This window comes from Salmo salar, chromosome 07, assembly GCF_965601325.2.
Source record: "Salmo salar chromosome 07, fSalSal1, whole genome shotgun sequence".
Taxonomy (NCBI): Eukaryota; Metazoa; Chordata; class Actinopteri; order Salmoniformes; family Salmonidae; genus Salmo; species Salmo salar.
This window is the reverse complement of record NC_138297.1, coordinates 52,148,235-52,290,915: the sequence shown is the minus strand read 5'-3', so window position 1 is coordinate 52,290,915 and position 142,681 is coordinate 52,148,235. Positions and strand designations below refer to the sequence as shown.

The 142,681-nt window shown below is 45.6% G+C and overlaps 6 protein-coding genes, 1 long non-coding RNA gene and 1 pseudogene across 26 annotated transcripts in view; 5 read left to right on the top strand and 3 right to left on the bottom strand.

Annotated features, from left to right (window-relative positions):
• The window catches only part of LOC106609379 (inactive histone-lysine N-methyltransferase 2E), a 38,106-nt gene extending 20,245 nt beyond the window's left edge, over positions 1-17,861 (top strand). For 3 of the 17 annotated variants that reach the window (XM_045722146.2, XM_045722144.2, XM_045722156.2), the window contains 20 exons: positions 646-757; positions 2,785-3,014; positions 3,229-3,383; positions 4,068-4,276; positions 4,472-4,711; positions 4,864-4,994; positions 5,318-5,435; positions 5,602-5,711; positions 7,437-7,704; positions 9,578-9,682; positions 11,262-11,333; positions 11,850-12,023; positions 12,186-12,521; positions 12,683-12,976; positions 13,202-13,343; positions 13,461-13,696; positions 13,783-14,493; positions 14,599-14,962; positions 15,096-15,172; positions 15,540-17,861. In XM_045722146.2, the coding sequence (XP_045578102.1) occupies positions 646-757; positions 2,785-3,014; positions 3,229-3,383; positions 4,068-4,276; positions 4,472-4,711; positions 4,864-4,994; positions 5,318-5,435; positions 5,602-5,711; positions 7,437-7,704; positions 9,578-9,682; positions 11,262-11,333; positions 11,850-12,023; positions 12,186-12,521; positions 12,683-12,976; positions 13,202-13,343; positions 13,461-13,696; positions 13,783-14,493; positions 14,599-14,962; positions 15,096-15,172; positions 15,540-16,589 (5,134 nt within the window). In that variant the 3' untranslated portion in view covers positions 16,590-17,861. Of the gene's footprint in view, positions 1-642; positions 758-2,784; positions 3,015-3,228; positions 3,384-4,067; positions 4,277-4,471; positions 4,712-4,863; positions 4,995-5,317; positions 5,436-5,601; positions 5,712-7,436; positions 7,705-9,577; positions 9,683-11,261; positions 11,334-11,849; positions 12,024-12,185; positions 12,522-12,682; positions 12,977-13,201; positions 13,344-13,460; positions 13,697-13,782; positions 14,494-14,598; positions 14,963-15,095; positions 15,173-15,521 lie in introns of all 17 variants that reach the window. The other 14 variants (XM_045722143.2, XM_045722141.2, XM_045722142.2 and 11 more) reach the window with 12 other exon arrangements.
• Positions 17,862-23,428: 5,567 nt separating this feature from the next.
• LOC106609484 (E3 ubiquitin-protein ligase TRIM39) lies at positions 23,429-26,448 on the top strand. Its single transcript, XM_082977755.1, has 2 exons — positions 23,429-23,620; positions 23,868-26,448. The coding sequence occupies exon 2, from the start codon at positions 23,870-23,872 to the stop codon at positions 25,499-25,501; it is 1,632 nt and encodes a 543-aa protein (XP_082833881.1). The 5' UTR covers positions 23,429-23,620; positions 23,868-23,869; the 3' UTR covers positions 25,502-26,448.
• A 909-nt stretch (positions 26,449-27,357) lies between these two features.
• LOC106609402 (LHFPL tetraspan subfamily member 3 protein) lies at positions 27,358-70,767 on the bottom strand. Of its 2 annotated transcripts, none has more exons than XM_014208195.3 (4): positions 69,398-70,767; positions 30,690-30,917; positions 29,230-29,270; positions 27,358-29,147 (listed from the first exon to the last, which is right to left on the bottom strand). In XM_014208195.3, exons 1-3 carry the CDS (start codon positions 69,825-69,827, stop codon positions 29,251-29,253), a joined length of 678 nt encoding a protein of 225 aa, XP_014063670.1. In that variant the 5' UTR covers positions 69,828-70,767; the 3' UTR covers positions 27,358-29,147; positions 29,230-29,250. The 2 variants fall into 2 exon arrangements, with proteins under 2 accessions (XP_014063670.1, XP_014063669.1); XM_014208194.3 differs by having other exon boundaries at positions 27,358-29,128; positions 69,398-70,761.
• A 9,227-nt stretch (positions 70,768-79,994) lies between these two features.
• On the top strand, positions 79,995-82,935 carry LOC145850358 (uncharacterized). Its single transcript, XR_014392939.1, has 3 exons — positions 79,995-80,149; positions 80,370-81,499; positions 81,656-82,935. It is a non-coding gene; the product is annotated as an uncharacterized LOC145850358 (long non-coding RNA).
• A 2,862-nt stretch (positions 82,936-85,797) lies between these two features.
• LOC106609380 (origin recognition complex subunit 5-like) lies at positions 85,798-91,431 on the top strand (annotated as a pseudogene). The gene is made up of 8 exons (XR_014392938.1): positions 85,798-85,903; positions 86,692-86,782; positions 86,987-87,036; positions 87,411-87,523; positions 87,840-87,888; positions 87,979-88,089; positions 88,948-89,060; positions 89,365-91,431. The product of XR_014392938.1 is annotated as an origin recognition complex subunit 5-like (transcript).
• A 2,765-nt stretch (positions 91,432-94,196) lies between these two features.
• Positions 94,197-97,388, bottom strand: LOC106609403 (guanylyl cyclase-activating protein 1). The gene is made up of 4 exons (XM_014208196.3): positions 97,191-97,388; positions 95,365-95,514; positions 95,178-95,271; positions 94,197-95,074 (listed from the first exon to the last, which is right to left on the bottom strand). The coding sequence occupies exons 1-4, from the start codon at positions 97,386-97,388 to the stop codon at positions 94,947-94,949; spliced, it is 570 nt and encodes a 189-aa protein (XP_014063671.1). The 3' UTR covers positions 94,197-94,946.
• A 5,064-nt stretch (positions 97,389-102,452) lies between these two features.
• hcls1 (hematopoietic cell-specific Lyn substrate 1) lies at positions 102,453-134,575 on the top strand. 2 transcript variants are annotated; one of them, XM_082977196.1, is made up of 38 exons: positions 102,453-102,566; positions 106,442-106,532; positions 106,992-107,171; positions 107,500-107,613; positions 107,789-107,956; positions 108,066-108,197; positions 108,301-108,414; positions 108,987-109,611; positions 109,726-109,802; positions 115,497-115,566; positions 116,120-121,334; positions 121,450-121,873; positions 122,118-122,351; positions 122,606-123,433; positions 123,586-123,758; positions 123,878-124,037; positions 124,564-124,674; positions 125,006-125,176; positions 125,381-125,481; positions 125,895-125,966; positions 126,264-126,360; positions 126,505-126,643; positions 127,557-127,566; positions 128,269-128,320; positions 129,188-129,268; positions 129,470-129,543; positions 130,118-130,247; positions 131,564-131,674; positions 131,776-131,830; positions 131,948-132,058; positions 132,163-132,273; positions 132,363-132,418; positions 132,559-132,628; positions 132,748-132,896; positions 132,965-133,174; positions 133,297-133,471; positions 133,564-133,632; positions 133,809-134,575. In XM_082977196.1, exons 2-38 carry the CDS (start codon positions 106,452-106,454, stop codon positions 133,940-133,942), a joined length of 10,884 nt encoding a protein of 3,627 aa, XP_082833322.1. In that variant the 5' UTR covers positions 102,453-102,566; positions 106,442-106,451; the 3' UTR covers positions 133,943-134,575.
• Positions 134,562-136,091, bottom strand: LOC106609405 (protein LLP homolog). The gene is made up of 3 exons (XM_014208200.2): positions 135,975-136,091; positions 135,269-135,499; positions 134,562-135,190 (listed from the first exon to the last, which is right to left on the bottom strand). The coding sequence occupies exons 2-3, from the start codon at positions 135,486-135,488 to the stop codon at positions 135,021-135,023; spliced, it is 390 nt and encodes a 129-aa protein (XP_014063675.1). The 5' UTR covers positions 135,489-135,499; positions 135,975-136,091; the 3' UTR covers positions 134,562-135,020.
• Between the last annotated feature and the right edge of the window lie 6,590 nt (positions 136,092-142,681).

The following is a 142,681-nucleotide window of genomic DNA, read 5'->3' as shown; positions in this document are numbered from 1 at the left end:
CTCCCATGTTCAACAGGATTTCTCTGTGCCACTGCAATGTCATAGAATAAAAGTGGATTTACCGGTTTGATAAATGAGCTCACGGAAGTAAATGCCTGTTATTGTTTCTGCGTGTGTCAATGTTGTGTTAGCCTCCAGTAGTGTGTGTGTCCTCCAGAAATGGGGTTGAAATATTGTGGAGAGATTAGGCCCCCATTTAGTTCTCAGCCCTGTCCAGTTAGCTGAGGTGATATGAAGGGGGCAGGCCACACACGCCACTTCCACTCTGTCACAACCACTGTCAGCTCCCCTAAAGCCCTCCCAAATAAACACTCCTCATTAAGCCAGTGGAAGAGGAGAATCAATTAAGCACAACAATACACTCACTGCTTATGAGGTTCTCTCTGCTCTCTCTCCTATTCTACCCTTTTTCTCACTCTACCTGTCCTTTAACGCTACTCATCTTCCCCTGTTTCTCTCCCTCATGTCTAGCTTTACATTTTTTCTGTCTCTGCTCTCTCTGCTTTCTCTCTCTCTTACTGTTGTAAATGGAATCCCCCTTACTGTTTCTGCACCTCTTGTATTTCCAACAAACTGATCTCTCTTCTCTATGTTGTGAATGGGATCCCCCTCCTAACTGTTTCTCTCTCTCTCTCTGTCCAGCAGACCAGAATCGGTTGAGGCCAGCCCTGTGGTGGTGGAGAAATCCAGCTACCCACACCAGATCTACAGCATTAGCTCTCACCACTCCCACAGTTACATTGGGCTGCCCTACGCCGTGAGTACACTCCACTTCAACACTAAACTGCAGTACACCACTATAATGCACTGTAGTACAGTACACTGTAATACAGGACACTGACACTACTGTACACTGTAATACAGGACACTGACACTACAGTACACTAATACAGTACACTACAGTACACTAATACAGTACACTACCGTACACTATAATACAGTACACTACCGTACACTATAATACAGGACACTGGCACTACTGTACACTATAATACTGTACACTGACACTACAATACTAGACACTACTGTACACTACAGTACAATACACTACCGTACACTATAATACAGTACACTACCGTACACTAATACAGTACACTGGCACTACTGTACACTATAATACAGGACACTGGCACTACTGTACACTATAATACAGTACACTAATACAATACCATACACTATAATACAGTACACTACCATACAGTATAATACAGGACACTGGCACTACCGTACACTAATACTGTACACTGAGACTATAATACAGTACACTACCGTACACTATCATACAGTATACTACCGTACACTATCATACAGTACACTACCGTACACTATCATACAGTACACTACCGTACACTATCGTACAGTACACTACCGTACACTATCATACAGTACACTACCGTACACTATCGTACAGTACACTACCGTACACTAACGTACAGTACACTACCGTACACTATCGTACAGTACACTACCGTACACTATCGTACAGTACACTACCGTACACTATCGTACAGTACACTACCGTACACTATCGTACAGTACACTACCGTACACTATCGTACAGTACACTACCGTACACTAACATACAGTATAATACAGGACACTGGCACTATAATACAGTACGCTACACTACACTGTCATACAGTATAATACAGGACACTGGCACTATAATACAGTACGCTACACTGTCGTACGGTACGCTACACTGTCGTACGGTACGCTACACTGGCGTACGGTACGCTACACTGGCGTACGGTACGCTACACTGGCGTACGGTACGCTACACTGGCGTACGGTACGCTACACTGGCGTACGGTACCGTACAGTACGCTACCGTACAGTACGCTACACTGTCGTACGCTACCGTACACTGTCATACAGTACGCTACCGTACACTGTCATACAGTACGCTACACTGTCATACAGTACGCTACCGTACACTGTCATACAGTATAATACAGGACACTGACACTATAATACAGTACACTACCGTACACTGTCATACCGTACACTGTCATACCGTACGCTACCGTACACTGTCATACCGTACGCTACCGTACACTGTCATACCGTACGCTACCGTACACTGTCATACCGTACGCTACCGTACACTGTCATACGCTACCGTACACTGTCGTACAGGACATTGACACTAATACTGTACACTACCGTACACTAATACTGTACACTACCGTACACTAATACTGTACACTACCGTACACTAATACTGTACACTACCGTACACTAATACTGTACACTACCGTACACTAATACTGTACACTACCGTACACTAATACACTACCATACACTAATACTGTACACTACCGTACACTATAATACAGGACACGGACACACTATAATACAGGACATTGACACTACTGTACACTATAATACAGTACACTAATACAGTTCACTTACTGTACACTATAATACAGGACACTACCGTGCACTATAATACTCCTCATACAGGCTAGTTCACTCGCCTGGGGGAGGCGACTGGATATGGGTTAGGGTCAATCGCAATGCAGTCTTAGCTTAGTGAATAACGAAAAGGAAATTTCAATTCAAGACAATTTGAACAATTCATATTGGAAATAAGTGGCCGTTTGCAGTTATTGAATTAGAATTTCAATGTTTGACATGCTATTGTTGTATGCATCAACCTGAAGAAGTCACAGTGATCCTGAAAAGTTGGTGATTTACTGGGAGTTTATATATAGTGTACGACTTTTTTATTTTTGTGGCTTGTATGTGTCACCTTCAACACCTTTATGTCCTCCTCCCCAGGACCACAACTATGGGGCGCGCCCCCCGCCCACGCCCCCGGCCTCCCCTCCCCCCTCCATGCTGATCCGGCCGGGCGAGGCGCTGTTTGTGCCGGGGGGTCTGCAGGACGAGGCTTCCAGGGGCACCACACTCAGCACCTCGGAGGACGGCAGCTACGGGGCCGACATCACCCGCTGCATCTGTGGCTTCACTCATGACGACGGCTACATGATCTGCTGTGACAAGTGCAGGTAGGAACTGGGAAATACCCTCTCCTTCATCAGGTCACAGTGATTTAGACCAGAGTCCACACTGTCCTAGCAGTGATTTATGAACATTCTAGCCTTCAAACGGTGTCCATGTCTCATCTCAACGTTTCTTTGGGATTAGTCACCCCTGTCTAGATCCCCTGTTGCATTGTGAATGGCTGCTGTTACTGACTCTCTGCTCTCTCTTCTCTCTCAGTGTGTGGCAGCACATAGACTGCATGGGGATCGACAGGCAGCACATTCCTGAGACGTACCTGTGTGAGCGCTGCCAGCCGCGCATCCTGGACAGAGACCGGGCCATCGTGCTGCAGACCCGGAAGAGGGAGAACATGTCCGGTGAGTGGAGAGATGGTGAGATATACCTTTTCCAGTCCCTCCCAGTGCGCTCCAGTAAACAGCTCTCAGATCAGATGGCAGTGTGATGAAGGCTGTGTATGTCAGGCTGCTCTGCTCACTACTGCAGCCTCTTCCCCCTGTGGGTCTGGAGAGACCCAGGCCACAAATCAAATCACATTTTACTTGTCACATGCGCTGAATACAACAGTTGTCGACCTTAATGTGAAATGCTTACTTACAAGCCCTTAACCAACAATGCAGTTCAAGAAAGAGTTTAGAAATTATTTACAAAATAAAGTAAAAAAATGTAATAAAAGTAACACAAAATAACAATAGCGAGGCTATATACAGGGGGTGCTGTGTCAATGTGCAGGGGTACAGGTTAGACAAGGTAATTTGAACATGTTTTTTACCCTAGCACAACACAGCTGATTCAAATAATCACAGCTTGATGATGAGTTAGTTATTTGAATCAGCTGTGTAGTGCTAGGTGCACCCAGGGGGCACGCTGACACCAGCTGGTCACATCGAGTAATACAACAATGCAGACATTTAGAATTGCAGACTGCTTTGGAAAATCTTGTTTTTACCTTTGAGAAATAATTTGTCTAAATAGGTTAGAACCAGGAACACTTTGCTTTGGTTGGACCCTCTGTACAAGATGCCCAAATAAACCTTTATTACCAATGCTTTATTAAGGCATACCGGTATGTATCTCTGCAGACGGGGACACTAGTGCCACAGAGAGTGGGGACGAGGTGCCATTGGAGTTGTACACGGCCTTCCAGCACACGCCCACCAGCATCACACTCACCACCGGCCGCCTGGCGGGCAACAAGCAGGCTGACAAGAAACGCAAGAGGAGCGGAGAAAAGGAGCCCGTCGCCACGTCAGCCCGAGCCAAGAAGGTCTGTGTTCAAACATCCATTCAATCCTATTGACACTCAATAGTTTCTTATCTTGACCCCAACTGTACCTCTGAGCTTTACATGTATTTGGAGCAACTCACCCCAAAATGAGTTTGGGCATGTTTATTTGAACAGAAATCTGTCGCAAAAACGGGTGGTAAACCTTGTTGTTTTACGCTGTCTGTTGTTTAACAGGCGTTCCGTGAGGGCTCCAGGAAGTCCTCCAGAGTGAAGGGTGGAGCTCCAGAAATGGAGCCCGGGGAGCACCCGTCTCTGTGGGAGAACAAGATGAAGGCTTGGATGGAGGCCTACGAGGATGCCGGCAGCAACCAGTACAGCGAGGACGTCCAGATCCTGCTCCGCGTCAAGGAGGCCGGCGACGGCAAGACCCTGGCCTACAACACACACACGGCCACCTTCAAACCGCCCGTGGAGGTAGCTGGAACCGACACAGTGACCTACAAACATTTGTCCTCAAATTGCCTGAGCAGGCAGCATACACACAGTTTGTACACACATATTGCCTCTGCAAATATCAGTGTCAGCCAGCCTCTTTCCTCATGTCCTGTTGTCTCTCCCCTCTCCAGAGCCAGGTTCAGAAGAACAAGAAGATCCTGAAGGCAGTGAGGGACTTGGCTCCAGACTCCCTCATCATAGAGTACAGGGGCAAGTTCATGCTGCGACAGCAGTTTGAGGCCAACGGATGCTTCTTCAAGAGGTGAGGTCCCGTCTTGTGGAAACCTGAGCTCAAGTAAAATCCTCAGCTCAAATTGAAAAGTGGAATTATACTCCTTTTCATAATTGTATGTCTGAGACATTTGAGAGGTAGAGGGAGAGATCGATAGAAGGGGTGTGTTTGTTGTGGTCCTTCCTTGGCAGTGGGCAGTGAAGTCCCTCACGTTGTTTCCTGGCTCCTGTTGAGCTCCTGGCTCTCTTCCCCTGGTCAACATATGGACATCCCCAATCTGTTACTGTGTCTGTCTGCCCTGCACTGCATTTCATTCTTTTTTTTTTTCTCTTTCCCTTTCTTCCTCCCCCCAGGCCATACCCCTTTGTGTTGTTCTACTCAAAGTTTGACGGGCTGGAGATGTGTGTGGACGCCCGCAGCTTTGGTAATGAGGCCCGCTTCATCCGACGCTCCTGCACCCCCAACTCTGAGGTGAGTGGCCAATCGCAGACCACGATACAAAACCTACGGCTCTAAACCCTGACCACACCCCCCAGAGCCACTAACTTCAACTTAATGTAACCTCATGAGTTTCAATGGGTGCCTCTCTCTCTCCCCTTTTCTCCACCTCTCTCTCTCTGTCTCGTGTCTCTCACAGGTGCGTCATGTAATAGAGGATGGTATGCTCCATTTGTACATTTACTCTTTGAGGTCCATCACCAAAGGCACCGAGATCACCATAGGCTTTGACTATGACTATGGCTGCTGGTAAGCAGGGTGGAAGTGATCACCTAGTACCACACACACACAATCTCACACACACACACACACACACAATCACACACACACATATATATATATTAGAGGTCGACCGATTTTAATCGGCATGGCCGATTTTAAAGTTTTCAATAACAATCGGTAATCAGCATTTTTGGACGCCGATTATGGCCAATTACATTTCAATCCACGAGGAGACTGCGAGGAAGGCTGACCGCCTGTTATGCGAGTGGAGCAAGGAGCCAAGCTAAGTTGCTAGCTAGCATTAAACGCATCTTATATAAAAACAATAAATCTTAACATAATCACTAGTTAACTACACATGGTTGATGATATTACTAGTTTATCTAGCCTGTCCTGCCTTGCATATAATCAATGCGGTGCCTGTTAATTTATCATCGGATCACAGCCTACTTCAACTTCGCCAAATGGGGGATGATTTAACAAAAACGCATCCGCGAAAAAAGCGCAATTGTAGCACCAATTTACCTAACCATAAACATCAATGCCTTTCTTAAAATCAATACACAAGTATATTTTTTTAAACATGCATATTTAGTTAAAAGAAATTAATGTTAGCAGGCAATATTAACTAGGTAAATTGTGTCACTTCTCTTGCGTTCAGTGGAAGCAGAGTCAGTGTATATGCAGCAGTTTGGGCCGTCTGGCTCGTTGCAAACTGTGTGAAGACCATTTCTTCCTAACAAAGACCGTAATTCATTTGCCAGAATTGTACATAATTATGACATGACATTGAAGGTTGTGCAATGTAACAGCAATATTTAGACTTTGGGATGCCACCCGTTAGATAAAATACAGAACGGTTCTGTATTTCACTGAAAGAATAAACGTTTTGTTTTCGAAATGGTAGTTTCCAGATTTGACCATATTAATGACCTAAGGCTCGTATTTCTGTGTGTTGATTTGATGTTTGATAGAGCAGTCTGACTGAGCGGTGGTGGGCAGCAGCAGGCTCGTAAGCATTCATTCAAACAGCACTTTCCTGCGTTTGCCAGCAGCTCTTAGCAATGCTTGGTGCACAGCTCTGTTTATGACTTCAAGCCTATCAACTCCCGAGATTAGGCTGGCAATACTAAAGTGCCTATAAGAACATCCAATAGTCAAAGATATATGAAATACAAATCGTATAGAGAGAAATAAACTACAACCTAAAACTTCTTACCTGGGAATATTGAAGACTCATGTTAAAAGGAACCACCAGCTTTCATATGTTCCCATGTTCTGAGCAAGGAACTTAAACGTTAGCTTTTTTACATGGTACATATTGCACTTTTACTTTCTTCTCCAACACTTGTTTTTGCATTATTTAAACCAAAATGTACATGTCTCATTATTTATTTGATTTTACATTTATTTATTTTATTTATGTATTATATTAAGTTAAAATAGGTGTTCATTCAGTATTGTTGTAATTGTCATTTTTACATACCAGTTAATCGGCCGATTTTTATGTATGTGTATCTGCTTTTTTTGGTCCTCCAATAATCGGTATCGGCGTTGAAAAATAAAATCAGTCGACCTCTTATTTATGCATACATACATACATACATACATGCATGCATACATACATGCATGCATACATACATACATGCATACAACAAGACAAGATTGGTCAACCTCAATCATGTTATCTTTCTACCTTTTTTCTTCTCCCTCGCTTCTTCCCCCCTCTCTCTTTCTCCCCCCTCTCTGTAGTAAATACAAGGTGGATTGTGCATGTGTGAGGGGAAACCCAGAGTGCCCGGTGCTGAAGTACAACCTGGAGCCCACCGAGAACCTGGAGACCAGCAGCCGCCGGCGGGGCCGCAAGGACAAGGAGCCCATGATGCAGCGAGGGGACCACCTGGACCTGGGCCAGAATCAGAACATGACCCTGGACTGTGATGGCAGGGCCAAGGGCCTGGGGGCCGACGGCAAGCAGAGGAAGCTATCACCCCTCCGCCTCTCCATCTCCAACAACCAGGTAAGATTTCCCTGGCAACACAACTCACCTCAATCCATGTCTCCATCACACACGCTCCCCCCCGGTCCCCATCACTCTCTCTGTGATGGATTGCCCCATAGGAGCCTATAAGTTGGCTTTCCTCTTGAAGACCTTTGTGTTATCATATTTAGCTTGTTTTCCATTTAGTTAGCGTCTAATGTCCATGCGTGTAGCCATTTTTAAATGTTTCTGTTATATTTGCTGCATTTCTGTTTTATTTGTGTTATCCATTAGTAGACTACTTGTATTCCTCTATCATCCATCTTGGTTCTCCCTAGCCCAAAGCCCACTCCTGTACCCAGCCATCTCTCTCACCATGCCGTGTATCGCTGCTCAGAGCTGTCTGGCATCTAGCCCTCTAGTGGCAGATGAGACATGCTATCACACTGTGTCCTCTCTGCTGCAGGAGCTCCCGAACACACCATTAGGCATCCCTCTACTCAGTGTTACACACAGAGAAAGCCCTCTGTCTCTGGGGTTGTGTTCAGTAGATACCAAACGGAAGAAAACGCTCAGTGAAACTGAGAGGAACAATCTGAACCTGTCCAATAAGAAATGTCTGTTGTCCTATTCCATTGCAAAACATTTTGTTGTGTTGTCTAATAACCCCGACCCAGGCCATAGGTCTTATCGGCAAGCATGGTAGGGACTGGTAGTTCTCACAACGAGTGATTTTTAAGGACTGATCTGAGGGAAGCACACAGAAGCATGGTTTATGGAGACTGGTTAGACTGATGTATGGTCTAGAACAGGCCTGGGAAACTCCAGGCCTGATTGGTGTCACACTTTTTCCCCAGCTAACACACCTGCCTCCAATAATAAACCAATCATGATCTTCAGTTTAGAATGCAATATAGTTTAAATCAGGTGTGTTTGGTGTCACACTTCCCCCCCATCCCTAGCAATCGGCCCCCGAGGACTGGAGTTACCCAGGCCTGGTCTAGAATGAGGAACGGTGAAGAGAGGGTCTGATGTCCGAGATGAAGTGCGAGCCATCTCTTTCGGAAAACAACACGCACAAACCGTGAAATGAACACGCTGAATTTGGAAGCTGTCCACATCTGTCATTGTGCGCAAACAGACCTTCGTGTGACCACAAGAGCCACAACTTCACATATGACAGGGTAGTTGTTGGCGACAGGGTAGTTGTTGGCGACAGGGTAGTTGTTGGCGACAGGGTAGTTGTTGGCGACAGGGTAGTTGATGGCGACAGGGTAGTTGATGGCGACAGGGTAGTTGATGGCGACAGGGTAGTTGATGGCGACAGGGTAGTTGATGGCGACAGGGTAGTTGATGGCGACAGGGTAGTTGATGGCGACAGGGTAGTTGATGGCGACAGGGTAGTTGATGGCGACAGGGTAGTTGATGGCGACAGGGTAGTTGATGGCGACAGGGTAGTTGATGGCGACAGGGTAGTTGAGGGCGACAGGGTAGTTGATGGCGACAGGGTAGTTGTTGGCGACAGGGTAGTTGAGGGCGACAGGGTAGTTGAGGGCGACAGGGTAGTTGATGGCGACAGGGTAGTTGTTGGCGACAGGGTAGTTGATGGGAGTGGGCTCAAAACAATGTATCACAAGGCACTACAGAAGTGAGCCTGGTCTCTCGCTCTTCTTTGAAAAGGGGTACGATTGCGTTTCGCTGTTATTCTGACTGCCTAGGACCGAATATAAGCTCTGAGCAAGTTTGTGCACAGACAAACCCACAATGTCCCCAGTCAGTGCCCCCAACTGTCACTCTTCCCCAGACCCCCCCCTCCCCACCTACCACCTCACTACTCTAGACCCTGTAGTCTGTAGCCAGACTGCCTGTGGTTGGTCAGTGCCATGATAAAGCGCCTCTCCCCCTCTAACAGGATCCTACAGAGTTAGAGGGTGTAGAAGACCAGCCTGATCACTCCGTTAACAGTGAAGTAGAGATGGAGTCAGAGGAGACCATTGCAGAGAGAAAGAGGAAGATGGTAAGTTCCGTGAGCCAGGGCTGCAGCGCGCCCTGCTGTGTGCAGCCCATAACCCCCCCTCACCCATAGGAAAAAGCTCATCCTTGCTGGTATGGGTCACTGTTTGTGTGGTGGTGGTTCCCCCCCCACCTCCCTGCTTCTGCTGCTGTCTCTGCCTCATCCTGTTGCTGTGTAGCCTAGCCTGCGTGGTCCCCCCCCCCCCCCCGCTCTCTGTCGCTCACTCACTTCCTCAAACACTGAGGCTCTGTGTTTTGGTCATCATTATACGTGGGTTATTTTCCTCATTTATTCAAGAGTTAATTTGCTAAACAATCACACATTGCACCATTCCGGGCCCTCCAGAGCCACAGGCCCCCCTACCCCCTCCCCCCCCCCCCCTCTCATTAGCTGAGTAAACAAGAGCCCCAGCCTCATCACACGTAAGTACTGGAACTCTCCCTGTGTGTCTGAGTATGACCCTCACGTACAGAATTGGCCAACTGTTTTGAAATGGCCAATTACTCTCCTCTCACCTGCTAAAGAGCTCTGGTGACCCAGAGAGATGGGCTCACACACACGCTGGCACGCTCTCCCTCTTTCATATATACACACACTCTGGAAATTACCCTGCCGTCAGCTCCCTTTCACACGACGAGGCCCAAGGTGTAAAGCGCTGACTCATCGTTCTGGCCAATGGACTGGCTCTGGCTGCTAAATATCCCTGAACGAGAGAGAAGGTGGGGGGGGGGCTTCTCTGTTGCCAGGGCCTTATTGACTCTGGGACATCCAATAGCCTGCCTCCCTCCAAGGGAAGCTGCAAGCTGGTCCAGGAGGAGGAACCCCCCTCTACTGTGGAAGAAAGAGCTTCTGGATTCACTGTCGTCCTCTGACGTAACAGTCACCCTGTGGTCTGGTGTATTTATGGTGTTCAACCACGCATCCACTACAATGCCCTGTCCGCATGGGCTCTTAACACTGGTGATGTCTGTGTGTTAGGCATGGTATGTCTCCCACACTCATGTTAAAGATACAGACACGGCATGGAACACACAGTTAATATGTTGAAGGTTGCACTAAGGTCTGGTTTTGGGTGTTGCAGATGATATGCAGTTGCTTGTCATCAACCTTGGTGAAAGTTGGTGATTGGGTTGGTTGCTATTGTCTTCGTTTTCTTTCCATGTGTCGTGGGTTCAGTATGTGGTTAATGACACTGGTGAGGTGGTGAACATGTGGCTGAGTTCCAGTGGTGGTGGGTTGTGTTGAAATCACTGTTCATTCATTCAGCCCAAATAAAGTCTTCCTACTGGATATGCTGGTGTAAGCAGACAAGGTGAAGAAGCCCTGACTTGACACGCGTCTACAGGCATAAGGCAGCCATTCTCCCTGTCTGCCCCTCTTCTCTCCCCTCTTTCATAACCCTGTAGTGGCCAGGTCACCTCTCCACACCCCCACCTGTCTCAGAGGATCCCTGAGGGTCGGCGACACACTGAAGCCCCTAGAGTGGGGAACTGTGGGGGTGTGTGTATGTTCTATGTGTGTTATTGGGGGGGACCGGGCCTCTTGTCTTCTAAACCAGGCTGTCTCTCTGTAAACCATTCAGGCCAGCCCAGCGGAGGAGTCCCATCTGCAAGGCGTGGGGGCCTCCAGCTGTCTGGGACTGAGTAAACCGGAGGTAAACTTGACCCACCAACCCCCACCCCCAAACATACCCCCCCGCCTGCCTGCCCCTCCACCTCATAGGGGACCCCACTGACTGACAAACATACTAACCACCTCCATCTTCTCTCCACTGACCGGCCCTGTGGCAGACCCCAGTGTGTCTCTGCTGCTGGGGGTGGTAAAACTAGTCTGGTGGGGGCAGCCGTGGTGTTATAAACCACACACCCTGAATGGTTTGGTAAGGGCTAATGTTACGTTCCCACCTCCCAGATTCAGTTAGTTTGGTCTCACATCAACAGGGTTTTTACTTGTTCTATCTCCATTGGTTTTTTTCCTCCACTGGAAGGGGAAATGGTGGTCCTTTTTTCTCTGTCATTCTGCACCGCCGCTGTTTTTTTCTCTGCCAGCCAGACTGCCTCATGCCTGTCTTGTGTTGCGATAACGTGTCCCTCCCCCTCTAGGCCCAGTGGGGCAGGAGACTAGGCCACGTGGACTAACGCTTACCGCTCTGTCTTCCTCTCCTCTACAGACCCGTGAAGAGAGGAAGATGGAGGCCATCCTGCAGGCCTTTGCCCGCATGGAGAAGAGGGAGAAGAGGCGGGAGCAGGCCCTGGAGAAGATCGGCACCAAGTCAGAGGGGGGCATCAAGGAGGAGCCCCCTGCCACCCCCGAGGCCGACATGCAGTCTCCTGGTATCATGATGGTAAGTGATAGTTGACTCAACATGTTCTTTATGCCTGCACTCTCTCTGACACATTGGTTCCACCAGAGAGGATGTTGTCAATAATCCGAAGGGTTAGCTGAAGGTGACTATAAACCCATCCAAAACTACGCTACTGTACTATCCTAACCCTGTCTCTCCCAGCCCCTGCTAGAGGTGAAGGAGGAGCCGGGTCTCAACAAGCCCACGCCGGCCAAGCTGCGAGGCAGCAAGCAGAGGAAGAGCTTCTCGCGGAGCCGCACCCACATCGGGCAGCAGCGGCGGCGAGCGCGCACCATCAGCACCTGCTCTGACATACCTCCTGGCTCGCCCGGGGAACTCCTGGACCCCCTGTCCATTGACGGCCCAGATGTAGAGGCCTCCAGGGACCCCGAACCAGAGGCCCTCTCCTCCCATGCCCCTGACACCAGCCCCCCTTACAGTGGCTCCCCGGCCCCTGACAGAAACCGCTCCGGGCAGAAGTACCCCAAAACTAAAAAGGTACCCTAGCCACTGCTCAGTGCTCACCCCTAAACACGACTAGTCACTATTCTATTTAGACTTATAGGAATGTTCTATTCCTTCTAGTGAAATGTCACTCAGTACTATAGTCAAATGCAGTGTGCTTGTGACTAAAGCTCTCTCTCTTTGTCTCGCTACAGCACTTAGTGAGTGAGTGGTGCGTCGACAAGCAGGAGCGGTCATTGCGGACCCCAGAGCCGGCCCCGGAGAGGCCCCTGAGGATCAGCAGCGACCCGGAGGTGCTGGCCACCCAGCTCAACGCCCTGCCCGGCATGGGCCCCAGCCCGCACGTCTACAGCACGCCCAAACACTACGTCCGCTTCTCCTCACCCTTCCTGGCCAACCGCAGCCCCACCACCCCTGGGGTGCCCACCGGACGCCGGCGTTCCCGCGAGCTGCCCGACACGCCGCCCACCTCAGGCTCCTGCAAGAAGGTATGTTGTTCACCAGCTCACAGGGGAATGGAGAGAGTGTTAGCTGTCAGGTATAACTGCAGGGCAGAGGGACAGACCGACAGTGTTACCGGCAGAGGGACAGTATTATTGTCAGTAACAGAGACTTAGGTTTTCTAAGATGTAGCTGCCTTGGAGATCAGTGAATGTGATTTGTATTTGTGGTTGACATGTCTAAGTCCTCTCCCTCCCTGTCTTCTCCCACAGCGCTGGCTGAAGCAGGCTCTAGAGGAGGAGACCACCACCCCTCCACCCAGCAGCGAGGGCCCTCTCAGCCCCCCTATCAACGGGGACTCTGACAGCCCCCCCCCCTACAACGGCAGCTGCACCTTGCCAGGTGAGGACTCTGGTGAGGACTCAGAAATGTTTCTCATCACTTAGAAGCAACATAAGTCTTGTATGCAAGTGTCTGTTTTTTTGCATGTGAGTAACCCTTCCTCTCTCTGTGTGTGTGTGTGTCATACAGAGTTGCCCACTCCTCTGAAGAAGCGGCGCCTGGGTCTGTGTCCGCTGGACGCCTGCATGTCAGAGAGCTCCACCCCCTACGGCTCTCCCTGCGCCACGCCAACCCAGGCCGACCTATCAGAGACGCCGGGTACACCCCTGCTGCTGGCCACGCCACCCCGCGTCACCCGTATGGAGGAGCCGAGCCCTGAGCCTCTACCTAGCACTCCCACACACACACTCAGTGCCCCGCAGGAAGTAAGACACACACTCTAAACTACAAACACACACACTCATAGAGGGAATTGAGCGGTGTGTTAATATCTCTGTTCCTGTGTCCACAGAGCGAGTCTTCCCTGGACAGCTCACCAGAGGGCAGTCGCAGACCCAGCCCCCAAGAGGCTGAGCGGCCACCTTCGCTGCTCTCCTCTCCCTGTGTAGCGGTCAGGGCTCCCAGTCTGGATGTGTTGCCCCCCCACGACGCCAAGACCAGCGCCCCCCTGAGCCCCCAGCCCCCCACCGCCGAGTCCCAGGACTGTGGGGGAGAGGAGGGTCCAGAGACCGGGGCTGAGGGCAGCAGCGAGGCCCCCTCCACAGACCCAGCCTCTTCCTCCCTCCTCTCCCCCTGGATGAAGAGTCCAGAGAGAGTGGGTCTGTCAGGGCCAGGGGGTCTGTCCTTCTCCCCCATCAACTCTAACCTGAGGGACCTTACCCCCTCACACACCCTGGAGCCCATCTTGGCCTTCAGGCCTGAGGCGGTGGCTGTGGCTGGGGCTGGTGTTGTGACTGTACCAGTACCCTTGGCCTTCAGGCCTGAGGCGGTGGCTGGTGTTGTGACTGTACCAGTACCCTTGGCCTTCAGGCCTGAGGCGGTGGCTGGGGCTGGTGTTGTGACTGTACCAGTACCCTTGGCAGCAGGACCCTTCACAGAGGCTGCAGGGTCTCTCTTCTACCCCTGCCCTGAGGAGGGGGGAACCCTGGCCTTCTCTCGTTCATTGAGTGGAGACAGCACTGGCGAGGGAGGGTCAGGACAGAATCCCCCACAGAAGAAAAAGGTGAGTTGCTATATTCTCTATTCAGCCTGCCCATTCAAGCTGTGTTAAGGTTCCTGGACTGATAAAGGTATGTCTGTTTTCGTGTGATGTCATGTGTTTTCCCAGGTGTCTTTGCTGGAGTACAGGAAACGTCAGCGCGAGGCGCGGCGCAGCGGCTCCAAAATGGAATGCGGCTCGCCTGTCTCTACAACACCTACCCTGGTGGAGATGATCCCTCTGCCCTTGGAGACCACCCAAGAGCCTCCACCCCTGGCTCCTGCTCCGGCCCAAGCTCCAGTGGCCCCTACTGCAGTGGCCCCCACCCTGCCTGAGCCAAATACCCCCCAGCCCAGCGAGGACACAGAGCCCCCTGTCGAGGGGGAGAGAGAGGGGGGAGAGGGACAGTGGACCTCGTCCACCTCGGTGGAGCAGGCAAGAGAGCGTGGCTACCACAGAGCCCTGTCGCTTAGTGACCACAGCAAGGACAAAGGTACACACACACACACACACACACACACACACACACACACACACACACACACACACACACACACACACACACCACCTGGACATAACTTCTTTACTGATGGTAGTTTAATTGTAATAATGTGTGCTTGTTACAGATGGAGAGACCGAGGGCAGTGAGGCCCCAGTCAGAGATTGTTCATCTCCTAGCCTGCAGAGGACCCCAACCCACACGGTAAGAAACATTCTGCTTTCTGGCTCAAACAGTAGTGTGAAGTACATGCTGCTGCCAAACACACAGCCTAGAGTGTCGGCCAGGGGTCGGCCAAAACCGTCAAAGTTTTGATTTTAGTTTTTGGTCTGTAAAATTCAGGAAATCTGTTCCCAAGTATTCCCACAAAAAAATAAGAGACATGATGGTGTCTCAATGTAAACAGGGTATGACATGGTTTGTTATTTTCAAATACAGTTTGCAGTGTGCCCCCGACCATTCGTTCCAACAAATATCCTCCCGCGGCTGAATGTAGCTGCCTACCCCTGATGTAGGCTGTTATTGTTCATGACTTACCCGTTCCCTCGCTCAGTCTCTCTCTCCTCCCTAGCCGTGTTCTCCTGGTCCCAGCAGCCCGTCCCAGCCTGGCAGTCGCCCAGTGAAGGAGGAGAGTGACAGTCGGCCTCGGACCCCCTCCCAGGCCGCCCCACAGCAGCCCAGCAAGCCTGCCGTACCCAAGGCAGCCCCCCTGACCCCCACCAAGCTGCACCCTGCTGCCCCCTACCCTGCCCCCTCACTCCTCCACTCCCCCAACTCCCAGGCTCAGGGCTCCCCTTACCGCAGCCAGAGGGCCTTCCTCTTTGCTCCTCCTCAGTCCCAGCCACAGGCTCAACCAGGGCCGCCCCCCTTCTCCCAGTACAGCCCACAGTCCGCTCCACCTCCCCCTCCTCCACCAGCACCTCCAGCCTCAGCGGCCTACTTCCCCAGCCAGTCAGCCCCCGCTGTGGGATCCTTCCCTGGGTTCAAGCCTTCCGTGACGTCCCCATTCCCCCCTGGAGGCCAGCCCCTTCTGCAGACTCTTCCTCCCCACGCCCTGCACTACCAGAGCTCTACCACTCCCCCTCCTCCTCCCCCTCCTCCACCACAACACCCTGGGCCCGGCCCAGCCCTGCTGCACGTTAACCTGCAGCCTCCTCCTGTCCAGCAGCACCAGCTCCTTCTGACCACAGCCCCCCAGTCCTCCCTCCCTCCCCCTCCGCCCCCTCCCCCACAGGGCCAGACCCACCAGCTGCAGCAGCCCAGTGCCAGCACCCTCCTGTCACTCAACCAGGGCCTGCCTCTTCCTCCACCCCCTCCTCCTGCCTCCTCCACCGGTGTCCCCATGCAAGTGCAGGCCCCTCACCACTTTCAGAACTTGGGGGGCTTTCCAACCCCGCTGATGCACACCGGCGGCACCACTAACCCCTCGTTGCCCCCCTCCACCTACCCCCCGCCCCACCAGCAGACTGGACTGCCCCCCCCTCCTCCCCCTCCCCAGCAGCAGACTCAGCCGGCCCAGGCCATGCCCACCGCCACTCAGATGTCCAGCGGGACACGTGGGGCCCCTGCGTCCCCCGCCCCCTTTCACAACGCTGGGTACCTGGGCACGGGGTGGCACTGACCGCCTCCATGCAGGCCTCCCCCTTGGCCCTGCCAGCCCCTGTGACTCACTCTGAGAGGAGCTTGACAACAGACCGCGGAACACAACAAGCAACAAAAGCTGTAAATATTTTCTATGTACCTGAACACATGGCCAATGGAAAAACAGGAGAACGTGGGATAAAGGGGTGCTTTTTAAAGGACAAACTGAAAACAAGGACTGTGAAACAATCTTATTAAGAGACTTTGTGTTTGAAATGAAGATGGACGATTCCCCCGGTGCTCATCCCACTATTTCTCTCTCTGACGTCCCTCCCTCCGTTTTCTTTTGAATTTCCCTCCTGTGGCGGAGAGAGTGCCTGACCGTCTCTGTCTGTTTTGGACTTCTATTGTAAGGTCCCGCACTTTCTGTATCAATGTACATTCCAGCCTCCACCCCCCTTCGTCAGTTAGTCTGCCTTTCACTTCTTCCTCTCTTTGTCTATTGTCTGCTCTTCTACACCGTTTTATTTGTTTTATCTAGTGGCTCATTATAGCAAACAGAAAGCTTTTTGTAAAGATAAAAAAAATACAGAATTATTATTTTTATTCCTCTGTGTAAGAAATATCTGTGCACCGCTGCAGTGATTCAGAAAATGCTGTTCTGGGAGCCCGCTTCACTGCCCCAGGAGGCTGCACTTGTGCGTGTGTGTGTGTGTGTGTGTGTGTGTGTGTGTGTGGAGAGAGGAGGTGTATGGACTGTGTGTCTGTCTGTCTGCGTGTGTGTATGAGAGGAGGTGTATGGACTGTGTGTCTGTCTGTGCTGTGTGTCAGTGGGAGAAAGGGAAGTGATAGAACATAAGAGTGATGGTGTGAAACGAGTGCAGTAGTCTTCTGAGGTAGCCAGAGTGAGGTCTCACCGGTAGGTAGGACGTTAGCGGTTTATTTTTCAATATCAATGGTTATTTGTAGAAATTGTAATTTAATGTATAGGTGGTTACTCCAGCTTTCTCCGGAAACAGGTTGTATATATTTGCTTCTTTTCTTTCCTATGCTTGTACAATTGGCTCCCATCCCATTTTGGAATCTGGTTGTAAATACGAGCGCTCTTCTTGGCAAAGATTAATGTTTCTGTGACTGTAGCACTTTTTCTTTTGTTCTTCCTCTCTGGACTATTCAGTGTAGTCTTTTTTATTTTTATTTGTGTGTGTGTGTGAGTGTATGTTTGTGCAGAGGAGAGAGACTCAAACACTGCACTGGTTGGCTATTTTCATGGTTCATTATAATAAATCACTGTAATGACAGTTTTATACCACTGGTGGTGTTGTGTCTGTCTGTATGTTCTGTCTGTCTGGGAGAAGGAAGGCTGATATGTTGGCATCACTTTCAAAAGGTTTGACGGCTGCCTCCTACCTGACGTGGTCCTTGTTATCTGGGATCCTTGGGACGTCCCTACTCCATTGAAGTTACCGTTGAAAATGGTCAAGGAAAGGGTTAGGTAAGGATTATGGTTAAGTTTAGGGTAGGGATGTCCCAAGGAACCCCGCATAGCACTAACCTACCTGACAAGCCACCAGCAAGCTGCCTGTCGCCTCCAAATAAAACTCCTGTGAAAAACAACTTCACCATATCATGGAACCATAGAGACCTGAACCATCTTCAGCATGTCCCCTGAGAATTCCTTTACCGAGTGAATTACCTTTCAGGTTTAAGGAACGTGTACCATCATGCCAGCAACAGATATGCCCATTAATGAATATTTCTTTAGTGGTTGCCTCCCATCTTATCACAACAGATTGTAGACAGTAACATCAGGAGAACAACACTTAACTGCATCTAATGAGTGCCTGCCTCTCTTCCTGACAGGGGTGCATGTTGGGTAGTGGTAGTTCATCACTGGTAAGTAGATGGTGCGACACACCTCTTTGATCTGGGATGCTGTGTGCATATCAATGCGGACACTCCGGTCTTGATGAACAATGATTAAGCAGGCTCTTCATGGTTACAAGTGCTCTCCTGTCCCCGTTATGCATGACTAACCAGCACAAATGAGCTTCACAACAACACACCACTCATGGTTTTGGAGTGTTTCTCCCATCTTCACAAGGAGAGAATCCACAGTTCAGGGACATGTGGTCTAGAGACGTGTTTCAAATCAAAGTTTATTTGTCACGTGCGCCGAATACAACAGGTGTAGAACTTAGTGAAATGCTTACTTACAGGCTCTAACCAACAGTGCAAAAAAGGTATTAGGTGAACAATGGGTAAGTAAAGAAATAAAAACAGCAGTAAAAAAGGCAGTGAAAAATAACAGTAGCGAGGCTATATACAGGCACCGATTAGTCGGGCTGATTGAGGTAGTATGTACAGTTGAAGTCGGAAGTTTACATACACCTTAGCCAAATACATTTAAACTCAGTTTTTCACAATTCCTGACATTTAAACCTAGTAAAAATTCCCTGTCTTAGGTCAGTTAGGATCACCACTTTATTTTAAGAATGTGAAATGTCAGAATAATAGTAGAGAGTGATTTATTTCAGCTTTTATTTCTTTCATCACATTCCCAGTGGGTCAGAAGTTTACATACACTCAATTAGTATTTGGTAGCATTGCCTTTAAATTGTTTAACTTGGGTCAAATGGTTCGGGTAGCCTTCCACAAGCTTCCCACAATAAGTTCAATGAATTTTGGCCCATTCCTCCTGACAGAGCTGGTGTAACTGAGTCAGGTTTGTAGGCCTCCTTGCTCACCCACACTTTTTCAGTTCTGCCCTCAAATTGTCTATAGGATTGTGGTCAGGGCTTTGTGATGGCCACTCCAATACCTTGACTTTGTTGTCCTTAAGCCATTTTGCCACAACTTTGGAAGTATGCTTGGAGTCATTGTCCATTTGGAAGACCCATTTGCGACCAAGCTTTAACTTCCTGACTGAGGTCTTGAGATGTTACTTCAATATTTCCACATCATTTTCCTTCTCATGATGCCATCTATTTTGTGAAGTGCACCAGTCCCTCTTGCAGCAAAGCACCCCCACAACATGATGCTGCCACCCCCGTGTTTCACGGTTGGGATGGTGTGCTTCAGCTTGCAAGCCTCCCCCTTTTTCCTCCAAACATAATGATGGTCATTATGGCCCAACAGTTCTATTTTTGTTTCATCAGACCAGAGGACATTTCTCCAAAAAGTACGATCTTTGTCCCCATGTGCAGTTGCAAACCATAGTCTGGGTTTTTTATGATGGTTTTGGAGCAGTGGCTTCCTCCTTGCTGAGCGGCCTTTCAGGTTATGTCGATATAGGACTCGTTTCACTGTGGATATAGATACTTTTGTACCTGTTTCCTCCAGCATCTTCACAAGGTCCGTTGCTGTTGTTCTGGGATTGATTTGTACCTTTTGCACCAAAGTACTTTCATCTCTAGGAGACAGAACGCGTCTCTTTCCTGAGCTGTATGACGGCTGCGTGGTCCCATGGTGTTTATACTTGCGTACTATTGTTTGTACAGATGAACGTGGTACCTTCAGGCGTTTGGAAATTGCTACCAAGGATGAACCAGATTTGTGGAGGTCTACAAAAAAAATTTTCTGAGGTCTTGGCTGATTTCTTTTGATTTGCCCATGATGTCAAGCAAAGAGGCACTGAGTTTGAAGGTAGGCCTTGAAATATATCCACAGGTACACCTCCAATTGACTCATTGTGTCAATTAGCCTATCATAAGCTTCTGAAGCCATGGCATCATTTTCTGGAATTTTCCAAGCTGTTTAAAGGCGCAGTAAACTTAGTGTATGTAAACTTCTGACCCAGTGGAATTGTGATATAATTCACTGTAAGTGAAAATCTGTCTGTAAACAATTGTTGGAAAAATTACTTGTCATGCACAAAGTAGATGTCCTAACCTACTTGCCAAAACAATAGTTTGCTGACAAGAAATTTGTGGAGTGGTTGAAAAATGTGTTTTAATGACTCCAACCTAACTGTATGTAAACTTCCGACTTCAACTGTACATGTAGATATGGTTAAAGTGACTATGCATATATGATAAACAGAGTAGCAGTAAAAGTGGTTGGCAGGTGGTGGGGGGCGGGGAACAATGCAGATTGCCCCCGCACATTGGCTAACCGGGCTATGGTTGGTCGGGCCAATTGAGGTAGTATGTACATGAATGTATAGTTAGTGACTATGCATATATGATAAACAGAGAGTAGCAGCATCGTAAAAGAGGGGTTGGGAGGGGCACACAATGCAAATAGTCCGGGTAGCCATTTGATTACCTGTTCAGGAGTCTTATGGCTTGGGGGTAAAAACTGTTGAAGCCTTTTTGTCCTAGACTTGGCACTCCGGTACCGCTTGCCATGCGGTAGTAGAGAGAACAGTCCATGACTGGGGTGGCTGGGGTCTTTGACAATTTTTAGGGCTTTCCTCTGACACCGCCTGGTGTAGAGGTCCTGGATGGCAGGCAGCTTAGCCCCAGTGATGTATTGGGGCCGTACGCACCACACTCTGTAGTGCCTTGCGGTCGGAGGCTGAGCAATTGCCGTACCAGGCAGTGATGCAACCAGTCAGTCAGGATGCTCTCGATGTTGCAGCTGTGGAACCTTTTGAGGATCTGAGGACCCATGCCAAATCTTTTTACTTTCCTGAGGGGGAATAGGCTTTGTTGTGCCCTCTTCATGAGTGTCTTGGTGTGTTTGGACCATTCTAGTTTGTTGGTGATGTGGACACCAAGGAACTTGAAGCTCTCAACCTGCTCCACTACAGCCCTGTTGATGAGAATGGGGGTGTGCTCGGTCCTCCTTTTCCTGTAGTCCACAATCTTCTCCTTAGTCTTGGTTACATTGAGGGATAGATTGTTATTCTGGCACCACCCGGCCAGGTCTCTGACCTCCCTATAGGCTGTCTCGTCATTGTCGGTGATCAGGCCTACAAACTGTTGTGTCGTCTGCAAACTTCATGATGGTGTTGGAGTCGTGCCTGGCCATGTAGTCGTGGGTGAACAGGGAGTACAGGAGGGGACTGAGCACGCACCCCTGAGAGGCTCCAGTATTGAGGATCAGCGTGGCAGATGTTGCTACCTACCCTCACCACCTGGGGGTGGCCCGTCAGGAAGTCCAGGATCCAGTTGCAGAGGGAGGTGTTTAGTCCCAGGATCCTTAGCTTTGATGGTACTATAGTGTTGAACACTGAGCTGTAGTCAATGAATAGCATTCTCACGTAGGTGTACTTTTGCAATAGAGATTGTATCATCTGTGGATCTGTTTGGGCGGTATGCAAATTGGAGTGGGTCTAGGGTTTCTGGGATAATGGTGTTGTGAGCCATTACCAGCCTTTCAAAGCCCCTCATGGCTACGGACGTGAGTGCTACGGGTCTGTAGTCATTTAGGCAGGTTGCCTTCGTGCTGTTGGGTACAGGGACTATGGTGGTCTGCTTGAAACATGTTGGTATTACAGACTCAATCAGGGACATGTTGAAAATGTCAGTGAAGACACCTGTCAGCACATGCCCGGAGCACACGTCCTGGCAATCCGTCTGGCCCCGCAGCCTAGTGAATGTTGACCTGTTTAAAGGTCGCACTCACGTCGGCTACGGAGAGCGTGATCACACAGTCGTCCGGAACAGCTGATGCTCTCATGCATGCCTCAGTGTTGCTTGCCTCGAAGCGAGCATAGAAGTGATTTAGCTCGTCTGGTAGGCTTGTGTCACTGGGCAGCTTGCGGCTGTGCTTCCCTTTGTGGTCTGTAATAGTTTGCAAGCCCTGCCACATAAGACGAGCGTCGGAGCTGGTGTAGTACGATTCAATCTTAGCCCTGTATTGATGCTTTGCCTGTTTGATGGTTCATCGGAGGGCATAGCAGGATTTCTTCTAAGCTTCCGGGTTAGAGTCCCGCACCTAGAAAGCGGCAGCTCTACCTTTTAGCTCAGTGCGAATGTTGCCAGTCACATGGCTTCTGGTTGGGGTATGTACGCACAGTCACTGTGGGGACGACGTCCTCAATGCAGTTATTGATAAAGCCAGTGACTGATGTGGTGTACTCCTCAATGCCATCGGAAGAATCTCAGAACATGTTCCAGTCTGTGATAGCAGAAACAGTCCTGTAGTTTAGTATCTGCTTCACCTGACCACTTTGTTATAGACCGAATCACTGGTGCTTCCTGCTTGAATTTTTGCTTGTAAGCAGGAATCCGTAGGATATAATTGTGGTCGGATTTACGAAATGGAGGGCGAGGGAGAGCTTTGTAGTGTCTCTGTGTGTGGAGTACAGGTGATCTAGAATTTTTCACTCTGGTTGCACATTTAACATGCTGATAGAAATGAGGTTTAAGTGTCCCTGCATTAAAGTCTCCGGCCACTAGGAGCGCCGCCTCTGGGTGAGCGGTTTCCTGTTTGCTTATTTCCTTATACAGCTGACTGAGTGCGGTCTTAGTTCCAGCATCCGTCTGTGGTGGTAAATAAACAGCCACGAAAAGTATAGCTGAAAACTCTCTAGGCAAATAGTGTGGTCTGCATTTTATCACAAGATACTCTACTTCAGGCGCGTACAATCTAGAGACTTCCTCAGATTATGTGCACCAGCTGCTGTTTACAAATATACACAGACTGCCCCCTCGTCTTACCGGAGTGTGCTGTTCTATATTGACGAGAAGTCTGTGTTCAATGCCTGGCCCAATGCCTGGCCCAGTTCGTTTTGAATGGCCCGGTTCCCCGGTTGCGTGGAGATTGCATATTTTAGACGATTCCATTGGTCCTTAAGTGAATTCTCCACCCACCCAGGGGTTACTGGGCCATGCAAAACGAAATGGTCCAATCAGAATAGGGCTTTAGGGGTTGGGCAAGTGAGTGCTCTTGGGTTGTGTATAGTTAATTGTTCCAGGAAGAGAAGTGCATTGCAGTGTTCGGTGGGGAGGAGGAACATTTTCAACGTCATTTCTCTGAAATGAAACTAAAGCGCACAGTATGTTGTGCATGAGACCAAACTCCCCAGCTCTTCAGAAAACTGTTAAATAGTGAAATTCAGTCTTTGGACCTTTAACACCTAACAGAAAGTAGAACAAAAGTCTTATCCACGAACACATGCAGGTGAGTAGAGAGATTAACATAGATGTTTGAAGATCAGCTCTACACTGTTTATTTATTCTCCTTTTTTCTTTGCTACAGTAGGCCAACGTTAATTCTTTGTCCTTTGGTTATATAACTATTTTCTAAGTTTCATGGTAACACCTTGTATCAAGATTGGTTAGTCTGCCCGTAAAGCAATGCTGGCAAACTATGAAGAGCAGACTGATTGCAGGAAATGCTTTATGGTTTTACCTTGGTCTCTGTCTAGACATGGCGTCTTCCAGCAGTCTCCTGTCTGAAGAGCAGTTCCTGTGCTCCATCTGTCTGGATGTGTTCACTGAGCCGGTCTCTATTCAATGTGGACACAACTTCTGCATGGCCTGTATCAGGAAGTATTGGGATGGCAATGACATGTGCCAGTGTCCCATGTGTAAAAAAACATTTTATAGGAGACCAGATCTGTTCATCAATACATTCATTTCTGAGATGGCTGCTCAGTTCAGGAAATCGGTTCAAGTGAAAGCCACCAGCAGCTCAGACCAACTCCCTGCCAAAACTGGAGAAGTCTGCTGTGACATCTGCACTGGGATGAAGCTCAAGGCCCTGAAGTCCTGCCTGGTGTGTCAGACCTCTTACTGTGAGACTCACCTGGAGCCTCATCAGAGAGTCCCAGCCTTAAAGAGACACAAGCTGATCAACCCTGTGGAGAACCTGGAAGACAGGATGTGTAAGAAGCATGACAGACTCCTGGAGCTGTTCTGTAGGAGTGATCAGACATGCGTGTGTCAGTTCTGCACTGAGGCAGACCACAAGACTCACAACACAGTCCCTCTAGAGGAAGAGTATGGAGAGAAGATGGCTGAACTGGGGAAGATGATGGCAGCAGTACAGCAGATGATGCATGCAAGCTCTAGAAAGGTTAAGGAGATCAAACACTCTGTAGAGCTCAGCAAGAGAGTTGCGGAGAGAAAGATATTAGACATTGTGCAGGTATGCACTGCTCTGGTGCGCTCCATTGAGAGAAGTCAGGCTGAGCTCATTGAGGTGGTCAAAGAGAAGCATAAAAAAGCGGAGAGGCAGGCTGAAGGGCTCATTGAAGAGCTGGAGCAGGAAATGAATGAGCTACAGAGGAGAAGCACTAAGCTGGAGCAGCTCTCACACACTGAGGACCACCTCCACCTCCTCCAGAGCATCCCATCTCTTTGCACCCTTCCACCCACCAAGGACTGGTCTAAGATCAGTGTTCACAGTGATCTGTATGTGGGGACTTGGAGGAGAGTTGTGTCCCAACTGGAGGAGACATTGAATAAAGAGATGGATAAAGTCAAATTGAAGCGGGTGCAGCACTATGCAGTGGATGTGACTCTGGACCCTGATACGGCAAACCCCTATATCATCCTGTCTACAAGTGGGAAAGAAGTGAGATATCAACAGAAACAACAAGATCTCCTTGACAACCCAAAGAGGTTTTCCACCTGTCCTTGTGTCCTTGGAAATAAAGGTGTCTCATCAGGAAGATTTTACTATGAGGTTACTGTTAAGGGAAAGACGAAGTGGGATTTAGGAGTGGCCAGAGAGTCCATCAACAGGAAGGGAAATATCACACTGAGCCCTAAGGATGGTTACTGGACTGTGGCACTGAGGGAAAGGTGTAAGTACCTAGCCTGTACCTCCCCACCTGTCCTCCTCTCCCTGAGAGAAAAGCCCCAGAAGCTGGGGGTGTTTGTGGATTATGAGGAGGGTCAGGTCTCCTTTTATAATGTGGAGGCCAGGTCTCTTATCTACTCTTTCACTGGCTGTACCTTCACTGAGAAACTATATCCATACTTAGGACCTTGTGCTAATTTTGGGGATGAAAACTCTGCTCCTCTGATTATCTCTCCTGTCAATCACACAGACTGAGGATGACGTTTTGACATTGCAGAAGTGTGGAGATAATGGTATCCTGACAAATACTCAGCATGGACCTTGATTCCATTAAGTTTAAAATACAACACTTTGCATTAACATCACTTGTTTAATATTAGATGAAATTGTTCCAGTCTCTTCTGTGTGGTCATTTAATGTACATATACATACGGTGTGTTTTGTTATAATGTCATGCTGATGTGACTGTATTGTGATTAATTTCATGTAATCTCTGACATCAATGATTTAGCAGCCTCTTCGGGGTCAGCTCCAATCATCAATGGGGGCCGACCAATCAGCTGCTTGGGGGAGTTTCAGGAATCCATCCTGAAACACACGTAACAAAACCACAACAGAAACCTGGGAAGGTAACAATGGTTACAAGTCCTCTCCTGTCCCCATCGTGCATGGGGACAAAGCTTTACAACACAACACACGACTATATTTTGAGGTGCCTTTCTCGTGTTGTTTGTTCTGTCTTTGATTGTAACACAAAAATGTCATTACATTTGAAAGAAACACAAATGCAGTGAGTGTTTTAAAGTGTATTTACCCCCCCGTTTTGACTCTAAAGTTTTTTGTATTACATGTTTTATGGAAATGGAAATGGTTGGGACAAACCCCTTTCCCTGGTTCCTCACCTCTTCTGTTTGTTTATCCCAGACTTTCATACACACTCACACACTGCATGAAAAGGCACATTTACGGGTTTAACATTGTCCCGTACATCTCCGATTACATATACATGTCCGCACACAAAAGTGGTCTGTTATCGTATATGTACGGGATGTGTGCAGAGATTTTTGGACTGTGCGCTCCAGTGTTCACTCATAAATACACTTTTTCATGCAGTCAACTCCTCCAGCTACACTTGGAAACCGCCTGGATCCTGTCACTGCTTGCTGACCAGACAGCCAGTATAATAAGGTAGGTGGGGTTTGGACTAGCCAGTATAATAAGGTAGGTGGGGTTTGGACTAGCCAGTATAATAAGGTAGGTGGGGTTTGGACTAGCCAGTATAATAAGGTAGGTGGGGTTTGGACTAGCCAGTATAATAAGGTAGGTGGGGTTTGGACTGAATGAATATGTTCACATGTTGATTAGTTCACATCACAGGTGGTTGGTGGCACCTTAATTGGGGAGGACTGGCTCGTGGTGATGACTGGTGTGGATCAGTGGAATGGTATGATGCCATTCCATTGACTCCGTTCCATACATCAGCAGCTTCCTGTGGTTCACATGTTAAGTTGAGCTTGTTTCAGCCCAGAAGCCCTTAAAGAACACGGCACATTTACAACATAATGAGAGTGGATTTATAAAGCACTTTACACTCACCAGCTGGAAAGTGATATATGCCAATTAGGAGGATGATTAGGTGGCCAGGTTGGGAATTTAACCCCCTACTCTTACAATAAGTTCCATGGGATTTTTAATGACCACAGAGAGTTAGGACACCCATTTTACATCCCATCTGAAAGACTGCACCCTATGCAGGGCAATGTCCCCTTCGCTGCCCTGGGGCATTAGGATCTCCTTAGACCAGATGAAAGAGTGCCTCCTATTGGCCCTCCAACACCGCTTCCAGCAGCATCTGGTCTTCCATCCAGGGACTGACCGGGACCAACCATGCTTTCGTTCAGGGGCAAGCCAGCAGTGGGATGCAGGATGCTATGCTGCTGGCAGTAGACTGCTGACATACTAGTTAGAAAGTTGTGTTGCAGCCCTGTTTGTTTGGCAGTGGTAAGCTACGTGACTTGAGTTTACATGGGCTCTGGAGGCTACTGATCTTTTCAACCAGTTCTGTCCCTTTAAAACGGCCATAACATCCATATTTTGACCTTCAAGAAATTGTATTTTTATTCATTGATAAAATGTGCTGGACAGAGAGCAAGAATGACTTTACGTTAACGACCCATTGCTACTAGTGATAAAGTTGCAGATGGATTCTAAGGTTATAATCCCAGATAATACAATTCAAGACACTGAGCCACATTTTATGGAAACACTTCTTCTCATAGTAAAATGGCAATACACTACAATACTGTCGGTATACATTGTATGGCACACACATCTGAAGTGAATCAATAGCTTTAACGTACTGCATCGATTGTAAATATCATAGTCGAGACGAGATAATATTCCAACACTTAGAACTGCTATTTCTATTTGTTAATAGGCCTATTCTTCTACTTAATACATTGTTCTTCAGCGTGGTTTTCTCCCGGGTTGCCGAGGACACTGTGATTGGCAGCCTGCTCTAGACCTCTATACAGAGTAGTCCTACATGGCCTCTCTGATTCTATCACAACAGTCATTCATTACAGCTACAAGATTTCTTCTTTACCTTCAACTTAGTCACATTTAAAGTGGTGTCAGTGGTGGAGCATCACTCTCTGTTCAGCCGTTGTCTTCCAGTACGGACAAGTCTAAATGGGATCCTTGGGACGTCCCAATTCTGATGTCACCATATTGAAGATTAGATTTAAAACGGTTAAGGTAAGGGTAAAGGTTAGGGTTTTGTGTAGGGACGTCCAAAGGTTCCCAGGTACCGCTAACCCTTCCACCACAGAGTCCAGTAAGGTGGCTCAGCAAGCCAGACAGCGCTTACAGTTCTCATGGCCCACGCTCACCCACTGTAAACAGTCTTACAATGATGAGTCCAATGAAGAGCAAAGAGTGGAACACAAGTCAAGAAGGAATCCACAGGTCAGGTACATGTGGTCCAGAGGTGAGTTTGACACAGAAAGAAGACAGCTCTGTTTGACCAGACGTCTGAACAATCCAATGCTGTAGCCTAGCGGTCATGTGTGGTCATGAGTTAGTTCACCGTTTCCCAAACTCAGTCCTGGGAACCCCAAGGGGTGCATGTTTTGGTTTTTGCCCTAGCACTACATGGCTGATTCAAAGCTTGATGATTAGTTCATTATTTTAATCAGTTGGGTCAAATGCTAGGGCAAAAACCAAAACGTGCATCCCTTGGGGTTCCCAGGACTGAGTTTGGGATACGCTGGGTTAATTAGTGTTTTTCTATGGTAGGGCTTTGAATGGTGGGACAGAATCTCATATTCTTTTTCACAAACAAAACTTTTTTCTTATGACTTGGTAATATGTCTTATTGTCACATACACCAGATGGGTGCAGTGAAATGTGTTGTTTTACAGGGTCAGTCATTGTAGTACAGCGCCTCTGGAGCAAATCAGGGTTAAGTGCCTTGCTCAGGGGGCACAACGACATACTTTTTCCCACCTTGTCGGCTCAGGTATTCAAACCAGCGACCTTTCGGTTACTGACCCAATGCTCTAACCGCTAGGCTACCTGCCACCCGTTAAGTCATCGGCCCACTGGGTCCACTCAGTAACGGATTTCATTTCATAAAACAATATGAAGTCTTCCATCTGTTGTTGCCAATATCAAGGTCATGTCTGGGTGAGAAATATGGCCGTAGGGGTTGGTCTTTACTAAGTGGGTTCTCTTGGAGTGGATGTCTCCTCCTTTCTTTCATTCGTCTTTTTCTTGTTCTGTTCTTTCCGACAGCAGTAGCTCTCCTTTCCACCTCCAGAGTGACGGTATGAAGCTGGAACGTTGTGTTACATTATCTTTCCCTCTGACGGGCACCGACACCTGTGAACAAAGAACACAACTAGATTTACCAATGGCAGCATAAGCATTTGGATATTGATCCCATTAAAGTATGTCAGATAATTCACAAAAAGCACACCCACCTTTGTACAGTATTTGACTGTTTATATGGAATTACCAGTCTCTGTGAGGTGAGAAAGGAGAGGTTAGCATTGGTAATGTTACTATGAATACCACTTGAGCTCGTGTACTTGTAGTAACAGAGACACACCAGTGAGTGGCAGTAGTGAGGAAAAGTCACCAATTACCAAGTAAGGTAATGACATCCTTATCTAAATGGCTCAGAGACCTCCTTTATAAACATAGTTAATCAGTGGACTGACTCCTACGTTACTGCAACAGAACAATTAATCACTTTGCCAAAATGAGACTCAGTCACTCTCTCTCTCTCGTCTTATAGCTGATAATGTGAAGTCAGACATCTTGAAACCCTATAACATTGATAATTGAGGGCGTCTCGGATTTTGGAAGCAGAGCCTACTAGACTTAATTTGAATGTGTGTCCAATTGAGACTCTCTCTCCTCCTGTCCCACAGCTGATAATGGCATCCTCCCTCTGTTCCATGGCATTATCCTGCACCAACAGGCAGCCCTAGCCGATTAGCTCATGTGATTCATTTAGACAGGCTGATTGCCAAGCTGTGTAAACAGCCATTAGTAATTCATGACTCCGTAAATTCTCTCCCTTTTTCTTCCATCTTATTTTCTACATCTCCCTCTCCTTTCCATTTCTTTTCATCTCTTTTTTCTTTTCCCCCCTTCTTGTCGTTTTAGCCATTCTCTTTGACTCTGCCATCTTGTTTTCTTATCTTCCTCTCATTCTCACACTTTCTCTCTCTCTCTCTCTGACTCACCAATTCCCAATCCCATTGGTAATAACAGTAAGCAGGTGTTATGTGAGAAGCAGTTAAAATATGTTAATTGGTGGTGGCTCGGGTGTGTGACATTATGCTGAAAATATTTGCATAAAAAGGGACGGAATATGATTATCTACCATATGGGATGTGGGGTTTTGACAGCAGGGTACAGTTGTTACATTTGATACACACCCGCCCCATGCTATGGGCTTTGGAGGAGGGGGTTGATGAGAAGTGTGTATTTATTAGCCTAAATACATTAAACCCCAAGATATGGAGGAGAGGGGGCTCAGACTTCAGTTACAGAGGTTCTGTTATTCTGTACAACAGTGTTCTTCACTCCTGGTCCCGGAGAGCCAAAGGGTGTGCAGGTGTTTGGTCCAGCCCAGCACTAACATATCAGTACAGTGCTGCCCTTCAGAGACAGGTAGACACCCTGTGGGTCCCCAGGAGCAGGTTTGAAGAGCATTGCTCTATGACCTTACACAGACTTGAACTATCACACATATCACTTTGTGAGACAGCCTCTGTATGGCATGTTCATATGAGGAAAGTCCACAGCTCCTATTCACAAAGCATCTCAGGGTAGGAGTACTGATCTAGAATCAGGTCCCCCCCTGTCCATGTAATCTTATTCATAATGACCTAAAATCACAAACTGATCTTAGATTAAGTGTTGTCCTTACTATCCAGCAGCTCATCAGCCATCAGCCCATCCTGACGGTTTCCCAGGACGAAGGCCAGGAAGGAGAGTATCAGGGCGTCCATGATGCCCATGATAGCCAGGATGTAGGCCCAGCGCACGGAGCACGCTCCCAGGGTGTACTTGTCTGTCTGCTCCCCACACATCCTCTTCACTTCGTCACTGTCCCAGCCGTCTGGGTAGATCATACAGCCCAGAATCAGGCACGTACCTGGGATAGGAGGAGGGAGGGAGGGATGGGGGGGATGGAGAGACAGAGGGAGGGAGGGAGAAAGGAAGAAGTGGGAGATTACAGAAAAGAGAGAATACAGGAGAAACACAGAAAGATGGAGGGAGAGAGAAAGAGAGTGTTAGCTTAACCCATACCATATCTATGCAGCATTCTAAACTCATCACCCTCCCCCTGTAGTCTCTCCTCCATCCCTCCACCCCTGTAGTCTCTCCTCCATCCCTCCACCCCTGTAGTCTCTCCTCCATCCCTCCCGCTGTAGTCTCTCCTCCATCCCTCCACCCCTGTAGTCTCTCCTCCATCCCTCCACCCCTGTAGTCTCTCATCCATCCCTCCCACTGTAGTCTCTCCTCCATCCCTCCCGCTGTAGTCTCTCCTCCATCCCTCCACCCCTGTAGTCTCTCCTCCATCCCTCCACCCCTGTAGTCTCTCCTCCATCCCTCCACCCCTGTAGTCTCTCCTCCCCGAGTCCCCTCCACCCCCGCAGTAGTCTCTCCTCCCCTCCGCCCCTGAGTCTCTCCTCCATCCCTCCCGCTGTAGTCTCTCCTCCATCCCTCCCGCTGTAGTCTCTCCTCCATCCCTCCACCCCTGTAGTCTCTCCTCCATCCCTCCACCCCTGTAGTCTCTCCTCCATCCCTCCACCCCTGTAGTCTCTCCTCCATCCCTCCCGCTGTAGTCTCTCCTCCATCCCTCCGCCCCTGTAGTCTCTCCTCCATCCCTCCCGCTGTAGTCTCTCCTCCATTCCTCCCGCTGTAGTCTTCTCCTCCATCCCTCCCGCTGTAGTCTTCTCCCCCCTCCTCCCCCTGTAGTCTTCTCCCCCCTCCTCCCCTGTAGTCTTCTCTTCCCCCTGTAGTCTTCTCTTCCCCCTCTAGTCTCTCCTGTTCCCCCTCTAGTCCCTCCTGTTCCCCCTCTAGTCTCTCCTGTTCCCCCTCTAGTCTCTCCTGTTCCCCCTCTAGTCTCTCCTGTTTCCCCTCTAGTCGCTCCTGTTCCCCCTCTAGTCGCTCCTGTTCCCCCTCTAGTCGCTCCTGTTCCCCCTCTAGTCGCTCCTGTTCCCCCTCTAGTCTCTCCTGTTCCCCCTCTAGTCTCTCCTGTTCCCCCTCTAGTCTCTCCTGTTTCCCCTCTAGTCTCTCCTGTTTCCCCTCTAGTCTCTCCTGTTTCCCCTCTAGTCCCTCCTGTTCCCCCTCTAGTCTCTCCTGTTCCCCCTCTAGTCCCTCCTGTTCCCCCTCTAGTCCCTCCTGTTCCCCCTCTAGTCTCTCCTGTTCCCCCTCTAGTCTCTCCCGTTCCCCCTCTAGTCTCTCCCGTTCCCCCTCTAGTCTCTCCCGTTCCCCCTCTAGTCTCTCCCGTTCCCCCTCTAGTCTCTCCCGTTCCCCTACTCCTGTAATCTCTCCTCTGTTCACTAGCTGATTGATTCCCTCTCCTGACCACTGTCAGTGATCACTGCAGCTCCTCATGGACACAAACAGTACACCCACCCACTCCAGCCAGAGACACTGGGACTGGCTTCAATTCAATTCACTTGTTCAGAGTGTGTGACAATAACACAGAGACGTCAGTGCGGGCTGTGGTAACAGATCAATAAGAGTATTGTCAGAGGATATCTAGCAGTCCCACACAGTCACAGCAGCAGAGTCCGTAGTAGAGGCATTTGTGTGAGTTAACAGTCGTGGAAGGGCACATTGCTGTCAGAGGCTAAGCTAAAAAGACAGCGAGAGAGTACAGAGCGACAAGTAGATCGATTTAAGACACAATCTCAGGAAATAAAAGAGCAGCCCTCTTTCTCTCCATCCCTCCCTCTTTCTTTTCTTCCTCCCTCCCTCTCATTCACTCACAGAACCTCAGGAAATGATAGAGCATCACAGCAGGAATATTGGTGACCTGTTTCCACGAGAAAAGAGCAACCAGTGAAAAACAAACACCATTGTAAATACAACCCATATTTATGTTTATTTATTTTCCACTTTGTACTTTAACTATTTGCACATCGTTACAACACTGTATATAGACATAACATGATACTTGAAATGTGTCTATTCCGTTGAAACTTTTGTGAGTGTAATATTTACTGTTCATTTTTTATTATCTACTTCACCTGCTTTGGCAATGTTAACATATGTTTCCCATGCCAATAAAGCCCTTCGAATTGAAAGGGGCGGAGAGGAACTGGAGAAAGTGAGAAAGAAATACAAATCAAATGTTATTGGTCACATACACATGGTTAGCAGATGTCATTGCGAGTGTAGCGAAATGCTTATGCTTCTAGATCCGACAGCGCAGCAGTATCTAACAGGTAATATCAATTCCACAACAAAACCTAATACACACAATCTAGTAAAGGAATTGGATAAGAATATAGAAATATATGGATGAGTAGTGACAGAGCGGCTAAGATGCAATAGATAGTATAGAATAGATAGTGAAGGTTACAGTATACATTATATACATATGAGATGAGTAATGCGAAATACTAAGAATAGTGGCATTATTAAAATGACTACTGTTCCATTTATTGAAGTGGCCAATGATATCAAGTCTGTTGGTAGGCAGCCACCTCTCTGTGCTGGTGATGGCTGTTTAACAATCTGATGGCCTCTAGATAGAAGCTGTTTAACAATCTCTCTGTACCAGATTTGATGCACCTGTACTGACCTCGCCTTCTGGATGGTAGCGAGGTGAACAGGAAGTGGCTCGGGTGGTTATTGTCCTTTATTATCTTTTTTGCCTTCCTGTGACATCGGGTGCTGTAGGTGTCCTGGAGGGCAGGTAGTTTGACCCCGGTGATGCATTGTGCAAACCGCACCACCCTCTGGAGAGCCCTACAGTTGTGGGCAGTGCAGTGTTTCCCCACTGTGTTTCTGTTTTCTCCTAATATGTGGTTTCCTGTTAGCCTGGAGTTCAACAGGACATGTGGTTTCCTGTTAGCCTGGAGTTCAACAGGACATGTGGTTTCCTGTTAGCCTGGAGTTCAACAGGACATGTGGTTTCCTGTTAGCCTGGAGTTCAACAGGACATGTGGTTTCCTGTTAGCCTGGAGTTCAACAGGACATGTGGTTTCCTGTTAGCCTGGAGTTCAACAGGACATGTGGTTTCCTGTTAGCCTGGAGTTCAACAGGACATGTGGTTTCCTGTTAGCCTGGAGTTCAACAGGGCATGTGGTTTCCTGTTAGCCTGGAGTTCAACAGGACATGTGGTTTCCTGTTAGCCTGGAGTTCAACAGGACATGTGGTTTCCTGTTAGCCTGGAGTTCAACAGGACATGTGGTTTCCTGTTAGCCTGGAGTTCAACAGGACATGTGGTTTCCTGTTAGCCTGGAGTTCAACAGGACATGTGGTTTCCTGTTAGCCTGGAGTTCAACAGGACATGTGGTTTCCTGTTAGCCTGGAGTTCAACAGGACATGTGGTTTCCTGTTAGACTGGAGTTCAACAGGACATGTGGTTTCCTGTTAGCCTGGAGTTCAACAGGACATGTGGTTTCCTGTTAGCCTGGAGTTCAACAGGACATGTGGTTTCCTGTTAGCCTGGAGTTCAACAGGACATGTGGTTTCCTGTTAGCCTGGAGTTCAACAGGACATGTGGTTTCCTGTTAGCCTGGAGTTCAACAGGACATGTGGTTTCCTGTTAGCCTGGAGTTCAACAGGACATGTGGTTTCCTGTTAGCCTGGAGTTCAACAGGACATGTGGTTTCCTGTTAGCCTGGAGTTCAACAGGACATGTGGTTTCCTGTTAGCCTGGAGTTCAACAGGACATGTGGTTTCCTGTTAGCCTGGAGTTCAACAGGACATGATGATATGGATCAGAATTGTGGTAATAATGACAAACAGTGCTAACTGGTCTGTAATAATGCACACAGGATGTTAACGCATGTAATAGCTATAATCTAATCCCACACCCTCTACACCAGGGGTCCCCAATTACATTCAGCCACGGGACGATTTTTTCTTGAGTGGATGGTCAGAAACACAATTAAAAATAATTTGTACTCTGCAAATTGACCGTAAGTAGCCCAAACCGATAGTATTTGACAACATAATAATTTCAAACCTTAAATACATTGGGATATGATCACATGCCTCTCTATTTATAAATCATTGTGAGCATTAGCGCCGTGTCAGACTCCGGCACTGATGATCCACATTGCTAAGCACTGTTCTCGGATCTGAGTATGGGACACCTATGAGTTTCTCTAGTTTTCAACGTTGATCTTGTTTATAGGTGCTGTGTGTGAGAGATCGTTGGATTCTAACTCTGAACTCATCATAAATAATAAAAACATAATTTACCCGTTCACTTCCTCTTGTAGTGAGCCAGGGAAATGCAGAGTGAGGAGAGAGCATGGATCCTACAGATGTAGGATCTTAATTTGATCACTTTTGTTATCAATTTTCCTGCACCACAGGAAATGCAGATGAGCCTCGTGATTTACAAAAGTCCCTGAAAACCCACACGTTTATATTAACAGTATTCACTTTTCATGTAGCCTACTTTTGGCCAGCTAATAGCCTAACCAGCGAGGAGGCAACATCAAAATGTTCAAATCCTGTTGTTGCAGGATTATTTTACTGTGACAATATGGGTTAAGATCCTACATCTGTAATGAACAAGGAGCCTAAAGTTTAAGTCTCAGGCAAACATTGAATAAGTCAATTAATGAGCCATTGACAATTAATGAGCCACTGACGCCACCATGGGGCACTCTGTTCACAACGTTGACATCAGCAAACATCTCGCCCATACGTCGCCATACACATGATCTGCGGTTGTGAGGCCGGTTGGACGTACTGCCAAATTCTCTAAAACGATGTTGAAGGCGGCTTATGATAAAGAATTGAACATTAAATTCTCTGGAAACTGCTCTGATGGACATTCCTGCAGTCAGTATGCAAATTGCATGCTCACTGAAAACATCTATGGCATTGTGTTGTGTGACAAAACTGCACATTTTAGAGTGGCTTTTTATTGTCCCCAGCACAAGTTGCACCTGTGTAATGACCATGCTGTTTAATCAGCTTCTTGATATGCCACACCTGTCAGGTGGATGGATTATCTTGACAAAGGAGAAATGTTAACAAATGTAAACAAATATGTGCACAACATTTGAGAGAAATTAGCTTTTTGTGCGTATTTGACTTTTCGGGGATCTTTTATTTCAGCACATGAAACCAAAACTTTACATGTTGTGTTTATATTTTTGTTCAGTGTACAGTCGTGGCCAAAAGATTTGAAAATGACAAATATTAATTTTCACAGTCTGCTGCCTCAGTTTGTATGACAGCAATTTGCATAGCCTTTGGCAGGGTAGAGGCCTGGGGGAAATCAGGGAGTGGAGGAGTCTGGACCTTTCAGTCCTCTCACTCCTCGTCTCCATCCTCCCTCCAACTGTTGCTGCTTCTCCATCCTCCCTCCAACTGTTGCTGCTTCTCCATCCTCCCAACTGTTGCTGCTTCTCCATCCTCCCAACTGTTGCTGCTTCTCCCTCCAACTGTTGCTGCTTCTCCCTCCAACTGTTGCTGCTTCTCCCTCCAACTGTTGCTGCTTCTCCCTCCAACTGTTGCTGCTTCTCCCTCCAACTGTTGCTGCTTCTCCATCCAACTGTTGCTGCTTCTCCCTCCAACTGTTGCTGCTTCTCCCTCCAACTGTTGCTGCTTCTCCATCCAACTGTTGCTGCTTCTCCATCCAACTGTTGCTGCTTCTCCCTCCAACTGTTGCTGCTTCTCCCTCCAACTGTTGCTGCTTCTCCCTCCAACTGTTGCTGCTTCTCCCTCCAACTGTTGCTGCTTCTCCATCCAACTGTTGCTGCTTCTCCATCCAACTGTTGCTGCTTCTCCATCCAACTGTTGCTGCTTCTCCCTCCAACTGTTGCTGCTTCTCCATCCTCCCTCCAACAACACAGACAGACAGATTACAGTCCCAGTTCTCCGCCCTTTCACGCCACGGCTGCTTAATGTCTTGATTGAGGCTGGCTGGTTGATTGTGATTGAGGCAGGCTGGCTGGTTGGTTGTGATTGAGGCTGGCTGGTTGGTTGTGATTGAGGCTGTGTTTGTGCATGTAGGTTCTTTCAGTGCGAAGGTGAACCATGCTAAATGCATATATAGACGGTGTAAGATAAACTGGGCGCTCTCCTTTCCCTCTCTCACACCTTTCCCCTCCCCTCTCAATCCTCCCATAGTGCTGCTGGTCAGAGGGTCAGTGTGTTCAGGCTGGGGGTAATGTGGGGATGTAGGCTGTGTGACATGGATGCTGTGCCGTCTGCTGCATATGGCCAGGCTCATCAGCTCATGAAATGAACAAATGCAAACACCCATGTGCACGCACACACACAGCCAATACAGCACCGCATATTAACTGTACAAACAGAGCAGTCAATGTGATTGCAGCCATAGAGATTCATTTTAGACCATTGAATTGTAATGCTAGCAGGGAGCTGTCCAATCAAGAGGTGCTGAAACCCCCCACTGGAGACCTGCTGCATTCACTCAACTGGTTTACATGAGCTGCTCTGTGGTTTGGATTAGAGTGCATTCTTTCCCCTCATCTCTGTATGCAGCCAACACACTCTGGCAGACTATAGCATTGGCATGCTTCTTTCTCTCTCCCTCCACGACAACTTGTTTCACTTGCCATTGGGGCCGACAAGGATTTTACAAGGAGGCAGACAGAGAAGGAGAGGGGGAGAGATAAAGGCAAATGAATGAGATTAGAAAGAGAGAGGGAAAGAGCTGAGCACTCTGTCTCTATGGCTCAGAACGACATCAATTGTAGCTGTTGCTTCTCTACTGTGCACAGGTGTCACAGGCCGGCTTATAGCCTGTGGCAAAAATTAGGGGACATGAACAACAGGTATAGGCCAATCAAAAGGTTCTTTATTGTAAACGAAAAAACTATTAACTTTAAACAAAGAAAAAAGGAATGAGGTGGGGAAATGTCATGGTGTATGTAAAGTGCATGGATGCATGAATCTGTGTGTGTGAATATGACTGAGTGGAAACTAAGTAAACCTACAAAGGAACAAACAAAACAGGATCATACCTGGAGGAGCAGAGAGAGAGAGAAGAGAGGTTAGTGAAGCAGTTTAAATACCCTGAGCCCAGGTGGCTCCAATCACGCCAGCTCCAATCACTAACGACCCTCCTCTGCCTGCAGGAGGAACCGCCCCTGCACTGCAGAGGGGCCGTGACAGAGGCAAAGAGCATCATGTCAGGAACAAGCACTATGAGTTTATTCAACGAGTGTCTGAACAGAGTAAGAGCTATATGAGGTGCCTGTTGTTTTCTTTCCTAGGGAGAGAGGAGAGGTGGAAATACATAGAGGGATAGACGGAGGGCTTGCTGAATGGAAGTACCATCGGGAGGTTACAGGGTTAGAATCCCAATGCGTCCCATCTGACACATAAAGAGAGGAAAGGAAGTGTTCAACAAGCAAGACTAGTCCATCCTGTCCTTAATTGAGCAGCAATGGTGGTTCTTAATTAAACCAATATATATGTTGCATTTGTTCTGCAATTCATTACTTTGACCTTTGAGTCTTTTCTACCCTGACTGGGAAAAAGTCCTATCCTATTCAAAGCAGAGAAATCTGCTTCTGTTCTCCATTCCTAAAGCAGAGGGGTTTATGGATGGTCCCTGGAGGTCAGTGTGCCGTTAAAGAGATAGAGGATCAAATGAATAACAATCATTCTGCAGCAAGCCGCCCACGTCTGTATCAGCCCCAGGCCCAGGCAAGATCACAGCAGTTATTGTATTATTAGCTATTCATAATAGCCAGGGGGGACTAAACAGTCGACCGAAACACAAGGTTCTACATGCCTTATTCCTAACAAATGTACAAGGGTACACTTATGACTCCTCGTGAAGAATATTTCAGATCATTTTGTTTTCAGATATTTTTTTCCCGTCATAAAAAATGCAGAGCGTTATAGTATATGCCCTTTAGCAGATGATTTTATCCAAAGCGGTTCACAGTCGTGTGCATACACCTTTTTTCCCGTATGGGTGGCCCCAGTGGGAATCTAACACACAATCCTGATGTTTTTCCCGTATGGGTGGCCCCAGTGGGAATCTAACCCACAATCCTGATGTTTTTCCCGTATGGGTGGCCCCAGTGGGAATCTAAACCACAATCCTGATGTTTTTCCCGTATGGGTGGCCCCAGTGGGAATTTAACCCACAATCCTGATGTTGCAAGTGCTGTGCTCTATCAACTAGGGCACGCAAGACCATGCTCTTGTATTTGCAGGAATGATATCTTACATTACTTCATTTATATTAAAAAAAGGTCAGAAAAAAAGCTAAACTCATGTCATTACTGTCTCCCAAGGCAGCATAGTGTAGTTTATAGTAAAATGCAACAACAAAATGAGCCAGTCAACCCATTGTCAGACATAGCAATAGGGTCTGTCTTTTCATCACAACATAAATCACTATGATAATCCTCATAGGCATAAATATTGTTTTTCTGGTTTAAATCCCTCTATGAAAGCCCACTGACTGACCTCCTCTGGTTTAAATCCCTCTATGAAAGCCCACTGACTGACCTCCTCTGGTTTAAATCCCTCTATGAAAGCCCACTGACTGACCTCCTCTGGTTTAAATCCCTCTATGAAAGCCCACTGACTGACCCCCTCTGGTTTAAATCCCTCTATGAAAGCTCACTGACTGACCCCCTCTAGTTTAAATCCCTCTATGAAAGCCCACTGACTGACCCCACTGGAAGCAATAGTTGACCAGGGAGAGTAAAAAAGCATTTCCACCAATCAGAAGTAGTCAGTAATTGCCACCAATGGCGTCTTCTCCGACAGATCTGTTTAGAGGTGGCAGAAGCAGATGCATCGTCATCATGACTGGCGGCCTGCTGTTAATCATGTGATCCGTACAGGAAGTGACGTTATGTGCATGTGGGTGAAGCCAAAGATTGTTTATTATATTGACAAGATAGTCAAGTGACCACTAACAATGGAAATGCATGTCCTCAAAGATGGACTGCAGGCGAGATCAGGTGGGGCCATTCTAGCCAATGAGAGGACATATACGCGTGTGAACAAAAGGGATAGATAGAGGACTCATCTTTGTATCTGTGCCATTATAGCTTTTGTCACAGCATGGGCTTGTCACATGTGCTCCCTCTCCGGCCTCTAGGTCATCAGGCTGCTCATTATCCCACACACCTGTCACCATCGTCACGCACACCAGGACCTCATGACACTCACCTGGACTCCATCACCTCCTTGATTACTTATATATATATATATATCACTCCCCTTGGTTCCTTCCCCAGGCGTTGTTTCTGTTCCTGTGTCAGATCTGTGCGTTGTTCGTGTTTCTTATTTTGTATTATGTTGTGTTTATTTATTAAAACACTCACTCCCTGAACTTGCTCTCTGACTCTCAGCGCACATTGTTACAGGGCTCCATTTTAAAATAGTCCATTTTCTTCTTCTTCTTCTTCATTGGCTGATTGCTCCCAACGCATAGGAATCCCCACCCAGATGACTACTATAAAATGGTGGAAGCCCTCAATGGCAATGTCCATGCTAAAACGGGTTATATCCATGATGAGTCCTCTATCTCTAGGACAACAGGCTCTGATATAAAGTTGCAGAAATGCCATGTGCGTCCACTTATATCAGTGCATTCATAACTTAACCATTACGAAACTTCTATTCGATCAAATAAGCCACACACAGCAAATCAGCAATAACAATTTTTGTTGACACTCATTGATCGCCATACAAAAATTCCTTATTTTCATGGACAGATTTTAGGCGGACTAAAACCTCTTGCGTCACCTCTTCCTGACTCTCTCAGGTAGCCGAGCGAGACACTTCCGTCAGTCAGACACTCAACCCTTCGCTCAGATATGACAAGCCCTTTATCATACTCATAAAGAGCTGTAGTATTACAGTAGCCTTACACATTGCACAGAGGACACTGTCTCCCATGAACCTCTAGGGCGGAAGAACAGAAGAGGTGATTGGGAACAGGTGTTCCAATTAATTACCGGCGGCTGCCAGCAGACCCGCCGAGTACCGAGCGTCTGCCAAGGAGGAGCCACAGTGACAAGAAATGCAGCCTCACAGGGAAAACAACATTTGTTGACGCACTGTGTAATCATAAATAAATAAATAAATAAAAATATATATTTTTTTTTTATCGACCTAATAATGTTTTGATGCGCTTCCATGAGAGGGAATGATTAGTAGTATAAGCTGAGTAGTAGTAATTTAGTATCATAAATTAACAAGGCTTTTTGGATGGGACCCAGCTACAGACTGGGGACTGCTTACTGACTGTGCTGAATGAGCAGCAATAGAAAAGCTATTTCCTCCATTCTGATGGAGAGCTGCAAGCCTCCAAGACAATTCACCCACAGGGTTAGTTCCTCATTGCACCAATCAACCCAGGTGTCTCATCAATGCTTGATGTCTAACAAAAATCCTTTCCCTGAGTTTTTAGTTGAACAGAAAGAGACGGGCCCTAGCATAGCCTCATCATCTCCCCATTAGATTAGAAGAACTTCATCACTAGTCAGCGTGGATCCTTCCTTTCTTTCCCATGTTCCTCAGATGTGATGACAGGGTTGTGGAAGTGGAAGATGGCTAAGGCAGTTCAGGTGAATATTCTAGATGTCCTCGTTTCTTTTTTCCCCACCCGGCTCCGTTTGAAGTTGGCTGATGGGATTGTTTTAATATTCCTCTGATCTGGGCTGACGGAAGGGTACAATGTGATGTGATCCTCTCTCTACTGCTTGGAGATCAGTTTGGAAGTACCAAGCTGACTAATGATGGACTGAGAGAGGAGGGGATAGAGGGAGTGATCTTGCACAGTTACTTTACGCAACCGTCTCTGTTGTGCTGTCATCATGAAAATAGCATTCAGCTGAAGTGGGAAGAGAATGTTGAATGGGACACTGGAATACTGAAATAATTGTGGAATTTAAAAGTTCTTTATAAAGCTGAAAATGTCTACAGAGTGAGAGATGTGAGTGGCTAGTTTCCAAGCTAAATGATGGCCTGTCAGTGATTTCGTTGTCTGTGTAGGGGGGCCAGATTCATTGTGTCTCTCTGCCCACTCTGATCTTATGTCATGATGATCAGCAGGAGCTTGGTGAGCAGTGATCAATGGCAGAGCTGTATCAGAGGGGAGTCTTTGATGCCAACTAGTGCCCATGGGGCGAGGGCAGCAGGGAACAGCTTAAAGGGCAGACGGGTCGATATCCAGCTGGTTGCCATGGAGACACACCTTTTAACTCACCAGCAGTGCCTTCCCAGCAGGAACCTTTGACCACTACACCAGTCTCCGCCCGCCGTGTCCGAGAGTTCCTGCCCATCTCACAGCAACAAGAGAGGCAGGAAGCGAGCGAGTAGTGTGCCGTTTCCATGGCAACCCAGGGGAGCGAGCGAGCCAAGCTCGGAAAGAATATTGACTGCAAAGCTGGCAGCGAACAACGGTGAAACAGTGCATCTCTCTCTCAGCTACGCATCCTCCGAGCCGTAACCCTCAAACAGGTCCATGTAAACGTAATGGATTACAGCTAGATCAACACCGCAACACAAAAATAACTTAACTACAATGCTCAACCAGAAGCTGTAACATAGACGATCTCATTAAAGAAGTATGGTGTTTGAACCCAGGGGAGATTGTATAATGAGTCACAAGTGCAGCAATGCACACAGAACGTCCTTGTTTCAGTATGATATATTGGATAAAGTAATAAAGACAGACACCCATGTCTAGTTCAATAGCCTTGTTCATGCATTGTACAAATCCCTACACGCGGAGTCCGGGGAACAGTCCGGCTAGTCGATTACCTATCAACTAGACTCCGTAACATCATCCTTTTCAATAGAAAGTGCAAACATAACAGCATAACATTAAATTCTTAACAATCAAGTCATAACAATTAAGAACGCATGACATTTTCTTTTTACTTCAGTTGTCATCTTCCTTTCTTTTTAAATGTTCTTTTTCTTTATTTTATTTTATTTTTATTTTTTTTATTTTTTAAATGTTTATTTTTATAAACAGGAGGACAAGTTAACACAGTCTCTTGCTTACAGAGTAAGCCTGTCCGGTGGCTTGCACAGCCGACCCACCCGTGAGTAAGTATTGGCTCTGACAGGGGTAGGATTAGGGCCACGAGCTGGAGAGCTTGGTGGGGTAGAAGCCTCACCTTCAGTTGGCTCATGTCTCAATTCTGCACCTCTTACCCTTAGGCCTGGACTGTGATCCATCTCATCTAGGTGAGTGTATGGCGTGTTCTGGTTTGTCCGCTCTGCTACGCGCAGATCCACCCGATTGCGACGATAGAGGGAGCCACCAACATCCACCAGGTAAGAGCGTGGTGCAACTCTCTGTAGGCACGTGCCCAGCCTCCAAAGTCCTGTGTGGTCTCCCGGCAGCGGTTTCATCCTTATCGTTTCACCCACCTCCAGTTCTGGTAGGTCTCGAGCAGTCCGGTCGTAGAAGCACTTAGCGAGCTGCTTTCTGCGACGCAGTTTGTCCGTGACGCCAACCATGACGCAGGGCTCAAGTAGCTTGTTAGCTACGGGGATGGTAGTCTTCAGACGTCTGGACAGAAGGCGTTGTGCTGGGCTGCTGTCCATGTTTTCGGTGGGTGTGTCCCTCCACTGTAAGATCGCTTTCCATGGGTCGTTGCTGTCGCGCGCGGCCCTGCTTAACAGGTTTTTTGCAATCTTGACAGCTGACTCTGCCTTGCCATTTGCTTTTGGGTGTCTTGGAGAGGAGGTTACATGGTCAAACTCCCATTCTGAGGCGAAACGCTTGAACTGTGCAGTGAATTGTGGGCCATTGTCCGTGATTACCTTGTCAGGCTGACCTTGCCTGGCAAACTGCGCCTTGCAGCGCTTTATGACCGTCTCTGCAGACAAGTCAGGGAGCAGTTCAATTTCCCAAAAGTCAGAGTAGTGATCCACAATGAGAAGATAGTCCTTTTGTCTGTGGCTGAATAAGTCCATGCTGACGATTTGCCAGGCCCTTGTGGGCAGTTCGTGTGACATCATGGTTTCCTTTTGCTGTTCATGAGCGTACTCGTTGCACGTGGTACAGTTGCTGACAAAGTCTTTAATTTCTGCTTGCATGTTTGGCCAGTATAACGTTTCACGAGCCTGGCGGTAGCATGCGTCACCTCCAACGTGACTGGAGTGTATGCGGGTAAGCATCTCTGGACGTAGTGATTTGGGAATAATGACCTTCTGACCTCTGAACAAGACGCCATTTTGCACGCTGATCTCATCTCGAAAGGTCCAGTATTCTCTCACTGTGAAAGGTGTCTCCTCTTTCAGGTATGGCCAACCTGCGAGAGCCATGGACTTCAGTGATTGTAGGTGTTCGTCCTTGTCAGTGTGTTGCCTGATCTGGGCTAGGCGGTGATCTGTGACGTTTAAGTAGTCTGCCTGATTGATCTGTTGAACATCTTGTTGTTCCTGCTGTAGCGAACAGATGGCCTGGCGCTGATAGGCAGTGCCTCTGCCTGTACATTGTTCCGTTGCCCTGCTCAGTGTGTCGCTGATGTACATCTCTGGTCCTGGCTTGTAAATGACCTTCAGGCTGTAGTTTTGCAGAGTCAGGAGCATGCTTTGAAGCCTCTTGGGCACGTTGAGGAGAGGTTTACTGAATATGGCAATGAGTGGTTTGTGGTCAGTTTCAGCTGTGACCAGCTCTCGACCATACAAGTAGTGATGGAATCGCTGGCAAGAGAAGACGATGCTGAGGCACTCTTTCTCAATTTGTGCATAGTTCTGTTCGGTGGGGGTGAGCGCTCTCGAGGCAAACGCAACGGGTTGGCCTTCCTGCATAAGGCAGCATCCAAGTCCCCTTTGACTGGAGTCACTCTGGATTGTGACAGGCTTCGTGACGTCGTAGTAGCGCAACACTGGCATGGATGAAGCCAGAGATTTCATCTCCTGCACCGCTGCCTCGTGCTTGGGTAGCCAGTGCCATTGTGTGTCTTTGTCCAGCAACCGGCGCAGAGGCTCACAGACTGCTGATAGGTGTGGCATGAACTTTGCAAGATAGTTTGCAAAACCGATGAGACGCTGTACTCCTTTTGCATCAGATGGGTTTGGCATGTCGAGGATCGCTCGGACCTTGTCTGGGTCCGGCTTCAGGCCTTTTGCCGAAAGAATGTGGCCATGGAAGTGGACGTCTTTCACCTTGAACTGTAGCTTCTTCAGGCCAAGACGAAGCTTAACTGTTCGACAGCGCTCCATCAGTGCCAGGAGCTTCACATCGTGGTCGCGTTCTGCTTCATCGTCTGTGTCACCACAGCCTACGATCAGGACATCATCAGCGATGGGTTCAATGCCCTTGAGCCCAGCCAGTAACTCGTGCTGCTTGCGTTGGTATACCTCAGGTGCCACTGAGACACCAAACGGGAGCTTGAGCCAGCGTTTCCGACCCCAGGGGGTCCAGAAGGTAGTCATGAAGCTGCTTTCTTCGTCCAGCTTGCATTGAAGGAATGCATCTCGGGCATCCACCAAGGTGAAAATCCTGGCCTTGGGAAGCTTGTAGAGGACATCCTCTAGTGTCGGCATGATGTAGTGGGATCGTTTCAATGCTTGGTTCAGATGCTTTGGGTCGATGCAGACCCTCAGCTTCTCTGGTTTTTTCACTATGACCATATTGCTGATCCAGTCAGTTGGTTCGGTCACAGATGTCATGTGGCCATCGGCCTCATACTTGTCCAGCTGGGCCTTCACAGCCACTTTCATTGCAATGGGCACATTGCGAGGAGCACACTGGACTGGAGTGATGCTCTCATCCACTTCAAAGTGTACCTCACCAGGCACTGATTCAACGGGCATGTTGAATACATCGTCATATCTGCTGAGTAGTTGTTCTTTGGACAGGGGTCCATGCTGGACATGATCCACAATGTGCAGGTCATTTGGTACAGTGAACTGCATCAGTCCCAGGCGTTCGCATGTAGAGCCTGAGAGGAGAGGATGTTGACTGGTTTTCACAATCTCAAACTCCAGCTTGTGTTTGCGTCCCCGAATAACACATTCGGTCTCAAAGGTGCCCATAGAGCTCATTAGCTCTCCTGAGTACAGCTTTAGTCTAGTATCGCTGGGCAATAGATGTGTGTCAGGTGCCAGATTGATTTTGTCTTTGTAGCTCATTATGTTGCATGTAGCACCGGAATCCAGTTGACATTGTTGTTGCTTGTTGTGTAATCGGAGTGTCACAAACCATTTCTTCCCTCTTGAGTGTTCAGCCCCAATGGATTCATGCATGTAAATGTCACTTTCACTGTTCAGCTCTGAACATTGAGTGACATCATCAACACAGTGAATCTTGCCCTCACTCACCCTTCTTTTGCTTTTGAGACACACTTTTGCAAAGTGATTATTAGTTCCACAAGCTCTGCATGGTTTTCCATAGGCAGGGCAGTGCTCTTTGCCACGTGTGTGCGTATTCCCACAGTATTTACATGCTACTGGGCTCTCTGTGTTCACCGTTCGTGGTGAATTACTCTGCCTTGATTGGTTTTGCCTGAATGTCTGCCTAGCAACAGCGTGAACAGTGTCAACGTCGGAGCGTGGGGTTTCGATTTCCATTGCTCTCATTCTCATGTCAGTGACTTCAGCAGTGCGGCACATTTCGATGGCAGTTACTAATGTTAAGCCTCTCTCTCTCAGTAGACGCCGGCGTGTATCCTCATTTGCAATTCCCAGTACTATTTTGTCACAAATCAATTCATCTTTCAATCCCCCGTATTCACAAGTGGCGGATTTTTCTCTCAAACGGGTTACAAAGTTGTGTACTGACTCACCCTCTTCCTGTTTGCAGCTTCCGAAAACGAACCGCTCGTAAATTACGTTTCTGGCGGGTTTGAAGTAATTCTCCAATGCATCCAATATAGCCTTTGCATCACACTGTTGTCGCGCTGTGAGGGTGAGATTGTGCCGGTAGATATGCCTGCATTCGCTGCCCATTAAACTCCTCAGAGTTGCCGCTTGTACCTCGTTGGGTTTCTCATGTAGACCGGTCGCCAGCGCATAGTCCTCGAATTCATCCCTGAAATTGTCCCAATTAGTATTCCAGTCCCCTGTGAGAACCATGGGATTAGGTGGCGGAATGTTCGCTGCCATAGCGATGGAATAGGAGACTTCTTTGCCTTCAGTCATCGAGGTAGGTAGTGATGCTAGCTAACCAGCTAACAACTAGTTGATCAGTGTTGTGAGTAGGAATCGGCGTGTGTTCGCATATGGAACGTAACCGCGCCTATACTGTACTTAGCTACAAAAATAACAAACGTATGGTTTTCGAGCCACTTCTGATACCATGTTTCAGTATGATATATTGGATAAAGTAATAAAGACAGACACCAATGTCTAGTTCAATAGCCTTGTTCATGCATTGTACAAATCCCTACACGCGGAGTCCGGGGAACAGTCCGGCTAGTCGATTACCTATCAACTAGACTCCGTAACAGTCCTCATCCAGCCTCCCTGGAGTATCAACCCACGTTCCGTGAGACCAATATACTGCGCTAAGTTTATCAGATAACAACCTCTGCTGGTGTGCTGCTCGGCGAGTGCCGAAGCCATTTGATGTCCTCACAACACAGACCTCATTTGTACAAGTTTTTTTTGCCCACAGTCTTGGCAAGGCTCGCTTTGAAAGAAACACTCTGTCAACATCATTAGCTGTTTCTTTCACAGCGGGAACATTGTTCCTCAAAACCAGCTCAGCTCGGTACTACCAGTCCTTTAGATATTGCACCAATTAATAAAAATGTCTTGTCTTAAAGAGATCCAAATCCCTTTAAATATACACACTGGACCCATATTACAAACAATCGGTGCTAATTTCCCACTGGACACAGCCTTCAGTTCAACATCTAGTTTTGATTTACATTTGGTTGAGTTGTCAACTAACGTAAATTTAACGTGAAATCAAAAAATGTCACTACGTCATTGGTTTTAGGTTAAAAGTTGGTTGAAAAAAAAAAATGAAATGCCCTTACGTTGATGACTTTTTGCAAATCCAATCAGTTTTCCACATAGATTCGACATCACTCCAATGCTTTTTATTCATTGAAATGACATGGGAACAACATTGATTGAACCAGCTTTTGCCCAGTGGCTAGTTTCCCATTCACATGGCTGCACTTGCCTTCCTTCACAGTAATTACTGTTTGGGGCAATTCCCCAAGGGTTGTTAGTGCTTACTTAACAATGACAGGGTGCTCCAGGAAAAACATCCCTGCTGGTCGTTTATTAGACCCCTACGCCAGGTCCCGGTCTCTGTGGCTGGCTAACAATAGGCTGTCATGTTTCCCATCAACTCTGGGGTCAGCTGACCACCTACATCTTCACAGGCTGCTTCTCCCAGACGGGGAGAGACTTGGTGCTAGCTAGGGTAATACATGCTGGAGGCACGGCAACATGCCAGCCAAGCCCAGGAAAACCCAATCCATTATGATGCATTGATTGATGAGCAGATTAAAATGATGGGCGTCGAAGTGCTGAGAGATGATGAGGCGGCCATGTGAGGATAACATGGAGAATGAGATTGCCCTCAGGGCTTGGGTTTACGGTTGGAAGAGGTGGTCAAAACAATGACTGATTGATTAGCCATGGGTCAGGAGGAGCAGGGGAGGAAGAGAGAGACCGGATGAGTAGGATGAGACGTACACGCTCCAACACAGGGGACGGCTGCCCAGGTCCAGCACATCAAAGGATTTGCCCTATGTCCTCCTTTGATTGGTGCGGAAACTTAAAATGGATGCCGCAGGCGAGGACAGAAGAAATGAATAAAAAAGTTACGTCTCTGAAAACTTTGGCAGGTACGAGACGAGTCACCACTGGCCACACAGTCAGATATCAAGCACATAGTCTCTTAAAGATGAGCAGTTTACAGGTGGTGTTGTTGTTTTCTAGACCTGAGTAATTGGGCCAAGTAGTCTTACCCTCGCTGCATCTCATTCATTCACCATGAATCACCCAACAATGACAGCCAGGTGTCATAACCAGCCGGTTGGAGAGACTGATAATGACAGCCAGGTGTCATAACCAGCCGGTTGGAGAGACTGATAATGACAGCCAGGTGTCATAACCAGCCGGTTGGAGAGACTGATAATGACAGCCAGGTGTCATAACCAGCCGGTTGGAGAGACTGATAATGACAGAAACAGGAACTACGCAACAGTCTCTTAACAAAGCAAACTCAGACACACCAACATCACACACACACACACACACACACACACACACGATGCTGCCGCTCTCTCGCTGCTTTTTTAATGGTTCACCATGCCCCTCCCTCCCTCCGGAAGAGGGGGATAAATCAAACCCCTGTCTCCTTTGCTTGGCTCTGGTGATCCAGAAGATAAACACAGTTTGGAAATCTATAAAGCCAACTCCTCTGAACGCTGGCTGGGACATAGAGACTGGAGGAGACGTGGGGGTCAATACATCTATAGCCTATCACTACTTAGACTACAACAACACTGTCTGGACTGATGGATCAAACAGTGATTTTATCTAACAGCTGGTCTCATGGAATAGAAGGTTTGGTGGTGAGAAGAGTTCACCATGCTGTATGCTAGACGTGCTTGTCATAGATTATCAACATAGCCAATACAAGTCAATGTTAATGGAGAGCTTCATAGCCCTCATTTTAGGGTGTTGAAGCCTCCTCAAGAATATCCAGCATAAGAAACAGATCTTGTTCACACCTGTTTTCATGTGTGTGTCTTGTGGTTTGTTTGTTGGCACATGTAGGCCAAGGTCAGAGTTTAACAATAATGATCTCATTTTCAATCATAACACAATCAAATCAAATCCCATTTTATTTGACACACGCGCCGAATACAACAAGTGCAGACCTTACAGTGAAATGCTTACTTACAAGCCCTTAACCAACAAAGCAGTTAAGAAAAAAAGTATTAAGAAAGTATTTACTAAAATAAACAAAAGTAAAAAAATAAATAAAATAACAAATAATTAAGGAGCAACAATAAAATAACAGTAGTCGAAGCTATATACAGGGGGCACCGGTTAGTCGAGGTAATATGTACATGTAGGTAGAGGTAAAGTGACTATGCATAGATAATAAACAGAGTAGCAGCAGTGTAAAAATTGGGGTGGGGGGGGCAATGTAAATAGTCTGGGTAGCCATTTGAGTAGCTGTTCAAGAGTTTTATGGCTTGTGGGTAGAAGCTGTTAAGAAGCCTTTTGGACCTAGACTTGGCGCTCCGGTACCGCTTGCCATGCGGTTGCAGAGAAAACAGTCTATGACTAGGGTGGTTGTAGTCTTTGACAATGTTTTGGGCCTTCCTCTGACACCGCCTGGTATAGAGGTCCTGGATGGCAGGAAGCTTGGCCCCAGTGATGTACTGGGCCGTACGCACTACCCCCTGTAGTGCCTTGCAGTCGGAGGCCGAGCAGTTGCCGTACCAGGCGGTGATGCAACCAGTCAGAATGCTCTCGATGGTGTAGCTGTATAACTTTTTGAGGATCTGAGGACCCATGTCAAATCTTTTCAGTCTCCTGAGAGGGAATAGCCATTGTCGTGCCCTCTTCACGAGTGTCTTGGTGTGTTTGGACCATGATAGTTTGTTGGTGATGTGGACACCAAGGAACTTGAAGCTCCCAACATGCTCCACTACAGCCCTGTCGATGAGAATGGGAGAGTGCTCGGTCCTCCTTTTTCTGTATGCAAATTGTAGTGGGTCTAGGGTTTCTGGGATAATGGTGTTGATGTTAGCCATGACTACAGACGTGAGTGCTACAGATCGGTAGTCATTTAGGCAGGTTACCTTGGTGTTTTTGGGCACAGGGACTATGGTGGTCTGCTTGAAACATGTTGGTATTACAGACTCGGTCATGGACAGGTTGAAAATGTCAGTGAAGACACTTGCCAGTTGGCATGCTCGGAGTACACGTCCTCGTAATCCGTCTGGCCCTGCGGCCTTGTGAATGTTGACCTATTTACTCACATCGGCTACGGAGTGTGATCACAGTCGCCGGAACAGCTGATGCTCTCATGCATGCGTCAGTGTTACTTGCCTCAAAGAGAGCACAGAAGTTATTTAGCTCATCTGGTTGGCTCGTGTCACTGGGTAGCTCGTGGCTGTGCTTTCCTTTGTAGTCTGTAATAGTTTTCAAACCCTGCCACATCCGACGAGTGTCGGAGCCGGTGTAGTACGATTCGATCTTAATCCTGTATTGACGCTTTGCCTGTTTGATGGTTCGTCGGAGGGCAAAGCGGGATTTGGTGGTCTAGAGTTTTTTTTTTCCTCTGGTTGCACATTTAACATGCTGGTAGAAATGAGGTAAAACGGATTTAAGTTTCCCTGCATTAAAGTCCCCGGCCACTAGGAGCACCGCCTCTAGATGAGCATTTTCTTGTTTGCTTATGGCCTTATACAGCTTGTTGAGTGCCGTCTTAGTGACAGCATCAGTTTGTGGTGGTAAATAGACAGCTATGAAAAATATAGATGAAAACTCTCGGTAAATAGTGTGGTCTACAGCTTATCATGAGATACTCTACCTCAGGGGAACAAAACCTCGAGACTTCCTTAAAATATTAGATTTCGTGCACCAGCTGTTATTTACAAATAGACACAGACCGCACCCCTTGTCTGTTCCATCTTGCCGATGGACTGAAAACCCAGCAAGCTGTATGTTATCCATGTCATCATTCAGCCACAACTTGGTGAAACATAAGATATTACAGTTTTTAATGTCCCGTTGGTAGGATAGTCTTGATTGGAGCTCATCCATTTTGTTATCCAATGATTGCACGTTGGCTAATAGGATTGATGGTAGAGGGGGATTACTCACTCACCGTCGGATCCTTGCAAAGCACCACGACCTACGTCCCCGATATCTCCGTCTCTTCTTCATGCGAATGATGGGGATTTGGGCCTTGTCAGGTGTCTGAAGTAAATCCTTCATGTCCAACTCGTTAAAGAAAAAATCTTTGTCCAGTACGAGGTGAGTAATCGCTGTCCTGATATCCAGAAGCTCTTTTTGGTCATAAGAAACAGTGGCAGAAACATTATGTAGAAAATAAGTTCCAAATAATGAGAAAAAACACACACAATAGCACAATTGGTTGGGAGCCTGTAAAACAGCAGCCAACTCCTCCGGTGCCATCATGTCTTTATCTATAGTTAATTGTTACTCTTTTGCTTCTAGTCATAATTAAACAACTCTAAACTGTCATTATTTCTTAATTATGAAGTCAGGAAGGGAAATGCTTGTTCAGGACTGGGTTTTTTACAAGAAAGCTGACACGGAGAGAGAAGAGAGGTCTCTAAAGACCTTCTCACCTGTGGTTGAGCAGTGAGATGCAGCTTGCTGGAATGGGCTGCAACATTGTGTTTGAGTTCATGTGATTCAAAAGAGCAACTGAGTTTATTTTCTAGCTGCTATCCCCTTACAGCAGATATGAACGTATTTGCGTGACTCATGATTGCATTTCATCTACAACTGCTCCCACAGGGCAACTTGAAATACCAAACGCCTTCAAAGCCTTTCATTCATATTTGACACAACTATAATTTATTCACAAACCAGAGTAACGCAGTATTATTGATATGGCTCATGCATTTCTAAAAGACCGAAAGGGATTCAAGATGCTTTAACACATTCTACAAGGTCATGTATTTAGCATTTCGGCACGCTGCATTATTTTAACAGATGAACAATTCTGACAGTGAGATCTCAATTGTGAATGCTCTCACTGCTAAGGTTCACAGACCTGGGGGAAATTCAGCCCAGAGAAAGTCACTCAATTGTGGCTCTATAGGGCGCCTTGTTGTGACCCTTAGATACACCAAAGTTAGTCATGTCTTACACATACATGTCTTACACATACATGTACACATTAAGAACACCATTCTGAAACTAAATGCCCTGATTTCTAGTCTTATCTTTAGCGGTTGGTGTTTGCACCAGATCATTTCCATGGTTATTTGATGTTATCTTGTTTCAGGTTGTCTGCTGTCTGACTACGTTAGGGAATCTCCTGCTTGTAAACAGGGTTTCTTAAACTATGGGTCGGGACCCAAAGTGGGCCCTGGGCATGTGAGAGGTGGGTTGCAGTTATGAGAATACATTATCATCACACAGTATTTTTTTCTTAATTTGGGTCGTTGGATGACGATTTGGGTTTCGGGAGGATGGTCAATTTCTCACTTGGGTGTCGCGCTAAAAAGGTTTAAGAACCCCTGCTGTAGAAGATGAAGTTGTTGATATGTAGCTCTCTAAGCGCTGGGGAGGATGAGCTTGACAGGGCCAGAGCTGCAATCAGGACCTCAGGGTCTGCTCCTTCTCTGTAGCAGCACTAATGACCTCTATGGAACCAGGGTAATCAATTCTTAATGAACCGTGGAAAGACTTCTGTCTGTCACTTGGCATGTCTACTACTGCCATCTTAAAACCTACACCACCACCCACTAGCACCAGCCACTATCTCCACATGCACGGTTTCCCCTAGGATTTCTTTCACCATCGGTGGCAGAGGTAGCAGGGTCTCCTGGGCATACATCTATAAATCTATTAATAGGGTTGGATACACTTCCAAGATTACAACCTAGCTAGTTCGTTACCTTGGAGGTTTCTCGGACAATCCGATTTTGTAATGTGTCACTGAGCTTAAAAGCGCGTCTCGGCAGACATTTGGTGCACCACTGCTAAATGAATGTAGGACAAACACTGACATTTGATGTTCTTGTTAATGCTGTGTCGTGTCTGGACTATCATTAAATGTGAAGACTTATTTATATAAAATCAGATCTCTAGGTTTAATTATGTGATTAAACTAATCATATAAACATGAATTAACTAGGAAGACGAGGCACCACAGGAAAATGTTTAGAGTTAGAGTTATAATATTCCGAATATAAGTCTTCCGAATATTAGTTTTCTATTAATGAATTATTACCTCATCAGTTCTCATTACTGAACGTCGCAAACCCTTGGATATCTGCACGAACCCTAGTTTCCATAATGAATCCCCTATATACAAATTGGCTTAATTATTTATTTACTAACTAACTAATCACAGAAATACATAACAAACAAACAAACAGTAGATATTGGTTACTAACAATGATAGAAAAGTCCCTAGTGGGCTAAGCCGATATGACGGCTTGGTAGACAAAGGAAAGGGGTGGGGATTGAAAAAGAGCAGGAAAGACAAAAGGGATTCACCACACACAGTGGATAATTATAATAATTGAAATGCTAGTCCTTCGCACATGAACGGCTGCTCATTTGAGAAAAATATATACATTTCAATTTTCGCCCGTATGTCGTTGTTGTCTTCTCTGTTGGAATCCTCGATCATCCTGTAGAGTTCATCAGAGTCTCTGGTTAACTTTCCCAGAAGTTACAATGTCTTTTGTGTTTGTAGGTGTTTAGCCTCTTGACGGGCTCGTCCCGTATGCAGGACGGACATCCAGCGGAAAAAATCCTATCGCTATTAGCATAACGAAATTGAATATATATATTTTTTCAAATATAGGACTATGTTATATCGTTTTATAGATACACCTCTCCTGAATCGAACCACGTTGTCCGATTTCAAAAAGGCTTTACAGCAAAAGCAAAACATTAGATTATGTTAGAGGAGTATATCGTAAAAGTAGCCACATAGCCATTTTCCGACCAACCACATGCATCACAAATAACCAAAAAACAGCTAAATGCAGCACTAACCTTTTACAAACTTCATCAGATGACACTCCTAGGACATCATGTTACACAATACATGCACTCTTTTGTTCGATAAAGTTCATATTTATATATAAAAACAGCATTTTACATCGGCGCGTAACGTTGACTAACTATTTTCCCTCAAATGCATCCGGTGAAACAGCGCTACAATTTACTAAATTACTATTCGAAAACATTTTTAAAATGTAATATTGTCATCCTAAGATTTATAGATGAATATCTCTTGAAAGCACCTGTAATGCCAGATTTAAAAATGACTTTACTGGGTAATCACACTTTGCGATAAAAGGGGATGCGATACTCAGAAAATAGGCTAGCAATACAGGTCAGCGCCATCTTGGAACAATCGCATATCAAATCTAGTCTTGTATACTATTGTCAATAATCCCTTACCTTTGATTGTCTTCATCAGAAAGCACTTCCAGGAATCCCAGGTCCACAACAAATGTATTTTCGTTCGAAAAAGTTAATCCTTTATGTTCCAATAGCTTGTTCTTGTTAGCGCGTTCTGAAGGCTGCACCAAAAGCTCCGTCGGCCGCGGGACACCTCTTTCGAAAAAATGCATTTTTATTTTATTTAGGTTCGTTCAAACGTTGTATAACATAAATCTTTAGGGCCTTTTTCAACCAGAGCTCCAATACGATTCAAGGGGGATGATTGCATTGTCTTTCAAAACGTTTCGAAAGGGGAGGGTAGCCAGGGGCGCAGGCGTCATAATGGTGATGGCCCTCCTCATGTGACCACTTTCCACAGCGTCTCATTCATTAAGTTTTCACAGTAGAAGGCTCAAATCACTTTGTAAAGACTGGGGACATCTAGTGGAAGCAATAGGAAGTGCTCAATGAACCATTGCTCACTGTGTGAATTACAGGCAAAGTGGTGAAGTTGAGTCCGCAATTCAGAATTCCAAAACCTGTTACGATCGGTCTCGGGGTTTTGACTGCCATATGAGTTCTGTTAAACTCACAGACACCATTCAAACAGTTTTAGAAACTTTAGGGTGTTTTCTATCCAAAGCCAATAATTATATGCATATCCTAGCTTCTGAGTTTGAGTAGGAGGCCGTTTAAAATGGGCACGAATTGTTTTCAAAAATCGCTGTAGCGCCCCCTATCCTAGGCAAACGACAAGAGGTTAGAATGGATACTTCAGAGTACCATTCGGGAATGTTCTCATAGAATAGATGCTTCGGTGGTTGTCAGTATTCTCGTTCTAGGTTTACGTCATTTCTAGCTGCAGACTAGTAATCATGTGTCTAAGATTTGCTCTTATTCTGTAGTGATCGATAGTCTCAGAGTTGAACCATTTCCAGCCGTGTAGCCAAAACTACAGCTGCATGGTCTCCGTGACCTATAGAATTGTAGCCATTCCAACGTGGGGACTCTGTCCCGGCAGTCTGACTTGTCCTTTGGTAGAGTTGTAGTTTAAACCATTTCACATGAAGCGTCAGCTGCATGTTCTCTAGTCTAAAATGAATTTCGTCAGGAGTGGGTTTTACACACTTCAGAGAAAAGGGCGGTCCATGAAACCAACGTAATGGCTATGCTCACATGGGTGTGGTTACTGACTTGGTTAACTTTATATGAAAACCCATATTTTCTCATTGAGAAGGTTAACATCACATTACATTTTTTCACAAATAGTTTCATGTTTAATCACATACGTTTCACAATATTTAGATGTAAACCTGACGGCTGGGAAATGTAGACTTTAAGAGATACAGTTGTGCGTTTCCTGTCCTTCATGAGATCACGAAATGAAACACACTTGTTATAACTGTCCCTTAAGTGTCCACGGACCATTCCCACATTCTCAAAAGTATAAATATTGTTTAATTCTCCCATTTCGGCAATTAGGAGTTTTGACAAGAGAAGTTCTTTGGACATGCAGAATTGAGGGAGAGAGAACAAAGGGGAGAGGGTCGCTTCCAGGAATTTACACAGAGACAGAAAGACAGAGACAGACAGAGACAGAGAGATAGATAATTTCCAGGCCCAGGGACATGTGCTAGTCTGTGGCGACCTAAATGCCAGAACCAGACAAGAACCTGACACCCTCAGCACACGAGGACAAACACCTGCCTGGAGGTGACAGCATTCCCTCCCCATATGCCCCCATTGTCCCGTGTGGCTCAGTTGGTAGAGCATGGTGTTTGCAACGCCAGGGTTGTGGGTTCGATTCCCACGGGGGACCAGTACGGAGAAAAAAAAATGTATGCATTCACTACTGTAAGTCGCTCTGGATAACAGCGTCTGCTAAATGACTAAAATGTAAATATGCCCCCCTAGGCACAACTATGACAACATAACCAACAAAAATGTGTCACAACTCCTGCAGCCCTGTCGCACGCTGGGTATGTACATAGTCAATGGTAGACTTCGAGGGGACTCCTATGGTAGGTACACCTATAGCTCATCTCTTGGCAGTAGTACTGTAGACTACTTTGTCACTGACCTCGACCCAGAGTCTCTCAGAGCGTTCACAGTCAGCCAACTGACACCCCTATCATACCACAGCAAAATCACAGTCTACTTGAACAGAGCAATATACTCAGTCATGAGGGATCAAAGCCAAAGGAACTGAGTAATATTAAGAAATGCTATAGATGGAAGGAATGTAGTGTGGAAATCTACCAAAAAACTATTAGGCAACAACAAATTCAAACCTTTTTTAGACAACTTCCTGGAAAAAAAACATTCCACTGTAATAGTGATGGTGTAAACTTGGCAGTAGAAAATCTTAACAGTATATTTGACCTCTTAGCTTCCCAATCAAATCTAAAGATTTCAAACAGAAAACCGAAGAAAATGAACAACAATGACAAATGGTTTGATGAAGAAGGCAAAAACCTAAGAAAGAAATTGAGAAACCTGTCCAACCAAAAACATAGACACCCAGAAAACCTGAGTCTCCACCTTCACTATGTGGAATCACTAAAACAATACAGAAATACACTACGGAAATAGAAGGAACAGCACGTCAGAAATCAGCTCAATGTAATTGAAGAATCCATTGACTCTAACCACGAAGAATTATCTATCCAAAATGGAGATGTATGGGTAAACCACTTCTCCAATCTTTTTGGCAATATAACAAATAATAAACAGCAAATACATATTCATGATCAAATAGAAATCTTAGAATCAACTATTAAAGACTACCAGAACCCACTGGATTTTCCAACTACCTTGAATGAACTACAGGACCAAATAAAAACCCTCCAACCCAAAAAAGGCCTGTGGTGTTGATGGTATCTTCAATGAAAGGATCAACTATATAGACAAAAAATTCCAATTGGCTATACTAAAAATCTTTAACATCATCCTTAGCGCTGGCATCTTCCCCAATATTTGGAACCAAGGACTGATCACCCCAATCCACAAAAGTGGAGACAAATTTCACCCCAATAACTACTGTGGGATAGGCGTCAACAGCAACCTTGGGACAATCCTCTGCATTATCATTAACTGCAGACTCGTACATTTCCTCAGTGAAAACAATGTACTGAGCAAATGTCAAATTGGCCTTTTACCAAATTATCGTACGACAGACCACGTATTCACCCTGCACACCCTATTTGACAAACAAACAAACCAAAACAAAGACAAAGTCTTCTCATGCTTTGTTGATTTAAAAAAAAAGCCTTTGACTCAATTTGGCATAAGGGTCTGCTATACAAATTGATGGAAAGTGGTGTTGGGGGAAAAACATACAACATTTTAAAATCCATGTACACAAACAACAAGTGTGTGGTTAAAATAGGCAAAGAACAGACACATTTCTTCCCACAGGGCCATGGGGTGAGACAGGGATGCAACTTAAGCCCCACCCTCTTCAACATATATATCAACAAATTGGCGAGGGCACTAGAAAAGTCTGCAGCACCCGGCCTCACCCTACTAGAATCTGAAGTCAAATGTCTACTGTTTGCTGATGATCTGGTGCTTCTGTCACCAACCAAGGAGGGGCTAAAGCAGCACCTAGATTTTCTGCACAGATTCTGCCAGACCTGGGCCCTGACAAAAAAATCTCAGTAAGACCAAAATAATGGTGTTCCTAAAAAGGTCCAATCGCCAGGACCACAAGCACAAATTCCGTCTACACACCGTTGCCCTAGAGCACACAAAAAACTATACATAACTTGGCCTAAACATCAGCGCCACAGGTAACTTCCACAAAGCTGTGAACGATCTGAGAGACAAGGCAGGTAGGGCATTATATGCCTTCAAAAAGGAACATAAAATTCAACATACCAATTAGGATCTGGCAAAAAATACTTTAATCAGTTATATGATCCTCTCCCCAGGGCACCTCATGACAGTTGTATTATAGGTTTATTTGAGCACATAATGCAGCTAGTCAAACAGTAAGACAAACATAACAATTACAAGTCAATTGGGTCAACTTATTTTCACACACTACTGCAGTAGATGATAGCTACTTCTACGAGTGACCTAAAATTAAGTTTTACATGTGGCATAAACCCATCTGCTTTAAATAAGTCAGCTTCTCTCACTATAATCAGTGATAGCTGAGTTGTATCAGAGAGAGAGAATGGAGAGAGACAGGCAGTATCTTCTCTTAGTGGGAGAAGCTTATGCTCCTTGAGATGATCACTTTCCCCTGCTGGGGGATTTGTCACTGATCCCTTGTGCAGTGGTGGGTAGCCTAGCTATTTAGTGACGGTCTCTTGGGGACGGATGATATAGATGTAGGATCTTAATTTGATCACCCTGTTGCAGGAGAACTTAACTGCAATGCAGGAAATGTAAAACTTCTGGTTTATTTGAGGTTTATTAAAAGCCTTCTGAAGTTTGTAATTTCCATTTTAGATTTGTACCTACGAAAAATGTATCAACCCCTACAAAAATGTCCATTAATTATAATACACATAATTCCAATTTCCTGTTGCTGCAGGATTATTTTCCTGCTGTAGCATGCTGGCTCAAATTAAGATCCTACATCTGTACTGTAGCAGACTGAGCAAGATCTCTATTGCAGAGTAGAACATTTGCAGAGTAGAGCATTCGTAGATTGCTCATTCTACCCAAGATTACCCAGGTAGTGCTGGCAAATACTGCGCACACAACTCCTGAAGGATACAGTAACTGTCAAATGTGTAGGAATACACAGACAATGTTGCATACATCTGCACACACACACACACACACACACACAAAAAAAGGTGTTAAAATATATTTTGATTTGTTTATATTTGAGATTCTTCAAAGTAGCCACGCGTTGCCTTGATGAAAGCTTTGCACGCTTTTGGCATTCTCTCAACCAGCTTCATGAGGTAGTCACCTGGAATGCATTTCAACTAACAGATGTGCCTTGTTAAAAGTTAATTTGTGGGATTTCTTCCCTTCTTAATGCGTTTGAGCCAATCAGTTGTGTTGTGAGAAGGTAGGATTGGTATACAGAAGATAGCCCTATTTGGTAAAAGACCAAGTCGATATTATGGCAAGAACAGCTCAAATAACAAAGAGCAACTACAGACCATCATTACTTTAAGACATGAAGGTCAGTCAATACAGAACATTTCAAGAACTTTGAAAGTTTCTTCAAGTGCAGTCGCAAAAACCATCAAGCGCTATGATGAAACTGGCCCTCATGAGGACTGCCACAGGAAAGGAAGACCCAGAGTTACCTCTGCTGCAGAGGAAAAGTTCATTAGAGTTACCAGCCTCAGAAATTGCAACCAAAATATATGCTTCAGAGTTCAAGTAACAGACACATCAACATCAACTGTTCAGAGGACACTGCGTGAATCAGGCCTTCCGAATTGCTGTAGAGAAACCACTATTAAAGGACACCAATAATAAGAAGAGACTTGCTTGGGCCAAGAAATATGAGCAATGGACATTCGACCGGTGGAAATCTGTCCTTTGGTCTGATGAGGCCAAATGTGCCATTTTTGGTTCCAACCGCTGAGTCTTTGTGAGACGCAGAGTAGGTGAACGGATAATCTCCGCATGTGTGGCTCCCACAGTGAAGCATGGAGGAGGAGGTGTGATGGTGCTTTGCTGTTGACACTGTGATTTATTTCGAATTCAAGGCACACTTAACCAGCATGGCTACCACAGCATTCTGCAGCGATACGGCACCCCATCTGATTTGCGCTTGGTAGGACTACCATTTGTTTTTCTACAGGACAATGACCCAACACACCTCCAAGCTGTGTATGGGCTATTTGACCCAGAAGGAGAGTGATGGAGTGCTGCATCAGATGACCTGGCCTCCACAATAACCCAACCTCAACCCAACAGATGGTTTGGGATGAGTTGGACCACAGAGTGAAGGAAAAGCAGCCAACAAGTGCTCAGCATATGTGGGAACTCCTTCAAGACTGTTGGAAAAGCATTCCAGGTGAAGCTGGTTGAGAGAATGCCAAGAGTGTGCAAAGCTGTCATCAAGGCAAAGGGTGGCTACTTTGAAGAATCTAAAATATATTTTGATTTGTTTAACACTTTTTTGATTACTAGTCGTGGCCAAAAGTTTTGAGAATGACACAAATATTAATTTCCACAAAGTTTGCTGCTTCAGTGTCTTTAGATATTTTTGTCAGTTACTATGGAATGCTGAAGTATAATTACAAGCATTTCATAAGTGTCAAAGGCTTTTATTGGCAATTACATGAAGTTGATGCAAAGAGTAAATATTTGCAGTGTTCACCCTTTTCAAGACCTCTGCAATCCGCCCTGGCATGCTGTCAATTAACTTCTGGGCCACATCCTGACTGATGGCAGCCCATTCTTGCATAATCAATGCTTGGAGTTTGTCAGAATTTGTGGGTTTTTGTTTGTCCACCTGCCTCTTGAGGATTGACCATAAATTCTCAGTGGGATTAAGGTCTGGGGAGTTTCCTGGCCATGGACCCAGAATATAGATGTTTTGTTCCCCGAACCACTTAGTTATCACTTCTGCCTTATGGTAAGGTGCTCCATCATGCTGGAAAAGACATTGTTCGTCACCAAACTTTCCCTGGATGGTTGGAAGAAGTTGCTCTCGGAGGATGTGTTGGTACCATTCTTTAATCATGGCTGTGTTCTTAGGCAAAATTGTGAGTGAGCCCACTCCCTTGGCTGAGAAGCAACCCCACACATGAATGGTCTCAGGATGCTTTACTGTTGGCATGACACAGGAGTGATGGTAGTGCTCACATTGTCTTCTCCGGACAAGCTTTTTACCCGATGCCCCAAACAATCGGAAAGGGGATTCAGAGAAAATGACTTTACCCTAGTCCTCAGCAGTCCAATCCCTGTAGCTTTTGCAGAATATCAGTCTGTCCCTGATGTTTTTCCTGGAGAGAAGTGGCTTCTTTGCTGCCCTTCTTGACACCAGGCAATCCTCCAAAAGTCTTCTCCTCACTGTGCGTGCAGATGCACTCACACCTGCCTGCTGCCATTCCTGAGCAAGCTCTGTATTGGTGGTGCCCCGATCCCGCAGCTGAATCAACTTTAGGAGACGGTCCTGGCGCTTGCTGGACTTTCTTGGGCGCCCTGAAGCCTCACAACAATTGAACCGCTCTCCTTGAAGTTCTTGATGATCCGATAAATGGTTGATTTAGGTGCAATCTTACTGGCAGCAATATCCTTGCCTGTGAAGCCCTTTTTGTGCAAAGCATTGATGACGGCACGTGTTTCCTTGCAGGTAACCATTGCTGACAGAGGAAGAACAATGATTCCAAGCACCACTCTCCTTTTGAAGCTTCCAGTCTGTTATTCGAACTCAATCAGCATGACAGAGTGATCTCCAGCCTTGTCTTCGTCAACACTCTCACACCTGTGTTAACGAGAGATTCACTGACATGTCAGCTGGTCCTTTTGTAGCAGGGCTGAAATGCAGTGGAAATGTTTTTGGGGGATTCTGTTCATTTGCATGGCAAAGAGGGACTTTGCAATTCATCTGATCACTCTTCATAACATTCTGGAGTATATGCAAATTGCCATCATACAAACTACCAGACTTTGTGAAAATTAATATTTGTGTCATTCTCAAAACTTTTGGCCACGACTGTACATGGCAACACCTCCTCCATTTGCATTTCTATCTTTCCTATATATTCTATAACCATGTATAGTGACTACTGCATCAAAGGAATTATCTAAGAGTGTTTCGGAGATATCCAGAACATGAATGTCTTCTGATGTTAATAAGTTGTCAATTTCATGAACCTTGTTTCTCAGGCTACATATATTAATATGTACATGATTCCATATGTGTTATTTCATAGTTTTGATTTCTTCACTATTATTCTACAATGTAGAAAATAGTCAAAATAAAGAAAAACCCTTGAATGAGTAAGTGTGTCCAAACTTTTGACTGGTACAGTAGCACTAGAGAGCCCTTGTCTCGCCACTCTTTTACCCATACTGTGAGTGTCTGACTTGGAGTTGCCAACTTTCTTCCCTCACCCACCACCCCCTCCATGTCCCTTAGTGCAAGGTCCCTCTGTGGTGCTTCTTCCCTCACCCACCACCCCCTCCATGTCCCTTAGTGCTAGGTCCCTCTGTGGTGCTTCTTCCCTCACCCACCACCCCCTCCATGTCCCTTAGTGCTAGGTCCCTCTGTGGTTCTTTATGATTAGCATGATTAGTACTGTTACTGAGCTGTATGCTGCATCACCAACAGCAGACTGACACATACACCATGTGCATTCTGCAGGACCTCTAGGAAAGGCTGTGTTATCTCTCCTGTCAGCTGTACCAGCGTCTCAGTCAGTCGACCAGTCATAATCCCATTATTAATCCCCCCCTCCCCCCTCCCCATTGAAAGAGCAACAGCAGAAAGTAACACTAACACTAGCCGGCCGGTGCCACGGAACCAGGGCGAACACAGTGAGTTTCCCCCCACCCACCTGTGGCACCGAGGCTGACACCCCGGGAGAAAAGGTCCAGAAAGACACAGCTCTTTAGGAAGCGCGACATGCACCGGGGAAAGCCTTCACCTGAAAAATTACAAAATTCAATTTGTGGTTCAACTGTGCCGGTCTACAATGAAAATCCACTGATGCGCAGGAACCCACTTTAATAGCGCGTAGAGCATTTAAATGCCTCTATTTTACTGGAAGTTGGTTTAATGATGCAGTAGTCAGAGTGCCTGTGGTTACGAAAGCTTGAATTTGACTTCAGAGAGGAACAGTGTATTGATAGATAGGCCTCCATCAAATATATTTAGCATTGCTCTGAATTTTCCCTGTCAGTATGGCTGATGCTTGCACTCCATACCAAGCACATTCGATTGGCAGGAAATTGATCATAAGATTGTTGAGTGTTAGAACCCATTTTGAATGAGGCTATATTGTACTCCCAGAGGACTAACTGTTCTTTAGGGATTTGCATTGTCATGCTATGTTAGATGTGGCTCTCTGGAATCGGCTGTCTTTCAAACCTCTCTTCTGCTTTACATTTGTCTCTCGTCACCTTATCGTCACCCTCTTATATCTATCTAATCATAAGTCAGTCACAGTTTAGTCACAAAAGACAATGCAACTCTTCAATCAGAGATGTCACTCTCACTTTATTTCTAACAGGCCTAGCAAGTCCTCCATCACAGCTGCCAATCAAACTCATGAAAAATTGATGAACTATTTTATCAAAGTAATTGTGTGCACCAATATGATAAGACCACAACATCTTCAAAACAATTTCCCACATCTGATTAATAAGAGTGCATATAAAAGATCTAGTAATGATATGTTATTGAAGCAAATCCCAATAATGGCATCTACAGTCATCAGGGATGCACAACCATGGGAGATTCTCTCCTCTTAGCACAAACCCATCTTATGGGTTGGCAGGTACAGGATGTGTCAGAATGACATCCTAAACCTGGCACTGTATCTCCCACCTCTAATCCACAGGAAGAGACATAAAACACCTCCTGCTCTGACGCTGTCACACCTCCTGATGCACAACGTCTGCTTTCTGATTTATTTACCAGCTGACAGATCTATTAAGATACATGCTATGCTGATCATTTGGGAGCAGGGTTTGAGAAATCACATATTTCATGCCTGGCAGGCACACCATCTAACTTCCTGATGACTGCATTGCAGGCTTAAAGGTCCATTGGCCTATTGTACATAACATTACACTCTAAAAGGATGGTGTGTGTGTGTGTGTGTGTGGCTGTCAGCAGGGCCTGGACAGGTGCTTTGCTGAATGGGGAGGGAACGGAGAGAGGGATGAGTTAAAGAGGAGAGGGATAGAGGGATGGGCCCTTTTTCTCTCTCTCTCTGGAGTATGCTGTGGGAGACTCTCTGATCTGTGGAGTATGCTGTGGGAGACTCTCTGATCTGTGGAGTATGCTGTGGGAGACTCTCTGATCTGTGGAGTATGCTGTGGGAGACTCTCTGATCTGTGGAGTATGCTGTGGGAGACTCAATGGGCTTCCAAAGAGCTGGAGTAGTGGGCCGGCTTTCATCAGCCCCATTCACAACTCCTCTTGATGTCCCACCACACTACTTCTGCTGTCCTCTAAAACTCTGACTAATGGCTCTAGTGTGTGTGTGTGTGTGGTGTGTGTGTAACTGGGACTCCCATTTGGTCATGTTACATCATCTTCCTAATCATCTCAGGCCCAGCCAGCCAGTCCATCACGTTACCACTGACAGGAAGGATAAGAGCTGGTTGATGTCATTAGCCATTGACTTTAGTGGTACTATGACACACACAGCAACTGCCCACTAGCTTAGTGCACAACCTTGTAACATTGTGAGTGGAGAGGGAGGCTAAGCTCTCATTTATGGCAGGTCATATTCGGTTCAGAAAGGCTGGGCCCGAGCTTGAACTTCTAATGGCATGGCTTTCTTCCTGACCTCATCTCTTGATAGTACTTTTCAGCATCAATATTTTAACTCTTCTTTTCTGTTTTTTTCTCCAAATCCTTCTTTGTGACCGTCACTTTCCATGTTCTTGAATGTGCTTTTATCTTTTCCTCCCTGCTGGTCTTCATCACTTCCCTTAGCTGACATCTCTTATCCACCTCCTCTCTTTCCCCCAACAAGGCACCATGTGATGTCTCTCACTTGCCTCCATTTTAAAGAAATGGGAGAAATGGAGAGCCACACTGTGCAAAGATCCCCAACAGCAACAGTACTGTATGAGTGCTGAACAGACTGTGTATTTAAATGCCAAATCATGCAATCTCATGCATAGGCACGAGTTGTCCCAATCCCCAGACTGAGGGATTGTGACAGACACCTATGATAAATTAAAGACACGGTAAAGAGTAGCACACACACACACACACACACCTGAATAAATAGACCAACAAACAGTACTGCCTGTAAGCAGCAGAGGAGCCAGACGGTGACAGCATATGTCTCCCATTAGTGTAGCTTTGTGCTGTTTTGTTCTGCACAGAAACCTCTGGATCAATAAACCACTAGCAACCAAATGGGCCTTTTAATGTTTGATGCTAATGCCAGCTTCCGTCTCAGGGGACCCATTGGACCAGTACTGAGTGCAGCAATGTGCGGCCACTTACCCGTACAGGCAGCCTAGTGGTCCAAACAGAGCCAGGAAACAGGTCATTGAAATGCCTCCATAATGCACTCAAGAGCCCCCTGGTTCCTTTGTTTGCTTGTGGAAGCCATATCCAAACTGAGCAAGGAGCCCCTGCCGAATACATGAATGATAATCCCCTTCCTGTGTGTTCAGGCATTTCCCTTGGTGAGGGTCGGAAATAGGGATGGTCAGCGGAGTTCTTGTTTCCATCCAGGATGGCGAGCCGAGCACCAATCTGCTTCCTCACTAGAGCCAGACAGGCAGGCATTGTCATGCTGCCAGAGCCGACACATCCATCACATCCTCCACTAGAGTGGAGAAGCGCCTGGCATTTGGTGGAAGTTGTCACAGGATGAGTGTGATTATCATCGACCGACCATGCAGTGTGGTTGTCATGGAGTGGGCTTCCTGTCAGTCTTAGTTTGGGAGTTAATTGGTCCGCAGTGAGGGGGTGGTCAAGGCGACGCAAGGGGGGAAAGAGGGAGGATGGAGGGAGGCAGGGCGGATGGTCCAGCTGCTCCAGTTTGCAGGCAGCTACTGGGCTGAGTGCAGACTGGGCATGTCTACCTGAGAAGTGCTGTGTGCAGTGGGCCAGTTAAGCAGATTATTCAACAGTGTTAATACTAGTAAGGAGAGTTCTTTAGGTATTGCTGCAGCCTGCAGGGGCGGGAACATGAACATTTCCTTCTGGCGTTGCTGTTCAAATGCCTCCAGGTAGATTGTTCTCGTCAGACGTTCATCCTCTCCTCTGCTTTTAAGGAGAGGTGCCTCTTCGCTATGCGCCGTCTTTGACAGACACTCACAACAGCCAGTTAGCCCTGGATAGAAGGCTGACTACACTGAGCCTAGAAGGATTTGACAATCATGCCTGGGATCTGTGGCTGCAATGAGAAAATAAAAGTACAATATATTTCCAATCACTACTCCCCAGGAACATCTTAATAGCCAATTTCACAGTGACCTCAACATGACATATCTGAGAGAAGGAGAACGGAGAGAGAGAGAGAGAGTCAGTGAGTGAGTTGAATGAGGCAGAGATTGCCTGAATGCTGATGATTCATGTCATTGCCACGAGCAAAGTGCTGTATCAATAAAAGACAAGGAAGCAATGAGCAGCCAATAGGCCCCGAGCACTCAGACCTCTCATTGTCATCGCCAATGTTGACTCTTCACCACACAGCACTCCATAAAACCACGCTCTGCAGCCTTACGGCAGTATGGTACAATGTGATGCCATATTTCTTGACAGAGCCACCTGTATTATTGGAGAATCTCAGTGGTGAAAAGGCCCCATAACTCGGCAGAGATCGTCAAAAATAATGATCTTCATTTACATTTTGTAAATATTTACAATATGTTTAGTAAAGTGTGTTTTTTGGCATCTTACAGGCCGTGTTAGTCAGTTTGTTAATCACCCCCTGCATAGTCTGAACATGATCAGATCTGTACCGTATTATGAAGACCGTATCCAGAACATCTCAGAGTAGGACTGCTGATCTAGGATCTGTCCATATAATCACTCATTATGATCTAAAATGCAAAACCGATCCTAGATCAGCACTCCTACCCTGAGATGCTTTGTGGATACCAACCAAGCATTCACCACTGACTCACTCTCACCACTGAGGGATAAGCAGCGTCTTTCTGAAATGTGGGGGGGGAAAAGGTGCTGATATGAACACCCAGGCTGTGCTCATTGGGCAGGGCGTCTGTTTTAACTCAGTCTGGGACGAGAATAATCTCCATGCTGGCGTTTAGGTTCAACATGAATTTACAGTGAGGCTCCTGCAGCTATACAGACGGATGGTGTTGTGGGTCTCAGACCAACATCTGTCAAGCAGCATTAACACCATTCATTATGTTTCTCAGTGGTTTGTGTTACAGAGATGAGTTGAAGGATCATTGCCTTTGATTGATCACTGGTTGATTGTGGCTTTAAAGCGGGTGCATACAATCTGGAGTCTGTGTGCATTCTTTACCAGCTTCAATTCTGCAAAGTAACTTTCACTGTGACGCTTATTTACAAGCTTGGGTAAATTCTGATGTATGAGAGAGCATTACATGCAGACTACACCACGGGAGTGCGTCCGCATGCCACTGGGATTTTGTTTATCTGACCAGATGCAATCATGACATACAGGTTAAAACTCAAATCAACTGTGCATTAATTATATTCATTTTGGCTGGGTCGAAACACATGAAACGTTAATGGATATTTAGCTGGGAGATTAACATTGGGTTGGTATTTTACGTAACATTCATATGGTTCTCTTTTAAGATGGTTCTTTGTAGAATTTTGACCTGGAGTCATACATAATCTTTCTACTCCAAGGATTCATCTACAGATAAAATGGGAAACCTAGTTGGTGTTTAGTTATCTTTAATTCATCTCTTATCGTGTGTTTTTCAAGCGTCTATGTGGGTTTGTATCGTCCTGATATACAATAAGGAGGGGACCTGCAGCACCTGCAGCATCACCAAGTTTGCGCTTGACGCATGCGTGTACATTTATTTTTGCAAGGCTTGTACATGCAACTGGCTGTATTTTGTGTAGTTGTCTTCGCTCCATTAATATATGTTTTAAAGATAGTGTGACAGTGTATGGTGATTTAAGACAGATAAACAAACATGGCTGTCATCTGCAAGGAGCATTTGCTCATTTTATAGAAATATATTTGCTTAAGCCCTGACATTCATCATACACGTCTTATAAAACTGATGTCAAGTATAACACTATCAACCACACCTAAAGCTAGAATCCTTCATTTAAACAATAGTAAAGGGCATCCACGCCCGTTCTGCAAAAAAAATCTAAGGGATTGGGCTGGAGAAATGGAACCACTCTAAAATTCATAGACAGAGCTATAGATGCAAGGACTAACCCCCCATGATATCGAATACATAGTTTTAACCATGTTTTTAGGCCATACAGTGTTTGTTTACCAACATTGGAGTAAAACAAGTTTATATTTAGGGTTCTGGTGGGGCATGACAGTTGAACTGAACTCATGAGGCATGTATCAGTTATATTCTTCAAGAATCAATTGGCAGCCTATAATTTACAAGTCCAAGAATGGATGTAGCAACTAAGGATTCTAGCTTTAACACATTGTTTGTTTATTTCCCCTTCCTAGCTGATTGAACAGCTGGAATACAGAGATTTCTATCTGGTTGTAGAACTGCTGAAGTTCTGAACTCCTTCACCCTTCAAATAATCAATATGCAGACGGGGAAACTTACCCGCAGCCAGCTGCATCCAGCCGCAGATCTTGTAGACCGTGCCTGTGCTGCAGAAGAAGAAGAGCGTGAAGCAGCCGATGCATCCAATGACCAGCGCCATGGACATCCCGATGAAGAAGGACGCGGCTTTGAAGGCGCCGGAGGGGATGGTGCTGAACTCCATGAAGCTTCCCTGGCACGTCAGGTCCCGGGACAGCCCGTTTCCGATGCAGTAGTGGAAGAGGCCGAAGTAACCGGCCTGCGGCGTGTCCATCCCGTCTCCGATCCAGTAGGGCTGGATGAAGCACACTACGTTGACTATAGCGAAGAGGATGGTGAAGATGGCCCACAGAACCCCGATAGCGCGGGAGTTCCTCACGTAGTTGGTCTGGTAGATTTTGGCAGCCTCGGAAGCGGGAAGCATGGTTGTAGGAGCCCCAGGCACCATCATTCAATCTCTAAAGGTTTTTACATTTACGAACTGTTCACACACAGAGCTTTAATCATGCACAAAGCACATCCCGGCCGCGTCAATGTGACATGATCTCCCCGACTAAACTGCTCCCTTCTGGGCGAGTGTTTAGTCTACTAAAACCTCGCAGCTTGCACTGTGCTTGGGTCCGCCACCGTTTTCCTTATCTTTATTGAATGGTAGGCTGGGTATCCGAGAGCTATTACGATTAATACTGAGGAGGAATCTTCTGAATGAATGATCACTGAGATAACAGCATGTAATAATCACCGGGTGTTAATTCGAAACGGCCATGCATTTCGCAAATACGCTACAGCCATAGTAGGCTAAACAAACATCCTACGGTCAGAACTGCATTCGATTGAGGGCGCAGAGAGATGAATAATCCATGAAAAATGCTACCATCCACGGAGAGCGGCTGAGATCCCCCTTCACAGACGTGGCCACTACCGTAGTGGTCAAGGCTACAACCTCATCTTCCACCGAAAACCGATTTTCCCGAGGTGGAGGAGGTGCATTTAACTGAGATGATGAAGTCGCGAGTGTTGACAATCTGCTCACTGTGCATCATGTGCTCTGCGTCCATATTTGACCAAAGAACACCTGTATTCCAGACAGGCGCAGTCCGACTGTCACAACCGATGGACCTATCAAAACCCCTCTGATAAAGCACCATGCACAATACAGCCAATCCCCTAATCCCACTCTCATGCCCCAGTGCAATGATGGAATGGGATTTAAATCGTTAAATCTAAAAAGAAACACTCCTATTTGATTTCGTCTAGGTTGGCTCTGACTCGTGAGGCAGAATATTGAAGTCTCAGCTCTCTCAATGTCGCCTCTCTCTCCGTGTTAATCTGTGTCCACCGAAATAGGATGGTTTCTGTCGCACATCAAGACGCGCTGGTATTTAGGGCACAGTGAACAAGTGCACATCAACATCAATGGCAGGCTATAAAACTCAGCCCTGCGACATGGCATTTTATCACAAAGTCATGATATAGGCTAATTGGCTAAACTTAATCATGATTGCAATGGCTGGGTAATCACTAAATGCTTCATCTGTTTGATAGCCTACTCCAAGTCTCCAACTTTGTGTGCTATGCACTTGATGCTCTTCTTGTTGATCACTTGATGATTCTGAAATGGCTTTGACTGCTCTCTGCCAGTACCTTCTCTCATTGCAGTCTATTCTTATTCAGGATTAGCCTTCTCAAAGCTGCATGTGGCATATTTCTCCCCATGGCACGGTAGAGGTAGCCTACAGGCCTAACAAGAAAAACAAACAAAGTGCACACAGGCATGAAATCATTTTATGTTCATTATTTAGAAGGCTTGTGGTTACAATTATTTGGAAACTGAGAAAATAACTTTATATTTACAGTAGCATACCTATTAGTTTATGAATAGTGTAAGACAAATTGAATCATTCTCAATGTTTTTATTTATTTATTTCACCTTTATTTAACCGGGTAGGCAAGTTGAGAACAAGTTCTCATTTACAACTGCGACCTGGCCAAGATAAAGCAAAGCAGTTCGACACATACAACAACACAGAGTTACACATGGAGTAAAACAAACATAGTCAATAATACAGTAGAAAAATAAGTCTGTATACAATATGAGCAAATTAGGTGAGATAAGGGAGGTAAAGGCAATAAATAGGCCATGGTGGTGAAGTAAATACAATATAGCAAGTAAAACACTCGAATGGTATATTTGCAGTGGACGAATGTGCAAAGTACAAATACTGGGGTGCAAAGGAGCAAAATAAATAAATAAACATGGTGGCGAAGTAAATACAATATAGCAAGTAAAACACTGGAATGGTAGATTTGCAATGGATGAATGTGCAAAGTAGAAATACTGGGGTGCAAAGGAGCAAAATAAATAAATACAGTAGGGGAAGACGTAGTTGTTTGGGCTAATTATAGATGGGCTATGTACAGGTGCAGTAATCTGTGAGCTGCTCTGACAGATGGTGCTTAAAGCTAGAGAGGGAGATAAGTGTTTCCAGTTTCAGAGATTTTTGTAGTTCGTTCCAGTCATTGGCAGCAGAGAACTAGAAGGAGAGGCGGCCAAAGGAGGAATTGGCTTTGGGGGTGACCAGTGAGATATACGTGCTGGAGCGCGTGCTACGGGTGGGTGTTGCTATGGTGACCAGCAAGCTGAGATAAGGGGGGACTTTACCTAGCAGGGTCTTGTAGATGACCTGGAGCCAGTGGGTTTGGCGACGAGTATGAAGCGAGGGCCAGCCAACGAGAGCGTACACGTCGCAGTGGTGGGTAGTATATGGGCTTTGGTGACAAAACGGATGGCACTGTGATAGACTGCATCCAATTTATTGCGTAGGGTATTGGAGGCTATTTTGTAAATGACATCGCCGAAGTCGAGGATCGGTAGGATGGTCAGTTTTACCAGGGTATGTTTGGCAGCATGAGTGAAGGATGCTTTGTTGCGAAATAGGAAGCCAATTCTAGATTTAACTTTGGATTGGAGATGTTTGATGTGAGTCTGGAAGGAGAGTTTACAGTCTAGCCAGACACCTAGGTATTTGTAGTTGTCCACATATTATAAGTCAGAACCGTCCAGAGTAGTGATACTGGACGGGCAGGCAGGTGCAGGCAGCGATCGGTTGAAGAGCATGCATTTGCTTTTACTTGTATTTAAGAGCAGTTGGAGGCCATGGAAGGAGAGTTGTATGGCATTGAAGCTCGTCTGGAGGTTAGTTAACACAGTGTCCAAAGAAGGGCCAGAAGTATACAGAATGGTGTCGTCTGCGTAAAGGTGGATCAGAGAATCACCAGCAGCAAGAGCGACATCATTGATGTATACAGAGAAGAGAGTCAGCCCAAGAATTGAACCCTGTGGCACCCCCATAGAGACTGCCAGAGGCCCGGACAACAGGCCCTCCGATTTGACACACTGAACTCTATCAGAGAAGTAGTTGGTGAACCAGGCGAGGCAATCATTTGAGAAACCAAGGCTGTTGAGTCTGCCGATGAGGATGTGGTGATTGACGGAGTCGAAAGCCTTGGCCAGGTCAATGAATACGGCTGCACAGTATTGTTTCTTATCGATGGCGGTTAAGATATCGTTTAGGACCTTGAGCGTGGCTGAGGTGCACCCATGACCAGCTCTGAAACCAGATTGCATAGCGGAGAAGGTACGGTGGGATTCGAAATGGTCGGTAATCTATTTGTTAACTTGGCTTTCGAAGACCTTAGAAAGGCAGGGTAGGATAGATATAGGTCTGTAGCAGTTTTGGTCAAGAGTGTCCCCCCCTTTAAAGAGGGGGATGACCGCAGCTGCTTTCCAATCTTTGGGAATCTCAGACGAAACGAAAGAGAGGTTGGACAGGCTAGTAATAAGGGTTGCATCAATTTCGGCAGATTATTTTAGAAAGAAAGGGTCCAGAATGTCTAGCCCGGCTGATTTGTAGGGGTACAGAATTTTGCAGCTCTTTCAGAACATCAGCTGACTGGATTTGGGAGAAGGAGAAATGGGGAAGGCTTGGGCGAGTTGCTGTAGGGGGTGCAGTGCTGTTGACCGGGGTAGGGGTAGCCAGGTGGAAAGCATGGCCAGCCGTAGAAAAATGCTTATTGAAATTCTCAATTATAGTTGGTTTATCGGTGGTAACAGTGTTTCCCAGCCTCAGTGCAGTGGGCAGTTGGGAGGAGGTGCTCTTATTCTCCATGGACTTTACAGTGTCCCAGAACTTTTTTGAGTTTGTGTTGCAGGAAGCAAAATTTCTGCTTGAAAAAGCTAGCCTTGGCTTTTCTAACTGCCTGTGTATATACCATTTTGTAAGTCGCTCTGGATAAGAGCGTCTGCTAAATGACTTAAATGTAAATGTAATGTTAAATGTATATTGGTTTCTAACTTCACTGAAAAGTTGCATATCACGGGGGCTGTTCGATGCTAATGTAGAATGCCACAGGATGTTTTTGTGTTGGTTAAGGGCAGTCAGGTCTGGAGAGAACCAAGAGCTATATCTGTTCCTGGTTCTAAATTTCTTGAATGGGGCATGCTTATTTAAGATGGTGAGGAAGGCATTTAAAAAAAATAACCAGGCATCCTCTACTGATGGGATGAGGTCAATATCCTTCCAGGATACCCGGGCCAGGTCGATTAGAAAGGCCTGCTCGCTGAAGTGTTTCAGGGAGAGTTTGACAGTGATGAGTGCAGGTCGTTTGACCGCTGACCCATTACAGATGCAGGCAATGAGGCAGTGATCGCTAAGATCTTGGTTGAAAACAGCAGAGGTGTATTTAGAGGGCAAGTTGGTTAGGATGATATCTATGAGGGTGCCCGTGTTTACGGCTTTGGGGTTGCACCTGGTAGGTTCATTGATCATTTGTGTGAGATTGAGGGCATCAAGGTTAGATTGTAGGATGGCTGGGGTGTTAAGCATGTCCCAGTTTAGGTCACCTAGCAGCACGATCTCTGAAGATAGATGGGGGGCAATCAGTTCACATATGGTGTCCAGAGCACAGCTGGGGGCAGAGGGTGGTCTATAGCAAGCGGCAACGGTGAGAGACTTGTTTTTAGAGAGGTGGATTTTTAGAAGTAGAAGTTCAAATTGTTTGGGTACAGACCTGGATAGTAGGACATTACTCTGCAGGCTTTCTCTGCAGTAGATTTCAACACCGCCCCCTTTGGCCGTTCCATCTTGTCTGAAAATGTTGTTGTTAGGCATAGATATTTCAGAGTTTTTGGTGGTCTTCTTAAGCCAGGATTCAGACACGGCTAGGACATCCGGGTTGGCGGAGTGTACTAAAGCAGTGAATAAAACAAACTTAGGGAGGAGACTTCTAATGTTAACCTGTTTAGGATAGGGGGCAGTATTTTCACGGCCGGATAAAAAAACGTACCCGATTTAATCTGGTTATTACTCCTGCCCAGAAACTAGAATATGCATATAATTGTTTGATTTGGATATAAAACACCCTAAAGTTTCTAAAACTGTTTGAATGGTGTCTGTGAGTATTACAGAACTCATATGGCAGGCCAAAACCTGAGAAGATTCTATACAGGAAGTGCCCTCTCTGACCATTTCTTGGCCTTCTATAGCCTCTTTATCGAAAACAGAGGATCTCTGCTGTAACGTGACATTTTCTAAGGCTCCCATAGGCTCTCAGAAGGCGCCAGAACGGGGAATGATGACTCTGCAGTCCCTGGGCGAAAAACAGTAGCGCATTTGGATAGTGGTCGATCTGAGAACAATGAAATGGGTGCGCGCGTGCACGTGAAGAGTCCATTTTACATTTTCAGTCTTTGAACGAAAACAACGTCTCCTGGTCGGAATATTATCGCTATTTACGAGAAAAATTGCATAAAAATTGATTTTAAACAGCGTTTGACATGCTTCAAAGTACGGTAATGGAATATTTTGACATTGTTTGTCACGATACGCGCCGGCGCGTCACCCTTCGGATAGTGTCTTGAACGCAAAAACAAAAGGCCGCTATTTGGATATAACTATGGATTATTTGGAACCAAAACAACATTGGGTGTAAAGTACAAGTCCTGGGAGTGCATTCTGACGAAGAACAGCAAAGGTAATCCAATTTTTCTTATAGTAAATCTGAGTTTGGTGAGTGCCAAACTTGGTGGGTGTCAAAATAGCTAGCCATGATGGCCGGGCTATCTACTCAAAATATTGCAAAATGTGCTTTCACCGAAAAGCTATTTTAAAATCTGACATAGCGATTGCATAAAGGAGTTCTGTATCTATAATTCTTAAAATAATTGTTATGTTTTTTGTGAACGTTTATCGTGAGTAATTTAGTAAATTCACCGGAAGTTTCGGTGGGTATGCTAGTTCTGAACGTCACATGCTAATGTAAAAAGCTGGTTTTTGATATAAATATGAACTTGATTGAACAAAACATGCATGTATTGTATAACATAATGTCCTAGGAGTGTCATCTGATGAAGATCATCAAAGGTTAGTGCTGCATTTAGCTGTGGTTTTGGTTTTTGTGACATTATATGCTAGCTTGAAAAATGGGTGTGTGATTATTTCTGGCTGGGTACTCTCCTGACATAATCTAATGTTTTGCTTTCGTTGTAAAGCCTTTTTGAAATCGGACAATGTGGTTAGATAAAGGAGAGTCTTGTCTTTAAAATGGTGTAAAATAGTCATATGTTTGAAAAATTGAAGTTTTGGGATTTTTGAGGAGTTTGTAATTCGCGCCATGCCCTATCATTGGATATTGGAGCGGTGTTCCGCCACCGGAACATCTAGATGTAATACGTTAACATGCATGAAACCAAGGCTATTACGGTTACAGAAGTCATCAAAAGAGAGCGCCTGGGGAAAAGGAGTGGAGCAAGGCACTGCAGGGCCTGGATTCACCTCTACATCGCCAGAGGAACAGAGGAGGAGTAGGATAAGGGTACGGCTAAAAGCTATGAGAATTGGTCGTCTAGGACGTCCGGAACAGAGAGAAAAGGAGCAGGTTTCTGGGGGCGATAAAATAGCTTCAAGGTATAATGTACAGACAAAGGTATGGTAGGATGTGAATACAGTGGAGGTAAACCTAGGCATTAAGTGATGATGAGAGAGATATTGTCTTTAGAAACATCATTGAAACCCGGTGATGTCATCGCATGTGTAGGTGGTGGAACTGAAAGGTTGGATAAGGTATAATGAGCAGGGCTAGAGGCTCTACAGTGAAATAAGCCAATAAACACTAACCAGAACAGCAATGGACAAGGCATATTGACATTAAGGAGAGGCATGCTTAGCCGAGTGATCATAAGGGTCCAGTGAGTAGTGAGGTTGGTTGGGGTCACGGCGATTCAGATAGCTAGCCGGGCCATGGGTAGCAAGCTGGCAGAAGTTTTTAGCCACCTCGTGCGTTTCCGTCGGTAGATTAGTGGGGATCCGTGTGGTAGAGGGGACCAATCCAATTGGCAAAATAGTTATAGTTATAGTGGCCCAAGAAAATTGTCCGATAGACCTATTCAGATAGCAGCCGATATGCTCAAAACAGCTAACGATTAGCAGACCGCAGTTATCAGATGGGCGTTCAGGTTACGTCGCGACGGGGGGAGGTGTGAAATGTGAAAAAAAAGAAATTACAAACTTCATAGCTGTAAAAGAAGACAAGGTGCCCATCCACACAGACTCTGAGCAAAGTGTGTGTTCAGGTTTCTTAGATGGGTGACCCGTTGAAATCATGAAAACTATGAAACCTTGCGCTAGAATGATGTCTGTCGTTCTGTCTATTATAATTCAGCAATCTAACTTTTGGTGTTAAAAGGAAGTTATTGTCCGTTTTTTTAATATAATAACCATGTTAACATGTATTTCTCGAAAAGCAAATTTATTGTACTGTCCCAATTCCAACGAATGGTGTTTGAATAGTGGGACAGGAACCTCTTTCAGCTACAAAAATACACAAATTAAACCTTTAATTAATTTAAATGTAATTTAATTCATTCGATATTCTAAAATACATAGAAATATGTTTCTGTAGTTGTTCATAACATCTCAAAATAAATTCTAGAGGCTATGTATCACATAAACAGCATAGGATGATGGTGGAAAGAATTAGAGGGAAATAACAAGGGTAACGGGAAGGATAGAAGGAAAGGACTATGACATGTAAGAAAGAGAGAATAGAAAAATTCATGTTTTTTTTTTTTTAACGAATTCATGAAAAGGGACAGCATTTGGGGAATAATAGAGGTGTTCCAGGATCAATTAAAAAGTGTGCAGACTCATTTTAGTTAGATTTTTACCAAGAGCTTGGAATCTCCCCAAATTAATATTCAAAGGGCATGGGGTGAGTCTAGTATAAGGTTATTGTCACGAAATGGTGAAAACTGAGCGTGTTTAATGCACTATATAGCCCTCTACAAAGTCGTATAGATGATTTCACAACAAGTACCTGGGGAAGTGGGACATTAATGCATTTCTAATGAGGAAATGTTGTCCCACTTCATCTACTAACTAGCCTGTAGTGTCCCACTGTAAACACTATATCATAAGTAGCCAGGAGTATCCTACCAGCCAGGGGCGGAAATCCCGGGGGGGACACGACTCCCCCATCCTGGGAAAAATATGATTTGTCCCCCCCAATATATCACTGAAACATAACTATGTAATTTAAATAACATTAATAATACGCAATGAAAGCAATTGTGCTGATTATAGACACTTAATAGCGCGTTTTTAAGTTTCAAAAGATTGCGACCCCCCCCACCCTTTTCCTCAAAATGGTTTGATCCACTGGCAAGGTAACAGAGGGGTCGTGTCTACTGTCTGAAAGGCACTCAATGAACGTAACTGACGTAAAGTTAATCCAGTCAATCGCGCACACACACTAGCTGAATATGCAGAGCTAGCGCGCAAATATTAACTATTAAGCTAGCTAGTACCTATTCCATTTATGTGGCGTCGTCAAAGATGGAATCTTTGCTATCGTCAATTTATTCCGAGATCAGCATGCAGATGATGTAAGTTAGTGCTTCAAAATCCCTGTGATAAGGTTAGCGATAAACTGAAGTCCAAACTGAACAGAACTACACTCTTCTTCTACCATTGTCTTAAATATATTTAATGGTCTCGTTGCAAAAGCTAAATTGTCGCAAGGGAACTTTTATTTATTTATTTTATTTAACCCGGGTAGCAAAGATTATAGCAAACACCACTGAAACGGAATTGGTGCTCGCTTGCTTTGCAAATTCAGCTATTGTTGGAAGCCAGCCAATATGAAACAAACTATTAAAATTACAAAAGGTTGCAGCATATGTTGTGTAAATGGTGAACTCATACAGCTGTCAACTCTTGTCATTTTAATCCGTTTCACATTTGCTAGCTACCTTTTAGATCGAAGCCCAAATAGAATGATAAAAGATAAGATGATAGAAGCCCATCTCCTACTGTAAATAACCTACACACTGTGTGTGTGTGTAGCCAGCCAGCCAGGTAGAAAAATGGCAGAAAAATAAAAGACGGACATCAGAGTATTTTTCACTACACCTAAACGCAAAGTAAGAACCCTAGTAGCCTAATATCTCAAAGACTAGTTGATAAAATGTTCATAAGAAAGAAATGGAATTCTAATGGAAATGTTTCACAATGATGTCATTAGGCAGAGCAGGCAACAGATGGCACACAGACAGCAGAGTTGGGGACAGATATGCAGGGACAGACTGGCAGAGACGGAGTCTCAGGTAAGTTTGTTGAGTCTTTGTTTGGCAACATTATGAAAGATTCTCACATTTTTTTACTTGTAAAATAGGAACATAAATGGAAAATGCCATGGATACCCCCACTCTCAACTTAAACTGGTGACTGAACTAAGATTTGTTAAAGGCAGTGGTATTGCTGTTGTGAGTAGTTGTGTAGTTTTGGGTACCGGTAGTTAGGAGTACGGCAAACACCTTATTTCTTTGGTTCCTCAATATACATTTACCATATTACAATGTAGGCTATGTGTTACAGCACTACTTTTGGTGTCCCCCTCAGGAATTGCTCTTGAGAAAATTTCATGTAATTGTCCCCCCAAAGTTGATATCAGATTTTCGCCCCTGCTACCAGCTTTTCCCATCAAGCTGCGAATACAGAGCTACAGGGTTGCAAAACTACGGGTAATTGACCAACGTTACCTACATCTTCGGTAACCTATGGCAACAGGTAATCTATGGAAATCTATGGTAAATGGTAATTTAGGTTTATACCTGAATAACAATTTAAAAAATGTATTCATATATAGTATTCATTTTTTATATACTTGTCCATATTGTGGGGCTTCTAGTGGATAGACCATATGTTCAAGAAATAATAGCCTAATTAGGCTGATGAGTGGCATTATTTTCAATTAACTCTTCCAAGTGTTGACCTATTTCACAACTGCAACCAGTTTGGCACCAAAACATTTACAACAATGCAATCAAATAAGTGTGTAAAAAAAGATAAACTATATTTCATGCTAAAACCCTCATATTAACACCAATGGTATTCAGTAAGCTGGTAGTTTATTTAAGTGCTAATGCCCGAGAAGCCGGTGTTTGAACATTTTTGCAATGAAACGAAATGTCCTCAATGAAATAACTCGTTTTCATACATCCAAAACTTTGCAAATAGGAGTGATGGCATTTAGTGATAGTGGCATTACGTTGCAAATAGACAACTACAACTCCCAGAGTCAACTGCTTTAACCTGGCGGTGATTGGCTTGTAAAGAGACAGGAAATTGTGACCTGCCATTTGGAGACGCGGGAAACTCTTGACATGTTTACAGGGATGTTGGATATGGGTAATTTCACTGCATGAACTCCAACCAGGTAACATTATTCAGTATGCTTGCAGTAACAAAATATGAACTTTCAACAACTTAACATTACCCTTGAGTTTCCACGAGAGCTACATTGTTGTTGTCAGTTGAGTTAGCTAGCTAGTTAGCACTGCTGCAGAGGAAGGGAAGCAAAGACAAACAATTTGCACAATGCACTGCTAGTTTGTAAAGAGTTACCTTGTTCTGTAACTGTCTCTTTATCTCTATAGGCCAAACTACTTTAAGTCATACACTTTACGGTTCGGTGAGTGTCTAAAAGTAGTCTAAACAATGGCAGCACAACTTCAGCACCTAGGGTATGAGGATGAAAAATTGCAGCGCGATGGAGAGGTTGCCTTGCAGAGATGTCCAGGCGAGCATGCTGCTGGCGTTGATGGGAGAGGTCTGTGTTTGATTTATAACATTGTAACATCAAGCACATTATGGTAAACACTTCAATAAAGGTTAAATAAAACAACAGGGTCATAGCCAGCGAACTAACCAACACTGGAACTCTTCCAAGTCAAGGTAAGCTTTTGGTTTTACAAATGTATTGCCCTCTGGCCAGTCGGTTTAACTGCTAAACTGCTTACACTGTACTGCATGATAGTAGCGGGTTTACTAGCGTGTTAGTTCTATTAGCTATGTTGACTATGACTTTACTTTAGCTCATATGGTAACAAAGCTGTAGGCTGTGTGTAGCGGTTATATGGTTTGACTTGGAAAGGTTTTTTTGTGTGTATATGCGACAAGGAATACAACGTGGCTGCTATGAAAGTGAACTGTGTTTACGTGTGATCAGGGGTGTATTCATTTAGATGATTCTGTTGAAAATTCGAGTATCATATAGAAGCCGAAATCAATGTTACATTGAACTGGGTAAATGGAATATGAATGACAGTCATCCAATATGCTGTAATAGAAATAAGGCCATGATAATAAAATAAAAAAGACTGTCCTCCTTCATCTTAAACAGCACCCACCGCCACTATTACATAATACATATAAAACGTTTTCTAGCCCAAATATGTGAATCATTGTATTGACACTTTAATACATGGTATACATTTTGTGCCTACAGCCAGAGCAATGCAGCTACCCTTCAATTTTGATTTATGGTCATCGTGCCACAGGAAGAAGCCATGTGATACACACCTTGCTGAAGGAACTGGAGCTTCCCTATGCCACAGTGAGCTGTGTGGAATGTGTCTCTGTAGGACTGCTGTTTGAGCAGGTTCTCCTCTCCCTCTTTGGCTCCGACTCTGCCTCCCTACTGTCCCGCAGTCCCTCCCTGTCAGACTTCGTACGAGTCTACAAACAACTGTGTGTCCAGGCCTCATCCAAGCAGACACGATACATTGTGAGTAAAAATTATCCTCACCTGTGATATTCCTGCTTGATAATCCATTTCATTTTAAAATTGCATCCTCAGTTACAATGCAGATTCTCTTTCCGATGAAGTATAACGTGAATTGTTATAAAGCATCATTTATAACATCATTGTATGATGAAACAGTTACACACAGCAGAGGTCACTGTATCTGGGTAGGTGCTGGACCGTGCTGAGCTCCTTAGAGACATGGAAGCCAATCTCCTCCCTGCCTTCTTGCGCCTTCAGGAACTGGTAAGAGTCATGTTACCTGTTGAGCACACTACTTCATTAAGTTGCAGACAGACCGTGAGTGATGGATGGTGAACTAGCGCAGAAGGGTCCCTTTTTGATAGATAACCTTGAATTGAATGTTTCAAGGAGGCACTCGAATAAGTGTTTTGAAAGGCAGAGATGAGGAAGAATGACAATCATTCTTGATAATCATTCTTTGCATATTCATTCTGAACCTCAAAAGTGCAGATAGATGACCAGAATGTTTAATTTAGTTTTCGTTTAGTTTTTAAAGCTGAATGCCGCCTGTCTTTATCTTGGTAGAAGTGTTTTAAAAACTCATCCCCTTACATTGATATTGTAGTGGTACTGTAAAGGTGTAGTTGACTACAAAATGTTGAATACAAACATAGTTGTATAAAACACTTGGAAACCATGTATGTGATGTATTTGATTCCATGCCACTGATTCCGCTCCAGGTATTACCACGAGCCTGTTCTCCCTAATTAAGGTGCCACCAACCTCATGTGATGAGTGAGAACTCTTTGTACCTGTGGTTTTGCACTAACACTTGAGAAATGACTGTGATGAAGATTGCGCCGAAGTGGATGGCTGACGTTTTACATGCTCCTGACCAATTGTGCTATTTTATACGTTTTTTTTTTGCATTATTTGTAACTTATTTTTTTACTTATTTTGTACATAAAGTTGCTGCTACTGTCTCTTATGACTGAAAATAACTTCTGGACATCAGGACAGCGATTACTCACCACGAACTGGAAGCAGCTTTTTCCTTTAATGAGTCCGAAGGATATACTGCTCTTCCGGGAACAGGCCCAAATCCCCGTCATTTGCATGAAGAAAAGACGGAGGAAAAGAGGACGCAGATCGGGCTGCCTTCTGAGAATCCGTAGGCGAGCGAGTTAACTCCCACTGCCTTCTGTCCTACTTGCTAACATGCAATCATTGGAAAATAAAATTGATGACCACGATTATGATTGTCCTATGTTTCACGGAGTCGTGGCTGAACGACGACATGGATAGTATAGAGCTGGCAGGATTTTCCATGCACCGGCAGAACAGAGATGCTACGTCTGGTAAGACGAGGGGTGGGGGTGTGTGTCTATTGGTCAATAACAGCTGGTGTGCAATGTCTAATATTAAAGAATTCTCAAGGTATTGCTCGCCTGAGATAGTGTGGTCTACAGCTTATCATAAGGTACTCTATCTACCAAGAGAGTTCTCATCTATATTATTTGTAGCCGTCTATTTACCACCATAGACCGATGCTGGTACTAAGACCGCACTCAAACAACTCTATAAGGCCATAAGCAAACAAGAAAATGCTCGTCTTGAAGCGGCGCTCCTAGTGACCGGGAACTTTAATGCAGGCAAACTTAAATCAGTTTTACCAAATTTTTACCAGCATGTCACATGTGCAACCAGAGGGGAAAAAAACTCTAGACCACCTTTACTCCATATACAGAGATGCATACAAAGCTCTTCCCGCCCTCCATTTGGCAAATCTGACCATAATTCTATCCTCCTGATTCCTGCTTACAAGCTAAAACTAAAGCAGGAAGTACCAGTGACTCGCTCAATACGGAAGTGGTCAGATGACGAGGATGCTACGCTACAGGACTGTTTTGCTAGCACAGACTGGAATATGTTCTGGGATTCATCCATTGGCAGTGAGGAGTATACCACCTCAGTCATTGGCTTCATCAATAAGTGCATCGACAATGTCGTCTCCACAGTGACCGTACGTACATATCCCAACCAGTAACCATGGATTACAAGCAACATCCGCATCGAGCTAAAGGCTAGAGCTGCTGCTTTCAAGGTGAGGGAAACTAATTCGGATGCTTATAAGAAATCCCGCTATGCCCTCAGACGAACCATCAAGCAAGCAAAGCGTCAATACAGGATTAAGATTTAATCCTACTACACCGGCTCTGACGCTCGGCGGATGTGGCAGGGCTTGAAAACTATTACGGACTACAAAGGGAAACCCAGACGCGAGCTGCCCAGTGACGCGAGCCTACCAGATGAGCTAAATGCCTTTTATGCTCGCTTAGAGGCAAGCAAAACTGAAGGATGCACAAGAGCACCAGCTGTTCTGGATGACTGTGTGATAACGCACTCGGTCGCCGATGTAAGCAAGAGCTTTAAACAGGTCAACATTCACAAAGCCCCAGGGCCAGATGGATTACCAGGACGTGTACTCAAAGCATGCGCGGACCAACTGGCAAGTGTCTTCACTGACATTTTTAACCTCTCCCTGGCTGAATCTGTAATACCTACATGTTTCAAGCAGACCACCATAGTCCCTGTGCCCAAGGAAGCGAAGGTAACCTGCCTAAATGATTACCGCCCCGTAGCACTCACGTCGGTAGCCATGAAGTGCTTTGAAAGGCTGGTCATCGCTCACATCAACAGCATCCTCCCGGATACCCTAGACCCACTCCAATTCACATACCGCCCCAACAGATCCACAGATGACACAATCTCAATCGCACTCCACACTGCCCTTTCCCAGCTGGACAAAAGGAACACCTATTAGAGAATGCTGTTCATTGACTACAGCTCAGCGTTCAACACCATAGTGCCCACGAAGCTCATCACTAAGCTAAGGACACTGGGACTAAACACCTCCCTCTGCAACTGGATCCTGGACTTCCTGACAGGCCGCCCGCAGGTAGTAAGGGTAGGAAACTACACATCTGCCACGCTGATCCTCAACACGGGGGCCCCTCGGGTGTGTCCTTAGTCCCTCCTGTACTCCCTTTTCCTCCATGACTGCGTGGCCAAACACGACTCCAACACTATCATTAAGTTTGCTGACGACACAACAGTGGTAGGCCTGATCACCGACAACGATGAGACATCCTATAGGGAGGAGGTCAGAGAACTGGCAGTGTGGTGCCAGGACAACAACCTCTCCCTCAATGTGAGCAAGACAAAGGAGCTGATCGTGGACTACAGGAAAATGTGGGCTGAACAGACCCCCATTAACATCAACGGGGCTGTAGTGGAGCAGGTCGAGAGTTTCAAGTTCCTTGGTGTCCACATCACCAACAAACACACCAAGACATTCGTAAAGAGGGCACGACAAAACCTTTTCCCTCTCAGGAGACTGAAAAGAGTTGGCATGGGTCCCTAGATCCTCAAAAAGTTCTACATCTGCACCATTGAGAGCATCCTGACCGGTTGTATCACCGCCTGGTATGGCAACTGCTTGGCATCTGACTATAAGGCACTACAGAGGGTAGTGCGTATGGCCCAGTACATCACTGGGGCCAAGCCTCCTGCCACCCAGGACCTATATAATAGGCGGTGTCAGAGGAAAGCCCAACAAATTGTCAAAGACTCCAGTCACCCAAGTCATAGTCTGTTCACTCTGCTACCGCACGGCAAGCGGTAGCGGAGCGCCAAGTCTAGGACCAAAAGGCTCCTTAACAGCTTCTACCCCCAAGCCATAAGACTGCTGAACAATTAATCAAATGGCCACCGGACTATTACATTGACCCCCCCCATATTTGTTTTGTGCACTGCTGCTATTCTGTTTATTATCTATGCATAGTCACTTCACCCATACCTACATGTACAAATGACCTCTGTACCCCTGCACATTGACTCGTTACTGGTACCCCCTGTATATAGTCTCGTTATTGTGTTAATAAAAAGTTTTTATTTATTTTACTTTAGTTTATTTGGTAAATATTTTCTTAAGTCTTCTGAACTGTACTGTTGGTTAAGGGCTTGTAAGTAAGCATTTCACAGTAATGTCTACACTTGTTGTATTCGGCGCATGTGACAAAGTTTGATTTGATTTTGACAGAACACAGCAAACAAAAGCATCCGTGAGAGAACGTCGAGAAAAGTAACACTTAGACATTCTTTCAAACACTGATTTAAGCCTGAGTTCCTGTACATAAAATGACTACAGTCGTGTGAGGGAGTCTTTGTGTGTGACTTCATTTGAGGCAGGCGTTGACTGTGTGTGTGTGTGTGTGTTGTCCCTGTGCAGGGGAGCTGCAGCAGATCCTGTCTGAGGACAGCCACCCATCCTACTCCCCAGAGCTCTACTCTGCCTTCATCAACATCCTACTGGGAGTCTTCTACTCTGTCTGCAGGGACCTCCAAGAGCTCAGACACCTGGTCAGTTATACACACTCATAGTAACACTGAACTCTCACAGATACATGCTCACACATTCAGACCACACTCAGTAAGGACACAGACACATTCAAAGTAACTCTCAACTCTCACAGAGCTGTTAACACGCTCTGTCCTGACGCTCTGACAGCCCAGACAAAGAACTAGCTCTTGCACCTCTCTCTAGATGTGTCTTGATGCTTGAAGTTTGAAAAAAATAGGTATGGCTTGCACACTTATCCAGTCTTTTAAGATGTATTCTGGGGCCTTAAAGAAATGTCAATAGTTTGGTGCAAGGGGTTAATTTCAGATTAGGCAACAGTTTGCTCTGAATATGTACACACACACTCTCCATGCTACCCTTTGAGGATTCAGAATGAGTTTGTTTCCAGGCTATCCATCACTATTTTATTTAGTCCAGTCGAGTTACTACTTCTAAGGATTGGGGTTTTCTTTGATATGCAGAATTGTAATAATGATCCAACCGTGGCAGACATGTTGTTTACATTGTCATAGTCTGTACTTGTCCTTTTCATAGTTTTAATTCTCTTTTCAAACAGGCTGCCCTCAATTTCTCTAAATTCGTTGAACCTTTGGAGCAAGGCAAAGATAATATCTTCATATTTCTAGAACAGTAACTACATCAATATTTCAATTACTTTGCTGTCTTCCCTTAGTCTCTCTCTCTGTACTTTAATTTGATGATGGGTTCCTTTCATGTCATCCTCTCTCTAGCTTCTCTCTCAGATGATCAATGTTTAAATTCCACCCTTCATTTTCTCTGCCCTCAGTGAAAGAGGGTGACACTCACAAGCTGTGGAGGAACATCGAGCCTCACCTGAAGAAGGCCATGCAGACGGTGTACCTGCGAGAGGTGTCCAGGTCTGTCTGTGTACATCTGCCTCAGCCAAAGATGATCGACTCCCATTGATCTAGCTTCCGTGACCGACCTCCTTCTCTCATGGACTGATGACAGACGGCCTTAATTCCGTTTTGCCGGCTTTTATTACACAACAGTGGCTCAGTGCTGCTGGCTCTGTAATAGTGGTGTGTCCCTTGACTTTGTCATGTCTCTGTTCTGCTCAGTGTGCAGTGGGAGCAGCAGATGGAGGAGAAGGAGGCAGGAGCTGTGAGAGGTAGGCAAGGAGAAGTGTGGACACAGATACACACAGATGCATGTGCGTGCATGCATGCACTGGGAACAAGACCAGTGGAAATAACCTAGTTAGAATCTAGTGACCAGGACCAGTTCAGACTCCAGCTCTCCCCTTGTTTGTGTTGCTGCTTGTCCCCAGCCTGAGAGGGAGTTCAGGGGAGTGGACCCTCTAAACTACCCCTATGTTTATCCCTGAATGGAGGGCCCACTCCAGACTCATTGGTATTAGATACCCAGACAGTGGAAACAACAGCAGATGTTTCTCTCATCTCCTATCCACAAGCCATCTGTAGATGTTGCTGTTGTACATGTTTCCCAGGTAATGACATTGAGAGCTTCCTCTGCCTTTCTCAGGTCTGTCTGCTCATGCCCATGTGGAGCTGCCTTACTATTCCAAGTTCCTGCTGATAGCTGCATACCTGGCCTCCTACAACCCTGCTCGCACTGACAAACGCTTCTTCCTCAAGGTACCTGTTCTCTCCTCAGCACCTGAACCTCATTCACCTCACCGTCTCAAAAGCTAGACACATGATTGTCAAGTCATCATCGGAATAGGAGTCAGTTGTTAAACATCAATGCCACCTGCTATTCACCAACTCTTTTTGCCTGCTACTTTTCCTACTCATATTTCTTTTTCTCTTTTTTTGTGGGGGAAGGGGGGCTAGATCAGCTTTAATATTGCAGATGGATTGTAGTTTCTATCAATGGAGTTGTTTGCATAATCCCCCCCTTTTGTGTGTGTTAGTAGGTGATTTATATGATTCTCTCTCCCTTTCCCAACAGCACCATGGCAAAATAAAAAAATACCAACTTTTTGAAGAAACATGAAAAGGTGATTATCTTTAGCTGAAGCTGTTGTACTATTCTTTAGGTTTAGTCAATGAGATGTTCTACCTAGTGAATTCACCTCCTTCCCATTCAGACCAGTAATCACCTGCTGGGGCCCAAGCCGTTCCCTCTGGACCGTCTCCTGGCCATCTTCTACAGTGTGGTGGACAGCAGAGTGGCCCCCACTGCCAACGTTTTCTGTCAGGTCAGTTGAGACACTCAGGCTTTCTGCAGTGTCATCCAAGGGATAATTTCAATTGTTTTATTTAACTGTTATTTTGACAGGGAGTTATGCTGAGATCAAGGTCTCTTACAGATGAGCCCTGTATCAAACATGCACATCAATATACACTATACACATGAATATACAAGTCAATACATGAAAAGTAAAACGCATATATACTGAACAAAAATATAAATGCAACATTCAAAGATTTTGCGGAGTTACAGTTGATACAACGAAATCAATCAATTGAAATATATTCATTAGGCCCTTATCTATGGATCTCACATGACTAGGAAAGGGAGCAGCCATGGGTGGGCCTGGGAGGGCATAGGCCCACCCACTTGGGAGCCGGGCCCACCCACTGGTGAACTAGGCCTGGCCAATCAGAATGAGTTTTCCCCACAAAAGGGCTTTATTACATATAGAAATACTCCTCAGTACCACCCCCCCCCCCCCCCCATGAACCATGGGACCAACACTTTACATGTTGAATTTTATATTTTTGTTCAGTATAAAACAAACTCATTCTTCAGTGAAAAGGTCCTCAATCAGCTCTGACTCTGAACTGGGATCATGGAAAATGATGTACAATGTTATTTAGTGGAACTCCTGGAACAGTCATGTGATGGTAGTATTAGTGTATGATTGGATGATTCTTATTCTAATTCACCAGCTGTCCCCTTGGCTAGATTATTTCAACCCCTGAACTGCTCTTGAATTGATGTGTGGACAGGCTTAATGTGAAATGATTTGATCTCCAGTCTGAATTCTCTATTTGTGTAAAGCCAAATGAAACATGGTTGATGACAAGCCCCCCCCCCCCCCCCCCCCCCTTAGATCTCCTCCCTGGTGACCCTTCCGCTGTTGAATCAGGTGGGCCACGATGACCAGCTGGATGCGCCCAAGTACAAATGTGCCGTCCCTCTGGACTTCATCCTCGCCATCTCCAGGTGTGTATGTTACTGTTGTCTAGTGCAGGGAACCTCAACCCTGTTCCTGGAGACATACCCTCCTGTAGGTGTTCACTACAACCCCAATTGAAACTGACCTCTTTCGGTTCATCAACCAGCTAATTATTAGAACCTGGTGTGCTAGATTAGGGTTGGAGGGAACCTACAGGAGGGTAGCTCTCCAGGAACAGTGTCGGAGAGTCCTGCTTTAGTGTATTCACCACAGATCTGTTTTACTGCTAGACATTTCTATTTTTAGAATATCAGATGCTGACTTTTGTGACCCCCTTCTTTTAATTTCCAGGACTGTGAGCTTTGACATGGTAAAGTATCTGTATGACTTCCTCTAAGCATGGTGGTATAAGGGAGAGGAATTCACCTGGACTCTGATGGAATGGAATGTACTGGTGGACATTGGACAAACATGAGCAGAAAGGTGGGAAATGCCTCGCTTGTTTGGACTCCTCACTGTGTGTGCACTGTGCAGAACCAGAGGACTATGGAATCATTAGGCCTATGCTTCACTGCCCCCTGGTGACTGACTGGAACCACTGTCAGACACCAGCATCTGCAGTGTTGTGAATGTTCTGCGTTGTGAATGTTCTGCATTGTGAATGTTCTGCATCGTGAATGCGCCTATTGATTCCCTAGCTACACCTGTTTGATTGTGGTAAACAAACAATAGAGAACATTCATACTTTTCTGGATTCACAGGAGCCCTTTGGACACCTTGGGGTTTTGGTGGACTTCAATATTATCTTTCAATACTTCAAATAAAATGTCCCTGTTAACAAAGGTTTCATTATTGTGACAGGATTCTGTTCTCTCCATAGTCTGACATCTACAGCTACGCACAATAAGAACCTGGTAGAATGACGGATTTCATCGAAGACTTCTTAAGGTACAAAATGTAGGGAATATAATAAACTTAGCAAAAAAAGAAATGTCCTTTTTTCAGGACCTTGTCTTTCAAAGATAATTCGTAAAAATCCAAATAACTTCACAGACCTTCATTGTAAAGGGTTTCAACACTGTTTCCCATTCTTGTTCAATGAACCATAAACATTTCATGAACATGCACCTGTGGAACGGTCATTAAGACACTAACGGCTTCCAGACGGTTGGCAATTAAGGTCACAGTTATGAAAACTTAGGACACTAAAGAGGCCTTTCTACTGACTCTGAAAAACACCAAAAGAAAGATGCCCAGGGTCCCTGCTCATCTGCGTGAACCTGCCTTAGGCATGCTGCAAGGAGGCATGAGGACTGCAGATGAGGCCATGGCAATAAATTGCAATGTCCGTACTGTGAGATGCCTAAGACAGCACTACAGGGAGACAGGACGGACAGCTGATCGTCCTCTGAGTGGCAGACCATGTGTAACAACACCTGCAAAGGAGCGGTACATCCAAACATCACACCTGCGGGACAGGTACAGGATGGCAACAACAATTGCCCGAGTTACACCAGGAACTCACAATCCCTCCATCAGTGCTAAGACTGTCCGCAATAGGCTGGACTGAGAGCTTGTAGGCCTGTTGTAAGGCAGGTCCTCACCAGACATCCCCGGCAACAACGTTGCCTATAAGCACAAACCCACCGTCGCTGGACCAGACAGAATTGGCAAAAAGTGCTCTTTGACGAGTCGCGGTTTTGTCTCACCAGGGGTGATGGTCAGATTCGCGTTTCTCGTCGAAGGAATGAGCGTTACACCGAGGCCTGTATTCTGGAGCGGGATCGAGGTGGAGGGTCCGTCATGATCTGGGGCAGTGTGTCACAGCATCATCGGACTGAGCTTGTTGTCATTGCAGGCAAGCTCAACGCTGTGTGTTACAGGGGAGACATCCTCCTCCCTCATGTGGTACCCTTCCTGCAGGCTCATCCTGACATGACCCTCCAGCATGACAATGCCACCAGCCATACTGCTCGTTCTGTGCTTGATTTCCTGCAAGACAGGAATTTCACTGCTCAGCCATGGCCAGTAAAGAGCCTGGATCTCAATCCCATTGAGCACATCTGGGACCTGTTGGATCGGAGGGTGAGGGCTAGGGCCATTCCCCCTAGAAATGTCCGGGAACTTGCAGGTGCCTTGGTGGAAGAGTGTGGTAACATCTCACAGCAAGACCTGGCAAATCTGGTGCAGTCCATGAGAAGGAGATGCACTGCAATACTTAATGCAGCTGGTGGCCACACCAGATACTGACTGTTACTTTTGATTTTGACCCCCCCTTTGTTCAGGGACACATTGTTCCATTTCTGTTAGTCACATGTCTGTGGAACTTGTTTAGTTTATGTCTGTTGTTGAATCTTATGTTCATACTAAATATTTACACACGTTAAGTTTGCTGAAAATAAACGCAGTTGACAGTGAGAGGATGTTTCTTTTTTTGCTGAGTTTATTTCTAGGTTTCCTTCTCTTTGATTCTAGATTGTCCCCTTAATCAGTCATATTGTCCCATTAATTGCTTTGTTGGCGTAAATGGCTGTGCTGCTAGTATGAAATAAGGTTGGCACAATAATTGTGTAAATGACAATTATGGACAATAACCGTGAACAAAAAAATGATAATCTTCTTGAAACCTTCATTTTAGGGGGGGGGGGGGGGGGGGGGGGGGGGGGGGTTCCACTTTATTTAGTAGATATAGACAAGTTTACCCAATAGCAGTTTTGAATTTTTACATGTGGGTAAAGTTGGTCATCGTTTTACGAGCAGAACGGCATGGTCGAGAGGAGAAACTTCCTTTCCAAATGTTCCAAGCCGTCAGCCCATTCATTTTTGAGACGCGGTTGTCACCAAAGCGGTTTTGTATTCATTAGGTATGTCATGGCTATTTTCAGTATAATACATTAAAAGCGCAAAACATTTTTCAACAAAAATGACTGACAATATCCATGGCCGTTTTCATGACAGTTCATCGTTTCCCAAAATTCCATAATGGTCAAAGCCCCATGTACTACGTAGTCTCTCAGATTCCCTTTAAACTATATGTGGAAAGGATCTGAGCTAAGGCACTAGGTAGTAGCAGTCCACGAGTGTCTCATTGGTCCCGTGTGGCTCAGTTGGTAGAGCATTGTGCTTGCAACACCAGGGTTGTGGGTTCAATTCCCACGGGGAACCACTATGAAAATGTATGTACTCACTGCTGTAAGTTGCTCTGAATCCTGTAACTGATGATAATGGCCTCCTCTTAAATCAGCTTTGCAATGTGCCTGCAGGCTGCGGCAGTTTTTTTTAGAGATGATTAAAGGCCTTTATCCAGCGCAGCACAATGCAGTCTGTCCTGTCTATACAGTCAGAAGCCAGTACAGTCAGATCCACAAGGGGAGTTTTGGTGGTTTTTGGTGCTCACCCTGACTGACTGTGACCTCTACTCCTTTTTATTTGGTTTGGGTGTTTTATATATATCAACCGGCATATTTACTCATATTTTACATGCTGTTGACTGTCAGACTGCCATGGTCTGTGTTCCTCCTTCCAGATTCATTCAGATTCATGTAAGTACTGCGTAACCCTTTTGTAGTGCTTTATGGATGTGTGTTACCATGGAAATGGGTCATGGTTGTCATGGCAACCGTATTGGCACGGTCTGGCTTGTGACTCACCTCCCTGTCTCCCTCATTATGCCACAGAGACTAATGTCTGTGAGGCATTTTGATTTCTAAAACAATAGCGAGCAATTAAAGCTGTGGAGTGTGATGAAAATATTGTTGGACTTGTTGGCTGCTTTTCTTTCACTCTGCGGTCCAACTCATCCCAAACCATCTCAATTGAGTTGAGGTCAGGTGATTGTGGAGGCCAGGTCATCTGATGCATCACTCTCCTTTTTGTTCAAATAACCCTGACACAGACTGGAGGTGTGTTGGGTCATTGTCCTGTTGAATAACAAATGATAGTCCCACTAAGCGTAAACCAGATGGGATGGCGTATCGCTGCAGAACGCTGTGGTAGCTATGCTGGTTAAGTGTGCCTTGAATTCTGTCACCAGCAAAGCACCCCCACACCATCAAATCACCATCGCCATGCTTCATGGTGGGAGCCACACATGCGGAGATCATCCGTTCACCTATTCTGCGTCTCACAAATATAGTGGTTGGAACCAAAAATCTCAAATTTGGACCAAAAGGACAAATTTCCACCGGTCTAATGTCCATTACTTGATTTTCTTGGCCCAAGCAAGTCTCTTCTTCTTATTGGGGTCCTTTTAGTAGTTGTTTCTTTGCAGCAATTTGACCATGAAGGCCTGATTTCAGTCTCCTCTGAACAGTTGATGTTGAGATGTGTGTGTTACTTGAGCTTTGAAGCATTTATTTGGGCTGTAATTTCTGAGGCTGGTAACTCCAATGAACTTATCCTCTGCAGCAGAGGTAACTCTGGGTCTTCCTTTCCTGTGGTGGTTCTCATGAGAGCCAGTTTCATCATAACGTTTGATTGTTTTTACGACTGCCCTTGAAGAAACTTTCAAAGTTCTTGAAATGTTCTGTATTGACTGACCTTCATGTCTTAAAGTAATGATGGACTGTCATTTTTCTTTGCTTATTTGAGCTGTTCTTGCCATAATATGAACTTGGTCTTTTACCAAATAGGGCTATCTTCTGTATACCACCCCTACCTTGTCACAACACAACTGATTGTCTCAAATGCATTAAGAAGGAAATAAATAAATAAATTATAAAGTAATCAAGGCACACCTGTTGATTGAAATGCATTCCAGGTGACTACCTCATGAAGCTGGTTGAGAGAATGCCAAGAGTGTGCATAGCTGTCATCAAGTCAAAAGGTGGCTACATTGAAGAATCTCAAATATAAAATATTTTGATTTGCACACTTGTTTTGGTTACTACATGATTCCATGTGTGTTAGTAAAAAATTAAGAAAAAGCCTTGAACGAGTAGGTGTCCAAACTTGACTGGTACTGTATTTAAAGGTAATTATAATGCCCACTAGGCGAGAGCATTGATCATTCATGCCTCACACACTCACAGAAACAAATTTGCACAATTCATTTTTTACCTTTTACTGTCTTGTAGGGAAAACATTAGAATGTATTTATGTTAAGATATTCCTTGAAATGCAAACTTTAATCTCCTAACAACTGGGGCCAGTGCAATGTTAAAAGATGCTGGTCTTATTTTTTTACTAAGTGCATTTTGTGACAAGTATCAAAGTTAAGATCCCTAACTTGTGGAAGTACCTGTTTCTTGAGGAACTGGGCCATTTAATCATGGCACAAAATAAACTTGGCTTCTAGTCATATTTGAGCTGACAGCTGACTGTACTGGGAGGAAAGTAGGTGAATTATAACTTCCTCCAATAGAACCTGGGCACATAGTCATAGAGGAACCACTCAACTGAATAACTGAGTTTGGTCCAAAAGATAGATTGAGACATGTCGTTATCGATGTGGTTTGGAATGGATAATTTCCCTACAGGAATCTGACTCCGAGGTGGGTGAGGGATTTAAAAAAATCTGAGTTGTCAGGAATGCATGGGTTATAATGGGTAGTCTCCACCCCACTCCACCCTCTTTATCCTTCACCCTCCTTATGTTATGACCTAGTTGGGTCTCAGGTTCAGCTGACGGTGTGAGAGATGATCTCTCTCATTATGTAGACCTCAGATTTAGATCATGCGCAAGGGCACTAACCAGCCAGCGATGGTTGACTGAGTCATTTGTATGCAGGCAAAGGGCATTTTTCATCGTCATTCAACCTCTTGTGAATTCCGACAACGAAGAATGCATTCAAAGCATGGCCCTTCAGCATTGCTAAGATAAAGATTGTCTTTATAAAAATCTGGGCTAGATCTTTTGAGGGCTCATTGCTCAGTTCCTATGTGGCCCTTATGCAGTCTATTACAGTGGAGATGGAGGTGTCTGTGGACAGACTCTAAACACTGTGCCTCCGATTGTGGATCATGGCGACTATGTGGGTGAGATCTAAAGTCTTCATCATCACTTCCATGAAGTCTTCGTCAGTGTGAGCCCCCGCCACAAACTCCTCCAAAGACAGCTCCCCTGATTGGTAGAAGAAAAGGTCAAGAGGTTGTTAACCTGAAATGGAAAGGGACAGAACTCGCAACCCTACAAGTCTGTAACAAAAAAAGAAGTGGACACTCGCCATCTCCGTTGACATCTATCTTATTAAACACCCGGTTGGTGAACTCCTCTGCATCAACTTCCTGGTTTTCATTCCCATTGATTGCACGGATAGCCTGAAGAAGACAAAGGGCAATAGTTAGCCTGCATGCCTTTGTGTGATACAGATTCCATTGCACAGCACTGCGTTTCTGGACTGGTCTCGTTACCTTTATGATGTTTAGCAGCTCACTTCGATCAATGCACCCGTTGCCGTCCACATCATACAGCTTAAAGTACCAGCGGAGCTTATGTTCCATTTTACCCCTCATCACCAGACTCAGGGCAGCCACATACTCCAAGAAGTCTATGTAGCCATCCTGTAAAAAGGAAAGCGTGTTAGTTGGAACGTGTCTTTTTACCATCTCAGATTATCTCAGTCATCTCAAGATGTAGGTGATCATGTTCTGCTTAGAAGATCCATTATCAGGGATGATAACTATGTATAATCGCTGGGGGATTATCTCCACACTGATCTGTGCCAAGGCCGTGGCAAGACCTACAGATGTAGGATCTTAATTTGATCACCCTGTTGCAGGTTAACTTTCCTGCAATGTAAGACTTATGAAAAATGTATCAGCCCCTTCAAAAGAAATGTCCATTAATTATAATCCACATAATTCATGTTTCCTGTTGCTATAGGATTCTTTTCCTGCTGTAGAAAACTGGCTCCCATTTAAGATCCTACAAAATTACTTGGCAGCATTAGTGCCCTCTGGGTCAACCCAAATGAGTCGCACTTCCCTCAGCTTTACACTGACACCCTCCCTCACTTAACTAGGGCTGCGTTTACACTGGAAGCCCAATTCTGATCCTTTTTTCACTAATTGGTCTTTGACCAATCAGATCAGCTCTGAAAAAGATTTGTAATTTGTCCAAAAAAAATACCAGTTAGTTGAAAAGAAATATCAGAATTGGGCTGCCTGTTTAAACGCAGCTGACGTGCACAATCTAAGATTGTCATACTGCACTTCTTAATCAGCATCCAGGATTCAAACATCCCGTTTTTTATAATAACATAATTGCCAGCCTGTTCACTGCACTGTCCCGAAGATCTGAAAATAGCAGTTAGTCACTCAGTTCTGTCCCCAGGGAATAGTACCAACCTCCCCAACTACACCCATAAAACTACTAGCTACTGACAAATGGGAAACTCAAGACATGAAGGTCTATTCTGGCACACAGCTCTTGAGATCTGGACATTCCTTAGGCTTCAATGTGATAAAAGGGAGATTCAAATAATTTCTTTGAAGTGAACATTCAATATTCTGATCAGTGTAACCAACTGTTCACATGCATCATGTTCCGTCAGTAAACTTTCACATAAGTTATCACTAATTAAAATCAGCTGTCTCTGATGCTGAAATTATTCAATTGATTCTGAAATCAACCAGAATGTACTGGAGAATACCAGAACCTGGTGCTGTCTTTCTAAAGAGAAAAATAACAGATAAGCTCAGACCGCACTCCTACCACAGAGATATTGACAACTTGTCTCTAAAAATAATCCTCATACTAAATCGCATATGAATCCAATCCCAGCCTATTATAATCAAAGGTGACAGGGTTACTAAATATAGTTGGGTAAATTGAACCTTAGTACTTGTGAGACGATTAGCTTCTTCAAACTCATCTGGAAGACCAGTCAAAACAAAACCCTTGGATTCAAGAGATTCCCTATGTTTAACTGTAGATACTTTCTGGTTTAAGATGTACACTTTTTAAAATGTACTTTAGCTTTTTGAAATGGAGAACTAGGGGTCTTATTCGAGTAGTGGCATTATGACAATACTATATATTTAGGTGCACTTGTAATTAGTGCATACATTTACAATAGACAATCATATCCTTATGCGTACCTCTGTTAGTAAGGTGTTCCCTTCACCATTTTGAGTGTGCCTGAGGCGTTCCTAGTTTGACAAATGTAAAGCCTATTTTAGCCTATAGCATCCCCTTTGCAAGCAGCCTCGGTTCAATGAATGCCGCATAGTCTTACCTTGTTCATATCGAACGTGCGGAACATCTGCTCGATGTAGGCGTTGGCCTCAGCATCCAGTCCCCGGAGCCCAAAGAACTGCTTGAACTCATGCAGGGTGAGCTGACCCGAAGGACACTCTGTCATGAACTTCTTATACCAGAGGTGCTTCTCCACGGCCTGGAGATCTTCCACGGTGGATCCTGTAGCGTTACCCATGTCTGTAGAGTCGACTGACTGTGTTGTGATGGCTGGAGCCTATAGAAGTGTTGAAAGACGGGGTTGGTGGTCACCTTAAGATCCCTATTGGTCTACTGTGAAGGGAGGGTATCGCTCTTCACAGTCACACAACGATGGGACCTGGGGAGGAGGTGGGCACCCGCCGGGGGCTTTTGTATCAGATCAGATGGGCCACACCCTCTTGTGTTCTCCTTGTCTCTAATTGGCTGTTACCCAGGTGCAGCAGGGGATGTTAGGTCTCATTGGAGGAAAGGAGGACTGTACACCAACCATGGGACAGGAACGCTGACTAACACCTTGGGGCGGCAGGGTAGCCTAATGGTTAGAGCGTTGGACTAGTAGCCGGAAGGTTGCAAGTTCGAATCCCCGAGCTGACAAGCTACAAATCTGTCGTTCTGCCCCTGAACAAGGCACCCATTGTTCCTAGGCCATCATTGAAAATAAGAATTTGTTCTTAACTGACTTGCCTAGTTAAATAAATTATTTTCCCAAACTGATAAGTACTATTTAAAGGCCTAGTGCAGTCAGAAACGTGATATTCCTGTGTTTTTATATTTCCACACTGAGGTTGGAATAATACTGTGAAAATTAGTATTTTTAGTGTAAGAGCTGTTTGAAAGGACTGCCTGAAATTTCAGCCTGTTTTGGTGGGATGGAGTTTTGGCCTGCCTGGTGACATCCCCAAGCTGTAAATGATTTAATAGACCAGTAAGAAAGAGTTCAAAACCTCTCGGGCAATAACAGCTAGTTTTCAGTTTTCCCCTCCCCACTCAGACAACTCCCAGACAGTCCTAGCAAAATTCTTGCTTGAGAAATTGTTAAATTAAAACTGTCAAAGAGCAGTCCCAGTAAGGTACTTAATTGTTACCCAGAAATGATTTGATATTGAGATAAAAATTGCTGCATTGAACCTTTTTAAGTAATTTTTTGGGGGTGTCTGTACTTTACTATTTATATTTTTGGCAACTTTTACATTTCAAATGCTAAGGCAGGACAGCAATATGGTCCAATTCACGTACCTATCATTATAAAGCATTGTTATCCCTACTGCCTCTGATCAGAAACTCACTAAACAAATACTGTTTCTAAATGATGTTGGAGTGTGCCATCTGGTTTTCTTAATTGAAGGAATTTGATGTATCGCATTTACTTTCACTTTTACTCAAGTACTTTTTCCACCACTGAATGCACTGCAGCATCATTAGTCATACATATGAACATATGCATTGCTTCTCTGGTTCAGAAATTGTGAAGTAAATGCTACTGTTTCTGGAAACTGTTTTCATTGAAGCTCTTTAAAACAGCAACAACAGACTAACTCTTATGGTGACAAAAAGTTCTCTAACAATCTGGAATCATTTCATGTTCTCACCTATTTGCAAGCCTACATCAATCATGACCATGTGTCTGTCTGGCATTTGACTGGAAAGGGAAGAAAATAGTAAAGAATGTCACACAGTTCTGTTTAGTTTGGTTTATTGAGATTCCTTCACATTCGTAGACCAAGTAGGCCCAGGTCATTACTCATTAATAACTTCATCATGACCACAAGACAATGCTTTCTGTATTAGTGCCAGACTTTGATTCTTCATGCAGCCCAACAGTAACATTGATGCCAGACAAGCAGTGGATTTAGCATATGCACAATAAAGTCTATCAACTGTGGTGCTTAGGCCCAGATAGAAAATTGTGGCACATCCTACAGTCAGAAGTTTCTGACTTAGACTACAGTGCAGAGTACATGCTGTAGCTTTCACAGAAATCCCATCCTGGAGCAGTTTGCTTTGCTGGAATCCTTAATGGTGAAACTTTCATGTCCGTTTGGGATATTACTATACTGAACAAAGATATAAATGCAACATGTGAAGTGTTAGTTTCATGAGCTGAAATAAAAGATCTCAGAATTTTTCCATTCGCACAAAAAGCTTATTTCTCTCAAATGATATGCACAAATTTGTTTACATTCCTGTTAGTGAAAATGTCTCCCTTGCCAAGGTAACCTATCCACCTGACAGGTGTGGCATATCAAGAAGCAGAGGACACGTGCTGTGCTGGGGACACGTACTGCCAAATTTGAGAGACAGTGGTGCCGTTTCCCCTAATGTGGATTCCATCTTTAAAGGCTTTATCTAGACCAGGGGTGTCAAACTCATTCCATGGGGGGGCTGAGTGTCTGCAGGTTTTAGTTTTTTCCTTTCAATAGAGCCCTAAACAACCAGGTGAGGGGAGTTCCTTACTAGTTGGTGACCTTAGTGGAGCAAGCTGAGAGCTTCAAGTTCCTTGGTGTCCACATCACCAACAAACGAACATGGTCTAAGCACACCAACATAGTCGTGGAGGGCACGACAAAACCTATTCCCCTCAGGAGACTGAAAAGATTTTGCATGGGTCCTCAGATCCTCAAAAGGTTCTACAGCTGCACCATCGAGAGCATCCTGACTGGTTGCATCACTGTCTTATGGCAACAGCTCGGCCTCCAACCGCAAGGCTCTACAGAGGGTAGTGCGTACGGCCCAGTACATCACTGAGGCCAAGCTTCCTGCCATCCAGGACCTCTATACCAGGCGGAGTCAGAGGAAGGCCCTAAAAAAATGTCAGACTCTAGCCACCCAAGTCAGACTGTTTTCTCTGCTACCGCACGGCTAGCGGTAGCGGAGTGCCAAGTCTATGTCTAAGAGGCTTCTAAACAGCTTCTACCCCCAAGCCATAAGACTACTGAACATCTAACCAAATTGCTACCCAGACTACTTTCATTGCCCGCCCCCCCCCCCTATTTTACACTGCTGCTACTCTGTTATTATGTATGCATAAGTGACTTTAATAACTTTACCCACATGCATATTACATCGACGAACCAGTGCCCCTGCCCATTGACTCTGTACCGGTACCCCCTGTATATAGCCTCGCTATTGTTATTTTACTGCTGCCCTTTAATTATTTGTTAATTTATTTTTTTGTATTTTTCTTAAAACTGCATTGTTGGTTAAGAGCTTGTAAGTAAGCATTTCACTGTAAGATCTACACCTGTTGTATTCGGCGCATGTGACAAATAAAATTTGATTTAATTCCTCTATCGAGTACAAGGGAGGAGAGAACCCGCAGACACTCAGCCCTCCGTGGAATGAGTTTGTCACCTGTGATATACACTGAGGATACAAAACATTAAGGACACCTTCTCTTTCCATGACATAGCTTTCACCTGGTCAGTCTATGATCCCTAATTGATGTCACTTGTTGAATCCCCTTCAATCAGTGAAGGGGAGGAGACTGGTTAAAGAAGGATTTTTAAGCCTTGAGACATGGATTGTGTGTGTGTGCCATTCAAAGGGTGAATGGGCAAGACAAAAGATTTAAGTGCCTTTGAACGGGGTATGGTAATAGGTGCCAGGCACACCGGTTTGTGTCAAGAACAAAAATGGTCCACCCAAAGGAAATCCAGCCGATTTGACACAACTGTGGGAAGCATTGGCGTCAACATGGGCCAGCATCCCTGTGGAATGCTTTCGACACCTTGTAGAGTCCATGCCGCGACGTATTGAGGCTGTTCTGAAGGTAAAAGGGTGGGTGCAACTCAATGTTAGGAAGGAGTTCCTAATGTTTGGTATACTCAGTGTATATGAGTGGTTGAAATAGTGATTTAAGAACAGACAACAGTCAACACATTTGCAACTGTAGGGATTATTGTTGGCATGATTTTGAACACAATGCTGCCATTCATATAGTATTTTCACAGTTTGTACAAATAAAATAAGTAAAAAAATTATAAAAAGGATACACATAAGCATGGATAAAGACAATTCTGTATCCGTTCAACTCAATAGTGGTTCGAATTACTGATCGACACAGTATAATGCAGGAATAGGAATAGTCTTGTGACAGACTGAACGTAAACCTAATCGAGTAGACTTGGTTCTGGGTACCGAGATTAGAATGTGAAAGACCCATTCCTTGTCTGGTGGCCCAGGAAACATACTTCTCAGTTATTTACAGTCACATGAATAGCTTGCTGTGGGACAAAATAGCTGCTTAGAGTTAGACCCCTATACATGTTACAAACGACAGTTCATAGGTGGGTAGTGTAGTTGAATTGACGTTATACCCTTTAGAAAAGTGTTACAATAGTGTGATTAATGCCCGATTCTTCCCCTCCTGTTAGTGGTTTTGGAGAAGCTTTCCTTGAACATTATTATAGCAGTTTATGATATGAATATTCAAACATGTAACTTTCATATTGGCATTACAGTACAAGGAATACACATGCAACCCATACATGCATATACTGTAAAACACTAGACTGTTAGTAAGTGTCAGGAATTAAGAAATGAAATGCTCAAACTGAATGACTTCAGTTAGTTGCTCTTCCCATTCTACTTCAACTCTCTCACCACTGTTGCACTTCATTTTCCCAAAAGATCAGTGAGATCTGATTTGATGTCTTGAGCAGGCTGTCTGGTTAGTGATAGGATTTAAGGTTAAAACTCTCAAAATCATTCTAAGACTTCTTCAGCTTTAAAGGGACTTGACATGTTTACTCTGGTCACCCTGATTTTGTGTCAGGGCTGGGGCAGATCTGCTTGGCAACCCCTCCACCGTCCCTTCTACGCCACCAATGCAGGTGTCTGTAGACAGAGTCAAAGACGGACGTGGTGTACCGTGCAAACAGTGTGGTCCACTTTAGCATCTGCACGAACCAGTTCACAGAGCGACTCACAAAGGTCACAAACACTGTAGTGTAGTGTGCAATTAGGAGAAGGCTTCTTCCAAGTTGTCTTCCATTGTTGATGATCAGATTGACCCGTGGGTCATGACCCAGCCCCATCCTAATAAATTCAGCAGTGTGGTTCCAAACGAAAATGGATAAGGTTAATCGCGGTATAAAAATACAAAAACATTATCTTGATAAAAAAAAAGTGTTTTGGCGCATGTTGTACATTTTTCGTTTTTTTTAAAAAATGTCCCTAAGACGGTCTCTACAAAAATGGTAACCGGTCAGAATTTACAGACTCCCCCTTATTGTTGCGCAATCCTCCACTGGCCAATCGATGTTCTGCAAGTTTTGTTTCCGGGATGTTTGGTGATGTGGCTATGCACAGAAATACAGCAGAGGAGATTTATCAAATAAAAGCATAAACAGAAATCTGAGAATCTCTCATACAGGTTAGTCACTCGTTCTTTCAACTATCAGCACACCAATCCCAGAATGGCAATTTAGAACAGCTGCCACACGCTCCAAAATAAAACAAGGAACGGCGATATATTTAAACAATTACCGTTACTGTTATCGTTGTTAGCCTGCTAGCTAGCTGCTTGTCTACGTGCACTGAAAAGCTAACTCGTTCGCTTTCTCTCTGAGATTGTCTACTGTGCTGTTTTTATACAAGCGCAACCAATACATCGTAATTCCGATTTATGTATATACATCAAATACTCTTACTATGGTTAGAGCCAGCACTGTCAAATTGTTCAGAAAGTAAGCCATCCATTTCTCCCCATAATCTGCTGTTCATGAGTAGTGGGCAAAACGAAGTGACGCAGCCGCAGTCGAATTGCCCAATTGTTCGGCAGTGTTCGGTTCTTCGGGTGACACTCGAACCTCGAGGCCCTCTGCACGAACTATCTGGGTCGCAATAACAATAATGCCCGTAAATGTATATGTTGCCACAGGTATATTATTGACACAAAGGATGATTGACTGCAGTGGCGGTCGGTACCATTTAAGATGAGGGAGGATGATACATTTTTTAATGAGTATGGCCTCCTTTCTATTACAGCATATCGGATGACTCATTCACATTCACCCAGCTCAATGTAACATCGATAGGTTTAGGCTACTACATGATACTCTAATTTCCCCTGTACCCATCGTGAGGTTGCTACAACCTAGCATATGAATGAGGTGGAGAATCACTCTTGCCAGCTAGATTCATTCTCTGATCTTTTGATTGCGTGGACAACATGTCAGTTCATGCTGGGATAGGTTTCTAGGACGTCCTCCGGAAGTTGTCATAATTACTGTGTAAATCTATGGAAGGGGGTGAGAACCATGAACCTCTTAGGATTTTTATTGAAGTCAATGTACCCAGAGAAGGACAGAAGCTAGCTGTCCTCCAGCTACACTATGGTGCTAACATGCAGAGGGCTGCTAAGGCTACTGTAGACCTTCATTGCAAAACAGTGTGTTTTCATCAATTATTTGGTGATATGAATAAACACCGCTCCAAAAAATAAAGGGAACACTTAAACAACACAATGTAACTCCAAGTCAATCACACTTCTGTGAAATCAAACTGTCCACTTAGGAAGCAACACTGATTGACAATAAATTTCACATGCTGTTGTGTAAATGGAATAGACAACAGGTGGAAATTATAGGCAATTAGCAAGACACCCCCAATAAAGGAGTGGTTCTGCAGGTGGGGACCACAGACCACTTCTCAGTTCCTATGCTTCCTGGTTGATGTTTTGGTCACTTTTGAATGCTGGCGGTGCTTTCACTCTAGTGGTAGCATGAGACGGAGTCTACAACCCACACAAGTGGCTCAGGTAGTGCAGCTCATCCAGGATGGCACATCAATGCGAGCTGTGGCAAGAAGGTTTGCTGTGTCTGTCAGCGTAGTGTCCAGAGCATGGAGGCGCTACCAGGAGACAGGCCAGTACATCAGGAGACGTGGAGGAGGCCGTAGGAGGGCAACAACCCAGCAGCAGGACCGCTACCTCCGCCTTTGTGCAAGGAGGAGCAGGAGAAGCACTGCCAGAGCCCTGCAAAATGACCTCCAGCAGGCCACAAATGTGCATGTGTCTGCTCAAACGGTCAGAAACAGACTCCATGAGGGTGGTATGAGGGCCCGAGGTCCACAGGTGGGGGTTGTGCTTACAGCCCAACACCATGCAGGACGTTTGGCATTTGCCAGAGAACACCAAGATTGGCAAATTCTACACTGGCGCCCTGTGCTCTTCACAGATGAAAGCAGGTTCACACTGAGCACGTGACAGAGTCTGGAGATGCCGTGGAGAACGTTCTGCTGCCTGCAACATCCTCCAGCGTGACCGGTTTGGCGGTGGGTCAGTCATGGTGTGGGGTGGCATTTCTTTGGGGGGCCGCAAAGCCCTCCATGTGCTCGCCAGAGGTATCCTGACTGCTATTAGGTACCGAGATGAGATCCTCAGACCCCTTGTGAGTCCATATGCTGGTGCGGTTGGCCCTGGGTTCCTCCTAATGCAAGACAATGCTAGACCTCATGTGGCTGGAGTGTGTCAGCAGTTCCTGCAAGAGGAAGGCATTGATGCTATGGACTGGCCCGCCCGTTCCCCAGACCTGAATCCAATTGAGCACATCTGGGACATCATGTCTCGCTCCATCCACCAACGCCACGTTGCACCACAGACTGTCCAGGAGTTGGCGGATGCTTTAGTCCAGGTCTGGGAGGAGATCCCTGAGGAGACCATCCACCACCTCATCAGGAGCATGCCCAGGCATTGTAAGGAGGTCATACAGGCACGTGGAGGCCACACACACTACTGAGCCTCATTTTGACTTGTTTTAAGGACATTACATCAAAGTTGGATCAGCCTGAATTGTGTTTTTCCACTTTAATTTTGAGTGTGACTCCAAATCCAGACCTCCTTGTGTTGATAAATTGGATTTCCATTGATTATTTTTGTGTGATTTTGTTGTCAGCACATTCAACTATGTAAAGAAAGAAGTATTTAATAAGATTATTTCTTTCATTCAGATCTAGGATGTTGTTTAAGTGTTCCCTTTATTTTTTTGAGCAGTATATTTAGTATAGTTTGATTTAAAAAGGTTAACTTTTAGAAAATGTCATAATTTTTATGAAATTCACTGAGTTGGATGGTCCTCCGAGGGGCCTCCTGACTGTCCAGGAACCCTCATTCTATGATTTCACTGGTCTCAATTGTTATCATCCACTGCACTTATTTCCATTGATTATTTGAGTCAATCTATGTTTTTGTCTTAAATAATTTCGATACACAGAAATGTGAATAATAACATAACAGGGGCGCTAACATTGTAAATGCCTCATAATCATCATAAAGTCCCCCCTTATCTCCGCTCACTGGTCACCATAGCAGCACCCACCTGTAGCACGCGCTCCAGCAGGTATATCTCTGGTCACCCCCAAAGCCAATTCCTCCTTTGGCCGTCTCTCCTTCAAGTTCTCTGCTGCCGATGACTGGAACGAGCTACAAAAATCTCTGAAACTGGAAACACTTATCTCCCTCACTAGCTTTAAGCACCAGCTGTCAGAGCAGCTCACAGATCACTGCACCTGTACATAGCCCATCTATAATTTAGCCCAAACAACTACCTCTTCCCCTACTGTATTTATTTATTTTGCTCCTTTGCACCCCTTTATTTCTACTTTGCACTTTCTTCTACTACAAATCTACCATTCCAGTGTTTTACTTGCTATATTGTATTTACTTTGCCGCCATGGCCTTTTTGCCTTTACCTCCCTTATCTTACCTCATTTGCTCACATGAACAGTTGTAAATGAGAACTTGTTCTCAACTTGCCTACCTGGTTAAATAAAGGTGAAATAAAAATAATGCAAACTCCATGGAGATTTTTTTATCTGGTTTCTGTATAATCACTTTGTGACAACTGCTGATGTAAAAAGGGCTTTATAAATAATGATTGATTGAGACAGAACCCTCAGTGTCCAAACTCTAGAATCTTGGGCATCTCTCAGAAATCTCATATCTAACATGTCAAGCCAAGGTGAAAGTATGATGTTAGGACATGAGTTTACTTTGATCAGGGATCTTGCATGGGAAGAAACACGGCATGGAATATTCACAATCTTTTAAAAACTTTTGATAAGCTTATCATTTATTTTGTTGTGGCATCTATGGACTCAGAAGATATGAAAGCCCCAAAATATATTTGGAAAGTTTAGGTAGGACCTCTTGAAGGACCTTTTTGGGTAGGATCTTTTGACACCTACTGACCATGACCCAGGTCCCACCTGTCCAGATAAAGGCCTAATGTCTCTGTCTTGTACCACCAGTTTCGGCTACATGTTCAGCCGGCTGTCCCAGGGCTTTACCAACGTCCTGCAGGAGCTGTCTGGGGACGAGCCCCCCGATGGAGCCCCTCAGGTAAGAGAGACTCCCTCAACCCCTCACAAGCTTACATAACATGGCACATGTTTTCTGTCCTGGGTCCATATTTTTCATCTGTCTCAGAGTAATAGTATTTAACTAGGATCAGCTCCTCTCTGTCCATAATAATAAATCCATTGTGATCTAAAAGGCAAAACTGATCAGCACTCTAACACATGGTTCCCCAAACTCAGTTCTGGGGTCCCCCCTGGGTGCACGTTATGGTTTTTGCTCTAGCACTACACAGCTGATTCAAATAACCAACTCATCATCAAGCTTTGATTCTTTGAATCAGCTGTGTAGTGCTAGGGCAGAAACCAGAACGTGCACCCAGGGGAAGGGGACCCCAGGACCCAGTTTGGGAAACCCTGCTCTAATGAATCACCTTTGGAGGCCTTAATGTTCTCCAAGTCCCCATATTTGTATCCACTCTTCTTCTCTGTGGCTCTGTTGCAGGATATGTTGGTCCCCCAGCTCCCCCCTGGAGATGCCCCCGGGGCCCCTGAGGAGTCTGGGCCTGGGGTGGAGGAGGAGCCCCTGGAGAGGCTGGCTCATCTGGAGCAGCTGACGGTGCATCTCAAGGAGGTGGTCAGAGATAAGGACAGCCAGCTGGCCACCTTCGAAACGCAGCTCAAGGTGAGGCCTGGGTACAGGTGGGTGTGTTTTCCTTTGGTTTTGTGGGCCTGCATGTATTGTTTTGACTTTGTGTGTGTGTGTGTGTGTGCATGCGTGCATTGCTTTGACTTTGTATGCGTATGTGAGACATGAATGCAGTGGTTTTATATGGATGTGCCCTCAATGCATATCTTTGATTTTTTTTCTGTCCTGTGTGGGTTGGGTTCATGAAATATTCATATTTGATGCACTTCTTGTCAAATAATGACTGTGGTCAGAAATCTACTGAGATGATGCTGTTGCTGCTGGAACACAAGTTTCAATGCTGTGTTTGTTGGTGTGTTTACAGAGCGAAAGGGAGACAGCGGAGGCACGCTTCACTAAACTGAAGCTGCAGGCCAAAGCCAAGATGGCTACTCTGAACAAACAAATTGCTGACCTCAAGGCGCAGGAGGGAGCAACAGTAAGTCCTTTAGCTGAGTTAAAAATAACTCCACGTTCAATAAGCATGGTTCCGATGTGTATTTTAGCCGTTATGTATTCAGTTAAAATGTTGTAGATTCTTTACAGCCAGTTTGGTCTACACTAGACTATTTTGTCATCAATAACATTTTGAAATCCTTGTCTATTTCCTGAAGAGCTCTCCAGACAGCTCCTTCACCAGCTCAGCTCCTGCTGTGGAGGAGGAACTCCAGGAGCTGAGGAAGCAGCTCAGTGAGGTCTCGACCTCGGCTAAGAACCTCCAGGAGCGTCTCCAGATGTCCGAACAGGCCCTGTGTGAAAAGGAAGCCGTACACACGGAGCAGGTGCTAATTTCGTTGTTACTCTAACCATTTTCAATGAAAATGTTCCGGATTGCATTGTATTAAAAAAAAGGGCCCTTCAACTGACTGCAGAGATGTGTCATTCTTTTAGGTTCGTGTGCTTCAGGCAGTTGTCTGTGAAAAGGACGTGCGTTTCCAGGAGCAGATCCAGAAGCATGAGGACGAGCTGCTGAGGGTCACAGCGCAGAGGCAGAACGACGCTGAGCTGCAGCAGGTACAGCAGGTACAAACTTCATTCTCTGACTCACTCTACACTCCCTCATACAGGCCAGGTCCTATACACGGTTTTTAGCCTGTACCCATACCCTTAGTGTGTGTGTTGCTAGGCTCTACGTGCAGCCCAGCGGCGTTGTGAGGAGCAGGAGGAAGCCATGCGGTCACGCTGCCAGGTGCTGGAGATGCTGCAGGGGGAGCTGAACAATGCCGACCAGCAGAAACAGGTACAGACACGCTCTACTGTGCTGGTCAGTTAGAGCCATAGTGGGAATGGGGTTTTCTCAACGAAGGTCCCACAATAGAATAACAATGCAACCTGACTGACCCTTGGGAAAAATGGGCCCATCTGAAGAGACTGACACAGAGTACTGTATTACATTATTCACCAAGTTACTAGTGTGACAGCAGAGTGACACTGATTGAGTAAGTACATTTGGTGATTGACAAGTTGCATGTAACTCTGTGTTTGTTGTTTCTGTCGTATTGCTTTGCTTTATCTTGGCCAGGTCGCAGTTGTAAATGAGAACTTGTTCTCAACTAGCTTACCTGGTTAAATAAAGGTGAAATAAATAAAATAAAAACTTAAGGGCTGAGGGGCAGACTCATTTCTCATCTTACTGGCACAGCCAAGCATTTCTCGTTGTAGACCCTACTGTCCCTATCCTTCATCTGTCTTCATTCTCCCTCTGCCTCTCTTGCCCTCTCTGCCTCTCTCTCTGTCTCTCTCTGCCTCTCGCTCTCTGCCTCTCTCTCTACTTCTACCTCTATCTCTAACTCTCCCTCCTTCTCTCTGTAGATCCTCACGGCTCAGTTCCGCCAGATGGAGCAGGAGCTGGCTGAGGCTGGTAGGCAGAGGGAGGAGGAGAGGCAGCAGTGGGCTGGGTGGTCCAGCCAGGCCGAGGCAGAGCTGGTGGCCCTCCGAGCCAACCTGGAGGCCTCCGAGAGGGACAGAGCAGCCCAGCTAGCCAACCTGGAGGCCTCCGAGCGGGACAGAGCAGCCCAGCTAGCCAACCTGGAGGCCTCAGAGCACGACAGAGCTGCTCAGCTAGCCAGTCTGGAGGCTTCAGAGAGAGACAGAGCAGCCCAGATGGAGGAGCTGACAGTGAAACTGGAGTGGGCCACTAGAGAGCAGGAGGAAGTGACCAACAGAGAAGTATCCAGGTTGGAGAAGGAGCTTGCTGCCTTAAGAGAGGAGCATGGAGAGGGGCAAAGGGCAAGAGAGGCCCTGGCTGAGTTGGTGACAGGCCTACGCTCTCTGGCTGGAGAGGGGGCCGAGGAGAACAGCCCTGTTCCCACCGACCCGGCCCTGTGCCTGGGTACACTGCAGGCCCTGGAGGCCCGGCTGGAGAGGCTGAGGGTGGAGCAGAGGGAGAGCGAGGAACGCTGCGCCCAGGTCACCCACACCATGGAGACATTGCAAGGTAAGGGAACCAAATGCACTATCATGCAAGTTCCGTTTATAAGTGTAAAGCATTCATGATACCCTAACAAGCGGCTTGCTTGCAGCATATTTAATAATTCTGTTTTTCTTTCAGAACAACTGGATAAGCGCACCGCAGAAGGCGAAGAGGCAGTTGCTAGGATACAACAGCTGGAGCAGAAAATTGGAATGGTGAGCAGTCAGACGCACTAAATTAATTAAGGTAGCACATGTTGTAAGTTTGTTTTGAATCCTGTAATAACCTGAAAATAAACATCAAAATGTACTTTGGGAGAAATAGCTTATATGGTTTATTATCTGTGAACCCCAAATTACCAGACTCTTCAGTCTGTTGTACCCATTGCTAGATTCTCTAATGTTCTTCGTCTATTTCTGTAATTTGACCAAATGGTGGGCTCATTTACATCTGTGAAAAAGACAAAGCTGTGGATGTCTTATAAGGCTCGTTATTTGAGAAGTTATGCAATGCCAAAAAAACTATGACCAATGAACCAAGACTTATGTTAATATATGGCATCTATTTATGTCAGATGTTTTCACACACAGTGAAATTACAGCGCCTTCAGAAAGTATTCATAACCCTTGACTTATTCCACATTTTGTTGTATTAGAGCCTGAATTCGAAATGGATTAAATATTTTTTTCTGTCTTACCCATTTACACACTCCATAATGAGAAAGTGAAAATATGTTTTTAGAAGTGTTACTACATTTATTGAAAATGAGATACAGAAATATCTCATTTACATAAGTATTCACAGCACTGAGTCAATACAGCTAGAATCACCTTCGGCAGCGATTACAGCTGTGAGGCTTTGTGGGTAAGTCTCTAAGAGCTTTGCACACCTGGATTGTACAATATTTGCACTTTTATTTATTTTTATTCTTCAAGCTCTGTCGAGTTGGCTGTTGATCATTGCTAGACAGCCATTTTCAAGTCTGGCCATAGATTTTCAAGACGATTTAAGTCAACTGTAACTAGGGCACTTAGGAACAAAACATTAAGAACACCTTCCTAATATTGAGTTGCACCCCCTTTTTGACCTCAGAACAGACTCAATTCGTCGGGGCATGGACTCTACAAGGTGTCGAAAGCGTTCAACGGGGATGATGGCCCATGTTGACTCCAATGCTTCCCACAATTGTCAAGTTGGCTGGATGTCCTTTGGGTGGTGGACCATTCTTAGCGCACATGGTAAAATGTTGAGCGTGAAAAACCCAGCAGCGTTGCAGTTCTTGACGCAAACCGGTGCACCTGGCACCTACTACCATACCCCATTCAAAGGCACTTAATTCTGTTGCCTTGCCCATTCAGCCTCTGAATGGCAGACATACACAATACATGTCTCACTTGTCTCGAGGCTTAAAAATCCTTCTTGAACCTGTCTCCTCCCCTTCATCTACACTGATTGAAGTAGATTTAACAAGTGACATCAATAAGGGATCTTTCCCCTGGATTCACCTGTTCAGTCTGTCATGGAAAGAGCAGGTGTTCTTAGTGTTTTGTACACTCAGTGTATATTTAAGCAATAAGGCCTGAGGAGGTGTGTATTTGGCCAATATACCACGGCTAAGGGCTGTTTACATTTACATTTAAGTCATTTAGCAGACGCTCTTATCCAGAGCGACTTACAAAATGGTGCATTCACCTTATGATATCCAGTGGAACAACCACTTTACAATAGTGCATCTAAATATTTTAAGGGGGGGGGGTTAGAAGGATTACTTTATCCTATCCTAGGTATTCCTTAAAGAGGTGGGGTTTCAGGTGTCTCCGGAAGGTGGTGATTGACTCCGCTGTCCTGGCGTCGTGAGGGAGCTTGTTCCACCATTGGGGTGCCAGAGCAGCGAACAGTTTTGACTGGGCTGAGCGGGAACTGTGCTTCCTCAGAGGTAGGGGGGCCAGCAGGCCAGTGGTGGATGAACGCAGTGCCCTTGTTTGGGTGTAGGGCCTGATCAGAGCCTGAAGGTATGGAGGTGCCGTTCCCTTCACAGCTCCGTAGGCAATCACCATGGTCTTGTAGCGGATGCGAGCTTCAACTGGAAGCCAGTGGAGAGAGCGGAGGAGCGGGGTGACGTGAGAGAACTTGGGAAGGTTGAACACCAGATGGGCTGCGGCGTTCTGGATGAGTTGTAGGGGTTTAATGGCACAGGCAGGGAGCCCAGCCAACAGCGAGTTGCAGTAATCCAGACGGGAGATGACAAGTGCCTGGATTAGGACCTGCGCCGCTTCCTGTGTGAGGCAGGGTCGTACTCTGCGAATGTTGTAGAGCATGAACCTACAGGATCGGGTCACCGCCTTGATGTTAGTGGAGAACGACAGGGTGTTGTCCAGGATCACGCCAAGGTTCTTAGCACTCTGGGAGGAGGACACAAGGGAGTTGTCAACCGTGATGGCGAGATCATGGAACGGGCAGTCCTTCCCCGGGAGGAAGAGCAGCTCCGTCTTGCCGAGGTTCAGCTTGAGCTGGTGATCCGTCATCCACACTGATATGTCTGACAGACATGCAGAGATGCGATTCGCCGCCTGGTTATCAGAAGGGGGAAAGGAGAAGATTAATTGTGTGTCGTCTGCATAGCAATGATAGGAGAGACCATGTGAGGATATGACAGAGCCAAGTGACTTGGTGTATAGCGAGAATAGGAGAGGGCCTAGAACAGAGCCCTGGGGGACACCAGTGGTGAGAGCGCATGGTGCGGAGACAGATTCTCGCCACGCCACCTGGTAGGAGCGACCTGTCAGGTAGGACGCAATCCAAGCGTGGGCCGCGCCGGAGATGCCCAACTCGGAGAGGGTGGAGAGGAGGATCTGATGGTTCACAGTATCAAAGGCAGCAGATAGGTCTAGAAGTATGAGAGCAGAGGAGAGAGAGTTAGCTTTAGCAGTGCGGAGAGCCTCCGTGACACAGAGAAGAGCAGTCTCAGTTGAATGCCCAGTCTTGAAACCTGACTGATTAGGATCAAGAAGGTCATTCTGAGAGAGATAGCAGGAGAGCTGGCCAAGGACGGCACGTTCAAGAGTTTTGGAGAGAAAAGAAAGAAGGGATACTGGTCTGTAGTTGTTGACATCGGAGGGATCGAGTGTAGGTTTTTTCAGAAGGGGTGCAACTCTCGCTCTCTTGAAGACGGAAGGGACGTAGCCAGCGGTCAAGGATGAGTTGATGAGCGAGGTGAGGAAGGGGAGAAGGTCTCCGGAAATGGTCTGGAGAAGAGAGGAGGGGATAGGGTCAAGTGGGCAGGTTGTTGGGCGGCCGGCCGTCACAAGACGCGAGATTTCATCTGGAGAGAGAGGGGAGAAAGAGGTCAAAGCACAGGGTAGGGCAGTGTGAGCAGGACCAGCGGTGTCGTTTGACTTAGCAAACGAGGATCGGATATCGTCAACCTTCTTTTCAAAATGGTTGACGAAGTCATCCGCAGAGAGGGAGGAGGGGGGGGAGGAGGATTCAGGAGGGAGGAGAAGGCAGCAAAGAGCTTCCTAGGGTTAGAGGCAGTTCTTAGGCACGACGCAACGCAGTATATCACAAACCCCCGAGGTGCCTTATTGCTATTATAAACTGGTTACCAACGTAATTAGAGCAGTAAAAATAAATATTTTGTCATACCCATGGTATACGGTCTGATATACCACGGCTGTCAGCCAATCAGCATTCAGGGCTCGACCCACCCAGTTTATAATTGGCATTGTGTTTTAGGTTATTGTCCTGCTGAAAGGGGAATCTGTCTCTTTTGGAATGCAGACTGAACTAGGTTTTCGTTTTGGATTTTGCCTGTGCTTAGCTCTATTCCGTTTCTTTTTATCCTGAAAAACACTCCAGTCCTTACTGATGACAAGCATACCCATAACATGATGCAGCCACCACCATGCTTGAAAAGTGTGGTACTGTCACAGCTTTCTTCGTCGGAGGACGATATAGCGAAATCGTCGTCTGAAAATGTGGACCAATATGCAGCAGAGTTGGTGTTCATTTTCTTAATTTATTAACGAACGTTGAACACGAAAAAAACAAGAAAACAATAAGCACGACAAATGACAGTTTATCAGGCTATACATAAACACGCAATGCAAAAACAATCTCCCACAAATACAAGACAAACACACCCAACTAATATAGGACTTCCAATCAAAGGCAACACCAAACAGCTGCCTTCAATTCGAAGTCCACCCCAATTAACTCAACATAGAAACACACTCACTAGACTACACATAGACATACATAAACATAGACCATAACTCAAAACCCGGAAATAATAAATCAAACACCCTCCTAACTAACACACCACCCTGAACCACATAAAACAAATACCCTCTGCCACGTCCTGACCAAACTACAATAACAATTAACCCTTATACTGGCCAGGACGTGACAGGTACTCAGTGATGTGTTGTATTCGATTTGCCCCAAACATAACGATTTGTATTCAAGACAAAAAGTTAATTTGCCACATTTTTTGCAGTTTTACTTTTGTGCCTTATTGCAAACAGACATGTTTTGGAATATTTTATTCTGTACAGGCTTCCTTATTTTCACTCTGTTAATTAGGTTAGTATTTTGGAGTAACTACAATGTTGTTGATCCATCCTCAGTTTTCTCCTATCACAGCCATTAAACTCTGTAACTGTTTTAAAGTCACCATTGGCCTCATGGTGAAATCCCTGAGCGGTTTCCTTCCTCTGCGGCAACTAAGTTAGGAAGGATGCCTGTATCTTTGTAGTGACTGGGTGTATTGATACACCATCCAAAGTGTAATTAATAACTTCACCATGCTCAAAGGCATATTCAATGTCTGCTTTTAAAATGTTTACCCATCTACCAATAGGTTCCCTTCTTTGCAAGGCATTGGAAAGCTCCCTGGTCTTTGTAATTTAATATGTGTTTGAAATTCAATGCTTGACTGAGGGGTAATTGTATGTGTGGGGTACAGAGATGAGGTAATCATTCAAAAATCATGTTAACCACTATTGCACACAGAGTGAGTCCATGATAACTTATTATGTGACTTGTTAAGCACATTTTTACTCCTGAACTTATTTAGGCCTGCCATAACAAAGGGGTTGAATACTTATTGACCCAAGACATTTCAACTCTTCATTTTTAAATAATTTGAAAAATGTCTAAAACATAATTCCACTTTTGCATTATGGGGTATTGTGTTCAGGCCAGTGTCACAACATTTCAATGTAATACATTTTAAATTCAGGCTGTAACACAACAAAATGTGGAAAAAGTTAAAGGGTGTGAATACTTTCTGAAGGCACTGAATGTTCAATCTAATTGTTAGACAATTCTCTTTCCAAATAGAATTTGTTGACAGTGCGGAGTCACAATAGAAAGCGACAAACCCTCTGTAGACATTTGTGCTGTATGTGTGTGCAGTCTGATACAATATGATCTATTGGTGTGCTGTTATTTCACTGTGCTGTGAGGACTGCCCAGTCAGCACATTGAGTGTCACACATGCTTATTCATGTGGGGAAGTCTCTCTGGTCTCTGCCCTGACTACTGGGGCAGGTCAGTCAGCCACGATCTATCTCAGAGGGGACAGCCTGAGGGACAGAGACAGTGGTTGGGTTTAATAATGCTGAGGCAGAATGTCCTCCTGTCGTTTGGGTCAAGGCAATGCTAATCGCCTCTCCACTGATCCTCTGTTATGACTGTAGCCCTGGGCTGACCTTCACACCCAGGCCCATCATAATTACAGTGTAACTATTGTGTAACGACATTACAGCTGTGAAACTGTTAACTCACTTAATTTGTGAGTTAATGAATGTAGTCCCACTTCAATGGGATTGATGTATTATTAAGTCATAAAGTTTACACCCTCTGTGTGTTCAGAAATAACTCAGGCGTTTGTTTTTCTCTCCTAGGCTGCTAGGGAGTCATTGGTCCAGTGTGTGACTGACCCGTCTGTGGAAGAAGTGACTGATGCTGAAAAAGGTAAGGAGACCTATTTTAAAATGTGTGTTTTTATTCTCTGAATCTGAAAGCCAACCACCAGGACCAGTCATACATCCTGCCAGCAGCACACACACCCTCTATTGATGTGTTTGCATAGGCTTGGACACTGTGTGCTGTCACAGGCCCCGCTGACAACAGAGTTCAGCATAGTGATGCAGATGCGGTTACAGGCCTTACCCATTTCACACAGTCTGTAACTAAACCTGAAAGACTGGTGGTTTAGTAGACATGTCAACAGTATTGACAGTATTTTAACAGTATTGACAGTATGTTGACAGTATGTCAATAATCATCTCAATTGTTGTATTGTTAACAGTTAGAAGCAAAAATCTGAAAGGGACTCTATAATATATAGGTCTAGTCATGAACTACTGAGAGGTGGCAGAGGTAGGATCGAATGTTAGGAAGCTTTAAGTTCCTGCAAGGGGTACATGAAAAATATCTGTTTTGGCATTTCAGATATGATCAATTAATTATGTATTGTGAGATAATTAGGCAGGCTATTAATTTTCATCTTTATTGATTTCCCCAGCCCAAATATTGGCTCTGGAGCAGCAGCTATTGGAGAAAGACCATGAGTTGACTGCCCTGCGAGAGAGTCTTGTGCTGGCTGAAGAGCAGGGCTCAAATGATGCATTCAAGGTAAGCGCTGATCAGATTCTAGACCAGAGTGAGGACACCGCCATGGCCCCTTGCGACAGTCCTACAGTGCTGCCAGACCTCCTAGAAGACACACGAGAGGAGGACACCACCCTGGTGGCAGAGGATAGCGCAATCCTGTCAGTCTCCGCTTATAACGAGAGCAGTCCAGAGCTCATTGAACCCCAGTCTGACTCTCCCGGAGAATCTAAGGGGGCCTCCTCTGATGAGATGGTCACTAGCAGTGACTCCGAGGTGGCCCACAGCAGCTGGACCCTCCTAGAGGCTGTAAACCAAGATGAAGGTCAGCAGTCGCCTCCCATACTGCAGGGCTTTGGCCAGCTCCAGATGCAATCCTGGGAAGAGAACAGCTCTGAGCAGGAAACATCCACAGTCCAGGTGGAGTCCTCATCAGTCATCATCCGTGAGACTGTGCAGGTGCACCTCAGCCGGCAGGGGGCGACCCTCTTTGACTCTGACTCTGCCCCTGGACAGGTGTTTGCCCAGGCCCTAGCAGACGAGCTGCAGAACAGGTACAGTGAGCTCATGGTTGAGCTCCAGAGACTGAGAGAGGCTGCCTCAGAGTCACAGGAGAGAACCCAAGGCCTTGAGGAAGAGATTCGGTCCCTGGCAGCTGCCAAGGATGAGGCAGAGTCCCAGTCCCAGAGATATGAGGAAGAGCTCCAGTCAGCCAGGTCAGAGATGGACACGGTGGCCCAGCACAGTGGCTCTGACTTGGAGAGGCAGAGCATGGAGATGCATCTCCAGGAGGAGCAGCTGGCAAGCCTGCAGACAGAAGGCCGCTTCAAAGAGCAGCAGATCCAGGCCCTGCAGGCAGACCTGGACAAGGCTCAGCGCTCTCTCTCTGAGCAGGAGGGCCAGGCCAGGATGCTGAGCGCCCAGCTGGAAGAAGGGGAGATCACCTCCTCTGAGCTGGAACAGAAGCTCCAAGACATGGAGGCCAGCCTACTGGACATCTCCCAGGCTAGGGACATGGCCAAAGCTGTACTGTCTGAGAGGGACACAGAGATTAACGAGCTGCGACTGCGCATCACCCAGAAAGAGCAGGAGATGATGGAGCTGAGCAATGGCATGTCTGCCAAACTGCTCCAGACCGGTGAGGAGAAGTTCCTGATGAGCACTGAGATCAAGAAACTGAAGGAGCAGATAATTGAGCTTGAGAAAGCTGGAGAAAAGGAGAAAGCGACAGGGGAGTGTCATGTAGACGATAGTGATGAGCTCACTAGTTTGCGAAAGGACAAAGAGGATCTGACAACCCAAGTGGCCACCATTAAAAAGAGGTTGCAGGCAGCCCTGGTGCAGCGTAAAGAGCTGATGAAAAAAGTTGCGGAGTTTGAGAAAGAGGCAGATCAAAGGAAAGGACAGGTAGGGAAAGCAACGGAGGAAGCCCCTGCAAGTGTACCAGCTTTAGAAAAAGACAGAAAACAAGAGGTTATGGAAATTGAGAATATTCTCGAAGAATTCAGACAATCCTTGAGGTCCAAAGAAGAGGTCATGGAGGTTTTGGAACAGAAAATCAGCCAGCAGGATCAGGTTCTGGAAGAGACAATTGAAATGAACAGAAGGCTGAGTGAGGGAGCTCAGCAGACTCCAGAGGCTGACACCTCAGCTGAAATCACTGGGTTGCAGTGCCAGGTGGCCTCACTGGAGTCAGATTGCGAAACACTGCAAAAGAAACTCCAGGAGGCCCAGGACTCTCGCAAAGACACCATCCACAAGGCCAAAGAAAAGGACAGGCACCACCGCGAACAGCTAAAACAGCAAAAGGAAGAGTACAACGGGCTGTTGGAGCGTTTGGAGGAGCAGGTTGGTGAACGAGATGGGCTGTTGACTAGACTGAGAGAGCTCGAGGAACAGCAGACACAGAAAGCAGTGAGCACAGAGAAAGAAATACAAGCCGAGCTGGAGACCAACGCTGCAGCGGAGAAGATTGAGAAGCCAGCTGCAGGAGATTGGGTCCAGGAAGACTGGGTGGACTTTGCCGCTCCTGAGAATGAAGCACAACAACAAGGTGATAAACCCATTCCCAGTGCTGAGGAACCCGCTCAGGTACTTTCAGCTGACATTGAGGCCTCATTACAAGCTCTGAAAGAAGAGGTCCAAGCTGAGAAGGCATCTTGTACAGATTTGGAGGGCCAACTGCAGGAGAGCCAGGCTAGCCTGGCACTCAGGGAAAGTGAGCTTCTAGAGCTGGGCAAAGAGCTGCAGGCTCTGAGAGAGAAGGAGAGCCAGATCGAACATGTCTATGAGGAGTTGGAGGTTCTGAGGGAGAAGTCTCTCCAGGCTCAGACCTATGCAGAAGCTGTGAAAGCAGAGTTGGAGGCTGCAGCCAAAGGAGCTGCCTCAGACTCCGCTGAGTCCACCATTGCCATCCTGCAGACAGAGGTGGAGGAATTCAAGCAGTTCCTGAGCAACAAGAATGATGAGATCATGGAGCTTAGTCAGCAGCTGGGTGAGCAAAGCACTCTCCTCCAGTCCATGCAAGAGACAGTGTATGAGAAGGACCAGTCGATCACCTCCCTGCAGCAAGGCCTGAGAGCAGAGAAGGAAAAGAGCCAGAGACTGGAGGCCGAGGTCCCCCAGAGGCAAGAGGAAGAGAAGGGCAGCGAGGCCAAGATCCTGCAGCTTCAGCAGAAGCTCAAGGCCGCCCTTATCTCCCGCAAAGAGGCCCTCAAAGAGAACAAAAGCCAGAAAGAGGAGTTGGCCTCCACTGAGAAAGTCATCACTGAACTGCAGCAGAAGATGGAGGCTAGAGAAGTCGAGCTGGAGAAGCTGAGAGCAGAAAGAGAGAGGCTGATAGAGGAGGTCGATCGGACCTTGGTGGAGAACCAGAGCCTTGGGGGGTCCTGCGAGAGCCTCAAGCTGGCCATGGAGGGTATGCTGACAGAGAAAGACTTCTGTAAAAGAGAGGCTGAGTCTGCCAAGGAGGAGGCTGCCCGGGCATGCAGAGAATGTGAGGAGAAGGTGCATGGGATGAAGGATGAGTATGAGACTCTGCTAAAGTCCTATGAGAACGTGAGTGATGAGGCAGAGCGTGTGAGACGTGTGCTGGAAGCTGCTAGGCAGGAGCGGAAGGAGCTTGTTGCTAGAGCCAGGACCCACGAGGCAGCCAGGCAGGAGGCTGAACGGCAGAAAGAAGAGGCCCAGAAAGAGGTGGACACTGTCAAAGACAAGATGAGGAAGTTTGCCAAAACCAAGCAGCAGAAAATAATGGATTTAGAGGAGGAGAATGAGAGACTCAGAGAGATGGATGAAAAGAAAGGAATAAGAAGGGAGGACAAGGTACTCAAAGGAGAACTTGAAAGACTCAAAGAAGAGTTTGAGACTCTGAAAGCTGATTTGAATGCCACTACGGCACAGAGGGACTCCTTAGAACAGCAAGTTGTTGAGTTGAGGGAGCAACTAGCCCAAGAGCTAGAGAAAGGGGACAGATTAGCTCCAGATAAAACCCCCATCTCTGATGTAGTGGAGGAAACTATTGTTGCCCAGCAGTCTAGTACAGTCATGACTAAAACTACCCAAGAGCCAGTTAAGAGCCAGCCTCAGGACATAGAGCCACATAGTCAGGCTATAGAGTCTGAGGTAGCTGCACCTGAAATGCCCTCTTTTGAGGAGACGGGGAAGACCGAAATAACTGAAAGTACACAGGCCCTAATTGATGAGAAATTGATCAAAATGGAGGCAGCCCTACAGTCAGAGAGGGAACTGAGGCAAGAGCGCGAGGCTGAACTCACTGCTGAGCTGGCCTCTCTGGAGCAGCGCCTTCAGGAGAGTAAAGAGAAGGAACAGACCCAGAGGGAGCCAGTGAAGACGGACATATCTGAAAGTGAACTGGCCGTAATTGAGGGAAAGCGGAGGGAAATGGAGGCAGCCCTACATTCAGAGAGGAAACAGTGGCAAGAGAGTGAGGCTGAACTCAAGGCTGGACTAGCCTCTCTGGAGCAGCTCCTTCAGGAGAGTAAAGATAAGGAACAGAGCCTGATGGAGGAGAGCTCTAAAAGGGAAGCCCAACTCCAGGAGCTCCACAGCAGCCTGGAGGTAGAGAAGGACGACCTAGAGGAGCGTCTGATGAACCAGCTGGCCCAGCTGAATGGCAGCATCGCCGGCTACCAGCAGGATGCGGCAGACAGCCGGGAGCGCCTTGCGGAGCTGCAGCGGGAGGTGGAGGGACTGGAGAGGGAGCGGGCTGAACTGGAAGCCCTGGCCGAGAGCGAGAGTGACCGGGCTGCCAGGCTGGAGGAGGACAAGAGGCAGGCCCAGAGAGAGAGGGCCGAGGCAGAGGCAGAGTCAGGGAAGCAGAGGGAGCTGGAGCAGCAGCTGAAGTCCGCCCAGAGGGTGAAAGAGGGCAGCCAGAGCCGGGCAAAGCAGCTGGAGGAGCTGCTGAGAGAGAAGCAGCTGGAGGTGCGCCAGATGCAGAAGGACTGCATCCAGTACCAGGAAAGGATCAGCGAGATGGCCAGGGAGGGCAAGGCTTTGCAACTGGGCAGCAACGAGATCCACAAAGAGCTTGGGCAAGCCTATCTGGAGAGGACCAAAGTCACAGACGCTTTGAAGAAGACTGAGGCTGAGCTATCTAGCTGCAAAGCCCAACTGGTTGAGGCCCAGACAGAGGCCAGCCAGGCCCAAGCTGAGAGGAGAGCCTGTGAGCAGACCACTCTACAGAGAGAGGCTGAGTTGAAAGTAGAGGCAGAGCAGAGCCTGGACTCTGTGAGGTTCAGGCTGGGAGCCGAGCTGAAGCAGATTGAGCTGAGGTTGGAGGAGTCTTACCGGGAGAGGGAGAGAGAGGAGAATGCCACCCGGGAGGCAAAAGAGCTGGCTGACACCGCTGAGAGACAGGCCCAGCAGATGCAGGCCCGCCTGGATGAGTCTCTGGCCCGACTGGCTGCCTTCTCGCGCTGTATGTCCTCCCTGCAGGACGACAGGGACCGCGTGCTGGATGAGACCCGGCAGTGGGAGAGTCGCTTCAACAGCACCCTCCAGGGGAAGGAGGCCGAGGTGCGGGAGGGAGAGACCCGGTCCAGAGATCTGGCTGAACAGCTGCAGAAAGAGACCACACAGAGAGAAGAGCTACAGCTTACAGTGGACAGGTAAAAATGGCTACTGAAAAAGTTAATTAATTAAATTGCCCCAATTTCCTGCCAGGTTTGTGATACACTATAGTGTGTTATGTAATGTGTTTTATTTTCTTATTTTTTTGTCCAGACTGCAGAAAGCAGACGAGCAGTGGCAGCTGAAATGGGAGCAGGAAGAGAAGAGGCTCCGCGAGAACCAGGCTGCCCTGGAGCAGGAGAGGGGGGAGCTTCAGAAGTCCCTAGCCCAGACCGAGACCTCCCTGGCTGACGCTCGCGCCCAGCTGGCCTCCCTGGAGAGCGAGGCGGAGGGGCTCCGCCACAGAACCCAGGCCCTGGAAGAGGCAGTTGGGAAGCTGCAGGGAGAGACCAACGAGGCCAGGTCCCAGCTGAAGGAGAGGGAAGCAGAGGGGAGGAGGCTGGGCCTGAGCGTGGAACAACTGGAGACAGACCTGCGCTCCTCCAAGACCCTGACAGAGAGCCTGCAGACAGAGCTGAGTGAGAAGGAGAGGAGAGAGGTGGAGCTGCTGGGGGAGAAGGAGCAAGCCGTGACCCAGGTATGGATCACTTTTATTTCATCTCTGCTTTATGTCATGTTTTGTCATCACAATGAATAGTTGCTCATTTTAATGCATAGGGTGTCAAATTCTACATTTATTCAAAATAGGGTGTCAAAATTCCCTACAAATGTATTGTGATGTTACCGTTTTGATTGAGCTATCAAGTTGTTTTACAAGCTTGAAAATGTTTAAACCCATTCCCCTGCATCTTCTTGACTGCTTACATGCTTGCTCCCCCCAGGCTGCAGAGGAGGCCAGGAGGGAGGCTGACTCCAGGGCCCAGGAGGCTGAGAAGGAGCTGGAGGAGAGGAGAGAGGAGCTGCGGGGTCTGGAGGACCGGCTGCGGAAGGCAGAGGAGGAGAGCAGCCACAGCAAAGCCAGGCTGGATGCCTTCACCAAGGCCATGGGCTCTTTACAGGACGACAGAGACAGAGTACTTGGCATGTACAAACAGCTGGAGGAGAAACATCTGCAGGTAAAAGAACAATGATAACACATGTGAACAGAGGCATAAATGGCAGGTCAAGAAGAGATTCTGAATGGATTCTCCTACACTTAATGTAAACCGGTAGTAAATGTCCATGTTTATGTATGTACACGCATGTCATCGACATGCAGAAACTGTATGTAGTGATATGAGTGATATTATTAGTGATAGTATTCTAGAACGTCTTCCTCATGCCCCAGTTGTATAACCCATCCCTCTACGTGATGGATCTGTTGTCCCAGGTGATGATGGAAAAGGACGCTCTGATCCAGGAGGCTGCTGCGGAGAATAACAGTCTGAAGGAGGAGCTACGCTCCCTATTGGTCCAGAGGGATGACCTCCACGCAGAGAAGGCCAAGCTATCTGCCCAGCTTCACGGCTACAGGGACGACCTTACCCAGGTCCTCACCATGAAGGAGTCCCAGCACAAGCAGCTCTTGTCCGGCCAGCTGGAGCGCATCGCTACCCTGGAGAAGGAGAGAGAAGAGCTAGGGGCTAAGATCAAGAGCCTGGAGGGAGGGGAGGCTTTCGTTCAGGCGGTAGAGAGGGAGACCCTCAGCCAGGCTGGTGATAGTGGAAACAGGCAGGTGAGAGACGCTCCCGGGGCGGAGGTAGAGAAGCTGAGGGAGCAGCTGCAGGCTGCCAGGGCCCAGGTGGAGAGCCTGGAGGAGAGCCTTGCCAAGGAAAAAGAGGTGCAGGAGGCTCGGCAGAAGGAGCTGAAAGAACTGCGTTGGGAGGGAGGGGTGACGCGCACGGAATCGGAGACAGCGGCCGAGAGGGTGGCCGAGCTGGCCCGAGACCTGCTGACCACGGAGCAGAGGCTGCTGGAGGAGAGGGAGGTGGCCGGCCAGCTCCGGGCCCAAAACCAGGCGTTCGGCCAGGCCATGGCGTCACTGCAGGGCAGCAGGGACCAGGCACTCAGCCAGGCCCAGGAGCTCAGCCTCAGACTGGGGGAGATGAGCAGGGCAGGGGGCCAGCAGACACCCACCACGGGCCATGGAGGATCCAATGCAGAGGCGTGGGGACTGAAGAACGCCCTGTCAGCCCTGCAGAACGACAGGGAGAGACTGGTAATCAACCAGAGTTATCTCCATTTTGCACAAAGTATTCCATTAAAGCACTAACGCAACCACAATGGTAGTGATGTCATAACTTACCTGCATAGTGTTTTCATATACCAGTATCCACAGTAACACGAGCTTTGTTTCTCCCTGTCCTGTAGTTGGAACAGCTGCAGCGGCAGCACTCAGAGCTCACTCGACTGGGAGGAGGAGAGCTGTCTAGACTCAGCCAGGAGCTAGAGGAGGAGAGGAGGAGGGCTGAGGAGATGGTGGACAGGATGAGGGAGCTGGACAACCTGAGGCAGAGGGAGAACCAGGAACTAGAAATTCTCAGGTGAGACATACTTCATAAAGAGCTCCCTATGTTATTTAAAATCCAAACATTCTTAATCATGTTTAGAGGTATATGAGTGTCTATGCCTCGGCTACATAGGTATATCTGTCTCTCTGTAGGCTGGAGCAGGTTGACTGGCAGGCCCAGGCAGAGGTCCTGAAGCAGCAGACCCTAGCCACCCTCTCGGACCGTGACCAGCAGGTGCGCCAGCTCAGTGCCATGTTGGAGGAGGCCCGCGCCACCAGACCCAAACCACCGGAGGAACACCACCAGAGACAGGTGAGGAGGAGGACACCCATACATCTGCAACTGATAACGACTGTACTTGGACCAGGGATTAGTGAGATGGAAGACGTAATCTACTGCTGTTCATGTCCAAATCAAATTGTATTTGTCACGTACACAGTTTACAGCGGGTTCAAACGGTGCAGTGAAATCACCTTTTTCTGGACCAATCAAAATAAAACACTTAATTACTGGAAGGTAGTATGCATAGTAATAAAACTGATCTCTTCACAATTGGATATACAGTATAAATGATGAATGTGGATAGTGCATAGTGGATAGTGTCTTGGTCGTGCAGTTGGATAAATAGTATGATAGAACAGCAGTGTTGACTGTGGCAAGATGCATTATGCTTGCTGCATACATTTGGCCTGTACTGGACAATGTTATCTACAAATCTAGGTTTAAATTATACATTTGTGCAGTTAAGAGACGGTTAAATGATGTCATTATAGTTCACCTCTGTTGTCTCTTCTCCATGGCTGTTTATGTATTCTTGTTTGTTGTTTTTTGTGCTCAGGCACCTCTTGAGGCAGACCTGTCATCTAAAGTAGGGGTCCTTCAATTAGACAGTGGCCCGCTGAATGATCTTCAGCTGCGAGAGCAGCGGATTACACAGCTCAGTAACAAGGTAGCGATACCAGACTGTTCCTCCTTCCTGTCACCCATAGCCTCTTGTCCATGTCTTAGCAACCCTACCTACAATCATTCTGTTCTCCTACTACGCTATCTCACAACTACCTCTGATCACCCTCTCTGACTTACAGTACTAAATGACATGGTTGAATGAAAGGTACTTCATTTCATGATTATGGATTACATGATTACATATTTCATATGTCTCCCCCTCTGGCTCTTCATTTCATTTCTCTTGCATGCCCCTTTTCCATTTTCTTTCATAATTTCTTCTCTGCTTCTTCTTCGTTCTTCTGTCTTTTGGTTTTGTGTGTGTGTGTGTACAGTCTGCTGAGCCCGTTGCTGTCCCTCCCTCCCCTCAGCTCTCGCAGGTGTTTGAGGAGAACCGCCATCTCTCCTCCCAGTTCCAAGGCAGTTCCCAGAGGCTGGACGAGGCCGAGAGCCGCTGCACTGCCCTCCAGAGGCAGCTCCAGGAACTGCATGAAGACAAGCGCAAGGTCAGCACGCCCTTGGATATCACTCAGCTCTGATTCATTCACTATCCCTAGTTGATACATGCTGAACATGTTTTTAAAGATAATGTGTCCACTATGGCACAGAGGAACTAGATGTACACATTGACATCTCTGGAACGATTTAAGACTGCACTATAGTGATTTCCACAATGTTTAGTGATTTTGACTATTTCTTGTGGCCCTCAGAGGACAGGGGAAGTGGACAGTGCCCCCGGAGCTCCTCAGCAGCACAGTGGCCCTTCAGAGAGCGAGAGCCTCAGGGTGGATTTTAAAGAACTTCAGCACAGGTACCAGTTCTCAACCCCACGACACCCCCCTTTAAAAACACACACGCATACAGTACACACACACACGTTCTCTCTATCAGTGACCAGAACACACACGCGTTCTCTCTACCAATGACCAAAACACACACACGTTCTCTCTACCAATGACCAAAACACACACACATTCTCTCTACCAATGACCAAAACACACACACGTTCTCTCTACTAATGACCAAAACACACACACATTCTCTCTACCAATGACCAAAACACACACACGTTCTCTCTACCAATGACCAAAACACACACGCAAACAAAAGGAACAATAACAAACAGAACAGACACAACAAACCCATTCAACACCACACAGCCCCAGCCCATGATAACGCAAGCATGTCCGACATGCTAACGTGTCCTTTCTTTGTGTCTGTCAGACTGGATGAGGAGCAGCTGTATAGGGTGGCTGTGGAGGAGCAGCTAATGGCTGCCCAGGACCGCCTCAAACTGTAAGAGACTTATCACAGCTCAGTGTCACCTGTCACATGACAGAGGTCATCCTCTGCCTTCCACTACAGCTCTACACTCACTGACACAGTGGGATTCTAATGAGGAATGAGCATGTCAGCTCGCTGCTGTGACTGTCAGGTTCTATAGAGATACTCTGCTCTGAGATGTGTAGAGGTACTGTGTTGATAACGGGATTATTGGCCTCAAGTCATCGTTTGGCATGTTTGTGTTGGAACTTTCCTGTGTGTGTCAGACAGTATTTAATCAGTCTCTCTCTCCTCGCTCACCTGCTGTAGGATCAACCAGGGTGAATGGCAGTCGGCCCATGAAGGGCAGTTCTCTGCTTCTGAGACAGCTGTCCTCATTGGGCCACCAGAAGGCTCTGTCACCCGTGTAAGTACCGACCAACACAGGATACATTTCTGAAGATGAAATGTCCATTCACCATTGCCATGTAAGAATGGTCTATTACTACTACTACCTCCGCCTCCTGTAACTGTCTATACTTCTCTCTCTCCCTCTCTCCCCCTCCATCAGATTCGGAGCAGCAGCGGGCCAGGCCTGATGAGAATGCTGCGTGTGACCTTCTGCTCTCGCCAGCGCACACCCCTGCTGGTGTCCCTCTACCTGCTCACCGTGCACGTCCTGCTACTGCTCTGCCTGGGGGGTTACGTTTAGGGCCCCCTCTACCCCTTAGAGACGGAGAGAGATGGAGAGATAACGGACATGTGACACAGACCCACCCACCCCCTCTCCAAGACAGATATCATATTACTGTTACATTCAATACTGTAGAATAGGAGAAGACTCGTCACACACACACACACACACAGACCATGCACTTTTGATACAACAACAAAAATAACGGAGATGTGTCTTAGCCTATTAACCAAAGTGAATCGTTTTTTTAATATACTGGGAGTCAAAAACACCCTCTGCCATCATTGATTTGATTCCATATTTAATATGTTACCGTTAGCGTACATGATCAGTCAAATGTTATTGTAGAGGAAATGAGAAGCAGTATTGCACTACCTCAGAACTGTTGTTTATTAGACTTCTAGAAAGGGACAAGGATATTATGCAGCTTTAAATGTACACGGGGAACTAACATGAAATGGCACTATACAGTAGATCTACACGGTGTTTAGCTTTTCAGCCAGTTTATATTAGTGGTGGTTCAGGTGCCTTTAAATGAGGAGAATAAAGGGTCACTTCATGTCTGGATGGAGTGAGGGTTAGGATCTGTGGACCTGTTCCCATCTCTCTTACTCTCCTATGTTCTCACGTACAATGGACACCAACTGAAACGTGTACAACCTGCTATGACTACATTCCCACAACGATCTATTTATTTTCTTCCTTATTTTTTCCTCTCTTCATTTTCTCTTTAATTAAAGAGAGAGCACCGTCATTGGCATATTTGACTCCTGTAGTATTTGTATGTCGTATGTACGGTATGTATGTACTGGATGTGGGTTATCCAATCAATTCCCCAATTTCTGCCATTGGTGCACAGATGAGGGTTTTATTCTATTCATTTTATGGCAGATTCATTTGACATTCTGGTGTAATGTTGTCCATTCCAGATGAAATCGTGTTGGTGTTTTTTCTGCGACACTACAAATAATGTCCATCCAATCTATGATTCCTATAATTTAGCATTATTTATTGCTTACGCATTCAAACCGCATAATCTACTACAATGTATGGTGAACACAATACTGCTGGGAAAAATGACTACTCAAAAACGTATTCTTGTTGTCTGTTGTCCCACTACACATCTTGTAACTCACTTGTCCTCTGTTAACTTCTATTGTAAATGACCTTGTACTGTGCTGTATAGATTGAATTGTCATGATGATGATACGTGTTTTTCAGCACAGCCCACTGAGAAGTATAGGGCTAGATGTGTACCAGTTATTTTCAAAGGGGACTAGTTAGAACAAAGCAGGTGAAAAGATAAGACAAATATTGGATAAAGACAAGTGATTTATGACCTGATGAAAATAACTGGTGCAAAGTAAATCTAGTCCTTTAAGTGTCGAATCTCTGTATGATCAGTGTTGGTTACTCTTGGGCTATTTTTTAAATGAAATATATTGGGAAAACAAATGGATGTTTTATTACGGAATGAGAATCTGTGATTTTACTAATTAACAAACATGATCGTTTTGAGTTGTGTCCAGCTTTGATACAGTAGCAAGTCCGTAGCTACTTGCATATCATCGGCCACGCGCATTATTTCCTATATCAACAGTTTGCGCGACTCTCTCCTCTCGCTGGTTTAGACTTGTGAAGATATACATTTGTGACATTATTACATCAAGGAAAGTTGTCTGGCAACGCAAAGGTACGTGTAATTACCATGAAATAATGTTTATTTGTTTGAATGAAGTATTTATCACCGTGATATTAGAATTTCTAAACGTGTCTTTCAGGAAGTTGTAGTTTAGTTCTGTACTGATCTCATCGGCTACCGTTATGTTATATTGTTTCAAAGTTGAATCAACGGAAGGTCTAGCCTACTTGGAAGATATAAATAGTTACTGTGTAAATTATAGCCAACTTATGTTTAGTTTTACTAGTAAGTGCACTTTCAGACAATGCACGCATTATCACGCATCAAACAGGTGACTTAATATCAGCCAGATGGTTCCTTTTATCACCGTTATTCTTTTATTCAATATTTTTGTATTACCTTGTTACCAAACCAAAATGCCAAAAGCATGTCCCTCAAATGTACAACCTTGTGATATATGCACAAATACCAGACTTTGAATGTGTAACTGACTGCAGTTTGTGTGGTACAATCAGGTAGCTGTCCCCAGCTGTAAGATACCCACCACTTCCATGAGGTTACTTTGTGTTTTGTTAAACTATTAATTAATGATGATAGTGTGTTATTTTATGATGAGAACACTGCAGCTCAGTGCTGTATAAATAACTCCACTTCCGTTTTTGTGACCTCAGCAGAATGAGACTATATACTTGTGGTTAGCTGTCAGTTTTTCCACTGACAAAGGGGAAATGTTAAATGCCTTGAAGCTTATTTGTATTTGCAGGTACAGGTGATTGTTCACAAGGTACATGCAGTGTTCACTAAAGCAGTGTTTCTCAACTTGTTTTTACACCAGGGACCAACGAGCTGTCGTCCCTCTTGTGTTTACACTATACTTAGACTTACAATACAAATCTTCTGTTTTGTTTCTCTTCCTAGATGTGGAAGTCAGTGGTGGGACACAACGTGAGCTTAAAGGTTGCAGAGGGGGACGACTGGGAGACCGACCCTGACTTTGAGGTTAGCTGCTGGGATGGAGGAAGCGAGGGTCCTTACGGAGCTAGTGTATTTACTAAGGCACTCTCTAATTCATATTTTCTCCCAGTGGAATTCATGTTTTGTTTATGCTTGGTGCGTAACCGCCTCAGTCCTGTTTTCAACGACACCTTGGTCTTCAGACTACAGTTAGGTGATGAGAAGGACTTGGGTTCTGTGTTTCAGAATGATGTGTCAGAACAGGAACAGAGATGGGGGGCCAAGACCATTGAGGGGTCTGGTCGAAAAGAACACATCAGGTAACCATTGAACAGTAACTGGGGGTGGGTGGTCAGCCTGAGATGACCAGACCAGAAGTTACACATCAAAGACAGATCACAGTATGATTGGTGTATTATGCCGTTGGAGAGCTATGGGGGATGGTTAGCTCAGCTGTGTATTGTTGCTTTAGCTCTGTAGAAACAGGAAAAGGAAGCGAAAACAGTGTGTAGGCTGTCAAGCAGTGAGTCTTACCAAATATGGGTTGGTGACTGAGTAAATCTAAGGGTTAGCCACAGACTAGTGTAACTATGTAGTCCCGTGGTCAGCAGATAATGTAAAATGGGAATAAAGATATGGAACAAAGTTCTGGTGTGTGTGTGTATGCGTGCATGTGTGTATTTCCCGTGTGGCTCAGTTGGTAGAGCATGGTGTTTGCAACGCCAGCGTTGTAGGTTCGATTCCCACGGGGGACCAGTACGGGGAAGAAAAAAAAATATGTATGAAATGTATGCATTCACTACTGTAAGTCGCTCTGGATAAGAGCGTCTGCTAAATGACTAAAATGTAAAAATGTAAAATGTATTTCCATGCGTGTGTGTGATCCCTGCCCAGTGTATCAGAGCTGAGACAGAAGGTGTCCCAGGAGCATGAGGTGGGGAAGCAGAAGGAGCGAGCGGAGGCTCCCAAGGCCTCTTACGGTTACGGAGGGAAGTTTGGAGTGGAGAAAGACCGCATGGACAAGGTTAGGTTATAACATGTCATCATGTGATGTTCATACACTACATGACCAAAAGTATGTGGACACCTGCTCGTCGAACATCTCTTTACAGAATCATGGGCATTAATAGGTGGTTGGTCCCCCCTTTGCTGTTATAACAGCCTTCACTCTTCTGGGTAGACTTTCCACTAGATGTTGGAATATTGCTGTGGGGACTTGCTTCCATTCAGCCAAAAGAGCATTAGTGAGGTCGGGCACTGATGTTGGGTGATTAGGCCTAGCTCGCAGTCGGTGTTCCAATTCATCCCAAAGGTGGGGTTGAAGTCAGGACTCTGTGCAGGTCAGTCAAGTTCTTCCACACCAAAAGGAAAGGGCCTTCCCCAAACTGTTGCCACAAAGTTGGAAGCACAGAATCGTCTAGAATTTCATATGCTGTAGTGTTAAGATTTCCCTCTACTGGCGCTAGAGGGAAAACATCCCCAGACCATTATTCCACCTCCACCAAACTTTACAGTTGGCACTATGCATTGGGGAAGGTAGCGTTCTCCTGGCATCTGCCAAACTCAGACTCGTCCGTCAGACTGCCAGATGGTGAAGCGGGAATCATCACTCCAGAGAACGCGTTTCCACTGCTCCAGAGTCCAATGGCGGCGAGCTTTACACCCCTCCAGCCAACGCTTGGCATAGTGCATGGGGATCTTAGGCTTGTGTGCGGCTGCTCGGCCATGGAAACCCATTTCATGAAGCTCCGGATGAACAGTTATTGTGCTGATGTTGCTTCCATAGGCAGTTTGGAACTCTGCGGTCCCGTTCGGTGAGCTTTTGTGGCCTACCACTTTGCAGCAGAGACGTTGTTGCACCTAGAAGTTTCCACACTCACTTTAACAGCACTTACAGTTGACTGGGGCAGCTCTAGCAGAGCAGAAATTTGACGGACTGACTTGTTGCAAAGGTGGCATCCTATGATGGTGCCACGTTGAAAGTCACTGAGCTCTTCAGTAAGGCCATTCTACTGCCAATATTTGTCTATGGAGATTGCATGGTTGTGTGCTTGATTTTATACACCGGTCAGCAACAGGTGTGGCTGAAATAGCCAAATCCACAAATTTGAAGGGGTGTCCGCATACTTTTGTATATATAGTGTATTTCGCTCATAAGGTCTTCAGTCGAATGCAAATAACACACCAAGCATAAGGCTTCCTCTAGTGCAGTGCTGCTCACCCCAAAACGTATGCTGTCAGACAGTACAGTTGTGTGTGCTGACCTATTGCAACTTTTATGGACAGTTTATCAAAAGCTTGTTTCCTGTGTTGATGTATTATGTGTGTGTAATTACCCAGGGGGCAGTGGGGCATGGCTACGTGGCACAGGTGGAGCAGCACTCATCCCAGACTGATGCAAAGAGAGGATTCGGGGGGAAATTTGGAGTGCAGAAAGACCGTGTGGATAAGGTGAGGAAACTATACACTTACTGACAAATACAAAGATATCACAGGATTTGATGAACAGGGTGATCGTTCTGGTGATGAACATTCCTTCTCTCTTCCTGTAGTCTGCCATGGGTTTTGAATACAAGGGAGAGGTGGAGCAGCATGCATCTCAGAAAGGTACAGGCTTAAGGAAGTCTAATACACATACTTTCTGATTTCCAAGTAAGTCGACTGCATGTTGTTATCCTACCCAGCTACTCCTGGCATACCTCTCACCCTGCTTTTATCTTTCAGACTATTCAAAGGGTTTTGGAGGGAAGTTTGGGGTGGAGAAGGAGAAAGTGGACAAGGCTGCCTTGGGATATGACTACAAGGGAGAGACAGAGAAGCACCAGTCTCAGAAAGGTTAGAGTGGTACTGTACTTTGGGCTGTTTGTAGGTACAAACGTTTCATATTAGATTTATAATTCATATTTGAAACAACCTCATCCTTCACTTTCCCTCACCAGACTATTCAAAGGGTTTTGGAGGGAAGTTTGGGGTGGAGAAGGAGAAAGTGGACAAGGCTGCTTTAGGTTACGACTACAAGGGCGAGACAGAGAAGCATGAGTCACAGAAAGGTCAGTTACTCACAGTTGTAACCACAGTTGTGTTTGTAAAAGTCAAGGACCATGTCCACATTAAACTGACCTTTGATCTCCACGTTCAGACTATGCCAAGGGCTTTGGGGGACGCCATGGCATTCAGACAGACCGCATGGATAAAGTGAGTCTTTCTTGATCCTCAAGACTCAGGATGACAGTAATTCTTGACGCATTTTACATTGACCTGTACAAACACACTCAGGTTATGACGTTTACTCATTGATTGGAATTATGGTTCCCCAATCCCCATTCACTCTATAGAGTGCAGTGGCCTTCACAGACATGGAATCCCCTACCTCTGCCTATGAGAAGACACTACCATTGGAGGCATGTAAGTATGCGCTTTATAGTTCCTCATAGAAGGGCTAAAGTTGTTCTGCTTGCTAAACATTTAGTTCTCAAGTTCAAAGAGGAAAATACGATTTTTGCTTTTCTGGTCTGTCTGTGCAGCAAGCGCAGGGGCAGGCAACCTGAAGGCTCGCTTTGAGAACTTGGCTCGGTCATCAGACGAGGAGAACAGAAAGCGAGCGGAGGAGGAGAGAGCCAGGAGACAAGCTAGAGAGAAGAGAGAGCAGGAGGAGGCACGACGCAGACAACAGGTACTGCAATAAAAATGTTACTCCAATAAACATGCACACACTGACAGAGCGGTATGTATCTCTTGTAGGAACAGAACAGCAGGGAGGAGGAAGCAGAGCAGCATCAGCCTCCACCTGTTGAAGAGCAGAGACCTCCACCTATTGAAGAGCAGAGACCTCCACCTGTTGAAGAGCAGAGACCTCCCCCTTTTCCAGAGGCCAACAGGAAGCCCCAACCACCACAGCTGCCCACTGCCAGGGCATTGCCTCAGATACCAAGAGATGATCCTGAGCCAGTGGTAAATATCTGATTTAATTCAATGCAACTCACTGATGACATAAAAACTGCCATTTCTTCTTCACTGCAACGTTATAAAATGATTTGGTGAAATGCACACCTACTCCTTTTCTGTGGTCTCAGGAGGAAGAGGAGGAGGAGGAGCCAGACTATGACCAGCCCCCGTGCCTGCCCCCACGGTCAAGTGACCTGCTGGAGGCGGAGCCACCTCAGGAGCAGACCCCATCAGAACCAGAGCAGGAGGATGAGGGAGAGTATGAGGATATCGCACCAGTACCTTTCCCAGAACCTGATCCAGGTCAGTGTGCCACACCCAGTGGGGTAGAGGGGTTGGGTAACCCATTACTGTGTCATATCAAAGACTGACCCTTCCATGTGTTCTCTCTACAGCTGTGGATAATGACTATGAGGACCTGACATGCGGTCAGACAGCAGTGGCCATTTATGACTACCAAGGAGGTAGGTAGCCTACTGTATCAATGACTGCGTTGTGATATATCGTTGTGTCATACTGTGATGTTGTTTCTTCCATTGTGGATTAATACAGAAATCAATGCTAAACATTGCTCAACACAGAAGTCTATAAACCCTTTCGGAGACAAAATCCTAAACTAATGTTATTCTCACACATGAAGAGGCAGATGATGAGATCTCCTTCAACCCGGATGATGTCATCACCAACATAGAGATGGTGGACGAAGGCTGGTGGAAGGGACAGTGTCATGGACGCATTGGACTTTTCCCTGCTACATTCGTGAAAATGATGTAGTGAGCGTGCCTATACAGTCTCCAACACACAGACATAAACCTGAGCCCATAGGACCTGTGGGTCTTTCCACAGGGGGAACATCAGCATATTGATCCTATCTGACAGGTATAGTTTGATTGTGCCATGGGAGCATCTCAATTGCATACTCCTCTATCCTCACTTTCTTAATACCCATTGGAGGAGGTCAGAGGGGAGGGACCTCTGGCTTTCTCATCCACTGGGTTTTGAGGTAAGGAGAAGACGCAAGGAGTATACAATTGGGATTCTCCTCATGTGTTTTCTAGTCAATTGATTCATATCCGGCCAGTAGTCATGATATATAACGGATAGTCATTGTGCTTCATATTGCTCAGGGTGGGATGCAGGCCTTCCCCTTATAAACGCTGATTGCTAAATGTTCCAGAATATTCTCATACACTTGCAATTAACAGGATTATGTAAGACATTTAGCTATGGAATGTTTTGTTTAAAAACAATTAACTACAGAGAATTGTATTTTGGCTATTGATGGAATCCTTAACTTGAATTACATTGTCATACTTTGGAAAAGCATAATATCTGAAACACCAGGTTAAAAAGGTTCTTTCTAGAATCAACTGCATGTAATCAATAAAATGTATTAATGTACAGAAACACATTTATTTACTCCGTGACAGCCAGAAGATTATATGGACAGTTTGTTGCATGTATAATGAATGTCTTTGTGATGGGCTAGGCTACAGGAAGAGGAGCAAATCAAACAGGAATGGAGCTACCAACAACAGGTAGTAGCATTATTGGGGTAAAATGTAAAGAATCTACCATCTTCTGTATACCACAGCAATAAGAAAACATGGCTTTCATTCAAGTGAAGTATGTCAATGCAGTATTATACTGCCCAACAACACACAACTCTGTTGTTTCCTTTCATACATTAAAATGAGCTTACAGACAATGGGTTGCACAATATAGATCCTTTGCCTCATATCACCATTTAACTTGAACACAAGGCACGCAACTCAAGTCCACAAAGATCATGTATCAATGCTCATGTGTGTGTCACAGGTTCTAAGTCAGAAGTCCTTTGGTTTTCTCCAGGCTACCAGGCAATGCCCTTCTTTTTTTTGTTGGCCTTTCCTCCTGATTTCTTTGTCATGCGTTTGCCTTTCAGTTTCTTGGCCTGTCGTTGGCTCATCCATGTTGGGTACTGTCCGTGCTCGTCCAATTGGGTCGTCTTACTGCGCTTGCTGTCCATGTCCATCTTTCCATCTGCAATGCAAAAACAAAAGGTGTCAAAATTCAGACATCGGAAACGATACAACATGCTTGATCTGTGTGTGATCTCACCATCTACTTCCTCTCCCTCCATGTCTACATCCACTTTCTTCTCTTTTATCTTGTCAGCTGACACCACTGTAGCTATGTCCTGAATGTCATTCATGGAGATCTCTCCTGTGCCACCGTGGGCTAAGGCTTGCTTCAGCCGAGCCAGTTCCTTAGGGGCGTTCTTCGCTCTCTTCACTGCACGCATCTTCCTCTTCCATTTGCTTCGCAGACTTTTGGCCATTTTAAGGTTTTCTGAAAGACAGGGTTACATAATGGAAACACTGATCCACTTGCATAAGACATCCCGGCTGGCTTTAACTATAGTTCAGTGACAGTCTCTGCAGAGCCTAGCCATACATACGAGTGAGTTCTTGGCTCATGTAAACAACACTCATGCCATCAACTCCCATCACGCCACGTCTAGCCCAAATCCCCCTCAATCATAAATCGAGGTTGTTGTATAATTAATCATGATGAACTGTCGTTAAACTGTCAATGATTTTAATGCCTTAAAATGTGCAAGACTCAACATAAACAGGCAAGTTTGCTAGCTTTTGGCTAATGTGGCTAATAGCTAGCTACATTGCTAAAGAAAACGGATTGTTTTAGAACAATCGATCGGCCTATCCCATTCAATGTTTTTGTACTTCAATAACTAGTATTCGGTATACTCAATTTACTCCTATTGATGGTATTGTAAATAATAAAAGACTGTTAATTAACATACATAGACGCAGATGTATCTTCCGTACAGTTGATAAGCAGGCAGCACACACGTGTTAGTATTTTTGACAACCGTAAAGCATGTCAGACAGTCGTAATGTTGGACACATTTGCGACAATTTACGTCCTCTTCATTTACTATCATACTGTGAACTAGTATTTATTTAATCGAAAACCTATAACCTACATATTTAGTGTGAAACATTATCAGTGGTGGATAACTGACGAACTGTCTGTCTTCTGCACTTTATTCTCAATTTATCGATACGCATTGTCAGCTATTATGGTGCAGTTCGCAGTTCTTCCAGGAGATGGCGAGCTCATTCTATACTGCAAGCCAAAGCGAACTAAGTCTCATTGATGATCATCCAATTATCCACAAATTCACATCTGCTCCAGAACAAATGTGTTGAACCACTTTAACCTCTGTCTGCAAAAACAAATGGCAAACAAAAAGCAAAGTGTGAGTACAGTAAATTAGAAATTATATGTTATACCATCACAACAATTGAATGATCTACAACCATTCAGGATAAATACATTATTGTTGGCATGGCATGGTTGAAATGTCTTTGTATTATTTCGAATGGAGAATTTGCAAGACTGCAGTTTCTTCTGAGACTGCACGTCATCAAGCTAAACCCATGAGACCGATTGGGGTGTAAAATCCAAGGGCAGTGACGGAAAAAAGTATTTGATCCCCTGCTGATTTTGTACGTTTGCCCACTGACAAAGAAATGATCAGTCTATAATTTTAATGGTAGATTTATTTGAACAGTGAGAGACAGAATAACAACAAAAAAATCCTGAAAAACTCATGTCAAAAATGTTATAAATTGATTTGCATTTTAATGAGGGAAATAAGTATTTGACCCCTCTGCAAAACATGACTTACTACTTGGTGGCAAAACCCTTGTTGGCAATCACAGAGGTCAGATGTTTCTTGTAGTTGGCTACCAGGTTTGCACACATCTCAGGAGGGATTTTGTCCCACTCCTCTTTGCAGATCTTCTCCAAGTCATTAAGTTGTCGAGGCTGACGTTTGGCAACTCGAACCTTCAGCTCCCTCCACAGATTTTCTATGGGATTAAGGTCTGGAGACGGGCTAGGCCACTCCAGGACCTTAATGTGCTTCTTCTTGAGCCACTCCTTTGTTGCTTTGGCCGTGTGTTTTGGGTCATTGTCATGCTGGAATACCCATCCACGACCCATTTTCAATGCCCTGGCTGAGGGAAGGAGGTTCTCACACAAGATTTGACGGTACATGGCCCCGTCCATCGTCCCTTTGATGCGGTGAAGTTGTCCTGTCCCCTTAGCAGAAAAACACCCCCAAAGCATAAGGTTTCCACCTCCATGTTTGACGGTGGGGATGGTGTTCTTGGGGTCATAGGCAGCATTCCTCCTCCTCCAAACACAGCAAGTTGAGTTGATGCCAAAGAGCTCCATTTTGGTCTCATCTGACCACAACACTTTTACCCAGTTGTCCTCTGAATCATTCAGATGTTCATTGGCAAGCTTCAGACGGGCATGTATATGTGCTTTCTTGAGCAGGGGGACCTTGCGGGTGCTGCAGGATTTCAGTCCTTCACGGCGTAGTGTGTTACCAATTGTTTTCTTGGTGACTATGGTCCCAGCTGCCTTGAGATCATTGACAAGATCCTCCCGTGTAGTTCTGGGCTGATTCCTCACCGTTCTCATGATCATTGCAACTCCATGAGGTGAGATCTTGCATGGAGCCCCAGGCCGAGTGGATTGACAGTTCTTTTGTGTTTCTTCCATTTGCGAATAATCGCACCAACTGTTGTCACCTTCTCACCAAGCTGCTTGGCGATGGTCTTGTAGCCCATTCCAGCCTTGTGTAGGTCTACAGTCTTGTCCCTGACATCCTTGGAGAGCTCTTTGGTCTTGGCCATGGTGGAGAGTTTGGAATCTGATTGATTGATTGCTTCTGTGGACAGGTGTCTTTTATACAGGTAACAAGCTGAGATTAGGAGCACTCCCTTTAAGATTGTGCTCCTAATCTCAGCTCGTTACCTGTATAAAAGACACCTGGGAGCCAGAAATCTTTCTGATTGAGAGGGGGTCAAATACTTATTTCCCTCATTAAAATGCAAATCAATTTATAACATTTTTGACATGCGTTTTTCTGGATGTTTTTGTTGTTATTCTGTTTCTCACTGTTCAAATAAACCTACCATTAAAATTATAGACTGATCATTTCTTTGTCAGTGGGCAAACGTACAAAATCAGCAGGGGATCAAATACTTTTTTCCCTCACTGTATTTTAGCCCCACTTGGGGCATGACCCTACATATAGTAGGCCTCCACTCTTCCCCAGAAGATGTGAGTTGAGCCCCGCACTTTTCCAGCTGACCTCCTCAGCTCCCTGCTCACTCAAGTGGAGGCCAACCAGCCCCAACTGCTCCCTCTTTCCTCTTCACATCCCAGAGGAACATTCTATTCATTGCAGCCCCTCCTCAGCCCGGCCCCTCAGCTTCTGTGAGCTAAAATAGCAGCTTAGCACAGCAGGAGCCATGCCCGGCGAGAAGGTCCTGTCATCCCCATAAAAAAAGATCCAGGATGGACAAAAACCTATTTGGAGCTTTGGGTCAAATTGGGGTTCCTGGTTCACCTTCAAAGTAAACAGTTGGTGGGGAGAATACAAACTCAGGCACTGACCCTGGCCTACACCCACAGTGGGGGTTGTCAAAAACCTTTTTTTTGTGAGATGGAAAAAAAGAGGGAAAGAAATGGGAAAACAGAAATCCCTCATACTGACCTGGGCCCAGATTCACAAAACACTTCTTACACAAAAACATCAACTTTTTTGTTGTTGTAATTTTACCCCCTTTTCTCCCCAATTCTGTGATATCCAATTGCACTCCAATTGCGGTCTTGTCTCATCGCTGCAACTCCCCAACGAGGCGAAGGTCGAGTCATGCGTCCTCTGAAGCATGACCCGCCAACCACGCTTCTTAACACCCGCCCGCTTAACCCAGAAGCCAGCTGCACCAATGTGTCAGAGGAAACACCATTCAACTGATGACTGAAGTCAGCCTGCAGGCGCCCGGCCCGCCAAAAAGAGTCGCTATAGAGCGATGAGCCAAGTAAAGCCCCCCTGGCCAAACCCTTCCCTAACCCGGACTACGCTGGGCCAATTGTGCGCTGTCCTATGGGATTCCTGGTCACGGCCGGTTGTGACACAGCCTGGGATCGAACCCCAGGCTGTAGTGACGCCGCAACACTGCAATGGTTTTCATACTAACTTCTCAAATATCTTCTTACAAATCTTCTTAAGATGTTTGTTGCGCGGCAACTGATTTAGCTAGCTATCTAGCTAGCAATGGCAATCATGTTAGCATATTTCGTACAGAGATTACTGTTCTAAAACATGTTCTTGAGTTTAAAATAATCAATACTTAAACTTTCAGATGAAGTTTGTGAGTGAATTAAACATGTTCAATTGCTTTCATGAGTTTATTCTCTCACAGCCCTGAGTTTAAGACAAGCTATCTTGGAATTAAGAACATTTCCAAAAGTTTTATTTTCAAGAATCTCTTCTTAACTTTTTGCTTAAGGAGAAAAGGAGAAGAAATAGCGCAAGAACATTTCCAATAACGTTTTGAGGAATAGCAACTGTTTAACTTTCTTCTTCAGTCTATAGTTAAGGAAAAAAGGTCAGTTAATAAGACATTTGTTCTTAAGAAGGTTTTGGGAATCTGGGCCCAGGTGACATCGCCCTTGACAACCAGCTGAGGTCCCCGTACCGATGGTGGTGTTAGTGTTTTGACTTCCCCAATTAGGACCCTATTACTGCGTAGAATGGGTCTGTGTGTGTGAAGAGTAATTAAGTCCCAGGGCATCATGTTCAGAAAGAGGCAGGGTCTAAACAACACACACACACACACACACACACACACACACACACACACACACACACACACACACAGGAGAGCAGGTGGCACCGACTTAAGAGGGCTGTCCTTTCAAGGAAGACAAAAAGGAAAGCCTCGTCTGTGACTGAATGTAAAAGGCTTATAGACTCTTCTGCCAAGTTAATAGAAATATTCTGCATTTGATACCCAAAAGCAGAGTTGTATTCCTTACAAGTTTAAATGGTATACATACTAATATAACAGTAGTTGTATTTGTACTCAGGTCTAGGTGTGTTCAGATGAACAGTAGGAATCAAAGTTATCCTATTGGCTACTACAACATAGTATAAAGTCCTAAACATAGTCCTAAACATAGTTATAAACTCCTAAACATAGTTATAAAGTCCTAAACATAGTCCTAAACATAGTTATAAAGTCCTAAACATAGTCCTAAACATAGTTATTAAGTCCTAAACATTGATATAAAGCCCTTTGCCTCTTTAAAAAGCAGATAAAATCTTACTTGGCAAATTCTTGTGAGCATGAGCGATAGCCCAGGACATTTGACAGACTGGCCTCTTCTTCCAAATATGCTTGTGGATCCAATACCCAGTAGTTACCCATCCAAAAAACAGGCTCCCATAAGTTAAAACACGTTGATGGAGCGATTCCCAAATCCATAGTGAGAGATATGAATTGGCAATCAGTGGCCAGGCACTGGGGGCTGCCTTTAGCATTCAGGTCAGGACTGACAGACCGTCTGTTTCTGTTTTCTGAGAACAGTTCTGTTACTGTGCAGCACACCTCAAAGCCTCACTCTGCTGGATTCAGATGTTGTTGAATAGGCTACTTTGCATTTGGTTTCTTATATAACCATTTATATGGATCACCACTTGCAAAGACAGATGTATTACACTGACAAGGTTATATGACATAAGATGACTCAACGATATTAGAAATAAAATGTTGTTTATACAGGGCTTTGAGATTTCAAACTATTCCAGATTTTCACATTAAGTGATATTGCAGTGGTAAGACACATTGGTATTATAAAGTATTCAATAAAAATAATGATTGTAGTGCATCTAATTTGAATATGACCAGAATGATCTAAGGGAGCATTTGGTGTAGTCGTAGAATTCATTATTGTGATGTTTTGTTTTAGCAGATGCTCTTTTCCAGAGTGACTTACACGAGCAATTAGGGTTAAATGTCTTGCTCAAAGGCACAGACAGATTTTTCACCTAGTCAGCTCAGGGATTGGAACTAGCAACCTTTCGGTTACTTGCCCAACGTTCTTAACGGCTAGGCTACCTGGCGCTTATGATGTGTAACGGGAACCTGTTGAACCAGGCACTGTGGAATTGGAGGGAGGGAGGTGAGTGTTTACCTAGACTACCTCGTCTCCCAGGGTGATGGATGGTGCAGGTTGAGAGACAAAGAGAAAAGGACCAAGCCCACATGAGCAGACAGGTATTTGACCTCTGCAAGGAAGAAATACCTCCTTATTTGCTGTTTAGCTATATGTGTTATATCCTTCCAGTGGTAGAAAAAGTACCCAACTGTCATAAATGAGTAAAAGTTAAGATACCTTAATGGAAAAGGACTCAAGTAAAAGCAAAAGTCACCCAGTAAAATTTTACTTGAGTAAAAGTCGAAAAGTATTTAGTTTAAAATATACTAAAGTATCAAAAGTAAAAGTAAAAATAATTTCAAATACCTTATATTAGGCAAACCAAATGGCACCATTTTCTTGTTTTTTTAATTTACTGAAAGCCAGGGGCACACTCCAGCACTCAGACATAATTTACAAACAAAGCATGTGTGTTTAGTGAGTCCGACAGATCAGATGTAGTAGGGATGACCAGGGATGTTCTCTGTTTAGTGAGTCCACCAGATCAGAGGCAGTATGGATGACCAGGGATGTTCGGTTGATAAGTGCGTGAATTTGACTATTTTCCTGTCCTGCTAAGTATTCAAAATGTACTTTTGGGTGTTAAGGAATATATGTGGAGTAAAAAGTACAATATTTTCTTAAGGAATATTTTCTTAGTGAAGTAAAAGTAGTCAAAAATATAAATAGTAAAGTAAAGTACAGATACCTCAAAAAACGACTTAAGCAGTACTTTAAAGTATTTTTACTTAAGTACTTTACACCACTGTATTCTTCCATTGTTGAGGCTCTTTTCACAGTCAGTTCTCAGTTTTCATTGAACATTTATGTGGAATTGCTTTATATTTCCATAAGGGATTAAGTAAATCATCTTTGATGATTTACAAAATGAAATTACTCACATTTGAAACGATTTAAAAACGTTTTTTGAGGTTTGTGTATTCCAACAATTTGCTGTTGACATCATTACTAATCTGATTTTATGGGTCCCTTTCGATAAGGAGCCTATATACTTTGCACTAAATAATGACATTTAAAGCCCTGTGTGTGACTAAGAGGCCCCTCCAGCATCTGAACTCTATCTACATCACTAGCTCTGTACTGTAGCATAATCATATTGATTCCCTGAGTCCATAAGATACAGCTCAATGAAACAACTCCCACTGAGAAACAAGAAAAAACTAAAATAAGAGCCACTGTTTGAATCAGAGACCCCCAAGGGGCACACACACACACACACTCCTGACAAACACACAGCCACACTCCTGACACACACAAATACACCGCCAGGTCTGCAGGCAGGGTGTCTGGGGAGACGGAGTGTAGCAGAGCAGCAGTCTTGGGGCCTGTCCTTTCCCCCTGCCGGGGTAGTGTATTTCCATTGGACTGTGTTGACTGTGTGTTCCTGTGCCTGCGGCTGCTACAGGGCCAGCTGAGCTGCAG

Excerpts from the sequence above, each read along its gene's own strand:
- LOC106609484 (XM_082977755.1), top strand. The coding sequence starts at position 23,870 with ATGGCGTCTTCCAGCAGTCTCCTGTCTGAAGAGCAGTTCCTGTGCTCC.
- hcls1 (XM_082977196.1), top strand. The coding sequence starts at position 106,452 with ATGTTCAGCCGGCTGTCCCAGGGCTTTACCAACGTCCTGCAGGAGCTG. Across the intron at positions 109,803-115,496 it reads TGGAGCAGAAAATTGGAATG|GCTGCTAGGGAGTCATTGGT; the intron begins GTGAGCAGTCAG and ends TTTCTCTCCTAG. Across the intron at positions 125,967-126,263 it reads GCCCAGGACCGCCTCAAACT|GATCAACCAGGGTGAATGGC; the intron begins GTAAGAGACTTA and ends CACCTGCTGTAG.
- LOC106609402 (XM_014208195.3), bottom strand. The coding sequence starts at position 69,827 with ATGATGGTGCCTGGGGCTCCTACAACCATGCTTCCCGCTTCCGAGGCT. Across the intron at positions 30,918-69,397 it reads CTGGATGCAGCTGGCTGCGG|GTACGTGCCTGATTCTGGGC; the intron begins GTAAGTTTCCCC and ends CTCCTATCCCAG. Across the intron at positions 29,271-30,689 it reads GGCTGATGAGCTGCTGGATA|AGACTGGTAATTCCATATAA; the intron begins GTAAGGACAACA and ends CTCACCTCACAG.
- LOC106609405 (XM_014208200.2), bottom strand. The coding sequence starts at position 135,488 with ATGGCCAAAAGTCTGCGAAGCAAATGGAAGAGGAAGATGCGTGCAGTG. Across the intron at positions 135,191-135,268 it reads GGAGGGAGAGGAAGTAGATG|ATGGAAAGATGGACATGGAC; the intron begins GTGAGATCACAC and ends TTTGCATTGCAG.
- LOC106609403 (XM_014208196.3), bottom strand. The coding sequence starts at position 97,388 with ATGGGTAACGCTACAGGATCCACCGTGGAAGATCTCCAGGCCGTGGAG. Across the intron at positions 95,272-95,364 it reads AGCTGCTAAACATCATAAAG|GCTATCCGTGCAATCAATGG; the intron begins GTAACGAGACCA and ends TGTCTTCTTCAG. Across the intron at positions 95,075-95,177 it reads GATAGATGTCAACGGAGATG|GGGAGCTGTCTTTGGAGGAG; the intron begins GCGAGTGTCCAC and ends TCTACCAATCAG.